The sequence below is a fragment of the Heptranchias perlo genome, chromosome 1 (assembly GCF_035084215.1).
Source record: "Heptranchias perlo isolate sHepPer1 chromosome 1, sHepPer1.hap1, whole genome shotgun sequence".
Taxonomy (NCBI): domain Eukaryota; kingdom Metazoa; phylum Chordata; class Chondrichthyes; order Hexanchiformes; family Hexanchidae; genus Heptranchias; species Heptranchias perlo.
In genome coordinates this window covers 89,939,046-90,083,224 of record NC_090325.1, presented here as the reverse complement: position 1 = coordinate 90,083,224, position 144,179 = coordinate 89,939,046, and the positions used below count along the sequence as shown (strand labels likewise).

The window sequence follows — 144,179 nt, the reverse complement described above, 5'->3', positions numbered from 1 at the left end:
CAGCCTGTCTATATCCCCCTGTAGGTTTTTTATGTCCTCCTCACTCTCCACTTTCCCTCCCATCTTTTTATCATCTGCAAACTTTGATATGTTACACTTGGTCCCCTCCTCCAAATCGTTAATATAGATTGTAAAGAGTTGGGGACCCAGCACCGACCCCTGCAGAACACCACTGGCTACTGGTTGCCAGTCCGAGAATGAACCATTTATCCCAACTCTCTGCTTCCTGTTAGATAACCAATCCTCCACCCATGCCAGAATATTACCCCCAATCCAGTGATTCTTTATCTTGAGCAATAATCTTTTATGTGGCACCTTGTCGAATGCCTTCTGGAAGTCTAAATACACTACGTCCACTGGTTCCCCTTTATCCACCCTGTACGTTATGTCCTCAAAGAACTCAAGCAAATTTGTCAGACATGACTTCCCCTTCGTAAAGCCATGCTGACTTTGTCCTATTAAATTATCTTTATCCAAATGTTCCGCTACTGTCTCCTTAATAATAGACTCCAAATTTTACCCACCACAGATGTTAGGCTAACTGGTCTATAATTTCCAGCCTTCTGCCTACTACCCTTTTTAAATAAGGGTGCTACATTAGCAGTTTTCCAATCTGCCGGGACCTTTGCCGAGTCCAGAGAATTTTGGAAAATTATTACCAAAGCATCCACAATCCCTACTGCCACTTCCCTCAAGACCCTCGGATGTAAGCCATCAGGTCCAGGAGATTTATCCACCTTGAGTCCCATTAATTTACTGAGAAATAGGCCACCCAACTTTCTTAGTGCATGGCCTAACTCCCTTTAATGAAATCAGTATTGTTTTTTTCATTGAGATTGATTATTTGCTATATTTGGGCCAGATCCATTCTTATCTTTGCCTTGTTCCAATCCAGCACCTTTATTTTTGACTCTTTATTATCTTTTTCCATTTTCACATTGAAGCTAACTATGTTGTGATCACTATTTCCCAATTGTTCTCCGACACTTAAATTAGTTATTTGTCCCATTTCATTTCCCAGAACTAAATCAAGCAATGCTTCTTTCTTTGTAGGACTAGAAACATTCTGATCTAGGTAGCAGTTCTGAATGCATTCTAAAAAGTGTTCCCCGCTTTGACCATGTGTATTACCTTTAGAATTATCATACAGCACAGAAGAGGGCCATTCAGCCCATCGTGCCTATGCCGGCTCTTTGAAAGAGCTATCCAATTAGTCCCACTCCCTTGGTCTTTCCCATAGCCCTGCAAATTTTTCATTTTCAAGTATATATCCAATTCCCTTTAGAAAGTTACTATTGGTTAAGAACATAAGAACATAAGAAATTGGAGCAGGAGTAGGCCAATCGGCCCCTCGAGCCTGCTCCGCCATTCAATAAGATCATGGCTGATCTGATCCCAACCACAAATCTAAAGAACACAAGAAGTCGGAGCAGGACCCGGCCACGTAGCCCCTGGGCCCTCTCCGCCACCCACAGGGCATTGACCGATCCGAACTCAGCTTCATGTCCAATTTCCTGCCCGCTCCCCATAACCCCTAATTCCCTTTACTTCTAGGAAACTGTCTATTTCTGTTTTAAATTTATCTAATGATGTAGCTTCCACAGCTTCCTGGGGCAGCAAATTCCACAGACCTACCACCCTCTGAGTGAAGAAATTTCTCCTCATCTCAGTTTTGAAAGAGCAGCCCCTTATTCTAAGATTATGCCCCCTAGTTCTAGTTTCACCCATCTTTGGGAACATCCTTACTGCATCCACCCGATCAAGACCCTTCACAATCTTATATGTTTCAATAAGATCGCCTCTCATTCTTCTGAACTCCAATGAGTAGAGTCCCAATCTACTCAACCTCTCCTCATATGTCCGCCCCCTCATCCCCGGGATTAACCTTTCTGGCAGTGAATTCTAGATGGTAACAACTTGCTGTGTAAAAAAAATTCTCCTCATCGCCCCACTAGTTCTTTTGCCAATTATCTTAAATCTGTCCTCTGGCCACCGCCCCTCCTACCAGTGGAAACAGTTTCTCCTTATTTACTCTATCAAAATCTTTCATAATTTTGAACACTTCTATTAAATCTCCCCTTAACATTATTTGCTCTAAGGAGAACAATCTCAGCTCCACATAGCTGAAATCCCTTTATTGCAGTCTATCTTGGGATAGTTAAAATCACCCAATATTACCCTCTCTCAACTATCTCATCTCCATTATTTGGTGTCCTGTAATACACACTGAGAATTGTACAGTTTCCCTTCCTATCCATATGGATTGTGTTTTAATGCCATTCCCTGGGATATTCTTTCATCTTAGATCCGTGATCGAATCCTTCACCAAGACTGCCACCCCACCTCACTTTGTGTTAGGCTTTGTGTAAAAAGTTGGTTTTACTTATGTTTATGTTCTGAAAAATAGGATGTTATTTGTGAGGAGAGGCTTAAAGTGGTGTTATATTGGTCTTTTACACATTTTTGTGATATTTACATTAACATGAGTGATGCCAGTGCTGAGGAATTCCACTTTTCTTACCCAGCGTGAAGCATTCTCTGCTCAGTTATAAGACTGCTCAAATGCAGAGCAAAGTTCTTTCTATTCTTTCCCAACAACCTGCCTTAATCCCAAATTTAGGAGCATGATCCTTACTGCACCAGTATGATAGTTCCAAATTTTCACACCAACCATCTTCATAGTCTCTAAAGTGATTGTGAACTTCGTGCTAGTTTGTGATGATTTATGGATAGTTATGTACTATTGACTTGTGGACAGAGGTGAGATTTCATTTAGAACCCTTACAGCTAGCAAACAGGGAGGAGATTTTTATTCTGGGCTGGATTTGAACCTAAATGACAGATGTGAAATGATAGTGTGTTAACCCATTATCCCATCCAGGTAACAACCCAGCAGAAGTGAATTCAAATCCCACCGATACAAGGTGTAAAATTGAATTAAATAAATCTGATAATTTGTGAACTGTTACCAGAAAAATTACAATGAAAGATGCTAACTGATCATAAATGCTGTGTATAGGAGGAGGAAAAAAAAGATGCTCATATAACACATAGACAAAAGTGCTGTATGAAATGTAACAGCAGGAATTGACAACATATACTTGAGTACAATTTCCTAGTTAGTCCATTTTAATCAAAATTGTAGCTATAGTCACTGCAAATAGTGACTCTGTTATTTTAATTATGTGTTTTTGAGAGAACAATAACCTCCAATATTCCCAAATTCTTTCAGTTTTTGCACTTAGTGTCAGCACCAAGCATTCTTTGGTATGGTAAAGCACGGGTTAAATGTATGATAAAGTCCCTTCTACTCTTTCCCAACAGTTTGTCTTAACTCCAATTTCAGAAGAGCACCGTGACAGCGTGGGGCATTTCAATTCCCCTCAGCAAGCATTCTTATGTCTTCTCTAAACGAGACTGCCAGCTGAGTGCCAAGTTATCAGTAGCTTTATGTTCTGGATTCTTGCCCATTAAGAAGTGGACAGAGAAGGTTCATGCTGGGCTTTGCCCATTAAAGAGAAAGACTTTCATCCAATCAATCAAGGATGGTATGGCAACCCACTGAATCACCTCATTCCTGGAGATTTTTGACACAGTGGCTCTGAATTCCTTCTGATTTTTAGCCGCTGCATTGCTGTAACTTCATCAGAAGTGTGATGGAAACCCCGGTTACAGTCTCTTGGTGAGCACTTACTTCTTGACTATTTAGCTCTCTACAGACAAAGGAATTCTATGTATGCGTGCTGTGTCAGTGTCTGTGAGTGTTCGGCTTGGGTGTGATGGTTTCCATGTTTGGAATAGCGTGGTGAAATTTAAAGCCTAGGCTTCCATGTAAAGAATGACGACTTAGATGAGGTAGAAGAGGGAAGCTAACACCTGTGGAACTGCGACCCAGCCCAAGCCCATGTCACTGCCTTGAGAAGAAGGGAGAAAATCGTAGGAGAAAGAAAAAAAAGGTGCCCATATAACACTGAGGGGAAAGAAATTGGATAAGGGTCCATTCTGGGCGATGGTAGCGCACCCCAACGGACCCTACGCAGGCAGCACGTGAACATCGTGCTGCCTGCTACTTATCCTGAAATCTCCGAGCAGCAAGCGCAGCCCTTGCTGCTGAGAGGCTGCACGGAGAATGAGGAAGTTGGAAATGGGGCGTGGACAGCGCACGTCATCAGCTGCCTGCACTACTTAAAGGTGTAGGCACATTTCCAATGGCAGATACACAGCCAAGGAGGAGAAGGGAGAATGGCATTACGAGTAGCTGCACCAGCAAGAGAGCAGGCACCAAGATTCTCCGACAATGCTCTGGTGGAAGATGTGGACCAGAGGAGGGCAACCATGTACCCGGAGGGTGGCTGGAGAGCATCTAGACTACAGCTGCATAGGCATTGGCAGGCTGTGGCACAGGAGGTGAATGCGAGGAGTATTGCACCACGCACGTGGGTGCAGTGCCGCAAGAAATTTAATTATTTGACACGAATGGTCAAAATCCTACCAACTGCACCAATACTCCATGCACGACACCTCCCATCACCCACCCACCCACCAACATTCACTACCATCCATACGCAATGCTGCATCTCACCCGCACATAATACCACACATGCAGGCCACACAATCACCACTCAAGTCACACAAACTGGCAGCTATTCGAGCATGACAGGCACATCACCCACACACCTTGCAGGACACCCACTGACACTCTGTCCTCTCTCTTGCAGGAGAAGTTGGCATATAACACCCGCCAGCAGGAGGGACCTGAGGCTGGACGGGCACGTTTACACGTCCTCACCCCCCCAAGAGGAGACGGTGCTGCGGATTATTGGGTGGGCCATCGCTGCAGCCGTTACAACGAGCCGCGCTGGAGGTCCCTGTCAAGGGGGTCTCTGCATATCTAATGATCCTTCTCCTTTTCCACATCTCCCTCCTCCCATAACCTTTTCTGACTCACGTGCTGCACATGCTGCCAGCACACACCTCTTACTTGCTCCTCTCCCCACTCCACAACTCAATCTGTTTCCCTTTGTCATTGCAGATACCCAAGAACATGTGGCAGCACCCGAGGAGGAGGAGGAAGAGGAGGAAGAGGACGAGGACACTGAAGCCACACCGTCACTCAATCTGACACTTGCTTCCACCAGCTCGGAGACTGACACTGCGCGTCCTTTAGAGGTTAGGTTAGAGGAGTGATCTGCATGTGGTGAAACACTGAGCACAAGTGCGCAGGAGCCGGGGCGGAGGGAATGGATAGCACAGGAGCCAACTCGCCGGACGGCGAGGTCGCTCAATAGTTCTGCTGTAGAGGAGTCAGATGAGGACTTTGATGGGCCAGGCTACAGAAGATGGCTGATGGGCGTACACCACCAAATGCTTGGGGCACTGGAAAACCTGCCAGAAAGCCTGCACATAATGAGAAGGGGCATGGAGGAGTCCAGCTCCAACTTGGCACAGGGCTTTGCGCAGAGCTTGGAGCCCATCCTTTCCAACATGGAATGGGTGGTCACCTCCATCAGCGCACCTGTGGAACCCACTATGATGCAATGTCTGATGACTGATGTCACAGCTTCCATTGCAGCACAAACATCTGCCATCCAAGGTCTGACTGCTGCATTTGTAGCTCAGACTGCTGCTATTGTGGCTCTGGGGACTACTGTGGAATGGGGCTTCCAGGGCATCATAGCACTCCAGCAATCCGTTCTCCAGCTGATCACCAGGAGTGATGAGGCGCCGCCTCGGGAGAGTGGCAGTGGTGCCATGGCAGTCGGACCTGCTGTCCTCTCTCAGGACAACAGTATTCCTGCTCCCACCCCTGCCACACCGCCAGTGCCCCTGTTGTTGCCCGTCGGCCAGCCAGGCCAGATTGCTGCAGCCCATGCTGAGATGGTGCAGTCTGAAGCTGGGCCCTCCAGGCCCAGAGCTGCTCGAGGTCGTCCTCCAAGGCCATCTGGACGTTCCTCCATTGAAAGCCAGCAGCCTTCCACCACCCATGCTCCAGCCACTGGGGAAGCACTCATAGGAGCACAAGGATAGGTAAAGGCACATGGACACCAGGCACTAAGGGAATGCACAAGGGTGAATAGCTCTGTCATGTTGGCATATTTTCATTTATTAATCAATAAATGAGAGTTTGATTTTGCATTTGGTGGTGATTTTTATTCATGCAATGAGCTGAGAGGGACACCAATGTGTAATCTGATGGAGGGCGATTTGATTGTCTTGTGGGAGGGGAAAGGTGGGGAATGTAGGACTGTTGGTGAGTTGGGGGATGTAGTTCCAATTATTAATAGCGGGCACGGATCAGGTGAGCACGCAGAGCCCTTGCAGACAAGGCGTGTGGTTCCTGCTGCAACCTCGCGTCTTCCTCCACTTCCTCTTCCGGCTCCACCCCCTCCTCCTGCTCCTCCGCCTCTTCCTCCTCAGCGTCCTCCTCCACCTCTGGCTCAGGATCTTCTGCAGTCATTGGTGGCAAAGGCTGGTCCCTCATGAAGGCGAGGTTGTGCAGCATGCAGCAGACCACCACGAATCTGCCCACCCGCTCAGAGGAGTACTGCAGGGCTCCTCCAGACCGGTCCAAGCAGCGGAAGCGTTGTTTGAGGAGGCCTATGGTGTGCTCCACAATGTTGCGTGTGGCAGCATGGCTCTCATTATAGGCCTGCTGAGCACATGTGCGTGGATTCCTGACCAGTGTCATGAGCCACAGCGTGAGGGAATAGCCCTTGTCGCCCAGTAGCCAGCCTTTGACTTGCCGAGTCGGGTGAAAGATAGCTGGCACGTTGGACTGCCGCATGACGAAGGCGTCGTGACTGCTCCCAGGGTAGTGGGCATCGACCTCCAAGATGTGATGCATGTGGTCGCACACCAGCTGCACATTGAGGGAGCGGAAGCTCTTTCGGTTGACGAAGACAGCCGAATTGATGTGCGGGGCATGCAGGGCAATATGTGTGCAGTCCATGTCACCCTGCACCATGGGGAAGCCAGCAATGTGGGCGAACCCTCGTGCTCGCTCGTTTTGATTGTCTCTGTCGAGAGGGAAGGTGATGAACCTGTTCCTCATGGTGCAGTGCATCTGTGACCTCCCTTATGCAACAGTGCACTGCATACTGCGCTGGTGGGGGGGTCCTTCAGGCACTGTAAAAACGTTCAGATGGTTGGGGATAAGACTGTGCGTTGAGTTGAGTGTTAAGGTACAAAATTGTGTGTATCACTTCAAATCAGCGTTGCACTGATTGCAGCCATTTTCTTCCTACTTTACATGCTTTCAGCATTCGGGATTAGCACATGCGCTAACTCCTATACCAAGATGGCATGTGGCGCACGTCACGCAGGAAACGTGCGTGCGCAGGCAAGACGCCATCTTGGATGTCGGAGGGGTCGTGTAGCACCGAAACAACAGGCGCTACACGGCCCAATTTAGCGCCCAGTAAGTCACATTAGTAAAGTTATACTTTCTTAACATTAACCTCAGTCTGTTTAATTCAAAGCTATAATTCAATGCATGGATCACCAAGCATTCAATTATACTGCAGTCCGTTCAGAATAATCCAGTCATTGGCCAGCCATGTTGCTGAACATTCGGTGGTGTCTAGGCTGCTCATGTTCTTGCACTCGGCTTCCCATGACTTAAGAGCATGAGTTCTTTTCAGTCGTGCCCAGCTAAATTAAAATTTTATAATAGATACTCCAAAGGGCATGTCACCATGATCAGGGGCACTTCCAATCATTTTGGCAGCCGGCTCTGTGCATATATTACTGTGTCTACATGAGGGATCCTCCATGGGTATTAGAAGAACAAAAGCTCACTGTTGTTTCACAGAATCGAATGCATGAAATGTACAACTCCTTTCGACACTGGGTACATTTCCAAGATATGGAAAAAGGATCAATGAACATGTTTGCAGTGGGGAATCAGCATAACCGGGAGAAGTAGGGCATATAAATCCCAAGTTACAGTTGCAGCAGAGGAATTTATAGATCAGCACGCATGTGTATTATGCAGAGAACATCTATCCAGGCTGACTATTGTTCTTTCTGTGATAAATTCAAGTAAAAAGTTAATCATATAAAAGCTGCTTCTCAGAAAAAAAGCTTTAGGAATTATTAAAATTTAGGATTTACAACTTATGAAAACTCCACAACAAATGAGTTTTCTTGTTAAAGGATAATAGAGTAAAAAATATATCAGCCTCTCACTGATAGTGAAGACTGTCTTTGGACGACCCCATTCAAACCTGATTTAAATAAAAATCTGCAGACTCCTGCCTGACACTTCGCCAGATTAACTGCCTGACCAGCGGATGGGAGTAGAAATTTAATGACAGGAGGCCACAGCCGGGGACCCGTGGGAATAATCCCCAACATCCAGTGAAAGGAGGGCTGTGCATGACATCAGGGTTCCAGCGAGATCAGGGTTGGGGGGCTGGGGGGCTGGGGTGGCCCAAGGACTCCTTGAGGGGCCTGGGGAAGCACTGCTGCCTCTCCTGGCTCACAAGGAGTTCTAAAAGGAGCAGATCTTTAATACTTACTCTGGCTAGTTGGCGCCTCCTGCCGATAGCACCAGACTCCCCCTAATTCTAGGTTGTAAAGCCAATGATGTCATCGGACTGCGACTTTTGAATGTTAACTAGGACCCCGCCTAGTCGATGGCGTGATTTCAGGCAGTAAAAATTTAAACAGCCGGGAAGTCGGCGGATTGGAGCCCGGAGGTAGAATTTTAAAATGTTAACCTCTCCCACACAGCATTCTCGTTGGGCAGGGGGGGAGGGTTAAAATTGGGGCCCAGCTTACTGGAAGAAATTATTGAAGAAAAACTAGAAGCAATACAACAAAGTCAGAGGACTGAATTATTCACAAATCTGAGTACAGAGAGGTCATTATAGCAAACAACAACATCCTCCAGTACAATGAACTCAAGCGCTAAGGCCCAAGTGGCCCAGCTCAGACATTTAGAATATTTCCTTTCAAGGCTTAAAAGCTCAGTTTCTCGAGGCTTTCATTTTTCCTCAGACCTCAGATACTAAAGATTAAAAATAATTAAATATATCTGTCAGAAAAACTTTTACTTAATATCATAGTTATAAAATTACCATATGGCAGTCTAGGGATCTTGTGACAAGGTTCGAAGAGAATAACTTGTCACAACATGGAAAATCTACCCAGTAGAATTAACACGAGAGTCATTTAGCTTCTTTTGCTTAAGGGAAAACTCAGTTCTTGAGCAAAAGTGGATATATTGTGATTCTGCTACCTCTGCCTAAGGGAAGAGTTTAAGGACGATATGTTCAGACAGTTGTGGTGTTAAAGATTAACAGAAGTGATGACAATAGGCAGAAATGATTCAGCAACTTAATCTGTCAGTGTTTCCACCTACATTGAAAATTTAGGTGGTAAAACTCTTGTTCATTTAAAAAAATCTGCATATAGTAATTGCGAGGGATAAAAATGCTCAGGATTATTAAATAATCGCATAGAAAAAGCCAAAGTCTGATTAAGAATTCCGCTATCAGTTAGAAAATGCAAATGCTTTAAATTACTTGTAATGTTTCGTATTTTTTGTAACTACATTAGTCTAGGCTGTTGCCCAAGAAACTATATTTTTATTGTACCACAGCTTTGTAGAGACATAAAGATTGGTGGCGTTGTAAGCAGTGAAGATGAAAACATAAAATTACAAAGCGATATTGATAGATTAGGTGAATGGGCAAAACTGTGGCAAATGGAATTCAATGTAGACAAATGTGAGGTCATCCACTTTGGATCAAAAAAGGATAGAACAGGGTACTTTCTAAATGGTAAAAAGTTAAAAACAGTGGATGCCCAAAGGGACTTAGGGGTTCAGGTACATAGATCATTGAAGTGTCATGAACAGTTGCAGAAAATAATCAAGAAGGCTAATGGAATGCTGGCCTTTATATCTAGAGGACTAGAGTACAAGGGGGCAGGAGTTATGCTGCAGCTATACAAAACCCTGGTTAGACCGCACCTGGAGTACTGTGAGCAGTTCTGGGCACCGCACCTTCGGAAGGACATATTGGCCTTGGAGGGAGTGCAGCGTAGGTTTACTAGAATGATACCCGGACTTCAAGGGTTAAGTTACGAGGAGAGATTACACAAATTGGTGTTGTATTCTCTAGAGTTTCGAAGGTTAAGGGGTGATCTGATCGAAGTTTATAAGATATTAAGGGGAACAGATAGGGTGGATAGAGAGAAACTATTTCTGCTGGTTGGGGATTTTAGGAGTAGGGGGCACAGTCTAAAAATTAGAGCCAGACCTTTCAGGAGCGAGATTAGAAAACATTTCTACACACAATGGGTGGTAGAAGTTTGGAACTCTCTTCCGCAAACGGCAATTGATACTAGCTCAATTGCTAAATGTAAATCTGAGATAGACAGCTTTTTGGCAACCAAGGGTATTAAGGGATATGGGCCAAAGGCAGGTATATGGAGTTAGATCACAGATCAGCCATGATCTTATCAAATGGCAGAGCAGGCACGAGGGGCTGAATGGCCTAATCCCTATGTGAAGATCAAGGTGAATTTGAATCAGGATGATCAGATTTCCCAGGATTTACCCTTTGGTTCATAAAATGGTAAATAATAATCCTCTACCTACTACACTGTTTAAACTGAACTCCATACGACTATCATAGCAAATGCTGCAATTATTGTTGTAAGGTTTAAACTACGAAGCTAATGGGCATTTATGTTGGCCACCTGTTTCCGGAAATTGCTCTGTTCATGCTCTGCTGATATTCAAAATGCTCCTTTGTATTGCAGGCAGTTGTTTGGATACCGAAAATAAAGTAATAATCGGAAAGCCGATACAGTTTCAACGGCAGCTGCATCGACCGTAAAACAATTGCCCTTGCGTAAGGATTTATTGCCAGTGTCCAATGATTACGGAAGGCTAGTGCCGCTCTGTAGCTGGATAATTGAAGTGCTCCTGTTCACCACTGCCTCTGCCACTTTTCATTGAAGGTGGAGGCAGTGTTGCTGTCTGAGATGCGGTTTAAACTCACTTACTCTGATAGAATGCACTGCATGAGTAGTAGGAGTTATATGTCACACTAAGGGTTTGTTGATGGTTGTGCTGTCAGTAATAAATTCCTAATATAAACCGGATGTAAAACATGTTTCTTAATTTCAAGCGCAAAATGTTAAGAGATCTGCCTGAGGCACAAATACTAAGCTGAGTCCCGAGGTGAGTCTCATGATTCTAAGCCCAGGTCATTTGTATGCCAACAAATCAGAGGAGATTTATTTCCAAGAAGCAATTGCAGTAAATAGCTCATTATGAAGGCGGGGGGGGGGCGGGTGGGGTGGGGGAGAAGGCTTACAGATCTCACACTGAAATAAAAGTTTGAACTATACTACATGTGGTAACTGATCACATAATGTGGTCTGTTGTCATTGGTGCTAATGTGTTCCTCGCGGTAATTACTGTTAATATTCAGTCATTAAACCCAGCCAGAATACAATACCTCATATTGCCTAAAATGTGCATTGAATATGAAGATGTAAATCTCATTAGAATAAATCAGAAACATTTTCTGTTTTTATTAAATAGGAGGGGTCAGACAGGGGGCAAATGCGAGGCAATCTAAAATAAGTTTAGAGTGAATGGGGGCTAAATTGGGTCATGTAGCGCCCGTTTTGTAGGCGTTACGTCGACTCCTAAGCACCGAAAATGGCATTCGAGATGCTCGCGCACACTTCCGGCGTGACGTGTGCAGGACGCCATATTGGTAAAGGCATTTGCGCACGCACAATTAACGAATGCTGGCAGTATGTAAAGTAGGGAGATTATGTGGTAGATCAGTGTGCAACACTGATTTAAAGGGACAGATGCGATTTTGGAACTCCACGCTCCAGCCAACGCACTGTCTTAACCTCACACAGCTGAACAGGTCTTAAACAGCATGGAGGACGCCCCGCCAGCGCTATTTAAAGGGATCATGCAGGAGTTACAGGTTAGTTGCTGCATTATTGCTTCTGGCTGCTGATGCATTTGTACCTGTTTTTGGAGGTCTCCTATACTTGAATACTAGGACTAGGGGACATAGTCTAAAAATTAGAGCCAGGACTTTCAGGAATGAAGTTAGGAAACACTTCTACTTGCAAAGCGTGATAGAAGTTTGGAACATAAGAACATAAGAAATAGGAGCAAGGGTAGCCCATATGGCACCTCGAACCTGATCCGCCATTCAATAACATCATGGTTGATCTTTGACCTCAGCTCCACTTTCCTGCCCTATCCCCATATCCTTGATTCCGTTAGAGTCCAAAAATTTATCGATCTCAGTCTTGAATATACTCAACAACTGAGCATCCACAGCCCTCTGGGGTAGAGAATTCCAAAGATTAACATCCCTCTGAGTGAAGAAATTTCTCCTCATCTCGGTCCTAAATAGTCAGCCCCTTATCCTGAGACTATGCCCCCTAGTTCTAGACTCTCCAGCCAGGGGAAAAAACCTCTCAGCATCTACCCTGTCAATGCCTCTCAGAATCTTATATGTTTCAATGAGATCACCTCTCATTCTTCTAAACTTCAGAGAGTACAGGCCCATTCTACTTAATCTCTCCTCATAGGACAACCCTCTCATCCCAAGAATCAATCTAATGAACCTTTGTTGCATCACCTCCAAGGCAAGTATATCCTTCCTTACGTAAGGAAATCAAAATTGTACACAGTACTCCGGGTGTGGTCTCACGATGACCCCCGATCCCAATCTATTTTTAAATTTCTTGCTAGCTTACTCTCATATTCTATTTTCTCCCTCTTTATCAATTTTTTTGTCATCTTTTGTTGGTTTCTAAAACTCTCCCAATCCTCTGGCTTACTACTTTTCATTGGCAACATTATAAGCCTCTTTTTTTAATCTAATACTATCCTTAAATTCTTTAGTTAGCCACGGATGGATCACTTTTCCCGTGGAATTTTTATTCCTCAATGGAATGTACATTCGTTGAGAATTATGGAATATTTCTTTAAATGTTTGCCATTGCTTATCTACTGCCATATCTTTTAATCTAATTTCCCAATTAACTGTAGCCAACTCGCCCCTCAATTGGCTTTGTTTAAGTTTAATACTCTAATTTTGGACTTAAGTACATCACTCTTGAACTTAATGTGAAATTCTATCATATTAAGATTACTCTTCCCCAGAGGATCCCTTACCATGAGATTACTTATGAACCCTGTCTCATTACACAAGACAAGATCTAAAATAGCCTGTACCCTGGTTGGTTCCACAAGGATTAGTTCTAGAAAACTGTCTCGAATGCATTCCATGAACTTGTCCTCCAAACTACTTTTGCCAATTTGGTTTGCCCAGTCTATATGAAAATTAAAGTCCCCCATGATTACTGCATTACCTTTGTTACAAGCTCCTCTTATTTCTTGATTAATACTCTGTCCAACAGTATAACTACTGTTAGGGGGCCTATAAACTACTCCCATCAGTGTTTTCTGCCCCTTGTTATTTCTTATCTCCACCCATTCTGATTCTATTTCCTGATCTTCTGAGCCAAGATCCTTTCTCATTACTGTCTTTATGTCATCCATTATTATCAAGGCTACCTCGCCTCCTTTTCCATTTTGTCTTTCTTTTCGAAAAGCCAAATACTCTGAAATATTTAGTCCTCAATCTTGGTCACCTCGCAACCACGTCTCAGTAATGGCTAATAATTTTAAATCTGAGATTGCTAAGATTTTTGCTAGCCAAGGGTATTAAGGGTTATGGAGCCAAGGCGGGTATATGGAGTTAGGTCACAGATCAGCCATAATCTGATTGAATGGCGAAACAGGCTCGAAGGGCTAAATGGCCTACTCCTGTAACTATCTTCCTATAATAAAGTTTCAATATTCTACAGGGAGTGGGCTGGCTAGTTGACAGGCAACAGCAAGGGGACTGGCGGAGTGGCAGGGATGGGACAGGAATGCTGTCATCCTGAGAGAGGACATCAGGTTCATGTTCCATGGAGGCACTGCCACTTGCTGCCTCCTGTTATGCGCCACCTTCTCCTGCAAGAATGCGGGACGTTTGTCAGTGAGTGTCCTGCAAGATGTTTGGGTGATATGGCTGTCAGGTTGAATAGCTGCTAGTGTGTGTGACTTGTGAGTTGTGGATGTGTAGTTTGCAACAGTGGTTATGTGTGAGGTTGACATGAAGCATCTGACTGGAAGAGTTGAGTACTGATTGGAAGAGTTTGTTGGTATGTGGGTGATGGGGGGTGTAGTGTGTGGAGCAGTGAATGTGGTTAGTGGTGCAGTTGGTAGGAGATGCCACTTGACAGTTGAACTCACTCACCTTGACCACTCGTGTCAAATCATTGCACTTCTTCCTGCACTGCATCCATGTTTGTGATGCTGTGTGCCTGGCATTGTGACTGCGTCCCTTACTGCCTCGGGAGCATATGTCTGGAGGGCCTCTTGCCCCCCTGCGGATATAGGACGCCCCTCCTGTCCACCTCTTGCAGCAAGGCCTCAAGTGCATCATCAGAGACCCTTGGTGCACGCTCTCTCGTAGGCCTGGCACAAACACAGATAGGCAGATTGGTGGGGTCTGGCGTGTAGATTGGAGCATGTGGATTGTAGTTGTGAGCAACCTTTATTCAATGTTTTGAAAGAACTCAACAGTTTGTAAATATAAGGATGGGATCTGCATTTGTGTTCTACATGTGCAATTTCTGATCTCTGTTCAGACACCGATCAGACCTGTAACTTATATTTTGAAAATATAAGAGTCGCGCGTACTTTGAGCGGCCATGTTGTTGCTCATTAAAAGTTCCAGAGTTCCCATCATCACCATGCTTCACTATATTGCAGCACAAATTCACTTCACCATTGACTTCCAACACTTCCTGCAGCCACAGTGCACCTCCCCTTTAAGAGGTGCAGGCTGCCTTTAAGTGCTGCTAGCCACTCACGATATCTGGGCCCCCTGCTGGTGAGCAGCTACTCAACGGTGCAGGTAGTGCTGGCTGCATGCAGCAATCATGTAAAACAGCAGACAGCACAAATGTTACGTGCTCCATACATCTCAATGACCGGGCACGGGTTAATCGCGCACTGTAATCCCAGTGCCCATTTTTGTGGGTTATCCAATTTAACCCCCCATGTGTGTAAATGCACGTAGCGTGGTAAATCAGATTGGTGAGCTTCCTCAGTAACCTAGGATACATCCCACCTCAATTAGGTCATTGAGATTTTTGCAACATTGATCTGCAGTCCTGGGGTGACTGATTCGCTGCTCAGTGACAGTGCCACCTCTCTCCAAATGGCACCTTTATGGCAAGTTTCCTGTCACAGATACCTAGCACTCTGTCTCTGCTTTATTTTATTTCATTTAGCAGGGTTTGCAGGTCAAACTCAGTGAAGTTGTGGCATCTTCTCTTCCAAGATGTCATGCCCTGCTGCCTTCTTTGCCTGCTTCTGCCAGTTTCTCTTGTGTTAGACATTATTGTAAGGTAACACAAAAACAATAATGAAACATCCAGTCAAGATAGTAACAGACAGTTCACTGAGCCAAGCACGGTTCCTTACAAAAGCTCATTGACCTGAAACGTTAACTCTATTTCTCTCTCCACTGATGCAGCCTGACATGCTGAGTTTTCCCAGCATTTTCTGTTTTTATTTCACTGCTCCTTACCTACCTGCTGCTCCACTAGCCTGTTGCTGGAATCTTCTGGCTTTTTAAAGGCTGCACTCTAATTTTCGAGTACCTCAGCAGATTAGTACCGTTTTACACAGGTTTTACACCAATCACTACTCTAATTGATATGCAATTGCGCTGATCCAGGACATACTTGTGTAAATACCTCTCCAGATCACCAGCTGAGGTAACTCATTTTCCATTGGTGTAAAAGTAGTACATCTTTTGTATAAGGGGTTGGCCATTTAGGACTAAGATGAGGAAAAATTTCTTCACTCAAAGGGTTGTGAATCTTTGGAATTCTCTACCCCAGGAGGGCTGTGGATGTTCAGTCATTGAGTATGTTCAAGGCTGAGATCGATAGATTTTTGGACTCTAATAGAATTAAGGGATATGGAATTGGCGGAAAAGTAGAGTTGAGGTCGAAGATCAGCCGTGATCTGATTGAATGACGGAGCAGGCTCGAGGGGCTCTATGGCCTACTCCTGCTCCTATTTCTTATGCTCTTATGTTCTTATGTTTAACTCACTGCATGGAATTTTGGGGCCATTGAAACTACTAATTAGAAGATGTTAGTCCACACGATACAGTGCAGGAGAAGGATTTGGGGGTTTGGTGGACAGATTGTTGAAACTGCACAGCGTTGGGCAATGATAAATAAGGCAAATAGGATTTTGGATTGTATCGTGCATGGTAGGCATCACAAATCATAGAATGTGACACTGAGCCTATTTCAAGTATGCAGTTCTGGTAATCATTTTACAGGACGGACATCACGGCACTGTTAAAAGTGCGGCAAAGGATTGCCTGACTGATACCTGACATCAGATACCTGAGCTATAAGTTATAACTGCTGAAGCTGAGTTTGTTTGTACAAGAGAAGAGACAATTGAGAGGGAATGTTATTGAGCTGTTCAAGGTCTTATAAGCATATCAACAAGTTGAACTTTGAGAAACTGCTACCATGGCCCCAAGAATGACAAGAGGGGCATGGCATAAAGCTCAGAAGGGGGAAGGTGAATTGATAGATCAGATATAACTATTTCACACAGAGTTTGGTGAAGAATGGGAATGGACTACCCACGGGGAGAATCAAGGGATAACATCAGTAATTTTAAGAGGGAACTGGACATGTATTTGGTGAGAAAGTCAACTGAGAATATAAGTAGTGAACTGTGTATTCTGTTTTTGAAATATGGGGCCAGCCAGATGGACTGAAATGGGTGGTCAATGCGCCACCACCAGTTTACAGCTCACACCACAAGTGGCCCCATATTTCTTAATGTAGCTGAAACTGAAACCATACATTTTAATGATAAGGAGCATTCTCAGACATCCTTAGGTGAGCTCTGGAACTTAACCAAATGGGTAATGGTGGGAGAAAAAACCCATGTCCTTTCACTCTGTATCAAAATGCAAGTTCTTTCTTTCTAGCACTAAAATTCTGTGGCATTAGGACCTTATGTTTGCTATTGTTTCTAAATAAATGTATCTGTTGTAAGGGGTTTCTTTTTTTTACTGTTTCTCGGGCTTATAATAGGTCAGCCAGTTATGTTTTCCTGAGCTGCCCTGCCCGCAGTGCGGTTGCGAATCGCTTACCCCTTCCTGATTCTGAGCTGAGGACTTATCGAGTGGTAACAAAGACAGACAAACAGACCAGTGGATTGGTACAAGGAAAACCAATGTTTATTAATAAGAAAACTAAAACTACAAGGTAAACAGTATAATACAGAAGATAAAGAAATCGCTATGGATGTAATACAGTCTTACACTTATCGGGTTGAAAGAAACGGACACATCGAGGGAAAATTCTAAAATCACAAGTTTAGCAATATCCCTTAACCCCCAACCTTACACTTATGCTAGGTTGTCTTGTGGCGGCCAGAAAATTAATGCTGACCGGTGAAAACAGATGAAAAGGCCTGGCCCCTGTGCCTGCTGCTGCCGTCGACATGTGGTTGCGAGGTTTACTGAATGGCCTTCCTTCTTAGGTGCTCGCAGACAGACAGGACAGGGCCAAGAGGCGAAGAGAGAAGAGCAAGAGAGAGAGATACTGGGCAGCCCCAGTTATACCCTCTTGGTAACAGGTTTTTTTCATACCTCATCAGCTTGCTTCATTGTTTGATTTAAGCACGAAACGTAAGACAAAGGACCCCATCTCTGGCCCATTTACATTAATGGCCATTTCTTGTATCGATCTGTTCGCTAACTGCTTTACCATTGTTCCGAATGTACCTTGATGGTTCACCTTTTGTCCTGCGATCACTTCCTGCTCGAATTTTGATGTGTTGGCCGGCCATGTTGATAGCTTGCCTCAGGGCTAGGATGCAACTGCATTGTTTAAAGAAACCTGTCTGAGACACGAAGCCTGCCAAGTTGTTGAGAATGCAATTTCAAATCTGCCGGTCCTCGGCCATGTGTCTGACTGCAGCCATTTTGAGAGACCTTGGATTTTTTAAAACAGTCACACCAGGGTTTCTTTAATAACTCCAATAAATCTTCGGGGTGGGGGGAACATGTGAAATTTTGCGAATCCCTTCACTGTTCAACAAGAAATTGTCCTTTATTCATATATACAGAGAAAAATATTTTTTATCAAAGAAAAAATATTAAGGCTTCAGAACGCAATATTAGGCAGTCTAAAAAATACAACATTTTTATCTTCTTGAACTATTGCATTTTTCACATGTGCACCTTGTGTTGAGTGCAAATATTTTCACATTTGTAGTTGGAACACGCTTTGAGAATGAGATGAAAAATGACCCACTGAAGGAAGGAGAGAGAGGAAAAAAAGGAACACAGCACGAGGCAACATTTGAAATAAACTCTGAAGTGAGGAGAATTGTACAGATTCCATTATTTTATTCAATTTTAGTCAAATAATATATCCGTTAATCACACATTATTCTGTGTATTGCAAAGTTTTTTTTATGAGGATATGAAATTATCAACAAAGGAAAATTACACTGAAAAAATCAAAGGTGAATATGGGACTAGAAATTGGATCAGGCCCACTACACGTGCCTAATGAGGCTGGGGCAGGACTGAGTAAATTGATCCCCTGGTCTCAACAATATATTACCAGCGAGCTGTGGGCACCAGACACGGCCCTAGAGGCAGCTCACTGTTTGCGGGAGGGTAGCAAGAATGGCCGGCTGGAATACTGACCGTGTGCCTAAGGTGAGTCCACGCGAGGTGTGAGGGGGAGGGAGGCAAGCAGAAGAGGGGCGAGTGGTGGTCAACAGCAGCCCGCAGTTTTACAGTGGAGCCGAGAGCAGCACGCCTGCTTTTCCTGGCTCGACATTAAGGTAAGTTTTATTTTACCTTAAAGGGTACCTTAAACCGCCTCCAGAGGTCCCCTTAAGGACCTTTAATGACCACTAGTTAGGCCACATGTAGACCAGGTAATCAGGCCCATCTGCTGCATTCAGGGGAAACCAATTTCCAGTTTGGGTCCTGAAAATGGGCGCAATGAGGTCCAATTTCACCCCATTGTGTCTTTTGATGGAGATACATACTTTGGGAAGAAAATCACATCGTGTTGCAAACATGACGCAATTGGATACCAAAACTGCAACTTGCCAGAGGATTTCTCCAGCTCCTCAGAGAGGATATTGCTGCCATTGAATCTCCTCTCCCTCTGAAGAAAAAAATGACCTTTTGTTTAAAGTTTGTGCAAAGTGAAACACAAAGAAACTACGCTGCTGCTTAAGGTTTTCCAGCCAATATTGATTTTGTCATTGCAACAATGCACGTGTTTGGCTACCTGTGGAATGAACACATTGCTGCTGAAAAGCTCTAGGAGGACCAGTAAAAACCATTTGATCTTCGGAACTGTATCAAACACAAATGGAATAATGAAAGGTAATTTGAGAGCCCATTTTAACACTGGGTGGGAATTGGGCGGGCGGGGTGGGTTGGTGGGGGGGAGGCGAGCAGGAAGCCCCCATGACATCGGCAGCCTGAGGCCCGGGGTATTTTAACTACCAGGCCTCATTTTAATATGATAGATGGACTGCCTGCCCAAACACCTCAGGAAATGAGCACTCCGCCCACTTTCCTGTTCAATTTCCCGAGGCCTATTTAAAGTGGGAATGCACCTCTTAAAGTGAGGTTGCGTTCCCTGCTTTCAGACACTGTGGACACAATTCTGGTTGGAAAAATAATTCAGATGGCTGCCCCATGTTTTCTGATGCCTACCTGGCGGTCCTCGTGGAGGAGGTCAGAGCAAGGAGAGAGCTTTTTTTTTATTCATTCATGGGATGTGGGTGTTGCTGGCAAGGCCTGTATTTATTACCCATCCCTAATTGCCCTTGAGAAGGTGGTGGTGAGCCGCCTTCTTGAACCGCTGCAGTCCGTGTGGCGAAGGTTCTCCCACAGTGCTGTTAGGAAGGGAGTTCCAGGATTTTGACCCAGCGATGATGGAGGAACGATGATGTATTTCCAAGTCAGGATGGTGTGTGACTTGGAGGGGAATGTGCAGGTGGTGTTGTTCCCATGTGCCTGCTGCGTTGTGCTTCTAGTTGCTAGAGAGCGCAGATTTGGGAGGTGTTGTTTTTTTTATTCGTTCATGGGATGTGGGCGTCGCTGGCGAGGCCAGCATTTATTGCCCATCCCTAATTACCCTTGAGAAGGTGGTGGTGAGCCGCCTTCTTGAACCGCTGCAGTCCGTGTGGTGACGGTTCTCCCACAGTGCTGTTAGGAAGGGAGTTCCAGGATTTTGACCCAGCGACAATGAAGGAACGGCGATATATTTCCAAGTCAGGATGGTGTGTGACTTTGAGGGAATGTGCAGGTGGTGTTGTTCCCATGTACCTGCTGCTCTTGTCCTTCTAGGTGGTAGAGGTCGTGGGTTTGGGAGGTGCTGTTGAAGAAGCCTTGGCGAGTTGCTGCATTGCATCCTGTGGATGATACACACTGCAGCCACAGTGCTCCGGTGGTGAAGGGAGTGACTGTTTAGGGTGGTGGATGGGGTGCCAATCAAGCGGGCTATGGCGAAAGAGCAGTGGAGTGGGATTAATTGGATAGCTCTTTCAAAGTTCCGGCACAGGCACGATGGGCCGAGTGGCCTCCTTCTGTGCTGTAACATACTATGAATACTACTATGATACTATGAACTAAATAATGTTTTGCTGACTGTATTTGGCTGTCATTGTTAAAGTTTGTGTTTGTTTTAAGACCCTCAAGAATAAATGAAATACCTTTTTAAAGGGAATTTCTTATTAAAATATCTTACCTAACTTTTTGTTACTCATTAATCAACTTTAAACTTCTCTTTAGAGTTGTGCTGCAGTGAAAAATCGAAAGGATTGAAACTATGGCACGACTTTTTTGAAAATAATTCCAAACAGGTTTTGATCAAGTGAATGAGCTGCCTTTTGCTATTTTTATTGTGTGTGCCTTCTTTTCTTAACCTGATAGCATCGCTAATGAGAGCACAAGGTTATTACTTGCAAAATTTCCACTTTGAGCATGGAGCAGAGAATCTTGTGAGGATGAAAAAGATTTGATTTTCTATTTAAAGCTTTGATAGAAATATTTTATACTCAGTCCCATGAAAAACCCCGATTTTAATTCTGGTTAGGTTGGTAGTGAGATTAGTAGGAAACTCATCCATTGCTCCAGCAATAAGGCTCGGGCTATTTTAACACCCAGATCACATTTAAATCCCACTGGCCAACTTCACACCTGTTCCAGGTGGGAGGTCTGTGGGAAACAAGGGAAAACCGTGCGACCATAGGCCAACACTGAGACAAGATAGGTGGCAGGATCGACTTCCGGGGCCATCTCATGGGATTCTTGCGTTTGGGAAGTCGGGGGGAGGGAGGGAAGAGTCTGGGCAGGGAAGGCCTAAACTTTCCTTGTAGGGCCGGGAGGAGCACTCCTGGACTTACAAAGGAAAGAAAAAAACGTACCTTTTTTGACCTTTCTTCTTCCCAGCAGGTCCTGACTGGCTTTCACCTGGCAGGAATGCTGAGGCTGCTTCCTTGCTCAGGCCTGAGTTAAAATTGCATTTGGGTCTTGATGACTTCATCCAAACCCGACATGAATATGTAAAGAAGGACCCCGTTGGCTTTGGACGGGTGTCCTGGATGCCTGCTCAATAGAGCAGGTTAAAATCCAGAATGGTGGGATTCTGGTGGCTTTCCAGTGGATAAGTAACCTGGTAATTTTAACTGTTCACCTGGATAGGTAAGGTTAAAATCACCCCCTGGGTCTTTGAATCTGCTAGGGTAACAGAGCTGGATTTAGCAACATGGATGCCAAAAGCATTGGCTCCTGGAATCTGAAATAAAAACACTGAAATGTAAAAGTAGGCTTTCATGTTGAGATGCTGACTAGTCTGCTGTGTGTGTCCAGCATTTTCTGTTTTTTAATTAAAATTTCCAGCAAGTGTAGTTTTCTTTTTACCGGTGACATCTTTGCAGCAGCTTTGAAACAGGATGGGCGATAATTGTAAAAGCTGGTCTGCTAACATCGTCAATTGGAATTCATAGCGAATTTCCTTGGTTGACTATGCTCCAAGCTGTAAAGCTGTCCATTGTTTCTGTAATATATTGCAGTATGTATGGCTAGTTATTTATTCATGTTATCTAAAAGGACTTTTTAGAATCTTAGAAAGGTTACAGCACGGAAGGAGGCCATTCGGTCCATCGAGTCTGCACCAGTTCTATGCAGGAGCAATCCAGCTAGTCCCACTCACCCGCCCTATCCCTGTAGCCCTGCAAATCTTTTACTTTAAGTACTTATCCAGATCCCCTTTGAAGGCCGTGATTGAATCTGCCTCCACCACCCCGCCCTGGCAGTGCATTCCAGATCCTAACCACTTGCTGTGTAAAAAAGTTTTTCCTCATGTCACCTTTGGTTCTTTTGCCAATCATCTTAAATCTATGTCCTCTGGTTCTTGACCCTTCCACCAATGGGAACAGTTTCTCTCTATCTACTCTGTCTAGACCCTTCATGATTTTGAATACCTCTATCAAATCTCCTCGCAACCTTCTCTGTTCCAAGGAGAATAACCCCAGCTTCTCCAGTCAACCCACATAACTAAAGTCCCTTTATGGTACTTTTATATTTTAGAGGCGAGCAGTCTTCAGCAAACACTCATTCTCTAGTTGCCAGCTGCACTTAGATCATAATCTAGGCTGATACTCCAGTGCAGTACTGATAGAGTGCTGCATTGTTGAAGGCATTTTCCTTCGGGTGGAATATCAAACCAAACTCCCATCTGTCAGTTTTGTGGTTCATGTGGACATTGATGATCTTACTAATTGAAATATAGCAGTGAGTCCTTCTACTATTAGAGTAGACAGGGCTGATGGCCGGCGCGGACACGATGGGCCGAAGGGCCTCTATCTGTGCTGTATAACTCTATGACTCTATGACTCTAGTTTCCTTGTCAACATCCCTCCCTTGATTAATATTTACCAAAAAACAGATGAACTTATCATTCATCTCATTGCTGATTGTGAAATGTTATTGGTGCTGAATAATGTGGCTATATAATAACAGTAACTACACTTCAAAGTAATTCTTGGTATGTAAGTCTTTGAGGTGTGTCAAGCTTTCTAAGTGGAATTTATTTATTAATATTAGAAAACTGATTTTTTTTGTTAGAGAATTGACCTCCAAACAGGATACATTTGCCCCAGTTTACATTTTCTACATTTATTCTACCATAAATCAAATCCACCTTAGATGCTAGATTCACATTGGACAAATGTCAGGATAATCTGGCAGCGGCTCCACACCATATTGCCGCCATTGGACCTGCTAATCCCATTGGTTTCACCAGCCATATCTCCTCTGTGCACTGCACGCTGAAACAGACCTGTTCCACCCACCACCAGGTGTTACGTATAAAAATAACTTGAAACAGCATAATGTATTTTTGCCTTTATTGATGACTGACACAAAAAGACTAAAACAAAAGAACATTTTAATATGAAGCATCCAGTATAGCTTGGCCAGCTTCACTACTCCTGCCTCACTAATTTGAGATTGGGTTAATCAGCACCAGGTTTCAACAGAGCTGTCAACATTGGACAAATCCTTCATGTAAGATTTTAAGTTACAAAACACTTAGCTGATGTACGACCTCAAGCCAAAAGCATAAATGTGGTTAATAGCAGCAAACTGCAACTGCAGGGGATGGTCAGGGAGCATTGTTATATTCTCTGTCTCTCATGTCTTTTTTACCATGCAGGGCATAAATTTTCGTCTTTCATGCGCTTGGCACACCGAGCTCTGTGTAGTGCTAATGATGAAGATTTACTCCTAGATTTCTTTTATTTTTCGATCTTTCGCTTTCTCTTCTATTTTCTGTACTTCTGTTTCTTTCTTCAAAGCTCGTTTGACTATAGGATTTACAAGTGCAGAGCAAGAGAACTCAATGAAGGTGTGGCAGTCTAAGCACTCATAGTGGCAGCAAAAATCCTCTATTAATAAGAGAAAGCAATAGAAATTATATGAATTACCAGGTCAGCCTCTGTAGGCATGAGATCATGATCGTGATGGAGAAGGATGAAAGACTTTGATTTCACATGTGAGATTTCCACTAAATAATTATAGCATGATTCATCTGCCCCATTTGGTTTCAGTTGTTTCTATGTTTTTGTTGTTGGCTGAAGTTCATGGGTTTACATATCAATTGGGGATGAATGGGATTGATCGGAAGAGGAAGTAGATACGACAGGTGGCCTGAGGGGAAGTGGCTGATGTGGATGTGCAGGCATGCCACCTATCCACATTTTACCCCGACAGGCATCATTTTAACCATGTGTCCCCTTGTCCACATATTACAACAAAAAAAAGTCAGCTCACCAAACACAATCTAAAAGGTAAAAATACAGAGACTGAAATGATCCAATGACCCACCAGATTGACTAGAGGGTTTGACTAGATGCTGTTAATTGGGTCTGGGCAAGCTCAGCCTCAGCCAATCACAAACTGCAAACAACATACTTCATCCAATATCAGCACAGCAAGCTTAGTGTCAGTGCCAATCAGCAATGGGCGAGCTCGTCACATCCATTTTATGTCTATATTCAAATTGACATTTTAATAATACAAAATACAAAAGCTGGTTTTATTAGGACATTATACCATGTATTTCATATTGTATCATATTGTTGCAATGAGACTATATATTGGCTGACCATTTCCTTTTAAAGCAACAAAATCTAATTGCTGCAAGTTGGTCAATCATGAGTTTAATTAGAGGCTAATTACTACTTGGTAGGTTCTGAGGTCATTTCAGGCTAACTGTTTCTCAATTGGCAGCTGCTTATAAATCATTAGTTCCTCCCTAAGGTCAAAGAAACTTTTTTTTTCCTTACATGCAGGGAAACATTTCAGAGGGCTTTTGGAAGTTATCAGTCTCCAATAAACCAATCAAGCCATTTTTTAATGTGATTTTTGAAAGTTAAGTGAACATAGGGTGGAATGTTAACCCCCACGATAGGTGGGTTAGTGGTGGGCGGAGGTAGGTTAAAATTTGACAAATCTAAAATCTGACGTCCGGTTTAACGGAGGTAGGTTTTGGAGCGGCCCAGTAACCTGCTCTGGAGAGGCGGGTCCCTCATAATATGCTAATCAGGGTCCTTTCATGAGATTTTGTAGCGATTTGCAATTAACGCCTCCAGCACGGGTTTCCCGAGAACTTGGCAGTAAAACGAAAGCGAGATTGAGCAGCACTTCATGGGGCTGGTTAAAGGCCAGGCGTCCTGATATGAATAAAGGCTCAGTGCTCACAGCTGCTTTCTCAGTTCCCTCTGGTAAACGGTTTGCTGAGAGTTCTTGTGTTGACAGACGTATTGTTAAAGATTGGAAGTGTTCGCACAGAGAACATCAGGATGGTGGCATCATGGCTGCTTTAGATTGGACTTCAGCTGAGGAAGACAATCACTATCCATGGCAGCAAGGTGATGCTGTGGTGGGAGCTGCAGTTGGACAACAGAGAGGAGAGCAATAGGGAGTTGAGCAGCAGAGAAGCCGAGTTTGGAGGAGGCACTCCCCACCTCACAGGATGTACAGACAGAGGCTCAGTTTCCTTGACCTCTCAGAAGATCAGAGCTTCTGGAGGCTCAGATTGTCACGTCAGGTGGTCTCAGACACCTGCAGCCTGCTAGAAGAAGACCTGCTCCCTGCTGGACCTGGTGGCCACGCATTGCCAGTGGCTGTAAAAGTTACCACTGCCCTCAATCTTTTTGCCTTTGGCACCTTCCATGGCCCCACCGTAGATACATCGAGGGTGTCCCAGTCATTGTACACAAATGGATAAGGCAGGTGATGAACGGGTTGTTTGCCAGGGCTGGGAGTTATGTCGATTTCCCCGTGATGACAATAGCCAGAATGAGATGGCACTCGGATTCGCGTCTCTGTCTGGCTCCCCACAGGTACGGGGTGCCAGACAGAGACGCGACACACGTGGCAATCCGAGCACCACCAGATCAACCAGGAGTATCCATCAACCCACAAGGGATTTCATTCCATCAGTTTTCAGCTGGTGTGCAACCACAAGAAAAGGTTCATGCAGGTCTGTACCAGATTCCCTGGTAGCTGCCACGATGCTTTCATACTGCGGCAGTCCAACATCCCCGACCTGTTCATACCTGGAAGCAGCCTTAAGGGTAGCTGTTAGGAGACAAAGGATACCCCCTTCAAACCTGGCTGATGACATCTCTGAGGAACCCCACCTATAACCCCATGAGCGCTACAACGAGAGCCGTATGACAATCAGATGTGTCATCAAGTAAGCCATCGGCATACTCAAGACGCGCTTTAGGCGCCCTTCAGTACTCACCAGCGAGGGTCTCTAGAATGATCGTTGTGTGCTGTGTTCTGTACAACACAGCGCAGCAGCGAGGATAAGAGGTGGAGGAGGAAAAAGGCGCTCATCGCTCATCAGCTAATGATGATTCTTCCAATGAGGAGGAGGAAGATGAAGATGGGGCACCCAACGCCAAACCAGCCGCTCACATTGCTGCTCGGGATGCCCTAATAGCTCGAAGGTTCAGTTAGGCACTCACTGGAGCAAAGTATCTATCATATCCCCTGGCCCCCCTTCCCACTACTACCCCCCCACAACACTCACACAAACAAGACCTCTAACCAACCATCCATCCATTGCACACCCCTCAATTTGTCCCGTCAATTCATGTCTTCACATTCATCACCAACCAACTGAAAAGGCGAGTTGCCACTCGGCACGCAATAATGGGCAACACGGGGAAGTGATGCAAATTAATACATTTTATGTGAGGACATTTAAAAAAAGGAAACTCAATAACAACATTTTCACAAACACCCTTGTGCATATTCTCGGTGAACAACAATGTTTTTCTCTTCCTTTCCCTACCGCTACAATGTGGTGCAACCCCTATGGCTTCAACAGAGGTAGAGGCAGGCTGCTCAGGTCCCTGTTCTGACTGCTCAAATGCTCTTGGCCAACGACCTCTGGATGTTGGAGCCCGTGAGGGCCCCGCCAAAGACTGCTCCACCTGCACCTGTGCAGGGGCAGACTCAGCCATAGGGAGAGGAGGTAGCATGTTAGGTACTGGCTGGGGGTGGGCAACGGGAGAGACGTGGGAGCGCTTTGAGTGGAGTTCCCACTTCCATGTCCCCTTTCACCATCATCCCCTTCACCATCATCCCCTTCACCATCATCCCTTTCCTGGGCCAGCAACACATCACTTCTTTCTCTGCTGGGGAGCAGCTTGGTGCAGATGTTGTAAGACCACGGATAAGGTATCTGTCATCCTGTTTGAGGCGGCAGACATGCTGGTGTCCAAAGTCTGCACAGCCGTGGTCATGGGCCTACATTGACTGGTTTGATTGCCGCAATTGAAGTTCCACAGAGGAGGCCACTCTCTCCATGGCAGACATTCTTGCAAAGGCCTGTGACATCAATCCAAAAATGTTTGAGCTGGACTCCTCCATCGTCTCTGCTATTGTGGACAGTGTGTGTACCTCGCAAATTTGCTGCCGTCCCTTATAATTCTCCTTTTCATCGATGGCCCACAGGTTCAGCATCTATGTCCAGCTGAGCAGAGCTTGGAGAGGAGTCTGCCCCCCGACATGGATTCTCCACAGCTGCTTCACCAGTGTCTGCTCATGCTCACTTGTGAACTGTGACTCACCAGGTGAAAACCCAACTAGCTGTCTAACTGGAACCACCGAAGTACGCGTATTTACGCTGGTGCCTGGTAGTAAGTCCTGTGACGGTGCACTCTCAGAAGGCATCGGCTCCTCTGAGGAATGGTTGTCAGGAAAGTCGACAGACTGCTGTTCTATGCATGAAGGCCCTGGAGGAGAGAGGAGACAGATATGAATTACAACTAGCAATGTAAAAAAGTTGCTACTCTGCATTACGCTTATCATATTTCACTCGTTGCTGAAATCAAGTCAACATGACTTAATCTTGCATGAGATGTGGATCAGAAATATTTAATTCTGTCACCAGGCAGCTGCGAAGTCCCAGTCTCTCCATCTCTGATGGTCAGGGACGCAGGGATGCCACTGATTTCCATGGCCTCTTCCTCTGCATCTGTGAGCTGCACTATCTGTGGTGGGCCACCTCCAGTTCCCCTCCCCCCACCCCCGGCCTGTGTTTTGTGCTCTCCTCCTGCAATGAGGGAACAGCAGACGTATGAGTGTCAGTAAGGCATGTGTTCACTCAATGGATCCAATGCATTCGGTGAGGGTGACTATCAGGCAGATGCGTCACATTGCATAAGCATTGGGGTGAGTGGCAGTGGTGGATGGATAAATGGGAAGGTGAGGACGTGCATAGAAAGTGAAGGATGGGTGTTCTTGCAACTTAAGTGGGTGTGAGGAGTGATGTGATGGAGTACGCTTGACAATACAGAGTCGGGGTAGGGGTGGGTGCAATACAGGATGTAGGTGAACCTGCAACTGTGCTCACCTTTCCACACCTGGTTAAGTCATTAAAGTATTTTCTGCACTGGATCCAGTACAATACTCCTGCTGCTGACCTTCTCAGCCATCCCTAACCACGCCTTCTTGGTGACAGCAGCAGGTTTCTTCTTCCAGTTGCTGGGGAGGATTATTTCCTTCCTGCTCCTTACTGCACCCAGCAGCACATCGTGTGATGTGTCGTTAAAGTGAGGCACTGCCTATGTGTTTCCTGAGTCCAACTTTGAAGTTTGCCGTCTCTTTACAGAACTTCCTAACTCCTCCAAATTCCATCTTTGAATTGACCCTTTAAATAGTTGAGTTGAGAGTGCGTCATGCGGTTCGCATCACGCCTGCTGTTGTGCATTGGAGACGCGAAACCCGGAAAAAAGTTGAAAAGGAGTCAGTAAAAGAGAACGGCACTAAATGATGTAGAATTGGAGAGAAAGCATGAAGGAAATAGGTAGAATTGTAGGAGTAGTTTTTAACTTTCACCACTGAGCAGTAAACTGGGCGTTGTGGATTAGCCACCTGTTATACACTCCACTTCAGTGGAAAGGAAAATCAGGCGGGTTGACCAGTCTGCTACCATCAGTTATCCACCCGGTGGTGAAAGTTAAAATCCATCTTAGACTTTTACAGCTTCCAAAGAGGCTATTTGGCTCATCACACCTGTGCTTGCCCTCTGAAAGAGCAATCCCATTAGCCCCATTTCCCTGTCCTTTCTTCATACCTGCTTAAATTTATTTTTTCAAATATTTATCCATTTCCTTTTAAAAAACTATTGTGGATTCTGCTTGCATCATTGTTTCTGGTAGGCCATTCTAAGTCCTAACAACCCTCAGCGTAAAAAGAATTCTTCTAACCTCTCCCTTAATTCTTTTAGTGATAACTTTAACCTACTCCTTCGAGTTACCAACTCACCATCTACTGGATATAAATTTTCCAGAATTACCTTCTCAAAACCCTTCATAATTTTGAACGCCTCTATCAGATCTCTTCTTAACCTTTGCTGTTCCATTAAAAAGGGCCACAGTTGCTTTAGACTCTCCACAAATATGCAGCCTCTCATCTTATTAAATCCCTTTTGCACCTTCTTTATTTCTCTGATGTTCTTCCTAAACTAAAGTACCCAAAACTGTACAAAGATTTTCAACTTGTTGCCAGGGCGTAAATCTGGCATTGATTTCAATGGAAATGAAAATCTGGTGGTTTCTATAATGGGTGGTCAAACTGCATCGCTAGTTTAATGCCTGAACGGCAAGTTGAAAATCTACACAAATAGATTCTAACTGTGGCCTAACCAGTGATTTATATAATTTTGGCATTACCTCTTTGCTTTCGTACTCAATGCCCCTATTTATAAATTTAGACCCTCATTTGCTTTTTTACAGCTTCATCAACCTGTCCTCCCACTTTTAAAGATTTGTGTATCTGAGCTCCTACATCTCCCTGCTCCTCTACTCCTTTTAAAGTTTTGCCAATTAGTGTATATTTCTTCTCATTATACTTCCTCCCAAAATAATCACCACAGATTTCTTTGAGTTAAATTTCATCTGACATCTATCTGCCTAGCTTACTCTTCTGTCTATGCCCTTTTGAAGTCACTTACAGTCTCGTCATAGTTTACTTTTCCCATTTTTTGCATTCTGCAAATCTTATTATTATGCCCCCTGTACTCAAGTCCAGATCAGTTATATATATTGAGGACAGCAATGTTCACAACAATGGCCCTGGGAGATACCACTGTTTACATCCTTCTAGTCCGAAAACATCCATTAACCACTATTAACATCCATTAACTGTGGCCCTTTTTAACGGAGGAAGCCTCTGAAAGCTTGTGATTTTCAAATAAAACTGTTGGACTATAACCTGGTGTTGTAAGATTCCTTATCTCTGACCTTTAATCAACTTCCTATTCCTGCTGCCATATTTCCTTTAATATCGGATGTGTTCATTTTATCGACTCCTATGCAGCACCTTATCAAATGTCTTTTGAAAATCTATATAAACAACATCCACTGTATTTCCTTTATCAAATCACTATGTTATTTCCTCAAGGAACTCTATTACATTTGTCAGCCATGACTTGCCTTTTACAAATCTGTGTTGGCCATCTTTGATTAATCCATGCCTTTTTAACCGAGTAGTACTTTTATCCAGTATTATGGCCTCTAGAAGCTTACCCATTACTGTTGTTACGCTGATTAGTATATAGTTATCTGGTTTGTACCATTCCCACTTTTTAAACAGAAGTGCCTCACTGGCAACCCTCCAGTTCTTTGGCACACCTTCCATATCCAAGGGCATTTGAAAGATTGTGGTCAGAGCCTGTGACTTCCTTCAGCTTTGTAGGATCCATGGCATCAGGGCCCAATGCCTTTTCCACTTTGAGTTCCACCAACTTTTTCAGTACTACTTCCTTATCAATAGTTATCTTATCTAAATGATCCATGTCATTTTGTATCCTTTCATTCCCACTACCACATTCTTCTGTGAGAACTGAGGCAAAGAACTCATTTAGTGCCTTCGCCATTCCTTCATTCTCTATAAAATTTCCTTTTTCATCTCTAAACATCCCTTTATATCATCTGCCACTCTTTCTTCAAACCCTCTCTAAGCCTTTCTAATACTTTTTTGCTTCCACTCTATATTTTTTATACTCCACTTGATTTTCTTTAGTGTTATTAGCCCTAGATTTGTCACATGCCTCTTTTCTCAAGTCTCATTTGAATTTGGATTTATCAACTCATCCAAAGAACTCTATCTTTTGCTGTGCCACCTTTACTTCTTCTGCAAATATGCTTAGTTTGCATCCTAAACATTTCCTCTTTGACTATTTCCCATTGTTTCAGCATCTCTAAGTCACCCTTTCACTTTCCAATTTATCTGAGCTAGTTCCCTTTTTGTCGTGCTGAAATTTCCTTTTTACAGTCAAATAACTTCATCTTTGACTATTTCTTCTCCTTTTCAATTTCTATATTGAACTTAGCTTTTTTAATCAGCTTTTTTGAAGCTGTTGGTTTGTTTTTGCTAGTTTTCTAGGTTGTGTGTAGGGGCATGGCTAGATACGGCAACATAGATAAGGATGGATGAGGTTACATTTGCAAGGAAGGAGTTAATCTGTGTGTTCAGACAACCATCTAGTCTCCTCAATCCCCACTTTCAGAGTGACTCACCATGTAAATTTTGCTCTCTTCAGTGGAATCATCTAGCTTGCATTTGCTGTCTCTCCCTAAAGGCATAGCTGAGATTGAGAATGTGCCATGTAGAGCACCAATAAACTGTACTGGCACATTGTCACATAAAGCCTTATTTGTGCATACAGCAGTGAGCTGATCTGACAGCACATTACTGAAAACTGTAATCTGTTACTTTCACAGTCTGTCAGTTTCATAAGATCTAATAATCTCTCTCAAAACAGTACCAATTATTATTTTTATAACCAAATAAGTCTTCCAGGGACCAAAAACATCAATCATTGATGCAGTCAGAAGCAGGCAAAACTTGTAAAAAGCAGTGTTGCAATCAAACATTCTTTCACACAGCTCAGTTTCAATTTCTTCAATGCAATGGCAGTACTAAGTAAGTTTCTAGAGGCCATAATATGGGATGAAATTAATAGTCACCTAGGACAATATGGATTTGTGAAAAGCAAATTGTGTCTGACAAATTTAAGAGGTCTTTGAGAAAATAAGAGTGTATTGGCAATGCAAACATAGTGGATGTTATATGTATGGTTTTTCAAAGACGTTTGTTCAGGTGCCTCATACAATAACAACAACTTGCATTTATATGGCACCCTTAATGTAGGAAAATGTCCCATAGAAGTGTAATCAAACAAAAATTAACACCAAGCCAAAGAAGGGCATATTAGGGGTGACTAAAAGCTCGATCAAAGAGGTAGGTTTTAAGGAGGTTTTAAAGGAGGAGAGAGAGTTGAGAGGATAAGGGAGGGAATTCCAGAACTTAAGGCTCAGATAGCTGAAGGCACTTCCGTGAAGCTTGTTGATAAAATTAAATCATTTGGTATTAAAAGGAATGTGGCAACATGGATAGGAAATTGATTAAAGGACAGAAAACAGAATAGTGGTTGATGAATGGTTTCTCAGACTGGAGGGATGTAAACAGTGATATCTGCCATTGGGCAGTTTTGGGATCATTGCTCTTCTCAGTTTATACAAATATCTGGACTTGGGTATGGGGGCACAAATTTACAGGTAATACAAAAATAGGAAGGATAACTAACTGTGAAGGAGCATATATATAGGTTGTTAGATTGGGCGATAGATGTCAGATAAAATTGATGTGGGGAAATGTGAGGTAAACATTTTGGGAGGAAGAATGAGAGGAAATATACACTAAATGGTAAAACATTAAAAGAAGAGGAGCAGAGACATTTAGGGGTTCAGGTACACAAATCTCTAAAAGTGGGAAACTTGATAAAACTGTCAAAAAGCATATAGGATCCAAAGTTTTATAAGTAGAGGCATCGAGTATAAAAGCAAAGAGGTAATGTTAAACTTAAACACATCATTGGTTAGGCTGTAGTTCGAATATTGTGGACAGTTTTGGGCGCTTTAGTTGAAGAAGATGTCAAGCCCGTGGAAAGGGTACAGAGGACATTCACAAAGATGATACCAGAGATGAGGGTTTAAAGGAGAACTGATAGAAGCATTCAAAATTATGAGGGGCTTTGATAAGGTAAATTGGGAAGAATGGTTCAATAATTGGAGGGCATAAATTTGAGATAATCATCAAAAGAACCAAAGGAGAGGTTAGGAGAAAAAATGTTATGCAGAGAGTTGTGAGGACATGAAAAGCCCTACCAGAAATAGTGGGAGAAGTCGAGGCAATAACATAGCTTTTAAAAGGTAAGTGGTCAAATATTTGAAAAGGAAAATATTTAAAAAGCGTGGGATCGAGTGGATAGCTCTTTCCGCTGTAAAATTTTTGATACTAGTCTTTAGGAAGCAGTTAAAATGTTGGGCTATAAATTGTGCCGTGTAGCGCCCATTTTGTAGGCATCATGCGGCCACCTAACAATCCAAAATGGCGTCCGGAATGCATGCATACGCTTCTAGCGTGATGTGCGCCGGACACCATCTTGGTAAAGGTGTTTGCGCACACACAGATACTGAACGCCGGCAGCATGTAAAGTGAGGAGACTATGCGTTAGATCAGTGGGCAACGCTGATTTAAAGGGACAGATACTATTTTGGAACACAACACTGCAGCCAACGCACTGCCTTAACCTCGCACAGCTGAACAGGTTGTACTCAGCATGGAGGACCCCCCCACCAGTGCTATTTAAAGGGACCATGCTGGAGTTACAGGTTAGTTGCTGGATTATTGCTCCGGCTGCTGATGCATTTGTACCTGTTTTTGGAGGTCTCCTATACTTGAATAATGGGACTAGGGGACATAGCCTAAAAATTAGAGCCAGGACTTGCAGGAGTGAAGTTAGAAAACGCTTCTACATGCAAAGAAGTTTGGAACTCTCTTCTGCAAATGGTAGTTGATGCTAGCTCAATTGTTAATTTTAAATCTGAGATTGATAGATTTTTGTTAACCAAAGGTGTTAAGGGATATGGGGCTAAGGCGGGTATATGGAGTTAGGTCACAGATCAGCCATGATCTCACTGAATGGCGGAACAGGCCCGAGGGGCTAAATGGAGTACTCCTGTTCCTAACTTCTTATGTTACTATAATAAAGTTTCAATATTTTACAGGGAGTGGGCTGGCTGACAGGCAACAGCAAGGGCACTGGCGGAGTGGCAGGGGTGGGACAGGAATGCTGTCATCCTGGGAGAGGACATCAGGTTCATGTTCCATGGAGCCACTGCCACTTGCTGCCTCCTGTTATGCGCAACTTTCTCCTGCAAGAAAAAAGGATGTGTGTCAGTGAGTGTCCTGCAAGATGTTTGGGTGATGTGCCTGTCATAGTTGAATTGCTGCCAGTGTGTGTGACCTGTGAGTTGTGGGTGTGCGGCTTGCAACAGTGGTAATGTGTGAGGGTGAGAGGAAGCATCTGATTGGACGAGTTGAGTACTGATGGAAAGAGTTTGTTGGTATGTGGGTGATGGGGGGTGTAGTGTGTGGAGCACTGGATGAGGTTAGTGGTGCAGTTGTTAGGAGATGCCACTTGACAGTTGACCTCATTCACCTTGACCACTCATGTCAAAGCATTGAACTTCTTCCTGGATTGCATCCATGTTCGTCCCCTACTGTCTCCCACTGCCTCTTGAGCATATGTCTAGAGGGCCTGTTGCCCCCCCGCGGATATAGGATGCCCCTCCTTCTGTCCACCTCTTGCACCATGGCCTCTAGTGCATCAGCAGAGAATCTTGGTGTATGCACTCTCGCAGGCCTGGAACAAATTCAAATTGTCGGATTGGTGAGGTCTGGCATGCAGATTGGAGGATGTGGGATTTAGTAGTGCGCAACCTTTATTCAATGTTTTAACATAACTCATTAGTTTGTAAACATAGGGACAGGACCTGCATTTGTATTCTACGTGTGCGATGTCCGATCTCCGTTCAGACTCCGTGCGGACCCGTATCTTATATTTTGCAAAGAAGAGGTGCAGGCTGCCTTTACGTGGTGCTAGCCACTCGCATGATATCAGGGCCCCCCTGCTAGTGAGCAGCCACTCAACAGCGCAGCTAGGCCTGGCTGCTCGCAGATATCAGGTGAATGACCAGGCAGCACGAATCTCATGCACCGCGACCCCTGCGCCTGGATTCAGGGCTTATTGAATTTAACCCACGTAGTTCTTAATGTCAGATTGGTAGCTACAGTATAAATTTGCAACTGGCAATACCTTGCTTATAGTTCCTGGCTGCAATTCAAACTTTCAGATCCAAGACAGAGTTCTGCACGTACACAGAGCCCCAGTCTTGGTCAGTAAATTAAAAATGTTTTGAGAATGCTGAGAGCAGCATCCATTCTGTCAACACATTTAAGTAAGCTCTGGGTAAGTTTATGAAGTCCTCAGGAGGTCCAAAGGACCTTTGTGAACCTGGTTTGAAGCTGTGCTTGACTTACACTTCATGCAGTGTCCAACTCAAGCAACAAGCATAGGACCCTTATTTAAATATTATAATAGACCTTTTATATGTTTCCTGCGTGCGCCCTGGATGCCCACGGAGGAACCTAATCCAATGTGTTGCACTTCCAGCATGGAATGGTCACGCGCATGCCATCCACCATACTCGACCCGTAGGTGCCTGTTTTATGTGATCAAATTTCAAGGCCTCAATTTTTTCCCCACCTCTCCTGGAGGTGCTGAGATGCACTAAATTGCTATTCTTCAATCGTGTCTGTTTGTTATTCTGCAAAGCACCCTGACACACCACTCTGTACATGAGGAGCATTGTAGAAATGTAAGTTGTTGTTGATCTTGAGTGAGCCTAGACAGTGAGGCTATTTATTTGTGGGGAGCATCACAGCTGAGCCCAACCCTGTCCTCAGTCAACGCCCACACATGCACACTTTTCCAGAAAAGGCCAACCTTGGCATCCTATTTAACCCTGAGCTGAGCTTCCGATCCCATATCCTCTCCATTACCAAGACCGCCTACTTCCTCCCCCGTAATATCGTCCATCTCTGCCCATGTCTCAGCCCATCTCTGCCCATGTCTCAGCCCATGTCTCAGCCCATCTCTGCCCATGTCTCAGCCCATCTCTGCCCATGTCTCAGCCCATCTCAGCCCATGTCTCAGCCCATCTCTGCCCATGTCTCAGCCCATCTCTGCCCATGTCTCAGCCCATCTCTGCCCATGCCTCAGCCCATCTTTGCCCATGTCTCAGCCCATCTCTGCCCATGTCTCAGCCCATCTCTGCCCATGTCTCAGCCTATCTCTGCCCATGTTTCAGCCCATCTCTGCCCATGTCTCAGCCCATCTCTGCCCATGTCTCAGCCCATCTCTGTTGCTAAAACTTTCATCCATGCTTTTGTCACTTCCAGACTTGACTATTCCAATGCTCTCCTGGCTAGCCTCCCATCTTTCACCCTTTGTAATCTTGAGCTTATCCAAAATTCTGATACCCATATCCTAACTCGCACCAAGTCCCGTTCACCCATCTTGCTTGCTGACCTACATTGGCTCCCAGTCCAGCTGCGTTTCGATTTTAAAATTCTCATCCTTATGTTCAAATCCCTGCATGGCATTGCCCCTCCCTATCTGTGTGACCTCCTCTAGCCCTGCAACTCTCTGAGATCTCTACGTTCCTCCAATTCTGGCCTCTTGTACATCCCCGATTTCTTTTGCCCCTCCATTGGCAGTCGTGCCTTCAGCTGCCTAGGCCCTAAGCTCTGAAATTTCCTCCCTAAACCTCTTTGCCTCTCCACCTCTCTCTCCTCCTTTAAGACACTCTTTAAAACCTACCTCTTTGACCAAGCTATTGGTCTCCTGCCCTAATATTGCCTTATATGGCTCAGTGTAAATTTTGTTTGATAACACTCCTGTGAAGCGCCTTGGCATGTTTTACTACATTTAAGGTGTTATATAAATGTTGAATAACCATTAGGAGCAGGATTCTGATTTTCTCTCCCCTAGCCCAGGAGCACTGAAGCCAATTATAGTGCCTTTACTGCTAGACTGGCTAAGATCAGCTAACTCAGTACAGTTGAGGGATTGTACATGGGACTTTCCTGATCTGTGTAGCTCACCATATCCAGCTGTTCCTTTTATCCACTGAGATACCGGGGATAGCTATATGTTACATTTTTACTCCCAGCGCTTGACGGGTCGGGGCTTTCAAGAATGGGCTACATTCTTAAAGCATTTGCTTTGTCGTCCCAAACTATTGCTGCCTTTTGTATTTCTGTAACTATTTGTATTTGCCACACTGATTTGCTACAGATTTATGGGCTTTGTAACAATGCAATTTTTTGCTGCAAAACTATATCCTGCTGGGTGGGATTGTGCAAATTGTACTGAGATTTGAGATTTTGTAACATTTCCGTACTTCAAAAAATGATTATCCTACTGTTACTTTATGCTGCATTATTTTTCTCATCCCCTGTGAGTTTGGAGATTCTTTGAGCGAGCAGTGGGTGATCGGCTTTTATTCATTGATTATTCCCCGATTCTGCTGCTCGTAAGTTGTGCCACTTTGTGTTAGACCACACTTCTTTTCAGTACGTGGTGTGGGTTCATTTCCATCTGTTTTCAAATTCACATATGGCAGAAAAAGTTCCAGTGCTCTGCAATAGATTTTTAATAACGTGATAGGAACACAAACACGTCATTCACGCCATTTACACAGAATTTAAATGTGTCAGTTTGCTAAATACTGGATTCTAAAGAGAGTACTGTAAACGTTACTGAGAATATTAGGAACATTTCTAATTGATACATCCAGAAAAAAAACTGTTAACTTTATATTTATTTATAGAAATTCTGATTCTGTTATATTTATGATTATGATTATGGTGAAAAAATAATACTAGAAGAGTTAAAGTAGAATCCTACCTTGTTACAATTACATTCCTATAATAAAATCCTCTACTAAACATTCTCAATGATGTGGAGAAAATGCAACTTGTAATTATGTTTTGTTTTCACTGGTAGGGGGAAGCCATTGCTTCTTTTTCATGAAATGGATTCTGGGAAAGAAGATATCATCAAAGCCAGTTTGTGCTCTGTAGCTGGTGTGTAAAAGTATTTGCCTTGTTCAAAGTGGAAGACACTTGGTTCTTAGAAGAATTGTATTATAAATGAGGTGGAGCATGCTGTATGTGTATTCATGGATGTTGCAATGTTGCAGCAATCATGTTGTTCAAATGTATTCAGCTTTAAATTAATCTCAAGTGCTAGTGGAGTAAAGCATGAAATAAAGTAAACACACCTGCATTCTGGTTATTTTATAATTATACAACATATATAATAGATCTGACTTATTGGGCCCTAGAGCAGGAATAGCCAAACTATGGTTCTTGGGCCATCTGCAACCTATGAGCCCTGGTAATTTGACCCATGAAGCTCAGGCAGTTCTGTCCTATTTGAAGTAGACTTTGTTTTGGGATGCTCCGTGTGTGCAGTGTGGGTAGAGCCCACCGGAAATATGCACTGCCAGAAAGATGACCTTTTTGCCCTAATTTCCTGTTGAGGCTTATTAGTGAAATGGGGGCCTGCACTGGGTGAACATGGTGAACGATTGAGCCCACACCGAAAAGGCGGAAGAAATCCAGGCACCTCTGCGGCCTCAAAGACAATAGCTCAGTTAAAGGGGCAGGCACATTAGAAGCCCCATGAGAGAACTGGTTGCTGACATTGTGTGGAGACAATTTTCTTGGAATTTATTCGAAATTGGAATCAGATAGAATATTATTTCAGCCATGTCTGCATGTTTAAAATAGGTTTTAAGAAACACAGGCCTCATATTTGGAGTATTAGTAATTTTTGTCCAATTAAGGCTAAATGTAAAATAGCACTGCCAGCAGAGAGAAAGCATGCAGTGCGTCCACTACCACTACTTTGGATGTGGTTTCAACACTGTGATAATCAAATGCGTGTTAGAGAGTTTAAAACAATTATTAGGGGTGGTGAACCCATGAACTTTAGTCAGTCAGTTGTCTTCTGATATTTTATGAATGCATCACCATCACTATAAGTCAAATCTGAACCAAGTTTTATAACTCCCATTGGACCAATTGCAATGTTGTTAGCCACTCACAAAATGTCTGTCCCATTTATAGGACTGCTCCCTCTGAACGAAAACAGGAAGAATGAAAGCTGTGAACACAAAACAGGAGCAGATTAAGAAAACCATGTGCTTGTAAAATGCTGCACCGGTAAGGCTGAATTATTTGACTTTACCTGAGGGACAGTGTTTCAAGAGGTTTAGGCCAACTAGGGAAATGACAGAGATGTGTTGAGTGCGTCACTTACTCCAGCTGCTTTGCCTGTTGCTGTGAATGCAACAGGAGGAATTTTTTTTATTGTTGTTTCGATACTGGGACTTTACAAATACCAGCAGTGGATTACTGTGTTACTGGTTAAGGCACCATTTTTGCCTGCATTTCAGAGCTGACAGACACACCATTCCTGAAGACTGGAAGATTCATTCATTTCTCTAAAGTTACAGAAACAGTTGCCACACAGCCAAATGTTTTAGACTCTCCGAGATTGCTGGGTATGGATCGTGGATGACATTGATCAAGCCGATGGTGTAAATCTACTGCGACTGATTCAATTTTTCTCAACAGGTGACATGCAATACCTAGAAAATTATCCTCTAGTGACTGCAAAATAACCAGGGCAGCATTTGTAAAGTCCCAATATTAAAACAACAACAAAAAAATTCCTCCTGTTGCATTCCAGTAGCAGACTCTCCAGTTCCTACACATCATGTGTTGGGCCTCCTGCCAGCCAACTCAGTCCATTGAGTGCCAGGGTAATATTGATCAAACTCCGATTGGGTGAGCTGAAGTGGATAAAATGATTACCACATCTTAGAAAATGGGAAGAAAGAAGAAAAAGCTTGCACACTGTGACAGCATTTGTCTTTGGACACCGTCATTACCATTAACGACGGACATGACAATCAGCATTACACCCAGACTAAAGTGTTTCAATGTGTGGTTGACCTTTGTGGGTTGACTTGTCTCTCTCACTTCACTAAAGTATCTTTCATTAGTCTTAAAACAACGCATTCTTAAGTCCTCAGCATCAAAGCTGTACTAGAGGAAATGATCATTGACACTAAGATAAAATTAAAGTAAGTTAAATGGTAATGATGGTTATTGCTATGCTTATATTTGTAATATTGAATAGGTAACATAAATTCACAAGTAAAATTTAACTTTAATAAGGCATTGATAGTGGTAAGAAGGTGCACGAAGAAAATGGCCTAACTTGTGTCAAGGGTGTTTTTAAGAAAATTGAACAGAAAATAGTTATTGTTTACTGGAAAATATTATCAAAAGTCCACAAAAGTGTAATAGAAATTAATTTTTCTAAATGTATCATCTATCAGTTATTGTAAAACTGAAAGTAAGATACTATTTTCTTTGACTGTAAAATTTCCAAATGCATCATAATGAAATTAAAACAAGCCGATTCTTTTATCTCAACACACAGTTCAATTCATGTCCCTGCCACAGAAGTAAAAGGACAGCACGAGTGTGCTAACTCATGAGATCCTCTTCATTCTGATTCTGCAAGGCCTAAAACGGTATGCTGATACAAGAAAAAGGATCTTTCCAAGCTCATTAGAATCCTTTACAGTTTGAATGTTATGCACTATGCTCTTCCTTACCAAAACAGTAGCCCAATATCACTTTCTACTCCTTAGTACAGCCTGTTAATAGTATGATTGTAACAATTTAAAAATAGTTTCCTTCATTTAATAGAGAAACTTATATACCCCCATACATCAAAATAATATATCACAAACAATTGCAAGGTAGTAACTGAGCCAATAAGTACCAAGAAATTTTACTGGATTTGTATCCATACTGGTTTGCTTAATCAAATGGGCTTTTTCTTTCCCCTCTACTTTTGTATGATCAAATGTTCGTAGGTTTGTTTACTAAAACTGGCTTTTGTGGGAATATGTCAGATTTAAAACGGTCTTATGACAGTATTACACCAGATACCTGCAGGGTGTATACGACTGGCACACAATTGCTCTATCTGTGTTGCAGTTGATTTACGCTTTGGCTCTTTTTTCAGTAATTCAGGAGATCCCCAAGGATCTGTCCTTTTTCCCATTCTGTTCCTTCTTCATATCAGTGACCTCTTTCTCTCATTATCTACCCTAACCACTCTCTTGCTGATGATTCCAATCTGCATTTATCAACTTCCTTCAGGTTGCACACCTTCAATTCTCACTACCCCCTCTCCTTTTACAGTGCAGTAATTGAATCACTGTATCATGATCTCCTCCATCTCTTTTAATCGGGACATAGAAATCTTGGTTCTTTATCCAAAGATAAGGAATGAGAAGTTTTTACAGTACATTGCTCTTAACTTAAACTCATTTAATTCAAATTCTAATACTTTGAATTTTTTTAGCACCATGTTCCCACTTGTGTTATTTACATTGCTTAAGTTGAATTATGGATGATTCACTTTTTTAGCGCAGAATGGCTTAGAATTATCAGAAGTAGACGGTATTTATAAAACTGTGAGGAGGTACTAAAACCCCAATTTTACGAGAATGGCAAAAACAGTGTGGATTAAACTGAGACAGTGCTTGGGGAAGGAAATGGAATCTATGGTAAAGGTAAGGAGTTTGCGGTGGGGGCTGAGAACGATTGCTTCGGTCTTCCCATTGTTTAGCTGCAGAAATTGTGGCTGATCTAAAACTGGATGTTGGACAAGCAGTCTGACAACACAGAGACATTGGAGGTATTGAGAGAGGTGGTGGAGATGTAGAGCTGGGTGTCGTTAATGTACATATCGCTAAAGGACATCATATAGATGAGGAAGAGGAGGGCTCTTGGGGGAACTCTGGAGGTGACAGTGCAGAGGTGGGAAGAGAAGCCATTGCTGGAGAGGCTCTGGCTATGATTGGATAGATAAGAGTGGAACCAAGCAAGGGCAGTCCCATTAAGCTGGACAATGGAGGAGAGCATGTAGCAAAGGCAGTATGGTTTTAATGGGGGATTTTAACTTTCATATTAATTGGGACAAGCAGAAAGGTAACAAATTTCTTGAGTGCGTTCAGGACAATTTTCTGAAACAATGTGTCCTAGAACAAACAAGGGGGCAGGCTATATTAGATGTAATAATGAGTAATGAGCCAAATTGAGTTAACAGCCTAACGGTGCGTGAACATTTATCCAATAACGATCATAATATGATCAAGTTCAACGTTGTGTTTGAAAGGCAGAAACCCGTATCTGCTACTAAGATTTTAAGTTTAGGTAAGGCCGATTTCAATGGGATGAGACAGAGACTGTCCACAGTAAACTGGGCAAATCTGTTAATGGGTAAAATAACAGAAGATCATTGGGAGGTGTTCAAAAAAGAATTTAACGTGATACAGAAACAGTTTATACCCCTAAGTAGCATGAGCTCTACTTGCCAAAAAAAAAGCCATGGATGACAAAAGAGGTAAGGAACAACGTAAAACTAAAAGAAAAAGCATAAAATTGTGCAAAAAGTAGCACAGATCCTGATGACTGGGAGAGATACAAAGAACAGCAAAGGGTGACAAAACAGATAGTAAGAGCTACAAAAAGGGAATATGAAAAGAAACTTACAAGGGATATCAAAATCAACACAAACATTTTTTACAATTATATTAGGAAAAAGAGGATGGTCAAGAGCAATGTGAGCCCTTAAAAACTGAAAATGGTGATATTGTAAATGAAAATAAGGAAATGGCGGAAATGTTAAATAATTACTTTGCGTCAGTATTTACAGTAGACGAAGAGGATAGCATGCCGGACACCCCAAGGAAACTAATTTTGAATCAGGGACGGAGACTCACCATAATTAACATGAACAAATTAACGGTAATGAAGAGAATAATGGCACTAAAGAGTGACAAATCCCCAGGACCAGATGGTTTCCATCCAAGGATTTTAAAGGAAGTAAGTGAGAACATTGCAGATGTCCTAACTATAATCTTCCAAAGTTCTCTTGATTCAGGAAATGTTCCTTTAGAATGGAAAATTGCACATGTCACTCCACTATTTAAGAAAGGTGAGAGAGGGAAACCAGGGAATTATAGACCAGTTAGCCTAACATCTGTTGTTGGGAAATTACTAGAGTCTATGGGCATAATTTTAGCACCCGCTATCGGGTGCGTTCCTGGCGGGTGGGCTCCGAAAATCGGAGAATCCCGGAGTGGGTCGGGAGCCCGACTCCAACCCGCCCACTTCCGGGTTCCCCACCGACGCGCCGGCGTGCGCGCGCAGCCCCCGCTGGTGGGAATCCCGCAGGCAATTAAAGCCAGCGGGATTCCATTTGAGTGCATTTACTTAGCTATTTCAGGTCATTAACTGACCTGATTAAGGGATTATGTGAGGAGGGGTGGGATTTTATAGAAAACTGGGACTGTTTCCCATACTGGGGGAAACACTCCCAGTTCAAATGGACCTGTTGCAGCTGTCAGCCTGTGGCAGCTGCAAAGGTCCATTTGACAGGTGGTGGGGGGAGACCCTCACTCATTGCAGGAGGCCACTCTGTCACTTGGGACAAAGTTTGGCCTCCACCACCCTCCTCCTGACAATCAAAGTCACCAACTTGCACACTTACCCCGGGGTCCAGAGACATGTACCTACCTTGCGGACCCCCTCAGATGTACATCTTCCAGATGGGGGCCGCCATAGCTGCAGTCATGACCTCCTCGGTGGGCGAACAGCATCACCAGCCTCACCAGCCTCGCCATCCACGCCGTCCACCTCTGACACGTGGAGCTCCACAACAGAGTGCTGTGACACATCCACCTGTACAGCAGGAGGGAGGGCTACCGCAGAGAGATGCATCGAGAGGGCACTACCCTCGCCACAGGGTCCACAGATCGAGGCTCAGCTTCCTGGACCTCTCTGAGCAGCAGTGCACACGGAGGCTCAGAGTCACTCGACATGTAATCGTGGACATGTGCAGCCTCCTTCATGCCAAGCTGCTCCTGGCTGGCCCGAGCACCATCTTCTTACCTGTCGCTGTCAAAGTCACCACTGCCCTCAACAACTTCTCCTCCGCATCCTTCCAGGGTGCCACCGGGGACATCGCCGACGTCTCTCAGCCGTCTGCACAAAAGAGCCTTGCAAATACACCCACACCCACTCTGCAGTGACACAACGGGTGTCATCAGTTGTGGGTCTTCATAGTGATCCTCAGGAAAGGGCATTATTGCACAAACCAGACAGGATTCGCAAAGACATGGCAGTAGTGGGGACAATATAATATTTAATGTGAGTTGGTCAGAAATTAAATATAAGTAACAACCATGACAAACCCTCAAACACCCTTGTGCATCCCCTTCATGCTCACGACACGTTTGCCTTACGCTGCCTACTGCACATATGTGATGCATGCCCTGTGGCTGCAGCACAGGTAGTGGCAGGTTGAGTGAGGCTGACCGTGAAAGAGATGCATGAGAGGGTGAGTATGAGATAGAGCCATGAGATTGTATGAGGATTGGGTTGAGTGGTAGTGGCGGGATGAGTACTGGCGAGGTGAGTAGGTGCAGGTAAGATGAGGATGAGGTTTGAGTGGGTATGAGGGGTGATGTGACAGAGTAGTGTTGGCAGTGCAGAAGGAGATGTGGGGTGGGGGCGGTGATGTGGCAGATGGAGTGTAGGGGAAAGAGTAAGTGTACTCACTTTGGCTGACCTACTGAGGTCATTGGAGTGCCTCCTGCACTGTATGCAGGTGGGCGATATGTTGGTGGTGCAAGTGACCTCCTCTGCCACCTCGAGCCAGGCCTTCCTGGTGGCAGAGGCAGGCCGCTTCCTCCCACCCACCGGGGCGAAAATCTCTGTCCTCCCCCTCCTCCTCGCCCCATGTATTGATACCTGGAGTGAGGCATCATTAAACTGGGAGCAGCCTTCCCCCTGGGCTGCTCCATGCTGTAATTTTTTCTATTTGTTGCAGCATCTGTCAGTGGAGGACTGCCCCTTTAAATAGAGCTCCTCCAGCTGACAGATCTTACTGCGCATGCGCAGCCCGCCCGACGCGCAGATCAGCAGTGGGGAACCCGGGGGACCAGGTAAGTGGATCCAATTGGGCTACGATCGCGCGGGTGGCTGACTGATTTTGCCAGGCGCGTTACCCACGTGCCCGATAGCCCCCCCGCAGAGAACCCGCAGCCCTGGTAACATCGGCCCTTTAACTAAGGATAGAGTGACTGAACACCTTGAAAATATTTAGCTGATCAGAGGGATCCAGCATGGATTTGTAACAGGTAGATCATGCCTGACGAACCTGATTGAATTTTTTGAAGAGGTGACTAAAGTAGTGGACGGGAATGTCTATGGATGTTGTTTGTACGGACTTCCAGAAGGCATTCGATAAAGTCCCTCGTAAGAGACTGTTAGCTGAAGTTGAAGCTCATGGAATTGAGGGCAAATTATTGACCTGGTTAGGAAATTGGCTGAGTAGCAGGAAGCAGAAAGTAGGGATAATGGGCAGGTACTCAAATTGGCAGGATGTGACTAGTGGTGTCCCACAGGGATCTGTGTTGGGGCCTCAACTATTCACTGTATTTATTGATGACTTAGATCATGGGATAGAGAGCCACATGTCCAAGTTTGCCAATGACACAAAGATAGGCAGCATTGTAAGCAGTGTAGATGGAAGCATAAAATTAGAGAGAGATTAATAGATTAAGTGAATTGGCAAAATTGTGACAAATGGATTTCAATGTTCGCAAGTGTGAGGTCATTCACTTTGGACCTAAAAAGGATAGATCAGAGTACTTTCTAAATGGTGAAAAGCTCCAAACAGTGGAGGTCCAAAGAAACTGTGGGGTCCATCTACATCGATCATTAAAATATCATGGACAGGTACAGAAAATAATCAAAAAGGCTAATGGAATGCTGGCCTTTATATCCAGAGGACCAGAATGCAAGGGTGTTGAAGTTAAGCTACAGATATACAAAGCCCTGGTTAGACCACACCTCGAGTACTGTGTTCAGTTCTATGCACCACACCTTGGGAAGGATATATTGGCCTTGGAGAGAGTGCAGCATAGATTTACTAGAATGATACCTGGACTCCAAGGGTTAAATTATGAGGCGAGATTATACAAAGTAGGGTTGTATTCACTGGAATTTAGAAGATTAAGGGGTGATTTGGTCAAAATTTTCAAGATATTAAGGGAGACTGATAGGGTAGATGGAGAGAAACTATTTCCACTGGTTGGGAAGTCTAGGACTAGGGGACATAGCCTAAAAATTAGAGCCCGGACTTTCAGGAGTGAAGTTAGGAAACACTTCTACACTCAAAGGGTGGTAGACGTTTGGAACTCTCTTCCACAAACAGCAGTTGATGCTAGCTCAATTATTAATTTTAAATCTGAGATTGATAGATTTTTGTTAACCAAAGGTGTTAAGGGATATGAGACTAAGACGGGTATATGGAGTTCGGTCACAGATCAACCATGATCTCATTGAGTGGCGGAACAGGCTCGAGGGGCTAAATGGCCTACTCCTCCTGTTCCTATGTTTCTAATGGAGGAGAGGCATTGGAAGAGGAAGGCGTGGTGGACCGTTTCAAAGGCTGCAGGGAGTTTGAGGAGAATGAGGAGAAATAATGCACCACGGTCACAGCCGCAAAGAATGTCATTAAGGAAGGGACGTATGGCAAGGATATATTGCAGAGATAGGGTGGGATAAAGCCTTGGAGGAATTTCTAGATGAGGACAAGGATTTTAAGTTGTCATACATTGGGGACCGGGAGCCAATGTATGAAGACATGCCATGTATCATATGGTAAGGGTAAGAGAAGTGTATAAAAAGTGGCAATTTGTAAGAAACATAGAAACATAGAAAATAGGAGCAGGAGTAGATCATTCGGCCCTTCGAGCCTGCTCTGCCATTCAATATGATCATGGCTGATCCTCCATCTCAATACCATATTCCCGCTCTCTCCCCATGCCCCTTGATGCCTTTTGTGTCTAGAAATCCATCTAGCTCCTTCTTAAATATATTCAGTGACTTGGCCTCCATAGCCCTCTGTGGTAAAGAATTCCACAGGTTCACCACCCTCTGAGTGAAGAAATTTCTCCTCATCTCAGTCCTAAATGTCCTACCCCATAAACTGAGACTGTGGCCCCACTTTCTGGACCCCCCAGCCAGGGGAAACATCCTCCCTGCATCCAGTCTGTCTAGCCCTGTCAGAATTCTATACATTTTAATGAGATCCCCTCTCATTCTTCTAAACTCAAGTGAATGCAGACCGAGTCGACCCAATCTCTCCTCATACGACAGTCCTGCCATCCCAGGAATCAGTCTGGTGAACCTTCGCTGGACTCCCTCTAAGGCAAGTATATTCTTTCTTAGGTAAGGAGACGAAAACTGCACACAATACTCCAGGTGTGGTTTCACCAATGCCGTGTATAACTGCAGCAAGACATCCCTGCTCCTGCACTCAAATCCTCCTGCAATGTAGGAGGATTTGGATTGGCAGTGTTAGATTGACCTGAATACTGAGCTCAGAACTGTGATGCACTTGAGTCCCTAACCATCAGTGTGATTGTAAGTACTATATTTTTTTGAAAGGGAAGGGGATAAATATTTGAAACAGAGGAATATAAAAGGAACTGGGAGTTACAGGAGAGAGCGCCAGCATCGGGGGCTGAATGGCCTCTGCCTGTGTGGTAATTTCTCAGTTCCCTCTCTTCGCCAGCACCAGAGACTGAATGGCCTCCTCCTGTGTGGTAATTTCTCAGTTTCCCCTCTTCCCCTGCTCCCAATTCTTGGAACTGGTCGCACAACAGCTCCTGGTGCGAAACCATGAGCAAAAATACTCAACTACAGGGGATCGAACCATTATAAGGTGAATGCAATAACATTTGTAATAATCATGTAATCAGATGTCATGGTGATCAGGCATCGCACAGTCAGATGTTATGTGGTCAGAACATCACGTGATCAAACCTCCAGGAATGTCTCCACCAGAGTTGGCAACCCTACTGCCACCAGAAAGGTAAGTTTTTTTTTAAAACTTTGATGTGGAGCCAGGAGGAGGAGTGCTTCTCCCAGCTCCACTGCACCTCCGAGGTCCACTGCTCATCTGCAATCAGCACCGCCCCCTACCCCCCCGCCCTCCCATTCTCCTTGTCCTCCCCCGGACTTATCAGTGGGCCACTGCCGTTAGGCAATGAGCGAGTTTCCTCTGGAGGCAGCTTGTTCAAATTATTAAAATAAGGACCGAGGCCCAATTTCAGGCAAGCCTCTGGCCTCCAAGGTGGGCTGTTTATCGCCCATTTCATGCTGACGTCCAAGATGAATTTAATCCCTTTATCTTTTACTCAGCTTGTACTCTCACGTCGCATGTCCTGTTTCTAAAAAACTGTTTATATCCCCCTTACAGAACCTGATACATTTTTCTTCCATCATTAATAGCAATGGAAGGAACTTTTGGCAGGTCCTGTAAGGGCCGTGCAATCCGCCCCAGCAACTTTTCCCTTCTGCGCTCTGCTCAGGTGATGTTTAACACCCAGGGGTTAAAGACAAAAATCTATCCCAATGGCCATTGTATTTGAGATAAGAGAGGGGTTTGATATGAGTTGGTAGAGTATGTTCCATTGGAACTAAGGCCTCGATATTACCAGGGAGGCGGGCTGGCAGCGGGGGGGGCGACTGGGCACGTGGGTAACCCGCCCAGTCAAATCAGTGCGTTCCCCACCTGATCGCGGGTAAATTGAAGCCACTTACCTTGGATTCCGGGTCGTTGGAAACCAGCGCAGCGGGTGGATTGCGCACCCGCATCACAGGCTGTCAGCCGGAGGAGCCCTATTTAAAGGGGCAGGCCTCCAATGCTGCTTCTGCAGCAAACAGCCAAAATTACAGCATGGAGCAGCCCAGAGGAAAGACTGCTCCCAGGTTTAATGATGCCTCACTCCAGGTGTTACTGGATGGGGTGAGGAGGAGGGGAGAGATTTTCTACCTGGCGGACGGGAGGAAGTGACCTGCCCCTGCCACCAAGAAGGCCTGGCTCGAGGTGGCAGAACAGGTCAGCAGCACCAGTAACATATCCCGCACCTGGATCCAGTGCAGGAAACGCTTCAATGACCTAAGTAGGTCAGCCAAAGTGAGTACACTTACTCATTCTCCTACACTCCGTCTTCCACATCACCGCCCCCACCCCACAACTCCTTCTGCACTGCCAACACTACTCTATCACATCACTCCTCACACCCACTCAAAGCTCATCCTCATCTTACCTGCACTTACTCACCTAGCCAGTACTCATCCCACCACTACCACTCATCGTATCCTCATACAATTTCATGGCTCTGTCTCATACTCACCCTCTGATGCATCTCTTTCACGGTCACCCTCACCCAACCTGCCATTACCTCTGCTGCAACCATAGGGGATGCATCACGTATGAGTAGTAGGAAACGTAAGGCAAAGGTTTTGTGAGCACAAAGGGGATGCACAAGGGTGTCTGACAGTTTGTCATGTTTATTATTTATATTTGATTTTGGTTCAACTCACATTAACTATTATATTGTCACCACCTACTGCTACGTTTTGGTCATTCTTGACTGGCTTGTGCAATAAGTCCCTTTCATGAGGTTCTCCATGAACACCCATACTTGATGCCACCCATTGGGTCACCCAACAGTGGGTGTATGTGTAGTTGCACGACTATTTTGTGCAGGTGCCTGTGGCGCAGCACTGTGTTGTGGAGCTCCATGTGGTGGAGGTGGACGGTGTGCCTGGCGAGGCTGGTGATGTTGCTTGTCCTCGGATGAATTGATGAATGCAGCTATGGCGCCTCCCCCATCCTGACGGTGTGAGTTTGGGAGGGTCTGCAAAGTAGGTAAATGTGTTTGCACAGCAGAGTTTAGGGTATAAATTAAGAATTTTGAGTGGAAAGACAAAGGTGTTGCAGCCAAAACTTTGTCTGAAGTTACAGAGTGCCCTGCTGCAATAAATGAGGTATTCCCCCCAACTGTCAAAAACTCCTTTGTATCTCCCACTGGCTGCTGGCTGAAACACGTCTGCTCCAACAGGGAGTGTTTCCCACAGCACGGGAAACACGCTGAGGATCCATGAAAATTGCACCTCTGCCAAAATCTCCAGTCAATGAGGTCTGTCAAGTAACTCAACTAGGTAAGTAAGTATTTAAATTGTCATCCAGCCGGCTTTCATTGCCGGTGGGAGTCCCGCATGCGGGAGCTGCGCGCGCACCCGAACGCGTCATTGGGGAACCTGGAAGTGGGCAGGTTGGAGCCGGGCTCCGGACCCGCTCCGTGATTCCCCCATTTTAGGAGTCCCCGCCGCCTTGAACGCACCCGCTCGGTCATCCTAAAATCGGCCCCTAAATCTTTTTAGTACCTTCCTGCATTTGGATGTTACACAGAGAGCACACAGTGGCGATTTAAATATTTAATCATTTATATCATTTTACCCACTGCTGGTATAAAGGTGACCATGATGTAATCTTATGCATTATTGAGGTAAGGCGGTATGAGGATTCGTGCTGACTTTATTGTGCTTCACACTGTTACGTTGTTATGGCACAGCTATATATATGAAACATCTACCCACATCATAGGGGAGTCTATTTATACATTTTCAACTAGCTGCAAGAGGATTTTTGCTGAAAAGACAATGTGAAGTTTACTCTTCAATGGAAAAAGCTGGGCTCAACGGAATAATGAAGACAGAAGGAGAACGGCAGCAGAAAAAAGTCAGGTTTCGAATATCTTCTGCCAACAGTGGAAGAGTGCTGAAAGAAGTGTACACTGATGGAGACCTGGTGGATTCACAGGAGTTAGAGTGTGCCAGCAATTCCGAGACTGAGCAGTGTAGTGGTTACAGTGAAGTGAATGGCCATAATGAGCAGCATTTTGCTTTGGAAAATGACGGCAGTGAAAGTGAATGTGATGACATGTTACTGTTTGCGAGCGCCACAAAAGACAGAGGCATCTATAGAAAGAGAATTAATATCTTGAGTAAAAATGGTACAGTAAGAGGCGTCAAACACAAAGTCAGTGCTGGGCAAGCACTTTTCAGTAACTTGTCAAATGGTGCTGTTCAGGTACGTCGTTAAGAATATAAAGAATAAGCTTGCTATCTCCTGTAATGGTAATGAACACTACTGTTAGCTTCCGATTTTTCTTTAAATTTGCAGTATCAAAATATTCACTACCATACAATAATCTTAAAGACGTGTTTCAAGAATCAGAAAACCATCACAAAAGGTGAGGTGATAACAGCATTTCATACAGTCCACAAATTACATTGAAACAAAGTTTACTTTAATGGAAGTATAGTTATCCTTTGACACAGATGTTGTAAATAAGTCGATTGGCTTCTTGCTTGCAGTTTGCTTCTCCTCTCTACAGTGCTGGTAGTATCAGGAATCCAACTTTAACCACATCAGAGCAAAATAATAGATTACTGTCGCCACAGCTGGAATATTTTTGTATTTTCTGTTGCAGCAAACACATGATACAATGTCAAAAGTCATCTGCTACCAGAACAATTTAGATATTAAAGTAATTACTGTTGGCAATTGAAGCACTTATGGATTTCCAGTTAATAATTTATGGAAAGGTTGACATTTAGATCTCTTTCTTTGGAAGGAAAGTGTATGTTTTCAGTTTTAAAAGCTACTTTTAGTATAGTCTGAAAGGACTCATTATACTCAAATGGCAACTGTCTGGTTTTGTTTATGATTGTGGCTGATCACATTTGTAATATCTTATTGATGTGGATAAGCTTTTGTGAAGTGCTGGATTCATTTAAGTCAGGTCAGTTTAAAGTGAAATATATTCTCCAATGTTAAATTTAATTAATGGCTTCTGTCACGTAAAATCTTGTCCTCTGATTCCCCTATCCCGAATTTGCATGAATAGCTCTGTTAGCCCTTCTTACAAACATGGATCATGTCCCCCGTAATCATTTTCCAGTTTGTTTAGCTTCTTGACTCATTTGTCAAAATTCAATCATCTAAAACCTGGAGCTGTACCTGTTATTCTTTTTTGAATCCTTTCCATTATTTGGCATTTTAATAGAAGTTCTTTAGTTTAACTAGGTTAATGCTTTTGTTAAAAGAGCAGACCAGGGATATTAAAGCGTTAAGTGTTTGTAATGTTGCAAACAGTAATTTCTAGGCGTATAGCTCTTGTGCATGTTGTATGGAGGCACTTAGCCATTGTAGAATGTTACTGTCACTTTCTTGGACATAAATTCTATGGATCTTCTCAAACACAAACATTTTATTTGCCTTTGCAACTGTTGCCAATTCTTGCTCAAGAATTACACTCAGATCTTTTATCTTGTCTCCTCTTATTTAACATTTAGCCTTCATTTTGTAAAAATATTTGCTACTTTAGTACCGGTATGCATTATGTTACATTTCCCAGTGTTGAATTTAATTTGCAATACGTCTGCCCAGTTGCAAAGTCTCTACCAATGTCTTTGAATATTATCCTTTTTCTGTGAACATTCTGCTATCAGCTATAAAGTTATACATTCTGTTTTTAATACTCCCCATCAAGATTATTTGTAAATAATGTGATCAGTAGAGTCCCCGGTCTAATACTTGTCACATCTGTCCAATTGGAATACTACCATTAGTCACTATCTGTTGCTTTGTATTATCCAATTTAACTGCTTCCTCCTTTAACCCAAAAGATTTTGTGATACACCTTATGAATTACTTTATAAAGGTCAAGAGAAGAGCGGGAACTTTCTGAGTACCCTCTGGTGGTGAGGAGCCTTGCTCACACCAGCGGATAACAGAAAATCATGAGAGCACTACCTGCAGTTTTCCAATATTTACTGGTGCAGGGTGAGGTCCCCTACCACTGTCCAGAACTTGGAAAATTACCCCTTAACATTCATCAATTAACATTGTTCACTAGTTCAATTACATTATTAAATCAACATTTTATTAAATATCTAGTGTATGGCGCTCACTTCCTGTCTACAAATGTTACTTCCTGTAAAAAAAAATTAATGCCAACATTTAGAATGGAAATCACCAATGTAACTATTTGTAATGGGAAAACCCTATCTAAACTTGTCAATATTTATAATGGAAAATTATATCTAAACATGTTAACATTTTGTCATAGAAAATTGGTATGTAAACATTTCACCATCATGGTTTGTTTTTTGGAAAACATTTTCACAATTTTTTTTTGCAATAACTGAAATTTATAATGTCCAAAATATGGTTTTAAACAAAATATTTGATAAAAACATAATTAGATTTGCCCATTGAATTGTCTTTCATGTTTTTTTAATACTTTTGTTAAGGTTTTTACTTCAAGGTTTCACGTTCAAAAGCCTGAGCTTTGACTGAATATATTTATCTCACAGCACTAGGATAGAGCATTCAACCACATGTGTGCATTTTGAGTGTGTGCAGTTTGCAGAATTCCCCAACGTGCAATCTGTACATCACCAGGAGTTGAAAGGTAGAAGGATGTGATCCTTACAGGATTTGAAAGTTTTGTTGCTTTTTCCAAAAACAAAATGAATACTCAGCTTTATTTTAAGGAAGTCTGACACTAATTTATTAACAAATTATTGTTTTTATGTAATGACCTGCTCACAGACAGAAAACTCCCGTGTCTAGAACAGTTTTCTTTCTTGATGGTTAGAAAAGAAAACAAAAAGATTGTTTACTGAAAATGTAGGACCGACGTTCCTCTCCAGGTGCTGACCGGGAGCAATGTGGATTCAGTGTGCTTCCAATGACTTGCGCTCCGGGATATACTGCAGAGTCGAAGTTTCCTGCTACCCCATTTAAATGCAGAGGGCAAATGTTGGAGGTGCTTTATTAGGCGTAGGGTCAGGAAGGTAAGGGATAATTTTAGCCTTAAAGGGAGCAGCACCATTAAGGGGGCAGCTACAGTCAAAGCCACATGAGAAAGCCAGATCTTTGTTTTGTTTGCAGAAAATGGGCCAGGATTTTTAGCTGCATACATTCTGAATACTTGCGATAAGTTTTTAATTTAACTTATATGTGCCAGAAGCTGTGATTTGTATGTCAGTAGTCTTCACATTAATTTAAAGGTTCTATTCTCCCATGTATAAGTTCATGCTGCTCTCATGGCTGGGATGGCAGCAGCACCCCAAGCAACAGTGTGGGTACCCCTGCACTCTGCCTTGGAGGGAGCTGATAAGAGGTCAGCACCATTATGCCAAGCAGTAGGTGGAGAAGCAGGGGAAACAAGTGTGGGTATGAAGAATGATGGAACAAGAATAGCAGGAGGATGTTGGTTTAATTGTGAGACTTCCCTTTTTATTCCAGGTGACATGGAGCAGGTGCACGGTCAGGCAAAGGGGTTTCAGGCGCAGTTAGGTGCAGACATCAGTAAAGCCGCAGACTATGTTTGTGTACAGTACCATTCAGGAGAAGAATGGGGGTAAAAGATTAGCACTCATTTTGCTCTGGATTGCAACAATTTTCAGATGATATTTGGCAGCAGGGCAGTGGAAAATTGACCTTTCTATTTCATTTTCAGTCGCTCACCTCTATTTCTGTGAAAATTCAGTTAACAAACCTCTCTTCTGAAACATTTTTGAAGGAACTTTTTATATAAAAACTTATAAACTTAAGTTTATGAGGTAATTTTTCATTATGGAAAATTACTTTTGTTAAAGATAATATTTATGAGCAAACTTATCATTAGTGCACAGTCGGTGTAAATTTTCCTCTTTTGTACTTCTTGTGCGTGATGGGAGTGCACACTGGGAAAGCGTACACCTCAGCCATGATTTTCATCCACTCATATTAAGAAGGAGAACATTTATCCTTAAATGTATTAAGACATAAAAACAGGAATTAGCTGATAATGGGGAAAGTGATGAGAGTTGGTGGGTGGTACCTGAGGCGGGAGAAGTGCTAGTTGGAATGTGGTCTGGGTTCGACTTGATGATTCAAAAGAAGCCAAAGGTACTTTTGGTTGCATTTTCCTTGCCCATAAGGCTGTTAGACCTGGCTCTTCCACCTCCCCATACTGCCAGATATCAGGTAGTGGACCAGCAACCCAGGGATTGTGAGTTCAAATCCCACCATGGCAAGTTGTGAGACTGAATTCAGTAAATCTGGTAATTTGTGGGCAGAAAATTAACCATGAAAGCTTCTGGATTTTTGTAAAAACCCAATTGGTTCATTAATGTCCTTCAGGGAAGGGAACCTGCCACTGTTACCTGGTTTGGCCTATGTGTGACTCTAGTCCTACACTAAGTGGTTGACTGATAAAGCCCTCTGGAGTGGCCTAGCAAGCCACCCAGTTGTACACAATCACTACAAAGGTAAAGAAGAAGAAAAAAATCAGATGGGCCTATTGGCAATGACCCAGCCATCACATCAGGATAAAACTAAGGCAATCTCAGCCCAGTCAAATCTGCAAAGTTCTCCACATTGGTACCTAAGCTGGAACAGCTGTCCCACATACTAGTTAAACAACAGTCTTACATAGTACTCACAGAATCACATCTATCAGTCAGCATCCCAGACTCCACCATCACCATCCTTCAGTATGTCCTGTCCCACCGGCAGGACAGTCACATCAGAGGTGGGGGCACAGTGGTGTACAGTCGGGTGGGAGTGACCGTGGAAATTCAAAACATTGACTCCAGACCCCATGAAGTCTCATGGCTTCAGGTCAAACAAAGCCAAGGAAACCTCCTGCTGATCACCACCTGCTGTTCTACCTCAGCTGATGAATCAGTCCTCCTCCATGTTGAACATCACTTGGAGGAAGCACTGAGTGAAGCAAGGACACAGAATAATTTTTGGATAGGAGACTTAAGTGTCCATTAGCAACAGTGGCTCGGTAGTACCACCACTGACCAAGCTGCCTTAGTCCTGAAGGACACGGCTGCAACCCTGGTTCAATGCGGAATGTAGAAAGGCATGCCAGGAGCAGCACCAGACATACCTTCAAATGAGATATGATCCTAGTGAAGCTACAACACAGGACTACCTGCATGCTAAACACCAAATGCAGCAGGCAATAGACAGAGTTAAGTGGTCCCACAACCAAAGGATGAGAGCAAAGCCTTGATCCAGACATGGATGCAAGAGCTAAAAGCCAGAGGAGAGGTGAGAGCAGCTGCCCTTGACATCAGGGCAGCATTTGACCGAACCAGCCCAGAGGAAATCGGATTCGGCACGCCTGAGATATAAGCTTCCAACAGGCACAGTTGTGGGAACTGGTTAACTGAAAATCATGAACCGAGGCAACCCGAGCTGTGCAGCCGCAGACGGCAGCCCCTTTACTGGCATTTTAAATTGACCGACCTTGCTCGGTTTCAGGGGCCCTCATTCGTCTTCCCCTGCATCAAGAAGCCCTATCAAAACTGTGGTCAATAGGGGTCAAAGAGAAAACCCCAGTGTCATAGAGTCATAGAGACATAGAGTTATACAGCACGGATAGAGGCCCTTCGGCCCATCGTGTCCGCGCCGGCCATCAAGCCCTGTCTACTCTAATCCCATATTCCAGCATTTGGTCCGTAGCCTTGTATGCTATGGCATTTCAAGTGCTCATCCAAATGCTTCTTGAATGTTGTGAGGGTTCCTACCTCCACAACCCTTTCAGGCAGTGAGTTCCAGACTCCAACCACCCTCTGGGTGAAAAGTTCTTTCTCAAATCCCCTCTAAACCTCCCGCCTTTTACCTTGAATCTATGTCCCCTTGTTATAGAACCCCCAACGAAGGGAAAAAGCTCCTTAGTATCCATCCTATGTGTGCCCCTCATAATTTTGTACACCTCAATCATGTCCCCCCTCAGCCTCCTCTGCTCCAAGGAAAACAAACCCAATCTTCCCAGTCTCTCTTCATAGCTGAAGCGCTCCAGCCCTGGTAACATCCTGGTGAATCTCCTCTGCACCCTCTCCAAAGCGATCACATCCTTCCTGTAGTGTGGCGACCAGAACTGCACACAGTACTCCAGCTGTGGCCTAACCAGTGTTTTATACAGCTCCATCATAACCTCCTTGCTCTTATATTCTATGCCTCGGCTAATAAAGGCAAGTATCCCATATGCCTTCTTTACCACCTTATCTACCTGTTCCGCCGCCTTCAGGGATCTGTGAACTTGTACACCAAGATCCCTCTGACCCTCTGTCTTGCCTAGGGTCCTCCCATTCATTGTGTATTCCCTTGCCTTGTTAGTCCCTCCAAAGTGCATCACCTCGCACTTTTCCGGGTTAAATTCCATTTGCCACTGTTCTGCCCATCTGACCAACCCATCTATATCGTCCTGCAGACTGAGGCTATCCTCCTCGCTATTTACCACCCTACCAATTTTTGTATCATCAGTGAACTTACTGATCATACCTTTCACATTCATATCCAAGTCATTAATGTAGACCACAAACAGCAAGGGACCCAGCACCGATCCCTGTGGTACCCCACTGGCCACAGGCTTCCAGTCACAAAAACAACCTTCGACCATCACCCTCTGCCTTCTGCCACTAAGCCAGTTTTGTATCCAAAGTGCCAAGGCACCCTGGATTCCATGGGCTCGTACCTTCTTGACCAGTCTCCTGTGGGGGACTTTAGCGAAGGCCTTACTGAAATCCATGTATACCACATCCACTGCGTTACCCTCATCCACACGCCTAGTCACCCCCTCAAAAAATTCAATCAAATTAGTCAGACGTGATCTTCCCTTGACAAAGCCATGTTGACTATCCCTGATTAATCCTTGCTTCTCCAAGTGGAGACTAATTTTGTCCTTCAGAATTTTTTCCAATAATTTTCCTACCACTGATGTTAGGCTCACTGGCCTGTAGTTCCCTGGTTTTTCCCTACTCCCCTTCTTGAATAATGGTACTACATTAGCGGTTCTCCAGTCCTCTGGCACATCCCCTGTGGCCAGAGAGGCTGGACTCATACCTGACACAAATGAAGATGGTCTTGGTTATCAGAAACCAGTCATCACAGCGCCAGGACATCACTGCAGGAGTTTCTCAGGGAAGTGTCCTTGGCCCAACCATCTTCAGCTGTTTCATTAATGACCTTTCCTTCATCATAAGGTCAGAAGTGAGCTGTTTGCTGATGTTCCACGGTGTTCAGCTTTATTCACAACTTCTCTGACAATGAAGCACCCAATGCCAGCTTACAACAGGACCTGAATAATATCTAGACTTGGGCTGACAAGTGCCAGGTAACAATTGCCTCACATAATTGCCAAGTAATGATCATCTCGAAAAATAGAAAGCTCAGCCACCTCCCCGTGACCTTCAATGGTACCACCCACATGAAGTACCCTACCATTAACATCCATTGACCATAGGCTTAACTGTACCAGACAACTTAATGTTGCAGCTACATGAGCAGGACAAAGGCTCAGTACTTTGCAACGAATGGCTCAACGTCTGACTTCTCAAAGCATCTCCACTACCTACGAGGACAGAACAATTTGCTTGATTAGTGCTCCTGTCACTGAACTCATTAGCCACCCCCTCTACTCTCCATCAAGGTTACCTTGATAGCACCTTTGTCCCTTGTAACTTCTACCACTAAGAAAAAACATGAGCAGAAAAGTTTTGGGGACACCATCAACTCCAAGATCCCCCCTAGTCTCACACCATCCTGACTTGGACATATATCGCTGTTCGTTCATTGTTAAGGTCAGAATCCTGAAAATCCTTACCTAACATTATTGTGGGAGCACCTTACTACACGGATTGTAGTATTTCAAGGAGAATGCTCACCACCATCTTCTCAGGGCAACTAGAGGTTGGCAATAAATGTGGCTTTGCCTGTGTCACCCACATCCCAAAAACAAATTTTAAAAAACAATACTGCCAGGCTCTGACTCCTTTAAAGCCTCAAAACTCCCCCGGCAATCCTGTTCGACTCAAGGATCCCCTCCCCATTCCTGGATCCTAGGACTCTTTTGTAATGATCACAAACTCCTCGACCACATTCTGAGTGTTCTCTGATCTCAGAACCACCCCCCAATTTACTAGATTAAGTCAGTGACCCTGGAGTAACACAAGTGTTCTTATAAAATCTCTGATTCACCTTGAGCAATGTCATGGCTGATCCGCTAATAATTTCAACAATTTTTAAGGCGTGCTGTGCCTTAAACGCAAGTTGACTTGTAAGTTTTACTTCTATTCTTGTTAATTGCACTTCAATTGCTTCCTTTTTAAGGGTTCAATGTTTTTTCTGTTATTGACATCAGCCAACATCAACAGGCCAATAAGTCCCCGGCCTTAAAGCGTACACTGAAACATTAAGATTGAGGAAGTGGGAACTCCTAGCAAACAGAGTCTTCTCCCTCAGTTCCACCCCCCATATCAGTGGCTTTGTTTGGGATGGTTGGAGCTGCTGGCAGAGTTTCCGGTCTCTCTTCCAAAAGCTTCTTGGAGTTGCAACAGCAATCAGCCGAGTAAATTCAAAACCTATGTATATAAATGAAAATCATTAACCTAGCATTGCACATGAGCCTCACCAGAAATGGCATTGGGCCAACTTATCAAAAAAGGTTAAAAGTGAATTTTTATTTTTCATTTTATAGCTTTATATAAAAAAAACTCCTTTGATTAGTGCATTTCCCTATCTCATACCCCCTGAGCTTCACAGTATTTTGTGAGACCGTAATGAAAATGATACATTAACCAGTTAAATATGTATCAAGCATTCCTATACAGGGACAAGCACAAGTGATATTGGATGAACCACAACTCATTCATGTTATTTTTTTTCAGTCTGTACCATTGATGTTGGAAACTCACAGTTAAATAATTTTCTCAGCAGTTTCTCATTTGTATAGTTCATTACCTGGTGTTGAATATGATTAATTTCCTCATCCATTCAGTCTTCAAATTAGCCTTATGTCATGCTCTGAAAATAATATGTATTGTAATAATTTGCTGCAGCAGTAGCCTAAATTTCTATCTTCATGACTCATTGGCTCTGCAAAGTTAAAAAGATTTAAAAACAGTCAGACAGAAAAGAGCTGAAGCAGGGAGTGTGTTTCTCTTACAGGAAGGCCAGTTAATGGTAAGGCTAAGTGCCAGCAATATAATAATTTATATTCTTATACGTACTTAGACTGCTAAAACGTCTGGGAGCTATAAATATCTTCAAGCTCCATTTTAAGTTATTAAAACATCCGGTTATAAAACAATCTGGCCATTGAGCTACCCTTTCCCGAATTTCTAATTTAAATGCTCAGTAATGGGATTTTCAAGATGGTGAACGCACAACCTTGAGTGACTTGAAAGTCATTTCATATGAATCCGGGTAACATCCAGAAACTGCCCCCAGTAGCCTTCTTGTGAAGGGTAGCTGGCGGATCTGTTGCTTACAGGGCTGAGTGCAAATTCTCCTGCCCAGGTCGTGGCCTAGGTTCCAGCCCTTCTGGTGTGCACCTCTATTAACTTTGACAGGAGTCCCTCAGACAGGCCTGGATTTTCAAGGCCAGTAGGTATTCAAGTATTCCCCAAAATTAGATTAGCCAAGACTAAAATAAACTTGATCTAAAAAAAAGTAAATTGAATCTTCTTATGTTTTATTCATGCTACACTTGGGTATAAACAAAGTATATCTGAAGATCAGATGAAGAGAGTGAGCCTGTTTTATTTCATCCTTCCAGAATATTAACTCCACTGTCTTCCCATTAAAGTATGTATTTATTTCTTAAATAAGTCCAGTGTCCAGTGCCCTCGACCTCCCTTCCTTGCTGTCTGTGTCAGCTGCTGAGCATCCTCTGTGTAAAGAAATACATCCTATCACATGCCCTAAATTTGTGTCAGCCTTGGCTCAGTGGTAGCACTTTTGCCTCTGAGTCAGAGGTTATAGGTTCAAACCACATGGCAAGACTTGAGCACTTAATCTAAGCAGGCACTTCAGCGCTGTATCGTGGGAGTGCTGCATTATTGGAGGCGAAGTCTTTCCGATGAGATATTAAACTGAGGCCCTATCTGCCCTCCCTTGACACTATTTGAAGAAGGGCTGGGGAGTTCTGATGCTGTCCTGGCCAATCAGCCAACACCACTAAAACAGATTGAGCACTTATCTTACTGCTGTTTGTGGGACCTTGCCTTGTGCAAATTGACTGCCACGTTTCCTTACATTACAATACTTACTATACTTCAAAAAGTACGTTATTGGTTGTGAAGCGTTTAAGTGCTAAATAAATACAAGTGCTTTCTTTTAAATTTGTCCTTCGCAATCTTAAACCTGTGTCCTATTGTTCTACTGCCGTGTTGTAGCTGAGATTATTATTTTGGATTTGCTTTCACTGTTCTGTTAAGTATCTCTGAGACATCGCTTTATGAGATTAAAGAGCCCGAGCATGCCAAACCGTTCCTCATTGCTCATTCCTCTGACACCAAAGGCTCGATTTTCCTGGGAAATTGCGGGTGCATTGGATGCGGTGGGGGGGGGGACTCCGAAAATCAGGGAAATCCCATTCGAGTTCGGAGCCCGGCTCCAACCTGCAGCCTTCCGGGTGCCGCACTGATGCGTCTGGGTGTGCGCGCACCTCCCGAATGCGGAACTCCCACAAGCAATTAAAGCCGGCGGGATGATAATTTACACAGTTGTTGAGTTAGTTTAAGTAGTTGAACTACTTAATTTTCTCCACATTTTGGAACATGTGGGAAACGCTCCATGTTGCAAAAGATGTGTTTCAGCCAGCAGCCAGTGAGACATTCAAATGCTTATTTGACAGATGGGGAGAAAAGGTCACTTATTGCAGCAGGGCACTCTGTTCTTTCGGACAAAGCTTTGGCTGCAAGATCTTTGTGTTTTCACTGAAAATTCTTACTTTCCACTCAAATGTTCAAACATATTTAAATACTTTGCGGACCCCCTCAAACTCACACCGTCAGAATGGGGGGGGGGGCGCAATGGCTGCATTCACCATCACATCCGATGACGAGCAACATCAGGCACGGTGCCCACCTCCGCCACGTGGAGCTCCACAACACAGTGCTACGCCACAGGCACTTCACAAGAGCACAGAGGGCAACAACAGAGAGAGTGACGTTGCAGACCGAGGCTCAGCTTCCTGGACCTCTCTGAGGAGCAGTGTATATGGAGGCTCAGAGTCAGTCGCCAGGTAGTCGCAGACACCTGAAGCCTCCTTCATGCCGAGCTGCTCTTGGCTGGGCTGAGCAGCATCTCCTTACCAGTTGCTGTCAAAGTCACCACTGCTCTCAACTTCTTCGCCTCTGGATCATTCCAGAGTGCCACTGGGGACATCACCGAGGTCTCTCAGTTGTCTGCACACAAGTACATAAGGCAGTACACGACGGCTTGTTTCGCAGGGCCTCACAGTATGTCAACTTCCCCATGGACGACCTCAGCCAGACAGAGAGGGTAGTGGGATTCCACTCCATGGATGGTTTCCCACAGGTGCAGAGTGTAATTAATTGCACCCATATAGCACTACGAGCACCTCCACATGTGCCAGGACTGTTCATCAACATAAAGGGCTATCACTCCATCAACACTAAGCTCGTTTGTGACCACCGCAAAAGATTCCTTCACGTGTGCACCAGATTCCCTGGCAGCTGCCATGATTCCTTCATCCTCCAGGAATCCAACATCCCGCCCCTCTTCCGTGCACCGAACACCTTTAAGGGCTGGCTCCTCAGGGATAAGGGATATCCCCTGCACACGTGGCTCATGACACCTCTGAGGAACCCCATCACCGAGCAACAGCGTCGATATAACGACAGCCACATCGCCACCAGGTCTACAATTGAGCATGCTTTAGGGTGGCTCAAGATGCGATATTGGTGCCTTGATCGTTCTGGGGGAGCGCTTCAATATGCACCAGACAGAGTGGGACACATTATAGTAGTGTGCTGTGCTCTGCACAATATGGTACAACAGAGAGGGATGCCTCCTGAGGAGGCCCCATCCACATCTGCCACCTACATTGAGGAGGAGCAGTAGCAACCCATGGTTCAGAGCAGCGGCTCACCTGGCTGCTCGTGAGGCCAGGGAGTCACTGATATGTGAACGGTTCTCCTAACATCAGAAAGTGTGAAGAGTCCAGTCCTCACTACCTGGACAGAGCAGCAGCTACACCAGCCCCCTCTCTGCACAAAACAGTCCTACAACTACACATACATCCACTGTAAAGTGACCCAATGGATGGCATCAAGCGTCGCCATTCATGGTGAATCTCATGAAAGGGCCTTATTAGAAAAGCCAGTCAAGAATGGTCAAGATGTGACAGTAGTGATGACCATCATAATATTTAATGTGAGTTTAACAAAAAGTTAATATCAATAAAAAACATGATCAAACGTCAAACACCCTTGTGCATCCACTTCGTGCTTACAAAACCTTTGTTTTTCTCTTCCGACTACTTCTACGTGGTGCATCCCCTGTGGCTGCAGCAGAGGTAGTGGCAGGTTGCTCTTATTCATGCCCTGTCCACTTGGATGCTTTGGGCCTATGCCCTCTGGGTTTTGGTGCCCGTGAGGGCTCCTCTAAAGCCTGCTCCACCTGCACCTGTGAAGGGGCAGACTCGGCCACCTGGAGAGAAGGCAGCATTCTGGGTACTGGTTGAGAAGGGGGCAACGGGTGAGATGTGGGAGCGCTTTGAATGGCGCCCCCACTCCCATGTCCCCTTTTGCCATCACCCCTCCCCTGGTCCAGGCCCACATTACTCCTACCACTCTGCTGGGCAACAGTTTGGAGGACATTTCTGAAGCCTTGTAAGGCCAGTGCTAGTGTATCTGCCTGCCTGTTCACTGAGTCTGAACGGCCTTTGTCAGGGCCTGAATGGACTCATTTGTGAGCTGTGTTTGAAGCTCAATGGAGGCTAGCCTTCTCTCCATCGCAGAATTCCCGCACTTACCCGTGACAGTATCTCAGAGAGTTGCTCATGTCCCTGTGACACTATCTCAGAGATTCCCACATGTCCCTGTGACACTATCTTAGAGAGTTGCTCACGTCCCTGTGACACTATCTCAGAGATTCCCTCCCATACCTGATGCCACTCATGCAGGAGTTGGACCTGTTCCAGCACCTCGCAAATGTGCTGCTGTCCCTCGATTATTTTCCTTTTAAAGGATGGCCCCCAGGATTCAGCATCTGCGTCCAGTTGAGCAGAGCCTGGAGAGGAGTGCTCCCACCGACGTGGACTCTCCACAGCTGCCCCTGCCACCAGTGTCTGCTCGTGCTCAGATATGTGTGGTAACTCACCAGGTGCAAACCCAACTAACTGAGGACTAGGACCCATCGAGGTGTGAGTATCTGTACAGGTGGATGGCTCACTAAGATATACGGTACGCCCTCAGAGACTGGGAGCTCCTCTGAGGAATCACCCTCTTCCATCTCAGTGGTAGCTGAAGGCCCTGTAGGAGAACAGAAGGCAATATTAAGCATCATCACAGATGTGTCATGTTGCGATGAGCATACTGAGGTGTTGAAGGTGGCAAGGCATGTTAACTTTAACGTTTAGCACACACAATATGAATTGATGTTATGTCACCAGACGTTTGTCGGGTGCCAGTCTCGGCGTCCCCGATGGACAGGCACTCGAGGGTTTGGCTGAGCTCTAGCGCCTCCTGCTCCGCCTCAGTGAGGACGACAATTTCTTGCGGCACCCCTCTGGTCCTCGCCCTCTCCCGTGCATTCTGAGCTCTCTTCTCCTATAAGGGGAGAAAGTACAGATGCACGAGTGAGTGATGGTGACATGACCAACCGATGAATGCATTGGTTTGGGTGAGGCTGACCGTGAAGGAGTTGCATCAGAGGGTGAGTATGAGACAAAGCCATGACATTGTTTGAGGATTGGGTTGAGTGGTAGTGGTGGGGTGACTAATGGGGAGGTGAGGAAGTGGTGGGGAAGTGCAGCTAAGTTGAGGATGAGCCTTAAGTGGTTGTGAGGAGTGATGTGATAATGTGGTGTTGGCCGTGCAGAATGAGTGGGGGGCGGGGGCCGGTGATGTGGAAGATGGAATGTAGGAGAATCAATAAGTGTACTCACTTTGGCTGATCTAGTTAGTTCATTAAAGCACTTCTCCACTGGATCCATGCGCGCGAGATGTTGCTGCTGCTGGTGACCTCCTCTGCGACCTCGAGCCAGGCCTTCTTGATGGCAGAGGCAGGGCACTTCCTCCCGTCCACCGGGTAGAAAACATCCCTCCACCTCCTCACCCCATCCAGTAGCACCTGGAGTGAGGCATCACTAAATCTAGGAGCAGCCTTTCCCCTGTGCTGCTCCATTGTGGTGTGTGCGTGTTTGCTCCAGGAGCAGCCATTGGAGGACTGGCCCTTTAATTAGAGTTCCTCCAGCTGACAGCCTGTATGCAGGTGCGCAGTCCGCCCGCTGCGCAGCTTTCGGACGACAAACTCGAAAGCCACATTGAGTGCCTCCAATTGACTTGCAATCACGTGCGAAACGGACATTTTTTATTGGGCGGGTTACCCGCGTGCCCAATCACCACCCCCCAGCCCCCCCCCCGCTGCCATCCCGTCTCCCTGCTAATATCGGGATCCAAGGATCAGTCTTGTTCTCTTCTGGACTACCTCTTGGTGGCTCCTTATCTCAAGGGGATGAGAAATGTACTTGATACACTAGGTGTGGGCTGACTAGCGGACATCCTAGGTCCCCTACTGCAGCTTCAGTATGATCTCTGGGGCTTGAACTCAATTGATATGGCAATTTAACCCAGCATCCTATTTGCTTTGTTTATTGCCGCCTCACACTGTTCAGAGCTGATGAATGACAAGCCAAGTAACACCTCGGATCTCTTTCAACTTCTGTCTTGACCAGTTGGGTCCTACCCATAAAGTAAACATAGCTCCTATTTCACTTCTGATATAAAGTACCTTGCATATGTCCAAATTGTACCTCATTTGCCATTGATCCGCTCAGGTGCAAACCCTGTTAAGCTCTTATTGTAAGATCTTGGTTGTTTCTTTTGAGTTCCATGTTCATTCTATCTTGATGTCTCTGAATCAGGGTAATGACTATGATTCTAGGTCAGTTTTGTATACCTGACCCAGCATGGAGCCCTGGAGCACCCACTTGAAATCTCCCCCATTGAGAGGTAACACAATGATAACCCTTTGCATATAAAATTTATCAGTCGAGAGTAGACTCTAAATAATTCACTTCCACCTGTGGTCTTCCTGAATTATTACACCCATTCTTTATGGAATGAATTACTTACCAGGTGACATGCTATAAAATGACCTATTTATTTATTGATGTCAGCTAAAAATCTAAAGAACAGATGTAGGGTGCAATGTTCATTTTGCTTCCCCAGTGATGTCACCAGTTGACTGTATCACAAGATGTGAGTTGTTGGATTTATTTAATCACTGAACTGAACCATGTCTATACCTAAAGGCCCAAACCGGTGGAACGGCTGTGACATTTTCTGTCAATTCAATACTTATATTGGTTAATTAGCATACCTGCTTCATAAACCTGCCCACAAATCATGGTTGGTACAGAGTGAGAAATGGCCAGTTCCAGCAGTATTTAAAGGGTCACTCACTGGCTATAAATTAAATTGCTGTAAATGCATGGGAGATATTTGTACTTCTCAGTTGTTTTTGGGTGCAGAATCACTGTTTTTTTTTGTTTGTAATGCCTGGACAACCTTCAGAAAGCTTAAGGGGGTACTGAGAACACTCTTTTTCTGAAAATGGGAATCATTTTGGCTATTTAATTCTGGCTAGAAGAAGAGAAGCAGCAGCAACAGGTTGAAGGACCACAGTGAGCTGCAGCTACAGGGAGACCTCAAAGATGGAGGAGAGTGCTGAGACATCCTTACCTCCATATGGAAGTATCAGCCCAGAGTCACAAATCTGCTATCCCCAGAAGAACAGTTCATTAGGAGGTTGCGCTTCTCCAGCGAGACTGTCACAGTCCTGCATCGCCTCTTGCAGTGTGGCTGCACCTCCCAATGTTCTTCCAGACTCCCATCAGTTGTGTGCAAGCTTGTCCTGCAAGAAGAATGGGTTAGTGTGTGGCCTTTGAAGGGGTTGTAAAGATGTGTGAGGCAGTTTAGCATAGTGTGCATGTTGAGAAGAAGAAGAAACAGCAAATGTGTGCAAGGTGGAGGCATCGTTGGATGAAAGAACTTAACAGAATTGCACGAATTAATCCAAGTTGATACAAAATAAAAGCAGAATGTTGTTTGTGCAGGTTTTGTGGTCAGTAGCAGGTGTGTGAGTGTAAGCAGAAGGAGGTGCAGTGAAGTGTCCTATTATAATTGGAGGAATGGCTTGTGCAGTGGGGGAGGGAAGGATTGGTAGTGTTCTGGGAATTGTGGGGGTGTGCGGTGGAATGTGATGTTGTGGGACTGTATTCAGTATAAGGGAGATGTGAGGAGGAGTTTTAATTGACAGTCCTGGTAAGGTCATTAAACATTTTGTGGCGTTGGAGCCAGACCCTGAGAGTGATGCAGCTCAGCCATCTTCTCCATGCCTGCTGACCTATTTGTCATGGCACCCATCTGTTGTTTGAAGGAAACAGGACCTCCTTCCTGGCCCTGACATCTTCAATAAGCAGCTTCACTGAAGTATCAAAAAATCGGGGTACGCTAGCCCTCGACATCATGCTCCACTACAACTAGAATGCCTCTTTAAAAGGTGTAGGCTGGCTTTAAGAACCAGCAGCCCGCTAGATTTCTTGTCCTCCCAAACGTAAAGCTGCCTCTAAGCAGCGAGATTAGCGCTGAAAGTTCAGCACTCATATTTAAATAAAGCCCGATCACCAAAATCGATCTGGCCTCCCGCCGACGTCATTGGGCAGATAGAACGGATCACCTGCCCACCGCCCACCCAAAATGAAAATTGACTCCAAGTTTTTTTTCTTGTGATTGCAATCCAATGAACACTTGCCAGAATATGTGTATGTGGCTGGGTGTCAAGTGAGAATAGAATTTGGCTTGGATGCGATTCTCTCCACTGTTGAATATCCCGTTGACACTTAGTGTATAGGCTCACACCTTAGCCTCAGTTTTCACTGAAGAGGCTATCAAAGAGGAAATGACAACAGTAGTAGAAGTCAAGAGGGATATTAAAACAGTTAAGATAGATAGGACGAAATAAGATACTAGACAAACTAGTCAAACTTAAGGAGGATAAGACTCCAGGTCCAGATAGGGTGCAACTACAGATAGCAGGAGCACCAGTATCCATAAAAATGAATAGGGCCAGAGGACTGGCAATCAGCAAATATAATTTCTCTCTTCAAAAAAGGAGATCGAACTAACTCAGGGAAGTTCAGACTAGTTAGTTCAACATCAGTGATAGAAAAGATACTAAAATCTTTGCTAAAAGATCAGATAACAAAATATCTGGAGGCAGAGAATATAATAAAAAAGTCAGCATAGATTTCTAAAAGGAAGGTCATGTCTAACCAACCTTGGTGAATTTTTTGAAGACGTATCAGAAAGTAGACACGGTCAATGCAGTGGATGTGGTATACATGGACTTTCAGGAGGCCTTCGATAAGGTGCCACATAAGAGACTCACGGCAAAGGTCAGGGCGTGTGGAGTCAGGGGCCCGGTAGCAGAATGGATTGAAAGATGACTAAAAATCAGAAAACAGAGGTAAGAGTTAAGGGAAGTTTCTCGGATTGGCATAAAGTGGCAAGTGGTGTCATCCAGAGATCTGCGCTGGGACCACTGCTGTTCATCATAGCCAATAATGTGAAAAACTGCATCAAAATTCTGGAAGACATAAACAGGCTTGCAGAGTGGGCCAGTAAATGGTAAATTAAATTCAATATAGTGAAGTGTGAGGTGGTTCATTTTGGTAGGTGGAATAAGGAGGCCACTTATTCCTTCGAAGGTAAGAAACTAAATGGGTTAGAGAAGCGAAGAGATCTCGGAATACAGATACATAAATCTCTAAGAATAGCAACACAAGTTGATACAGCCATAAAGAGTGCAAACAAAGTACAGGGGTTCATTTCTAAAGGAACAGAATACAAAAGCAAGGACCTTGTTTACACCACACTTGGAGTACTGTGTACAGTTCTGTCTCCATACTACACAAAGGGTATTAAAGCACTGAAAAAAGTGCAGAAAAGATATAGAAGGATGTTGCCAGAATTGAGAGGATTCTATAGGAAAGATTGAGCAGGTCGTGGCTCTTTTCTTTGCAAAAGAGAAAACAAAGAAAAGATCTGATAGGGGTCTTTAAAATTATGAAGGGGTCGACAGGTTGGATGTGGAGAAACCGTTTGCACTTGTGGGCGAGTCCAGAACAGGGGAGCATAAATATAAAATGGTCACTAACAGACGAAATAAAGAATTTAGGAGGAATTTATTTTCACCGAGTGGTTGTTTTTTCCATATCTTCACACTCTTCCCTTAAAGAATAAAGAAATAGTGGAAGGATTTACAAGCTGATTAACAGGCTGACTATGATGTGATGTGAATGCTCCTTCCATGACAGTAACCATCTTTATACCGGCCAATAGGATGGTAAATCCAATATGGTGGGAGCGTTTTATGGGCTCCCACGACCCATACAATGAGGGGGTGGGAGGGGTTGGGCACCCACAACTATTGGACACGAATATCCTACTGGATGTCAACCCAGAATTGAAAGCCAGATCTTCGGTCTCCACTCACCAGGACTGTCTGAAGACGGGTTTGTCCCCTTAACCTTCTCACTCGGAGGTGCTGCTACTATTACAAACCAAAGGCTAACTCCACAGAGAATGGTGAGAATGTGCAACTCACTGCCACATGGAGTGGTTGAAGCATATATCATTGATGGAGGCTTGATGCATACATGAGGGTGAAGGGAATGGAGGGATATAAGGGCAGGGTGGGAGGAGGTAATTAGATTGGGAGGAGGCTTGTGTGGTGTATAAACACTGCCATTGACACGTTGGGCTGAATGGTCTGTTTCTGTGCTGCGGATTCTATGTGATGTATTTCTAAGTAATGAAGAATAGCCACTTTGGCAAAGTACTGGAGAGAAGTTAGTGTCTTTGGGATTAAAGCTGAACAAAAATCTGCGCTGTCAGGATAGAAGGGAAGAAAAATGAAGAAAAGTGGAATAAAAAGAATGAACCTCCTTGATTGTGAAAATAATACTAAAGAAGGGCATTTGTAATGGTTAATTTTATTTTCCAAACTGTGAAGAAAAACAAGAGAAACTTCAAGCATGTCATGCTGGTCATCAGCGCAGAAGTGGCTCTTAATTCCCAAGTGTGTAATTCATAGATTTCTTTATATTCAGCTCCGACGAATGTGATGAGGGTCTCCTGTCTCTCTTCCAGTTGTAAGGGCGACACGTGAAATTAAAATTAGCCAGAATTGTAATTTGGCTTAAATTGGTAACCTCATTCAGACTGTCCGTAAAGATAGTTAATGTGGGACATGGATAAATTCTGGCGAGGTAGAGGTGTTCTTCTGAACCTGGGGTTAAGGCACATGGGTAGAACAGTGTAGAGCTATAGGCCTAGAAATTCATTTAGACCCATATTGAGGCTGCCAGCACCTGCCATGCCTCCAGAGGCAGCTTGCCAGTGCACTGGCCTCCAATATATCCTGTGAGAGGTGGGGGGGGGGTGGAGGAGAACGGGTGGGGAGCTAGCGCGGGTCATCAGTGACCCACAGTCGTGCTGTGGAGCTGGGAGGAGCACTCCACATGAAGGTAAGTATAGAAACAAAATTGTACCTTTTTGATGGTGGTAGTGAAAAGAAGTATACATTAAATGTCAAGATTCTTAGCAGAGTGGAGGAAAGGAGAGATCTAGAGATGCAGATAGATAGATTTTAAAAGGTGGGAGTGCAGTTAGAAAGAACATAATAAAAGCAAATGGGATTTTGGGTTTCATATATAGGAGAATTGAAAATAGAGGCAAGGAGGTGATACTGAATTTGTACAAGATCTTAATTAGGCCATACAGTTCTGGGAAGAGTATTAGAGCCATGGGAAGGGTACAGTGAAAAATCACTAAAATGATACCAGAAATAGTTATGGCAAAAGGCTTGAAAACTTGGGTCATTTTTCATTGGAACCTAATATAGGTTTTCAGAATTGCAAAAGGTTTTGAGGAAGTGAATAGTGATTGTTTCTACCTGCTGTTAAATCAGTAACAAATAGACATAAATTCAGAATTATCACTAGAAAAAGGAAGGGGGAAGTTAGCAGAATTCTTTCACACAGAGGATTATGAGAATATGGGATGCTTTACCATAAGCAGCTATTGAAGTAGAAATGAAAATATAATGTAAAAGGGAAATGGATAAGTGTTTTGAAATGAAGCTTTAAAAAAAAAAGAGTACAGAGGAAGGCAGGGAAATAGGATTACAGTAAACAGCTTCAGTGGAGGAGCTAGCATTGGCACAGGCACAATGGACCAAATGGTCTCCTTCTGTGCTGTAATTTCTATGCTTCTGTAAGTGTTCACTATCAACATAACCCTCAGAACCTAATTCAAAATATCGTCGTAACCAACTTAACATGAATTCACTCAAAATGTTCTAATAGATTTAAAATGTATCCACTGTGAAGTAAAAAGTTATTCTAAAGTTAACCAGAATATACCACTTTTAATATAAAAGTATCAACAATTGCCTGAAGCATGCCAATGAATCACCCTAGAAATGTACATTGAAGTAGAAACGATAATATAATGTAAAAAGGAAATGGATAAGTATTTGAAAAGGAAGTTTTAAAAAAAGAATTCAGGGAAAGGGCAGGGAAATGGGATTACAGTAGACAGCTTCAGTGAAAGAACCAAGATTGGCACAGGCACAATGGACCACTCTCAGGAAGGGAGAGGGGCACCTTTTGGAATGAATGTATACAAATTTAAATTTGCTGCCTATGTGCCTTTAATTATCGCTTTCACTTTAATTCTAACTTAAGTGAAGGAGATAATTAAAGGCATATTCTTATTGATAGGCAACTAGGGATGTACTACTCTTCTGATGTATTGATCCACAGACCTTTAAATGTTGAGTAAAAGGTCACCTGATTCAAAAACAACAGAAATATCCCTAGGGCATATGCATGTGGCATATGGTGTGCAAAAAAATTCACAGTGATTGGAGATGATCACAACAGTAGCTCTGTTGTGGTGAGTCAGCTCATGGGTGTAAAACTTTCCATTTTCAAAGGTCAGTTAATTGGCCTCAATTTTTGTGCACTATTAACTCAGGTGAAAAGGCAGAGTAGTCATGGTTAGTTCTTTAGTTTATTGCAAAACCTTACTTAGCATCAACCCATTTTTATTTCAACATTGCCTCTACTAATTTTTCATTCATTTATTACACTTTACAAACTCTGGTTAGAAGAGCCAAATTAAAATAATTTAACCTTGACCAAGTTACTTGAAAATATCTATTAATTAGAGAGTTAACATAATAAGAAAAGGATAACGCTGTGTTTGAGACCTCTCTTTATTTGTTGCAGCCACCACTAACACTAGAATGTGGAAGAATAGTAATCTACACAACTAGCCTTCGTGTTGTGAGGACAACATTTGACCGCTGTGAGTTAGTGAGGAAAATTTTCCAAAATCACAGAGTAAAGTTGGAAGAGAAAAATATTGCTTTGAACAGTGATTATGGAAAGGAACTTGAAGAGCGTTGCAAGAGAGCTAATGAATCTCCTTCCTTACCTGTGGTGTTCATCGATGGCCATTATCTGGGGGTAAGTTGAGAAGTTCTGGCCAATTGCCAAGCTGTATTTGCCATTTTATTTAAGCTGTTTTATGGGGAAAACTACAAATAAAATAATATATTCTTCACCATTTTAATGGTGAATCCTATTTTTACCTTTGTTCCTTATATATTCATACAGCTACTTGAGTCACCAAGCTCAAGTAACACAATAAAACTTGAGTGAAGAGAGACTAGTGGAGTGTGAATGCTAGAAGATTGTGGAGTTTAGCTTTGGTGGGAATGATTGTGGCAAAATTTCTGGTTTTTAATTATTTTTCACTATATCTTGACTATAATTTAGTTTATTTCAGCTGCTCAATATTAGGAGTTATTTAGAAACCATTAAAACTTGTTTATTTGATGATTTACCTGTGGGCTGATTTGAGTTGGTGCCAATTAATTGGTTAAGTGGTGCAATGAGTTGTCCTTTGATTGGGTGGCTACTCCTGTGATAGTTGGGCTATTGATTCACAGAATTCGATCCTTTGATGCGTGCCCTTTTTGCCTTCTAGGAAGATATCTATTTTGTATTCGAACCATCTCATATTTGAAGATTCTCCACTACTGATCCAGAAGATTTACCCACAATAAACATGAAACTGTTGGCCAAGCCTGGGCCTTTTTCCGGTGGTTCCAATGATCTCCTGCTAGAGGACCTCCATGAAATTTCCAGATGGGCAAATTAGACCAATTAGTCTAACATCAGTGGTTGGCACACTCTTAGGGGAAGCTTTCATGGGGTGGCACTGCCCTAAAAACTGCTCTCAACTTGACTGACCTCATCCTCACCTACTGCTAGGTGGCCAGAGTACCTGCCTGTTCTAGGTGGTAGGCCCTTTTAATATGTAAATTGGGGTCCTATGATGTACATATTCCCAGTTTTACCTGGCAATACAGCCAAAGAAGACCAAAAGAGGAAGTGAAAATTTACTTTTGTAAGAGCCAAGAGGTGCAGGAATGCTCCTCTGACCTCCACAAGAATAACGTTGCCATGGGCTGCTCCCCTCAATCGCCCTCTGCGATTGTCCCTCCCCCCACATACCTTTCTGCCGGCCAAGTCGGCCTCCGGGCCACCCGAAATTGCATGGCCCAGAGCCGGTGAACTGCAGCGGGGAGCGGCCTTCTGGCGGCATGATAATGAGGACCGACTCTCAAAACGGAATGGGCCTCCCCGCCGGCACTATAGGGCAGCTGGTCAGCTACCTTATAGTTAAAATCTACCCCTTAGAATAGAAAATTCAATTCAATTCATGGGGGCCGCCGTAGCTGCAGTCATGACCTCCTCGGAGGGCGAACAGCATCACCAGCCTCACCAGCCTCGCCATCCACCTCTGACATGTGGAGCTCCACGACAGAGTGCTGTGACACATCCACCTGTACGGCAGGAGGGAGGGCTACCGCAGAGAGAGATGCGTCGCAGAGGGCACTACCCTCGCCACAGGGTCCACAGACCGAGGCTCAGCCTCCTGGACTTCTCTGAGCAGCAGTGCACATGGAGGCTCAGAGTCACTCGACATGTGGCTGTGGACATCTGCAGCCTCCTTCATGCCAAGCTGCTCCTGGCTGGCCCGAGCACCATCTTCTTACCTGTCGCTGTCAAAGTCACCACTGCACTCAACAACTTCTCCTCCGCATCCTTCCAGGGTGCAAGCGGGGTCATCGCCGACGTCTCTCAGCTGTCTGCACAAAACAGCCCTGCAAATACACCTACACCACTCTGCAGTGACACAATGGGTGGCATCAAGTGTGGGTCTTCATAGTGATCCTTAGGAAAGGGAATTATTGCACAAACCAGACAAGATTCGCAAAGACATGGCAGTAGTGGGGACAATATAATATTTAATGTGAGTTGGTCAGAAATTCAATATAAGTAACAACCATGACAAACCCTCAAACACCCTTGTGCATCCCCTTCATGCTCACGACACGTTTGCCTTACGCTGCCTAATGCACATATCTGATGCATGCCCTGTGGCTGCAGCACAGGTAGTGGCAGGTTGAGTGAGGCTGGCCGTGAATGAGATGCACGAGAGGGTGAGTATGAGATAGAGCCATGAGATTGTATGAGGATTGGGTTGAGTGGTAGTGGCGGGATGAGTACTGGCGAGGTGAGTAAGTGCAGGTAAGATGAGGATGAGGTTTGAGTGGGTATGATGGGTGATGTGACAGAGTAGTGTTGGCAGTGCAGAAGGAGGTGTGGGGTGGGGGCGGTGATGTGGCAGATGGAGTGTCGGGGAATGAGTAAGTGTACTCACTTTGGCTGACCTACTGAGGTCATTGGAGTGCCTCCTGCATTGTATGCAGGTGGGCGATATGTTGGTGTTGCAGGTGACCTCCTCTGCCACCTCGAGCCAGGCCTTCTTGGTGGCAGAGGCAGGCCACTTCCTCCTGCCCGCCGGGGGGAAGATCTCTGTCCTCCCCCTCCTCCTCACCCCATGTATTGATACCTGGAGTGAGGCATCATTAAACTGGGAGCAGCCTTCCCCCTGGACTGCTCCATGCTGTAATTTTTTCTATTTGTTGCAGCATCTGTCAGTGGAGGACTGCCCCTTTAAATAGAGCTCCCCCAGCTGACAGATCTTACTGCGCATGCCCAGCCCGCCCGACGTGCAGATCAACAGTGGGGAACCCGGAAGAACAGGTAAGTGGATCCAATTGGGCTGCGATCGCGCGGGTGGCTGACTCGTTTCCCCGGGCGTGTTACCCACGTGCCCGATAGCCCCCCTGCCGAGAACCCGCAGCCCTGGTAACATCGGGCCCAATACCTTAAGTTTATTTAAATTACAATGTTTAGGAGAAAGCAGGTTCAGACCAATAGCGAAAGTAACAGGGTCTGTGGAAAAGTCTGGACCTAGTTGAAGAAGAAAATATGGTGTGATGGAGCAGTGGGAAACACGAACACGAGGGGTCGAATGGCCTACTCCTGCTCTTAATTCGTATGTTTGTATTAAGGCTGAGTGAGATAGATTCCTGACTAACAAGGGAGTCGAAGGTTATAGTAGGTAGATGGAAAAGTAGGGTTGAGGTCACAATCAGATCAGCCATGATCTTATCAAATGGCAGAGCAGGCTCGAGGGGCCGAATGGCTTACTCCTGCTCTTAATTTGTATGTTTGTATGAAAGGGTGAAGATATGGGAGGGCATATAAAAAGTGAAACCAAATAACATTTTGCTAACAATGGAAGACTTTCTCTCGTGTAGCAAAATGAAAAATACTGTTAACTAGAATATATTTACAATTTTCCTACAAATAGCAGACAAAGGAAATCACCCCAATCTTCTAATTCTAATTATCCAGATTTTAGTGCATGGAAATTTACAACCATTCGGACCATCATGTCTGTGCTGGCTCTTAGCAAGATCAATCCAACACTAATCCCATTGCCCCGTTTTCCCCCCAGAGCCCTGCAGTGAACCTGTATCCCCTATGAACCAGAATTTGCCTTTAACTTCCAAATATCTAGGTAAATGGAGGAAGAGCTAGTGGTTAAACAGAGAATCCATGTCACTATACTTTACAGTACTGGAATATATCACATCCTAATGAGTGTGAGGAACTTAAAGTAATTAATATTAGTAAAGAAAAAGTACTGGAGAAATTAATGAGACTAAAAGCCAACAAATCTCCTGGACCTGATGGCCTGCATCCTAGGGTTCTAAAAGAGGTGGCTACAGAGATAGTGGATGCATTGGGTGTGATCTTCCAGAATTCCCTAGATTCTAGAACAGTCCCAGTGGATTGGAAGGTAGCAAATGTAACACCGCTATTCAAAAAAGGCGGGAGAGAGAAAACAGGGAATTACAGGCCAGTCAGCCTGACAGCAGTAGTCGGGAAAATGCTGGAATCCATTATTAAGGACATGGTTACGGGGCACTTAGAAAATCATAATATGATTAGGCAGAGTCAACATGGTTTTATGAAAGGGAAATCATATTTGACAAATCTATTCGAGTTTTTTGAGGATGTAACTAGCAGGCTAGATAAAGGGGAGCCAGTGGATGTAGTATATTTGGATTTTCAAAATGCATTTGATAAGGTGCCACACAAAAGGTTGTTACACAAGATAAGGGCTCATGGGATTGGGGATAATACATTAGCATGGATAGAGGATTGGATAACAGACAGAAAAGAGAGAGTAGGGATAAACGGGTCATTTTCAGGCCGGCAGGCTGTAACTAGTGGGGTGCCACAAGGCTCAGTGCTTGGGCCTCAGCTATTTACAATCTATATTAATGACTTAGATGAAGTCTGTTAACCAATCTTCTATCCATGCTAATATATTATCCCCAATCCCATGAGCCCTTATCTTGTGCAACAGCCTTTCGTGTGGCACCTCATCGAATGCATTTTGAAAATCCAAATATACTACATCCACTGGCTCCCCTTTATCTACCCTGCCAGTTACAGCCTCAAAAAACTCTAATAGATTTGTCAAATATGATTTCCCTTTCATAAAGGTTTGCTGATGATACAAAGCTAGGTGGGAAAGTAAGCTGTGAAGAGGACACAAAGAGTCTGCAAAGGGCTGTGGACAGGTTAAGTGAGTGGGAAAGAAGGTGGCAGATGGAGTATAATGTGGGGAAATGTGAGGTTATTCACTTTGGTAGGAAAAATAGAAAAACACAATATTTTTAAAATGGTGAGCAACTATTCAATGTTGCTGTTCAGAGGGATTTGGGTGTCCTTGTACACAAAACACAGAAAGTTAGCATGCAGGTACAGCAAGCAATTAGGAAGGCAAATAGCATGTTGGCCTTTATTGCAAGGGGGTTGGAGTACAAAAGTAAGGAAGTCTTGTTGCAATTATACAGGGCTTTGGTGAGACCTCACCTGGAGTACTGTGTACAGTTTTGGTCTCCTTACCTAAGGAAGGATATACTTGCCTTAGAGGTGGTGCAGCGAAGGTTCACTAGATTGATTCCTGGGATGAGAGGGTTGTCCTATGAGGAGAGGTTGAATAGAATGGGCCTATACTCTCTAGAGTTTAGAAGAATGAGAGGTGATCTCATTGAAACATATAAAATTCTGAGAGGGCTTTACAGGGTAGATGCTGAAAGGCTGTTTCCCCTGCCCGGAGAGCCTGGAACTAAGGTCATAGTCTCAAGATAGCCATTTAGGACTGAGATGAGGAGAAATTTCTTCACTCAGATGGTTGTGAATCTTTGGAATTCTCTACCCCAGAGGGCTGTGGATGCTCAGTCGTTGAGTATGTTCAATACTGAGATTGATAGATTTTTGGACTGTAAGGGAATCAAGGGATGTGTGGATCAGGCAGGAAAATGGAGTTGAGGTCAAAGATCAGCCATGACCTTATTGAATGGCGGAGCAGGCTGGAGGGGCCGTATGGCCTACTTCGACTCGTGTTTCTATTTCTTATGTTCTTATGTTACCATGTGATCTCTCTGTCTTCGTAAGCAGAAGAATTTACACTCTATCGGACTTTGGCTCAGGCTATAAACCACTAGAAATATATATTGATCATTAGATAGATAAACGAATAGACTCAGCACAAACAGTAGCAATTCCAAACTTTACTAATCTTCTCGGAATCAAAAATAACAAAGATGCTTCCCCTCCACTAAGGCTTGATATAAAACTGCTACTTGAAGCAGTTTCTTTAGTTATGTGGCTATACATTACCATGGAGTTTCTGACATGCCTGTATATCCATTGGCTTCAGGCTAAGTACAGTCTTTGTGCAACACTGCACAAGATATAGCTCCAAGCTCCTTTGAAGATATTCCTGAACAAAGGACATTGAAAACTGTATTTCTCACAGCCAAACACAGGATCCTTGTATTTGATCTAATAATCCGGAGTCATGAGTTCAAATCCCACCACGGCAGCTGGGGAATTTAAATTCAATTAATTAAATAAAATCTGTATTAAAATACTAGTATCAGTAATGGTGGCCATGAAACTACCGGATTGTCATAAAAACCCATCTGGTTCACTAATGTCCTTTAGGGAAGGAAACCTGCCGTCCTTACCCAGTCTGGCCAATATGTGACTCCAGACCCACAGCATTGTGGTTGATTCTTAATTGCCCTCTGAAATGGCCTAGCAAGCCACTCAGTTGCACAATCTTGCTTAACTAAAGTCACAATAAGAATAAAACCGGATGGACCACCCGACATCGGACCACGAGGCACCAAACACGACAAAGGCAAACCAAGCCCAGTCAACTCTGCAAAGTCCTCCTGACTAACATCTGGGGACTTGTGCCAAAATTGGGAGAGCTGTCCCACAGACTAGTCAAGCAACAGTCTGACATAGCCATACTCATAGAATCATATCTTTCAGCCAACGTCCCAGACTCTTCCATCACCATCCCTGGGTATGTCCTGTCCCACTGGCAGGACAGACCCACCAGAGGTGGCGGTACAGTGATATACAGTCAGGAGGGAGTGGCCCTGGGAGTCCTCAACATTGACTCCGGACCCCATGAAATCTCAAGGCATCAGGTCAAACATGGGCAAAGAAACCTCCTGCTGATTACCACCTACCATCCTCCCTCAGCTGACCACTTGGAGGAAGCACTGAGGGTAGCAAGGGCACAGAATGTACTCTGGGTGGGGGACTTCAATGTCCATCACCAAGAGTGGCTCGGTAGCACCACTACTGACTGAGCTTGCTGAGTCCTGAAGGACATAGCTGTCAGACTGGGCCTGCGGCAGGTGGTGAGCGAACCAACACGAGGGAAAAACCTACTTGACCTCGTCCTCACCAATCTACCTGTCGCAGATGCATCTGTCCATTACGGTATTGGTAGGAGTGACCACCGCACAGTCCTCATGGAGACGAAGTCCCGTCTTTGCAATGAGGACACCATCCAACATGTTGTGTGGCACAACCATCGTGCTAAATGGGATAGATTCAGAACAGATCTAGCAGCTCAAAACTGGACATCCATGAGGTGCTGTGGGCCATCAGCAGCAGCAGAATTGTATTCCAGCACAATCTGTAACCTCATGGCCCGGCATATTCCTCACTCTACCATTACCAACATGCCAGGGCATCAACCCTGGTTCATAAGAACATAAGAACAAAAGAAATAGGAGCAGGAGTAGGCCAATCAGCCCCTCGAGCCTGCTCCGCCATTCAATAAGATCATGGCTGATCTGATCCTAACCTCAAATCTAAATTCATGTCCAATTTCCTGCCCGCTCCCCGTAACCCCTAATTCCCTTTACTTCCAGGAAACTGTCGATTTCTGTTTTAAATTTATTTAATGCTGTCCTTCCACAGCTTCCTGGGGCAGCAAATTCCACAGACCTACTACCCTCTGAGTGAAGAAGTTTCTCCTCATCTCAGTTTTGAAAGAGCAGCCGCTTATTCTAAGATTATGTCCCCTCGTTCTCGTTTCACCCATCCTTGGGAACATCCTTACCGCATCCACCCGATCAAGCCCCTTCACAATCTTATATGTTTCAATAAGATCACCTCTCATTCTTCTGAACTCCAATGAGTAGAGTCCCAATCTACTCAACCTCTCCTCATATGTCCGCCCCCTCATCCCCGGGATTAACCGAGTGAACCTTCTTTGAGGAGTTCAATGAGGAGTGTAGAAGAGCATGCCAGGAACAGCACCAGGTGTACCTAAAAATTAGGTGCCAACCTGGTGAAGCTACAACACAGGACTATATGCATGCTAAACAGCAGAAGCAACATGCTATAGACAGAGCTAAGCGATTCCACAACCAACGGATCAGATCAAAGCTCTGCAGTACTGCCACATCCGTTCGTGAATGGTGGTGGACAATTAAACTAACGGGAGGAGGAGGCTCTGTAAACATCCCCATCCTCAATGATGGCGGAGTCCAGCACATGAGTGCAAAAAACAAGGCTGAAGCATTTGCAACCATCTTCAGCCAGAAGTGCCGAGTGGATGATCCATCTCGGCCTCCTCCTGATATCCTCACCATCACAGAAGCCAGTCATCAGCCAATTCGATTCACTCCACGTGTTATCAAGAAACGGCTGAGTGCACTGGATACAGCAAAGGCTATGGGCCCGACAACATCCCGGCTGTAGTGCTGAAGACTTGTGCTCCAGAACTAGCCGCGCCTCTAGCCAAACTGTTCCAGTACAGCAACAACACTGGCATCCGACAATGTGGAAAATTGCCCAGGTATGTCCTGTCCACAAAAAGCAGGACAATTCCAATCCGGCCAATTACCGCCCCATCAGTCTACTCTCAATCATCAGCAAAGTGATGGAAGGTGTTGTCGACAGTGTTATCAAACGGCACTTACTCATAATAACCTGCTCACCGATGCTCAGTTTGGGTTCCGCCAGGACCACTCGGCTCCAGACCTCATTACAGCCTTGGTCCAAACATGGATAAAAGAGCTGAATTCCAGAGGCGAGGTGAGAGTCACTGCCCTTGACATCAAGGCAGTATTTGACCGAGTGTGGCACCAAGGAGCCCTAGTAAAATTGAAGTCAATGGGAATCAGGGGGAAAACTCTCCAGTGGCTGGAGTCATACCTAGCACAAAGGAAGATGGTAGTGGTTGTTGGAGGCCAATCATCTCAGCCCCAGGACATTGCTGCAGGAGTTCCTCAGGGCAGTGTCCTAGGCCCAACCATCTTCAGCTGCTTCATCAATGACCTTCTCTCCATCATAAGGTCAGAAATGGGGATGTTCGCTGATGATTGCACAGTGTTCAGTTCCATTCGCAACCCCTCAAATAATGAAGCAGTCCATGCCCGCAAGCAGCAAGACCTGGACAACATCCAGGTTTGAGCTGATAAGTAGCAAGCAACATTCGCGCCAGACAAGTGCCAGGCAATGACCATCTCCAACAAGAGAGAGTCTAACCACCTCCCCTTGACATTCAACGGCATTACCATTGCCGAATCCCCCACCATCAACATCCTGGGGGTCACCATTGACCAGAAACTTAACTGGACCAGCCATATAAATAATGTGGCTACAAGAGCAGGTCAGAGGCTTGGTATTCTGCGGGCAGTTACTCACCTCCTGACTCCCCAAAGCCTTTCCACCATCTACAAGGCACAAGTCAGGAGTGTGATGGAATACTCTCCACTTGCCTGGATGAGTGCAGCTCCAACAACACTCAAGTAGCTCAACACCATCCAGGACAAAGCAGCTTGATTGGCACCCCATCCACCACCCTAAACATTCACTCCCTTCACCACCAGTGCACTGTGGCTGCAGTGTGTACCATCCACAGGATGCACTGCAGCAACTCGCCAAGGCTTCTTCGACAGCACCTCCCAAACCCGTGACCTCTACCACCTAGAAGGACAAGGGCAGCAGGCACATGGGAACAACACCACCTGCACGTTCCCCTCCAAGTCACACACCATCCCGACTTGGAAATATATCGCCGTTCCTTCATCGTCGCTGGGTCAAAATCCTGGAACTCCCTACCTAACAGCACTGTGGGAGAACCTTCACCACACGGACTGCAGCAGTTCAAGAAGGCAGCTCACCACCACCTTCTCAAGAGCAATTAGGGATGGGCAATAAATTCTGGCCTCGCCAGCATCCCATGAATGAATAATAAAAAAAAATGATTTTACTCTCTCCCAGGAAGCCCACTGATTTGTTCTAATTACTATGAATAGCCTGTGATTACTGGAATTAAATTTATTCAGAAGCTCTCAGGGCTGCTGGACAGAATAGTGCTAAGACTCTGCAGTCAGCATACATTAACATCTTAAAATACCTTTTGCCATACAGGAACATCCTACAGACAAATATTAATTCCCATAAAATGACCCATGGTCCATCAGGGTGGACTTGTATATTCTTTTCAGCCTGCAAGAACACCTTGTGGTACCTTATTTTAACTTTGTGGGGGGTAATTTTGACTTTGTGCAATAATGTAAAATGGGTGATAGCGAATCGGCAGCTCATTTCCATCTCTCCCAATTTTTATTTCCATTGAATGGAAATAGTAATTGGGAGGGATGTCTAACAGGCTGCTGATTCGCTATCACCTGTTTTACACTATCGCACAAAATCAAAATGACCCCCTCTGTGTGCTGTGACCACAGGAAAGAATCCAGTAAATAAACCAACACAGACAAAAATGCTTCATTTTGTCCCATTTTAAAATTGAAGCCTACTGTTTTGAGTTCTCCATTTTGTGTGTGCCTTGAATGCAGTTAGCACGATCTCCCATGGTGTTTTCCTCTTGTGCCTGTTGTATGAACGTGGAGTGGGACACCTAGCGCACTCCTGCTCGGTGAATCCCTAATGGCAGTAACTGGTGTGTGGTTGACTTCTTGATTTCACTGCAAGCCTGCTGGGATTGTGGTGGCATGAGATCCCATGTGCTGCAAACCCAAATGAACCTGTATATGGGTCAGCTTTGTCTGGTGCTGATCTAACTTCCTTGTTCCTCCATGCTATCTGGCACTTTCTGCCACTTGTACAGATGCGTTTGATGGGCCATTATAGTGTCATAATAAAAGCCAACACCTGATCCTTGACTACTACCTGTATGCTCTGGCTACATGATGCTCCTGAAAATAACCTGGATCAGTCTGAGTGTAAAACACCGAGTGTAGAGTTCTATAAATCCCTGGTTCATAATCATTCTCTCATCAAGTTGAATCCAGCAAAGAGAGCCTCCTAACATTAAAATTAATAGACAGAAAATCAAGTAGGGCATGCTGACATCCACCGCTGAATTCCCAATATGTATCCTTTTTGTGTGAAGTACTGTGCTGGGAGAACTACTTTGTAAGATTTTGCTTCGGTGAGGTCTGAATGCACAGGTACTGCAGCAAGTCCAGTAACTAGGCCTGATCTGTAGAATTATAGAAATTCCAGTAGAAAAGGAGACCATTCAGCTCATGACACCTGGAGCCCTTTCCTCATTTTTAAAATATCCTTCCTTTTCAAATAATTTTTGAAATTACTTTTTAATTATATATAGTCTGCTTGGAAAATTGCAAATGTCACTTGATTATTTAAGAAAGGAGGGAGGGAGAAATCAGGAATCTACAAACATGTTAGTTTAACATCGGTTGTGGGAAAGTTACTGCAATCTATCACCAATCACAGAGCGACTGAGCACTTGAATAAGTATGAGCTGATCAAAGAGAGTCAGAATGGATTTCTGAAGGGTAGGTCATGTCTGACTAATCTCGTTGAATTTTTTGAGGAGGTCACTCATATTGTGAACAGTTTATGGATGTTGTCATACGGAGTTCCAGAAGGCATTTGATAAGGTTCCGCACAAGAGATTATTAGCAAAAATGAGAGTGTACGGAATTGGAGATAACCTTGTGATATAGGTTGGTATTTGGTTGGGAAGTAGGAGACAGAGAATAGGGATAAAGGGTTCATGCTCTTATTAGCGGGATGTGACAAATGATGTTTCCCAGGGATCTGTACTGGGGCCTTAACTTTTCACCATATATATCCAATGCTTGTATGGAGGAATAGGGAGTTGTATATCCAATTTTGCATATGACACTAAGTTTTGTGATGGGAGCAGGAAATTTCAAAGGGACATAGGCAGATTAAGTGAATGGGCAAAACTGTGGCAGATGGAGTTCAATTCAGATGGAGGAAGTGTGAGGTCATCCACTTTGGATCCAAGAATGGCAATCAGAATATTTTCTTTATGGCGACAGACTAGGAGCTGTGGAGGAGCAAAAGGATTTAGGTGTCCTGGCACACAAATCACTAAAAGTTAGTGCACAGGTACAAAAAGTAATCAAAAAGGCTAGTGGAATGTTGGCCTTTCTCTCAAGGGGGTGGAATACAAAGGGGAGGAAGTGATGCTTCAGTTGTGCAGAGCATTCGTCAGAAGCCATTTGGAGTACTGTGTTCAGTTTTGGGCACCGCACCCCTGGAAGGATATATTGGCCTTAGAAGGGGTACAGCGCGGATTCACCAGAAAGATACCAAGTCTAAAAGGGTTAAATTTTGAGGATAGGCTGCATAAACGTGGTTTTTAGTCCTTTGAGTTTACAAGGTTGAGAGGTGATCTCCTTGGGGTGTTTAAAACGATAAAAGGATTCGATAGGGTAGATACAGAGAAACTATTTCCTCCGCTGGGGGAATCCAGAACAAAGGGCCACAATCTTAAAATCAGAACTAGGCCATTTAGGAGTGAAATCAGGAAGTACTTTTTCACATAAAAGATAGTGGAAATGTAGAAGTCTCTCTCCCAAAAGGCTGTGGAAGCTGGGCAATTGAAATTTTCAAGACTGAGATCGATAGATATTTGTTAGGTAAGGGTGTCAAAGGATATTGGGCAAAGGCAGGTAAATGGAGTTGAGGCACAGATCAACCATGATTTAATGGAATGATGGAACAGGCTTGTGAGTTATCTATTTTATGGGTTTAGTCTTTAATCAAAAAGGTTGCAAGGTATTTTGTTCCAAAGTATACTGGGGGTTAACCCCCGAAAACAGGCACGGGGATCGTGGTGCGCGATTAACCCGCGCCTGGTCATTGTGATGCGGGCAGCACTTAACATTCATGCTGCCTGATGATCTACGTGATTGCTGCGTGCAGCCAGCGCGGCCTGTGCTGGGAGTGGCTCCACGCACCAGCAGGGAGCCCCGATATTGGGAGTGGCTGGCACTACTTAAAGGCAGCCTGCACATCTTAAAGGTGCACTGTGGCTGCAGGAAATGGTGTAAGAAGTTATTCCTGGGCTGGAAGATATTGAAGAATTACTGCAACTGGGAGAGAGCGTGCACCAAGCTTCACGGACTGTGCACTGGAGGCCTTGGTGGAAGAGGGACAGATGGAGGGTCATCCTATATCCACAGGGGGGCAGGGGCCCTCCAGACATATGCTTAAGAGACAGTGGGAGATGCAATGCTGGAAGAAGTTCAATGATTTGACACAAGTGGTCATGGTGAGTGAGTTCAACTGTCACATGGCATATCCTAGCAACTGCACCACTAGCCTCATCCACTGCTCCACGCACTGCACCCCCCGTTAACCACCTACCAAAAAACTCTTTCAATCAGCACGCAAACCTGCCGCTGCATCTCACCCTCACACATTACCACTCTTGCCAGCCAGACACCCATATCTCACAGGTCACACACACTGGCAGCTATTCAACCATGACAGCGACTTCACCCAAACATCTTGCAGGACACTCACTGACACACTTCCCACTTTCTTGCAGGAGAAGGTGGCGCATAACTCTTGGCAGCAGGAAAGACCTGGGGGAGGACAGGCGTGCCTACCCATGGAGGACACCGTCCTGGCGATCATTGGGCGGTCCGTCGCTGCGGCCGTGACCATTTGCGGCGCTGGAGGTATCGATGATGAGGGTCTCTGCATACCTAATCCTTCCTCTCACTTCCCACTCCTCCCTCATCCCACAATTTTTTATGACTCAGGTGCTGTAGATGGTGTAAGCACGCACGTCTTACTTCCTCCCCTCCCCTCACCACAACTCAACCCGTGTCCCTTTATCATTTCAGATACCCAAGAACTGGAACCGTCACCGTCAGAGGCAGAGGAAGACGACAGTGATGATGAAGAGACACGGTCACTCGATCTTACACTCACAGCTACCAGCTCAGAGACTGACACTGCATGTACTTTAGAGGTTAGGATAGAGGAGGGATCTGCATGTGGTGAGACACCGAGAACAAGTGCGCAGGAGCCGGGGTGGGGGAACGGATACTGCAGGTGCCAGCTCGCCAGAGAGTCTCATGACTTTGAAGGGCCAGGCTACATAAGAAGGCTGATGGGCGTACACAACCAAATGCTTGGTGGATAGGAAAGCCTGCCAGAAAGCCTATGCACAATGTCAAGGGGCATGGAGGAGTCCAGCTCCAACTTGGCACAGGGCTTTGCGCACAGCTTGGAGCCCATCCTTTCCCATATGGAACGGGTGGTCACTTCTGTCAGCACACCTGTGGAATCCACCATGATGCAGTATCTGATGACTGATGTCACAGCTTCCATTGCAGCACAAACAGATGCTATCAAAGGTCTGCATGCTTCATTTGGAGCTCAGACTGCTGCTTTGGAAGCTCAGACTGTTGCGTTCCAGGCTCAGACTGCTGCTATCGTGGCTCTGGGTACCACTGTGGAACAGGGCTTCCAGGGTGTCACACCACTCCAGCAATCTGTTCTCCAGCAGATCACCGGGATTGCTGAGGCACCGCCCTGTGCGAGTGGCAGTGGCGCCATGGCAGTCGAGCCTGCTGTCCTCTCTCAGGATGACAGCATTCCTGCTCCCACCCCTGCCACTCTGCCAGTGCCCTTGCTGTTGCCTGTCAGCCAGCCAGGCCAGATTGCTGCAGCCCAGGCCGAGATGGTGCAGTTTTCAGTCGGGCCCTCCCGGCCCAGAGCCGCTCGAGGTCGTCCTCCAAGGCCATCTGTACGCTCCTCCACTGAAGGTCAGCAGCCTCCCACCACCCATATTCCAGCCTCTGGGGATGCACCTCATAGGAGCACTAGGAAAGGAAAAGACACATGAACAACAGGCACTAAAGGAATGCACATGGTTGAATAGTATCTGTTTGTTTGCTTTATTACATATGTTAATTGATAAATTTGGATTTGGATTTGCATTTGGTGTTGGTTTTCATTTCTGCGATAAGCTGAGGAAGGAACCAATGTGTAATCATAAAGAGGATGATTAGATGGTCATGTGGGAGAGGAAAGGTAAGGAGTGTGGGACTGTTGGTGAATGGGGAGGTGTCATTGAGGTTACTGGTATCGCTCATTAATAATTTGATCACGTAGTGCCTTGGTAGACAGGGCTTGTCTACCTTGTTGCCTCCCTGCCTCTTCCTCTACTTCCTGCTGTACTTCCTACTCCTCCTCCATTTCCTCCTCCGTCTCTTTCTCCGCCTCCGCCTCTTCCTCTGTCTCTGGCTCAGGTTCTCGCATGATAGGCGGTGGAAAAGGGCTGTTCCCCCATAATGGCGAGTTTTTGCGGGATGCAGCATGTGATGACAAAACTTGATACCCACTCAGCTGAGTACTGCAGGGCTCCTCCAGAGCGGTCCAGGCAGTGGAAGTGTTGCTTGAGAACACCTATGGTGTGCTTATGTTCCTGATCAGAGTCATGAGCCATTTCACGAGGGGATAACCCTTGTCTCCCAGTAGCCAGTTTTTGACTTGCCGTGCTGGATGAAATTTAGGTGGCACGTTGGACTGCCGCAGGATGAAGGAATCATGACTGCTGCCAGGATAGTGCGCATTCACCTGCACGATGCACACCAATTGCACATTGAGGGAGTGGAATCCCTTTCTGTTCATGAATGTGGCCGAGTTCTGATGTGGAGCAGTTCTGAGATGCGTGCAGTCAATGGCACCCTGCACGATGGGGAAGCCTTCAATGCGAGCAAACCATCGTGCTCGCTCCTGCTGCTTGTTTCTGTCCAAAGGGAACGTGATGAATCTGTTTCAGAGTGCGGACAGAGCCTCAGTGACCTCCCTTATACAGCAGTGCACTGCAAATTGCGAGATGTTTCTTATATCGCCAGCAGCAGCCTGAAAGGAGCCAGAGCCGTAAAAATGAAAGGCCATGGTTACCTCTGAGGCTGCAGCAGTTGATAAAACTCAGTCACGATCTCTTTCATGAACCGCAGCCGTCGGATGCACTGATCGTCGCTGAAGTTGAGGTAGCAGAAATTGTCCCTGAAGGCCGTCGTTGGATATGACCTCCTGCTGAGTGCCCTGCGCCGCCTCTTGCTCCTCCTCCTCCCTCTTCTCACAGCTTGTCCTGTTCTGCGTGGCCTCTCTGCATACTCCCAGTTATATTCAATTCCTAGAGGAAGCCCTAGCAAGCCACCCATGCCTGGAAGCAACATTGTTCATCACAATATCTTAAATGCCACTAACTGTACTGCAAGTTTTTTTTTATTTGTTCATGGGATGTGGGCGTCGCTAGCGAGGCCGGCATTTATTGCCCATCCCTAATTGCCCTTGAGAAGGTGGTGGTGAGCCGCCGCCTTGAACCGCTGCAGTCTGTGTGGTGAAGGTTCTCCCACAATGCTGTTAGGAAGGGAGTTCCAGGATTTTGACCCAGCGACGATGAAGGAACGGCGATATATTTCCAAGTCGGGATGGTGTGTGACTTGGAGGGGAACGTGCAGGTGGTGTTGTTCCCATGTGCCTGCTGCCCTTGTCCTTCCAGGTGGTAGAGGTCGTGGGTTTGGGAGGTGCTGTCGAAGAAGCCTTGGCGAGTTGCTGCAGAGCATCCTGTGGATGGTACACACTGCAGCCACAGTGCGCCAGTGGTGAAGGGAATGAATGTTTAGGGTTGTGTATGGGGTGCCAATCAAGCGGGCTGCTTTGTCCTGGATGGTGTTGAGCTTCTTGAGTGTTGTTGGAGCTGCATTCATCGAAGCAAGTGGAGAGTATTCCATCACACTCCTGACTTGTGCCTTGTAGATGGTAGAAAGGCTTTGGGGAGTCAGGAGGTGAGTCACTCGCCGCAGAATACCCAGCCTTTGACTTGCTCTTGTAGCCACAGTATTTGTGTGGCTGGTCCAGTTAAGTTTCTGGTCAATGGTGACCCCCAGGATGTTGATGGTGGGGGATTCGGCGATGGTAATCGTCCACCCAGACCACTCTCTATATAATATTGCAACTTTCTCCAAGTATAGGAAAGTTCCAAAAACACATACAATTGCACCAGCAGCCAGAATAACTAATCCAACAACTAACCATTAACTCCTGCATGCTCCCTTTAAATAGCGCTGGTGGGGGAGTCCTACATGCCCTTTCACTCCTGTTCAGCTGTGCGCAGTTAGGACAGTGTGTTGGCTGAAGTGGAGAGTTAAAAAATGCTGCCGGTTGCTTTAAATCAGCGGTGCACATTGATTTCCATCATAATCTGCCTACTCTACAAGCTTCCGGCCTTTGTTAGGTGTGTGCACCCACCTTTACCAAGATGGTGTCCTGCGCACGTCATGCTGGACGCAACGGAAGTGTGCGCGCGCATCTCGGATGCCATTTTTGGTGCTTAGGAGTCTGTGATGCGCCTACAGAACGGGCGCTTTGTGGCCCAATTTAGCCCCCATTTGCTCCATGTGGGTTGTGTGCAAACATCAATAGCTTTCTCTGTCTCCAATCTATGACTCTGTCTTTAAACATTTGTTATTCACATTTTTCGAACCCCCTCCTTATTGAAACTGCTCAGAGTCTGTGCGTACAAAGACTCTCCGGACATCTCAGATAACAGAATATCTGACATCATTAGCCTCCCTTATAAATAGTTGCCTCCAAGTTATCAAGAACTTTTATCTTTACCCAAACTTGAGGCAGCTCCCATTTCCCATCTTATGAACAGGCCCGCTCTTCACAAAGTAACCCAAAAGCTTGTTTTGGATAAACAGAAAGCCTTTGTTCACAGGGAAAGCTAACATAATGCTTTTCCCTTACAAGGTTAATAATATTATAGAAAGTTTGTATAATGCTTTTCTTACGTTCTCTTCTGAGTCTACAGGAATAACCCTTTAGGCTCACCTTCCCGTCCCATCCTTAGTTCACGGCTCAGTAGTGCAATACATCTATTTGCATACTCAGCTTTTATACATTGAAACACTACACAAAGATTAAAACCTGTGAGAGAATTCTAGCCCAAGGATGTTGTCCTACGTTATATACTGTTTCCCACCATGCATGATTCAAAAGAGTAGATGTCCCCTTTTCGATGTCAGCATTGCATTGTTTCATTCCATTCTTTCAATCTTAATCTCCAACAGCCCCTGATGGCCCCACATGGCTTTATCTAACATTCTCATCTTGTCAGCATCACATACCTATCTGAGCCATTTGCCCTTCTTGGTCTAATGGGCTGTGGACTTCCGACTGTCCCGAGAGCTCTAATGTTTGGGTGCAGAGTGCCCTATCTTTATACTGTTTTGGCTTTTGGGGCTGGACGTGTGCATCTCATAGAGTCATAGAGTCATAGAGTTATACAGCACGGATAGAGGCCCTTCGGCCCATCGTGTCCGCGCCGGCCATCAGCCCTGACTACTCTAATCCCATATTCCAGCATTTGGTCCGTAGCCTTGTATGCTATGGCATTTCAAGTGCTCATCCAAATGCTTCTTGAATGTTGTGAGGGTTCCTGCCTCCACAACCCTTTCAGACAGTGAGTTCCAGACTCCAACCACCCTCTGGGTGAAAAAGTTCTTTCTCAAATCCCCTCTAAACCTCCCGCCTTTTACCTTGAATCTATGTCCCCTTGTTATAGTACCCTCAACGAAGGGAAAAAGCTCCTTAGTATCCAACCTATCTGTGCCCCTCATAATTTTGTACACCTCAATCATGTCCCCCCTCAGCCTCCTCTGCTCCAAGGAAAACAAACCCAATCTTCCCAGTCTCTCTTCATAGCTGAAGCGCTCCAGCCCTGGTAACATCCTGGTGAATCTCCTCTGCACCCTCTCCAAAGCGATCACATCCTTCCTGTAGTGTGGCGACCAGAACTGCACACAGTACTCCAGCTGTGGCCTAACCAGTGTTTTATACAGCTCCATCATAACCTCCTTGCTCTTATATTCTATGCCTCGGCTAATAAAGGCAAGTATCCCATATGCCTTCTTTACCACCTTATCTACCTGTTCCGCCGCCTTCAGGGATCTGTGAACTTGCACACCAAGATCCCTCTGACCCTCTGTCTTGCCTAGGGTCCTCCCATTCATTGTGTATTCCCTTGCCTTGTTAGTCCCTCCAAAGTGCATCACCTCGCACTTTTCCGGGTTAAATTCCATTTGCCACTGTTCCGCCCATCTGACCAACCCATCTATATCGTCCTGCAGGCTGAGGCTATCCTCCTCGCTATTTACCACCCTACCAATCTTTGTATCATCAGCGAACTTACTGATCATACCTTTTACATTCATATCCAAGTCATTAATGTCGACCACAAACAGCAAGGGACCCAGCACCGATCCCTGTGGTACCCCACTGGCCACAGGCTTCCAGTCACAAAAACAACCTTCGACCATCACCCTCTGCCTTCTGCCACTAAGCCAGTTTTGTATCCAAAGTGCCAAGGCACCCTGGATTCCATGGGCTCGTACCTTCTTGACCAGTCTCCTGTGAGGAACTTTATCGAAGGCCTTACCGAAATCCATGTATACCACATCCACTGCGTTACCCTCATCCACACGCCTAGTCACCCCCTCAAAAAATTCAATCAAATTAGTCAGACATGATCTTCCCTTGACAAAGCCATGTTGACTATCCCTGATTAATCCTTGCTTCTCCAAGTGGAGACTAATTTTGTCCTTCAGAATTTTTTCCAATAATTTTCCTACCACTGATGTTAGGCTCACTGGCCTGTAGTTCCCCGGTTTTTCCCTACTCCCCTTCTTGAATAATGGTACTACATTAGCGGTTCTCCAGTCCTCTGGCACATCCCCTGTGGCCAGAGAGGTTCTGAATATATGTGTCAGAGCCCCCGCAATCTCCTCCTTTGCCTCACACAGTAGCCTGGGATACATTTCGTCCGGGCCTGGGGATTTATCCATTTTTATGCCTGCTAAAACCGCCAATACCTCCTCCCGCTCGATGTTAATATGTTCGAGTATATCACAGTCCCCCTGCCGTATTTCTATGTCTACATCGTCCTTCTCCATAGTGAAAACAGATGCAAAAAATTCATTTAGAACCCCTCCTACATCTGCCGGCTCCACACACAGATTGCCATTTTTGTCCCTAATGGGCCCTATTTTTTCCCTAGTCATCCTCTTACCCTTAATATACTTATAAAACATCTTAGGATTTTCCTTTATTTTGCTCGCCAGTGTTATTTCATGGCCCCTCCTTGATCTCCTAATTTCTTTTTTAAGTATCCCCCTGCACTTTTTGTACTCCTCTAGGGCTTCCTCCGTCTTTAGCCTTTTGTATCTGCCAAAAGCCCTCCTTTTTTTCCTAATCCATTCTCGTATATCCCCTGACATCCAAGGTTCCCTGAAGTTCTTGGAACCACCCTTGACCTTTACGGGAACATGTTGCCATTGTATGGTCTCAATCTCCCTTCTGAAAGACTCCCATTGCTCCGATGCGGATTTTCCTACAAGCAGCTGATCCCAGTCCATTTTGGCCAGATCCTGCCTTATCCTATTAAAATCGGCCTTCCCCCAATTTATAACCTTTATTTCCGGCCCCTCCCTGTCCTTTTCCATGACAGAGGACAGGGAGGGGCCGGAAATAAATCAGAGAACAATACATGGTGATTACAGACTGCCTGTTGCCCGTTGCAGGGGCAGTCTGTAATCACCATGTATTGTTCTCTGATTTATAAATGCGTAGGCTTCGAGGAATTCCTGACATTTACCTGAGGAAGGAGGAAGCCTCCGAAAGCTTGTAGATTTCAAATAAAATCGTTGGACTATAACTTGGTGTTGTAAAATTGTTTACAATTGTCAACCCCAGTCCATCACCGGCATCTCCACATCATTACAAGACTTAAGCAGCTAAAAGGCGAACTCCTGTTCCTATGTACTGGAATACAGTGTTAAATCAATATCTTGCAGTATTTAGAAATCAAAGCTTGTAATGTGGCAGATACAAGCAAATTAAATCTCACACCCTTTAAATCTATATACAGTGTGTATGTTGAGTGAAAGATGTGAGGTGTGAGGAAGTGAGGGCTGTAATAATGGTGAGAGTAGGAGGTGCAGAGTGTGTGAGTAGGAGGAGAAGGAGGTGGAGTGAAGTGTGGTGTAATTGTAGGGGAGTGAAGGGAAGCAGGAGAGGGGGGTGTTGTGGGTAATGAGGCTGGAGGTGGTGGAGGTGTGAGGAGAGAGTAATTGAGATGAGAGGTAGGATTTTTACCTTAGCAACTCTGCTGAGGTCATTGAATGTTTTCCTACATTGCAGCTAAGCTCCTGGCATTAACCTGCTCTGCAGCCTCTTCGCACTGACAGTGGAGGTGTTGCCTGGAGGACTCACTGCCCCCGGGGGAGCAGGATCTCCCTCTACCCGTCGACAGCCAGGGCCTCCATCACTGCATCAGAGAACCTGGTTGTCCTCTCTCTATCTCTTCCAGCCATTGTTGATCTTTCACAGCGTTTCCCTGTTGTCTGCAGCCACAGTGCACCTCCTCTTTCTCAGTTCCTGGCTGCCTTTAAGTGGCATTAGTGAAGCTGGATTTCATGCCCCCCGGGCGTGCAGCCAATGAATAGCGTGTGTAGTGCTGGCTGCACACCTGTCTCATTATAACGAGCTGGCAGCACCAATTTCACATGGTCCTTGTGACCAAGTGAAGAGACACGTGCAGCGCTCACCCTGCCCCCTGCCTGTTTTTGGCTGCGATCAAATTTCTAGGCCAATATTTTGATTGTCAGAATATTGTATTTGAACTGCAAGGGATTTTTCATTGATATTCTTGATGTGCATATCGGGGTGAGGAATGTCTATGTTAGGGAACAGAATACCTTTCCACTTTGGGCACTCAGTTTCAACAGTAAGAATTCTGATATCAGATACTGTACAGTGTGGCCAAATGCAGAATAGGACTTCTTCTGCTTTACCCAAGTGATGTGCTTTGACCCCAACCTTCAGAGGAATACCCCAACTATTGCATAAATTTGATCATTTCCACCTCTTTCACCTGCCATACTTAGGGGTTCCCTAAGTGAGATTGCCAATTTAGTTTCAACTTGTGCTGGCTTGTGGGCTCTTTTCATGCTGTTTTATACTCTCTTACTAGAAGGTGCCTGAAATAATGTCACATAGATGCTTCCCCTCAATAGACAGAGGATTCTTTCACCCCAACAGTCAGCACTGTGTTCAAATTCAAGTCCCAGAAGTGAAAAGGGTGTATGCTTACACACTCAACAAGTCAGTTCCCTAAAGTGCAGAGGAGACAATGTACGTCGTTAGTGAAAGCTGTGTTTGTCATGCAAACTTCTGAAAAAAGAATAGTCAACTAATTACAGAATTTACATCATCACTTATAGTCAGCCTTATTGGAGAAAGCCACTCAAACTTTCATAAATAGTATCAACACAATGCTGCGGAATAACTGTCCCCTTATTTTAAAGCAATTAAATACACATGGAAGTGAAATATTATCAGAAAGGTTGAAGACTCTTTTTCATGGCTCGCATGAGATTTCTAGCTTCCTGTGTGGAAATGTGCCCTATTTATTTTTATATTGAAAAAGGATATATATATTATTTAAACAGATACCTCCAGCTGCTTCATGTATTCAATATTGACAGAGAAATCTCTAAAGGATCTAAAACATTTTACAAAGAAATGCCATTGGCCAGACTCCTGCTGTTCTGGTCTGTCTTGAACTTCAACCCATGGTATAGACTGAACTTGGTTAAGTACAGCAAAATTTGAAGATTTGACACAGAGACCCCATTCTTGTTTAAGTATTTGCTCAATTAAAAAAAAGCTAAAGTAAGATTTATTTATTTAACTTATTTCCAGTTTTACTTGTGGTTCTTTCAGAATTAAAGGATGAGTTTCACCATAAATTCCATCTAAAAATTAAATATTTAATGTTGTTTGATGTGTTTTCTGTTTCTGATGATTTTTCAATTGTGACATAACTCAGGCGACCAACTGCACAAAGTTACTGTGCACCTTGTATGTGGAGAATTGAATTAATCTCCCCAGTTGAAATGGTAGAATTATTAAAGTACCGCACGTTAGTTACTGTATCTTGGATGATATTGATATCACCCTCAGCACACACACAGACTTCTGCCAAATTCAAAGGCTTTACCCAAGAGAAAAGACTGAAGCTCCTCAGCTTGACTATTCAAATTGCACACTTCTAATCTCCCTCTATACTGCAAAAATTTGAACAACTTAAGATCAAACCACTTTCCAGCAAACAGTCCCTTTAGCTCCTGCCTTTATGTAACTAAAATTTAAGCACATGTCAAGCAATGCAGCTTTCAAACTTTTGGATGTAAATATTTCGTCCACCGTCAGGGCAGTAACCTAACAGAGGACATCTACTGCCCATTGTAGAACCCACCTGATTTTAATTCCATTACAATCATTGAAAATTGAAAATTGGGCTGGTTTTGCAACAGGCGCTTGATCTGCTCTGTCAGATTAGATCAGCCCAGAAGTGAAGACAAAAATTTACCTCATAGGGTTAGAAGCCTACGAAGCATTGCTTTTAGCCCACTTTATAATGTGCTTGTGTGAAATTCCTATGTGCACTATTTTAACAAAGTCACTTACTTATTCATTTTAAATGGGTTAATAACTTTGTTAAAATAACATGCATAGGGATTTTACATGCCTATATTAACCAGTGTGCTAAAAATAAGAATTTCAATGCCATAGTTTGTCCATGGTTATATTCAGAGCGTTAGTGATGCTGCGTTGCAGTGCTTTCGAGCTTAAATGTGCTGTGCTATGGAGTGTAAAATGTGCACTGGCTCTCCTATAACTCCCCTCGCCCAGTTAGTTCCTAACCCACTTTGGGCTTTGTGAGGAGGCGCTAAGCAGAGACCAGACAATCTCCCAGTGGGAGGGAAATTCAGAGCAAAATATTACTGGGCCATTTGCACTTAATTTGCAAAAGCTGTTTACAGCGCAGTTAGCAGCCAGCTATAATGAAGCAAGACAGCAGGAAATAACAAACTAAAATACTGATCAAGTAGTTTCTGTGATGGGGAAAATAGGGGATGGGCTTGAAGTGTGTAAATGGCATAATTCTGTGCTTTCATTTGTTTTTAAAATGTCTTACCAAAATTGAATATAAAATAGTTGACCAAATTAAGATTAACAAGTAAAAATGGCCTTTTGCAGTAGTGATTACTATAGCTTGCATAGAGAAATAATGCTTAACTGTAAAATATAATTAGATGGTTCAGCACAGAAGAATTTGCATCCAGTAAGTCTGAAAGTGACTGTATGTCACCAGTTGTACTGATACTATACTTCATCTGAGGTATAACTACTTATCACACTTTAATTGAATGTGTCAAATGTGTACATCATGGGGGTGATTTTAAATCCCAAGAACAGGTGGGTTGGGGGCAGGTAGGAGTTGAAAATAGTTATTTTTTGGGTCGCGACAGCAACCCGGCTTTATTTCCGGGTTTAATGTCGGCGCGTAAAAGTACAGGCTTCCCACTAGGAATGCAAAGTCCGAAAATTTTGCGGTGGCGACCCAAAAAATTTTCAACTCCCACCCACCCCCAACCCACCCGTTCTTGGGGTTTAAAATCACCCCCTATGTCTAGAAGGGCAATGTAGCTGTCATCAATGTAAAAGAGGTACCTAACAAACTGAAGAAACTTCAAGAAGCTTGGGATGATCTCCAAATGGATACAATACAGAAATTCTGAGTTATATAATCTTCACCTTGATCCCTGGTCTGTGCAGTTAGTTGAGATCAGGGAGGGCAGCAGCTGGAATGTGACAACTGGCCTCAATATCCCAAAGTTAGAAAGGGAACAATAATGCAAGATGCATAATCCCATCACAATCCACTGACTGCTGCTAGAAACTGCCATGTGTGGATGCCAAGTGAAGACAGCATCAAGCTTGGCTTTGATACTCCCACAGTCAAACAATGTGTTGACATTCTCCGTTTAGGCTTGAAAAGTGTAGGCAAAATACCAGCAAAACAATATCTCAGCAAGAATCAGTGCCTTCATGATAGGGGGACAAGGGAAGAATATTGTGGAAAAATGTACACTAAGAATATTTTAATTGTCATGTCAATAATCTAAAACACTAATTTGCCATAATTATCAGTGACTTGATGTGTACTATGAAAAAAAGCTATATTAGTTTCATTTTAAAATAAATGTTCAATGCTCCTTAATTTTGGGGATTTGATGTGAAGCTTCTCTTAGTGCTATTGTGCATTTATTTGCTAACAGGGTGCAGAGAAAATATTGTCAATGAATGAATCAGGGGAGCTGCAAGATCTCTTAACAAAGATTGAGGTAAATATATCTTTAAAACAAAAGTAGCATGCTTTAGGTTTAGAAAAAGTTCAGACTTTTTAAAAATTAGTGTGTTTTCTACAGTAACAGGTCCAGTGAGTTGTTTGTTCTAAATAGTTTATTACTGATTTTCTGTAGATTGCTGTTCATTGAGTTTGAATGATCTTAAAGCTCACTCTAATGTCAGTTGACCTTTTTGTTTTTGATCATATTTATTGTACAGACATTATTATTTAACCCTTTCGGTACTGAATGCTCACTATCTTATTTTTTGTGGCTATAGGTTTCTTCAGCTTTACTTTCAGTGCTTCTAAACCAAATCACCACAAAATATCTGTTATTTATTTGTTTTTCCTTTAACCATTACATAATTTCAAACATGTTGCAAGCTATAAAAAAACAATATATAAAGGGTTAATTTATGTGTTGTTATAATCAGGTATAAATAGACATCAATTTGAGGAAATACAGAGTTTTACACATAGTTAAAGTATAACTTCTACTTAATGTTTTAATTGTTGCACAGCAAATCACATAATATGCCCTAGTCTCAAAACTATTTTGAAAAAAAATCATATTTTGTTTTACCAGTTTGAGGGGGTTAAGACTGAAGAGCAATGCATTATTTGCCAAACTAAAGGACTTATTAAGAACACACACCAGAGCTCAGAGAGACTGTGGTTTAGTGGTGACAATGCCTTCTAGATAATCCTGATACACATTTCCGAGAGAAGGGGTTTTGTTATGAACTTAATCCCATGCTATCAAAAGCACGTAACACGGTGGGTCTAGTGATACTCAAATTGGGGTATTAATGTACTCTCCCTCAGACTAACAGAATATGGGTCGATACTCATGATTCTAAATGTGACAGGTTTCCGATCTTGGCTGGGCCAGAACCAGGGAAAGCCCATGTGCTGTCACACAGGGAGGACAGAAAAAGGTGACAGGAAGTCATCTCTACCCACCATCTTGTTGTGAATGAATCACCTAGATTGGGAAAGTATTGTGGTTATTCTGTTGGCAAAAGCACTGTGTTGTATATAGGCTAGAAAGATGATAGGTTTAATCTCAGAACTGTGCTGAGTTGGCTGATCTCAGCTGGGGCAGTATTGAGGGCACTACAATTAGCCTCAGTGTCCCTAGCTTGGTGGAGAAGGGGGAATCAGTCTGGGTTCCTATCCTTGATCACTATCCAATAAATCCTGCTGGAAGATGTACATGTGTAGATCTTGGGCGATGACAGGATTAGGCTTAGCTATGATGACCCAGCAGTTGAATAGCCTGCTGATACTCAATGTTTAAGCTCGCACATGTAGACCAACTAGTTTGGAGGTGTACCTGGAAGACTGTTGGTGTCTTTAGAAGCATCTTTGGGAGAGAAGGTGAGAAAACTGAAAAGTTATTAAAGAATAAAATTAAGTGTTAACACACTGTCCAGGATTCTGTTGAACTTATAAACGACCCAAGCTTGGGTTCTGTGGATTATGAAATAATAACTGCAACACAGTCGACTCCTGTTAGTAATGGTGAGGTTCATCTGTGTAAATTAATGTTTTGACATCAAGGGACAGTAGAGTGTTTTGTTACACTCTATTATTAAACTGCTTCTATCATAATATGAAATTAAATATGAAAACTTTTAACTCCAAAGTAATGCGATGGGACATGCTTCATATCTTAGAATCTTAGACCCAAAGATACTGCATTTGACAGATGGTCAAGGCTGGTCAATATTTAATTAAGTGTATGGGATGTGTTACATGATGCAACTTGATTTTAGAAACCTGTAATCAACAGCTAGTCATATAGGCAGGTTCAGACAGAAGACACAAATCCTGAAATGAAATTAAGGTAGTGTGTTTACTGAACATAGCACAGCTATATTTAGATTTTGCTAAGAAGCAGAAGGCACATTCAACAGCTATATCAGAGTCAGGCAGTCTCACAAGCTTACAAGGGCTTACCATAATATTAATTTGGCAGGCAACCTGAGATTTCCAGTATAAAATGCTGGTGATCAAATATCAAACTGTCTCAAACAAAGCAAATGCAAGAGGTTCAAACTGTAAAAGCCTTTAAAATTCAGGAGGCATAATAGCGACGTCCTGCAAGGCCTTCTCTGGGCTGGGGTATGCTTCATTTGTTTTAACTGAATGTGTACAGAGAGAATGAGGGTGCCATTAACTGAGAATGTGAAAACACAATCTAACACATAGAGAACAGAGAAAGCTTCCAATCTGTCTGACTAAAGCAAATTGAGTAGTAGGTGGGATATCATTTGTGGAATGATATTGCTGTTCACAGCTAATTTGCCTCTTTGATTTCTTTTTACGTTATCTGGCAGCCCATGGTGTATCACCATGATTGGGTTCATATCTGTTATCCCCTGGATGGTGAGTCGTCAACTTAGCCCTTATGGTGCTGTAATTTTGGCACAATGAGCTTCGTGCCTGCCCTATGCCTGTGCGCTCAAACCCAGCCACTTTTCCAGGCTTAGGCTGATCCAAATATTTTCAATGGGCTCTCGGCCAGGTTCCCCACTCTGTCAGTGAGCCCGCCTTGCAGGGGAGGGGGAGGGAAGGAGATCGCTGTGACAGGCAACCTCTGGGGCATGCCAAGGAGAGAAGGGAGGATTTTTCTGAGAAATGTTTTAAACCACGGGGCTACTGAGTTGGACCGACCGCCCCTCTGCACCTTCCAGCAATCCTGGATGCCAGGAACACACTAGTGTTTCTAGCAGCCAGCACTGTTAGGATGCAAATGCTGGAAAAACCATCATTTGCTCTTCGATATAATACAAACCAGCCCATATTTGAGTGGACTGGCTCCCAGCACGATTTTCCTCCCTTACCAGCTGAAGTCACATCAAGGAGCTCCAGATGAAAATCAGTCCTCTTGTTTCGAAACTCAATCTCCTCTATTCCACCTGGGCAGGAATCAATTCGGTAACATTCAGTATTATTCAACAGACAATTGTAAGTTAGGCACTGCGCAATATTGTGCTTATAGGGACATTCAATAATTTATGAATATACCAGGTGCTCTTATTTAGCACCCTGGCCAGTGTGAGTGAGATGCATTGAAAGGAGTCACTTTATTAACACCAGCGGGGTTTATTTACTGCACACTAACATTCCCGAAGGCTTGGAGCAAAAGAAAAAAGAATGAACTTGCATTTATTTAATGCCTGTCATAAGCTCAGGATGTCCCTAAGCGAAAACACAGCCAGTGAAGTATTTTTTGAAGTGATGTCACAGTTATAAGTGGGAGCCACTGTGCATGTGAAGGCACATAAATGCTGCGTCCCGTGTAGCATACAAGCTTGTATATGTGGAGGAAGCAGGACAGCACATTATGTAAGGGCCTTGTAAACTCAGTTGGACAAATGCAGTATCCATCTATACTTGCCCAGGGGATTGGAGTAGGGCTGATTCAGAGTATTCGGTAGTTTCAGTGTACACATGATGTTGTGAAATCATGATTTACGCTGAATTCTGAAGCAGCTGGAGCTGACACAACCTAATTTACTGCTTGGGTGGATCTTAGCAGAAATGATATAAGTTGAAAATTATAGTACAATAAGGGTGTAACTTAATAAGGTGAATCCATGGACTCAATTTTGAAAATGGTGGGTTGAGAGCAGGGGGGCATTGAAAATTGTCACCATTTCAGACCCGCTCCCAACCCACCCATTTGCTGTTTGCACCGGAGCAGGAAGAGGGGCAGGCGACCAACCCGCTCCCAGGAGGCGGGTCGGGCTTTAAAACCTTTCAAGAAGGCTTCGGGCCTCCATTTTTCTGGACTTCCCGATTAGAACCCCGGGCAGGGAGTGGGGGGTGTGGGTGGTGCTGCTGGGATTCCCAGGCCTTCTGTTTTATGCCTCATGAAAGGAGGTGGGAAGGCCCGAGACTAACAGGTAAGTGACTAGAAAGGCACAGCTTGTGGGCCTGGAGGAGCAGGAGTGCTTCTCCCAGGCCCAACAAGCCTGCCTGCACCAACCCCAATAGATAGCTTTTTGGCAACCAAAGGTATTAAGGGATATGGGCCAAAGGCAGGTATATGGAGTTAGATCACAGATCAGCCATGATCTTATCAAATGGCGGAACAGGCACGAGGGACTGAATGGCCTACTCCTGTTCCTATATTCCTATGTTCCTAACCCCAACTATCGTGGACAGCCTACCCCCAATCGTGGACCCCCCCGATCGCGGATCCCCGATCCCTGACCCCAATCCTCCTCACGACCCCGATCCTCCCCCCACCGATCCTCCAACCCCCGACCCCGATCCTCCCACCACTGACTCTCGATCCTCCCCTTCAACGATTGCGGACCCCTGCGATCCCTCCCCCATGACTCACGGCCCCCGTGCCAACCTATGCCCACCCATGCCCCTGTGCTCACTCATGCCCCCTGTGCCCACCCATGCCACCCCCCCCCTCCATCCATACAAACAAAGACTTACCTGCAGACTTACCTGAACACGTCCTCTCTCTGACTGGTCTCCTGTCTGACTGAGACCATCCTGTCAATCAGCTGGTCAGTCGGACGGGGTAGGCTGTCCACGATAGTTGGGGTTAGGAACAAAGGAACATAGGAAGGTTAAGAGGAGATTTGATAGAGGTGTTCAAAATCATGAAGGGTTTTGATAGAGTAAATAAGGAGAAACTGTTTCCAGTGGCAGAAGAGTCCGTAACCAGAGGACACAGATTTAAGGTAATTGGCAAAAAAAAGAGGTGACATGAGGAAACATTTTTTTATGCAGCGAGTTGTTATGATCTGGAATGCACTCCTGAAAGGGTGGTGAAAACAGATTCAATAATAACTTTCAAAAAGGAATTGGATAAATACTTGAAGGGGAAAATTTACAGGGCTATGGGGAAACAGCAAGGGACTATTTGGACACCGCTATCAAATCTCCTCTAACCTTCTCTGCTCTAAGGAGAACAACCCCAGATTCTCTAGTCTCTCCACATTACTGAAGTCTTTCATTCCTGGTACCATTCTTGGAAATCTCCTCTGTACTCTCTCTAAGGCCTTGACATCCTTCCTAAAATGTGACGCCCAGAAATGGACACAATACTACAGTTGGGGCTTAACCAGTGTTTTATAGAGGTTTAGCATAACTTCCTTGCTTTTGTACTCTATGCCTCTATTTATAAAGCCAAAGATCCCGTATGACTTTTTAACAGCCTTCTCAACTTGTCCTATCAACTTCAAAGACTTGTGTACGTAAAACCCCAAGTCTTTCTGTTCCTGCATCCCCTTTAAAATTGTACAGTTTAGTTTATATTGAAGTTAAGAAACACTTCTACACTCAAAGGGTGGTAGGAGTTTGGGACTCTCTTCTGCAAACAGCAGTTGATGCGAGCTCAATTGTTAATTTTAAATCTGAGATTGATAGATTTTTGTTAACCAAAGGTATTAAGGGATATGGGACTAAGACGGGTATATGGAGTTAGGTCACAGGACAAACATGATCTCATTGAATGGCGGAACAGGCTTGAGGGGCTGATCCTGCTGATTACCACCCTCAGCTGATAAATCAGTCCTCCTCCATGTTGAACACCACTTGGAGGAAGCACTGAGGGTAGCAAGGGCACAGAATGTACTCTGGGTGGGGAACTTCAATATCCATCACTAAGAGTTGCTCGGTAGCACCACTACTGACAGAGCTGGCCGAGTCCTGAGGACATAGCTGCCAGACTGGACCTGCAGCAGGTGGTGAGCAAACCAACATGAGGGAAAAACTTACTTGACCTCGTCCTCACCAATCTACTTGTCACAAATGCATCTGTCCGTGACAGTATTGGTAGGAGTGACCACCGCACAGTCCTCGTGGAGACGAAGTTCCGTCTTCGCACTGAGGACACCATCCAATGTGTTGTGTGGCACTATCACCGTGCTAAATGGGATAGATTCAGATCAGATCTAGCAGCTCAAAACTGGGCAACCATGAGGCGCTGTGGGCCAACAGCAGCAGCAGAATTGTATTCCAGCACAATCTGTAACCTCATGGCCAGGCATTTTCCTCACTCTACCATTACCAACAAGCCAGGAGATCAACCCTGGTTCAATGAGGAGTGTAGAAGAGCATGCCAGGAGCAGCACCAGGCGTCCCAAAAAATGAGGTGTCAACCCGGTGAAGCTACAACTCAGGACTACATGCATGCTAAACAGCGGAAGCAACATGCTATAGACAGAGCTAAGCGATCCCACAACCAACGGATCAGATCAAAGCTCTGCAGTCCTGCCACATCCAGTCGTGAATGGTGGTGGACAATTAAACAACTAACGGGAGGAGGAGGCTCTGCAAACATCCCCATCCACAATGATGGCGGAGTCCAGCACGTGAGTGCAAAAGACAAGGCTGAAGCGTTTGCAACCATCTTCAGCCAGAAGTGCCGAGTGGATGATTCTTCTCAGCCTCCTCCCGATATCCCCACCATTACAGAAGCCAGTCTTCAGCCAATTCAATTCACTCCACGTGATATCAAGAAACGTCTGAGTGCACTGGATACAGCAAAGGCTATGGGCCCCGACAACATCCCAGCTGTAGTGCTGAAGACTTGTGCTCCAGAAGTAGCTGCGCCTCTGGCCAAGCCGTTCCAGTACAGCTATAACACTGGCATCTACCCGACAATGTGGAAAATTGCCCAGGTATGTCCTGTCCACAAAAAGCAGGACAATTCCAATCCGGCCAATTACCGCCCCATCAGTCTACTCTCAATCATCAGCAAAGTGATGGAAGGTGTCGTTGACAGTGCTATCAAGCAGCATTTACTGACCAATAACCTGCTCACCGATGATCAGTTTGGGTTCCGCCAGGACCACTCGGCTCCAGACCTGATTACAGCCTTGGTCCAAACATGGACAAAAGAGCTGAATTCCAGAGGTGAGGTGAGAGTCACTGCCCTTGACATCAAGGCAGTATTTGACCGAGTGTGGCACCAAGGAGTCCTAGTAAAATTGAAGTCAATGGGAATCAGGGGGAAAACTCTCCAGTGGCTGGAGTCATACCTGGCACAAAGGAAGATGGTAGTGGTTGTTGGAGGCCAATCATCTCAGCCCCAGGACATTGCTGCAGGAGTTCCTCAGGGCAGTGTCCTCGGCCCAACCATCTTCAGCTGCTGCATCAATGATCTTCCCTCCATCATAAGGTCAGAAATGGGGATGTTCGCTGACGATTGCACAGTGTTCAGTTCCATTCGCAACCCCTCATGTAATGAAGCAGTCCGAGTCCGCATGCAGCAAGACCTGGACAACATCCAGGCCTGGGCTCATAAGTGGTGAGTAACATTCGCGCCAGACAAATGCCAGGCAATGACCATCTCCAACAAGAGAGAGTCTAACCACCTCCCCTTGACATTCAATGGCATTACCATCGCCGAATCCCCCATCATCAACATCCTGGCGGTCACCATTGACCAGAAACTTAACTGGACCAGCCATATAAATACTGTGGCTACAAGAGCAGGCCAGAGGCTGGATATTCTGTGGCGAGTGACTCACCTCCCGACTCCCCAAAGCCTTCCCACCATCTACAAGGCACAAGTCAGGAGTGTGTTGGAATACTCTCCACTTGCCTGGATGAGTGCAGCTCCAACAACACTGAAGAAACTCGACACTATCCAGGACAATGCAGCCCGCTTGATTGGCACCGCATCCACCACCCTAAACATTCACTCCCTTCACCACCGGCGCACTGTGGCTGCAGTGTGTACCATCCACAGGATGCACTGCAGCAACTCGCAAAGGCTTCTTCGACAGCACCTCCCAAACCCGCGACCTCTACACCTAGAAGGACAAGAGCAGCAGGTACATGGGAACAACACCACCCGCACGTTCCCCTCCAAGTCACACATCATCCCGACTTGGAAATATATCGCGGTTCCTTCATCGTCGCTGGGTCAAAATCCTGGAACTCCCTTCCCAACAGCACTGTGGGAGAACCTTCACCACACGGACTGCAGCGGTTCAAGCAGGCAACTCACCACCACCTTCTCAAGGGCAATTAGAGATGGGCAATAAATGCTGGCCTCGCCTGCGACGCCCACATCCCATGAACGAATGAAAAAAAATGGCTTAATCCTGTTCCTATTTCCTATCAAAATGAATCATTTTACACTTCTCTGTGTTAAAATTCATTTGCCATGTGTCTACCCATTTCACCAGTCTGTCTATATGCTCCTGAAGTCTGTTACTATCCTCCTCAATATTTACTACATTTCCAAGTTTTGTGTCATCTGCAAACTTCAAAATTATGCTCTGAATACCCAAGTCCAGGAGATTAATTTATATCAAAAACAACAGCAGTCCCAACACCGATCCCTGGGGAACAACACTGCACACTTCTCTCTTGTCTGAAAAACAATCCTTGACCACTACTCTCTGCTTTCTGTCCCTTGGCTAATTTTGTTTCCATGCAGCAACCATTCCTTTAATCCCATGGGCTTCAATTTTGCGAACAAATCTATTATGTGGTACTTTATCAAACGCCTTTTGAAAGTCCATATACAAAAAATTAACCACACTACCCCCATCAACCTTCTGCCTTACTTTATCAAAGAACTCAATCAAGTTAGTCAAACATGATTTGCCTTTAACAAATCCATGCTGCCTTTCATTTATTAACCCATATTTTTTCCAATTAATTTTGTCCCGGATTAATGCCTCTATAAGTTTCCCCATCACTGACGTTAGACTGACTGGCATGTAGTTGTCGGGTTTATCCCTCTACCCTTTTTTGAACCGGAGTGTAACATTTGCAATCCTCCATTCCTCATATCTAAGGAGGATTGGAAGATAGTGGCCAGAGCCTCCACAATTTCCACCCAATTGGCAGTCGCATGATACAATGATAATGGAGTTGTTGACTAATCATAGCAATCAATCTCTATCAATTAGTTTACAATAGACCCAGACATGATGTGGGGAAAACCACAGTGGTGGAGAACTTTGGGAACCATAGGTCCAAATTCATCTTTTTCCTCCCAAGCGTGCTACACTTACCACATGTCATGTCTCAAATTACTCATATATGAACATATGGGGCCGGATTTTACTGTATAAGTAATGGTGAAGCTAAGAGCACTCACAGTTATTTATGTGCAAATCAGAAAGCAACTTCCGACGACCGCACACGCACAGTTAAACGCGGAAGTCCGGAATTTGCTCTCCGAGATGCGATGATCCACTAAAAGCTGTGCGGAAACGTCATCTCGCTGTCTGGCCCCCTGTTCAAATGTATTGAATGGTGTGAAGTTCTTGTAGTGACTTCACAAATACAGACTAAACTCGGCAAACAAAAGTTGTCAAGTCATTTCAAGTCTAAGTACCCTTTTAATGGCATGATAAGTCTTAATTACTGCCAAACAACCTCTCTGGCACTGAAAATTTACTTTTACAAGTGTGGAGTCTCATTCCTTCAGATTTATTCCTTCAAATGGACATTTTTAAAAAACGTAAATAATTTTGGTTTTACTTTTTCTTTCTGTCTCTTTTATCTCTATCTCTTAATTCAATCATTCTTTTACTCTATTTCGCTTTCTGTACTGATTTGACATTGAATTCACCATTCTAACTTACACGTCCTGGTTCTGACTCTGCACTGTTATTAACAATTCTTCAATCTGATGCCTAAGGAGATACACAGCTCCTTGCCTCGTTCACTCAGGTCCCAGATGCCCTGTAGTGGGCGCTGTACTGAATGGCTGTCCTGTTGACGGTAACTTGCCGTGCAAAAGCTCGTAGAAAGTCTATGGGCAAGTGCAAATCTAACGAATGGCTAGTGCCATTTGTTTGCCGCTCACAGCAAAATCCGGTCCATGAAGTGTTTGTAGAGTAATATCATAAACAGTCGTTTCTAGACTTATATGATTGTAGATTCAAAACCCTCAGCCGCAATGAAATCAACAAATTATGCTGCCATGGCACACATTTGACGTGATACTGGATGATTTATTTCTAGCCGAGTATTAGTCTCGTGGTTGTTGCACATCTGTTTTTGTGTGTTGAAACAAAAATAGAGACTGTTGGAAACAGTCACCAGGTCATGCAGCATCTGTGGAGAGAACAGATAGGTTGATGTTTTGGGTTTGGACCTTGTCAAAACTGGAAGAAATTAACAATGGACGCTTGATCTCCAACAGTCTGCTTAACAGTCTGTCCTTGTGCACCAGTCACTGAAAGAAAACATTCAGGTGCAGCAAGCAGATCGGATGGCGAATGGTATGTTGTCCTTCATTGCAAGAGGATTTGAGTACAGGAGCAGGGATGTCTTACTGCAGTTATACAGGGCCTTGGTGAGACCACATCTGGAGTATTGTGTGCAGTTTTGATCTCCATACCTAAGAAAGGATATACTTGCCATAGAGGGAGAGCAGCGAAGGTTTACCAGACTGATTCCTGGGATGGCAGGACTGTCTTATGAGGAGAGATTGGGTCGACTCAGCCTGTATTCACTTGAGTTTAGAAGGATGAGAGGGGATCTCATTGAAACGTATAAAATTCTGACAGGGCTAGATAGACTGGATGCAGGGAGGATGTTTCCCCTGGCTGGGGTGTCCAGAACGAGGGGTCACAGTCTCAGTTTATGGGGTAGGACATTTAGGACTGACTTGAGGAGAAATTTCTTCACTCAGAGGGTGGGGAACCTGTGGAATTCTCTACCACAGAAGGCTGTGGAGGCCAAGTCACTGAATATATTTAAGAAGGAGCTAGATAGATTTCTAGACACAAAAGGCATCAAGAGGTATGGGGAAGAGAGTGGGAATATGGTATTGAGATAGAGGATCATCCATGATCATATTGAATGGCGGAGCAGGCTCGAAGGGCCGAATAGCCTAATCCTGCTCCTATTTTCTATGTTTAATATAAGAACGTAAGAAATAGGAGCAGGAGTAGGCCATATGGCCCCTCGAGCCTGCTCCACCACTTAATGAGATCATGGCTGATCTTCGACCTCAACTCCACTTTCCCGCCCGATCCCCATATCCCTTGATTCCCCTAGAGTCCAATAATCTAGCCATCTCAGCCTTGAATATATTCAATGACTCAGCATCCACAGCCTTCTAGGGTAGAGAATTCAAAAGATTCACAACCCTCTGCGTGAAGAACTTCCTCCTTATCTCAATCTTGAATGACCAACCCCTTATTCTGCGACTATGCCCCCTAGTTCTACACTCTCCAGCCAGGGGAAACAATCTGTCAGCACCTACCCAGTCAAGCCCCCTAATAATCTTATATGTTTCAATGAGATCACCTCTCATTCTCCTAAACTCCGGAGAGAATAGGCCCATTCTACTCAACCTCTCCTCATAGGACAACCCTCTCATCCCAGGAATTAATCTAGTGAACCTTTGTTGTACCGCTTCTAAGGCAAGTATATCCTTCCTTAGATAGGGAGACCAAAACTGTACAAAGTGAGGTCTCACTAAAGCCCTGTACAACTATAGTAAGACTTCCTTACTCTTGTATTCCAACCCTCTTGCAATAAAGGCCAACGTTCCATTTGCTTTCCTAATTGCTTGCTATACCTGCATGTTAACTTTTTGTGTTTCTTGTACGCGGATACCCAAATCCCTCTGAACACCAACATTTATTAGTTTCTCGCCATTTAAAAAATATTTGGTTATTCTATTCTTCCCACCAAAGTGAATAACCTCACATTTCCCCATATTGTACTCCATCTGCCACCTTCTTGCCCACTCACTTAATCTGTCAATATTTCTTTGACTCCCTTAATCTGTCTATATCCCCCTGCTTGATTGTTCTCATGGCTTTGAAGTGTTAGTGTACATACTTCTGCAGCTACATAGAGTTCAGACGGAGAGGGAGTGGGCGACCACCAGACAGACTAGGCAGGCAGTGCAGGAGTACCCTGGGGTGTGGCACTCACAAACCAATATTCAGTGTTGAATACCAGTGAGGGTGTTGACACCTCGGGGCAGTGCAGTTAGAAGCAAATCCACGGCACCGTGGGAGATGCGGCTGCACAGGGGGGAACAAGAAACAGGATTTATATCCTCTATAAATCCTGTTATAAAGGATTTGATAGTCAGGGAGACAGACAGGCGTTTCTGCAACTGCCGATGTGAGTCCCGCATGGTGTGTTGCCTCCCTGGTGCCAGGGTAAAGGACATTACTGAGAGGGTGCAGAGCATTTTGAGGGGGGAAGGGGAACAGCCAGTGGCATGGTTCATGTGGGAACTAATGACATAAAAAGGAAAAGGGTTGAGGTCCTGTAATCAGAGTTTCAGGAGCTGGGAAAGAACGTAAAAAGCAGGACTTCAAAGGTAGTAATCTCTGAATTAGTCCCAGTGCCACACACTATTGACCATAGGAATACTAGGATAAGACAGCTCAATGTGTGGCTAGAGGAATGGTGCAGGAGGGAGGGCTTCAGATTCCTGGGGCATTGGGACCAGTTCTGGGGCAGGAGGGACCTGTTCAAGATGGATGTGTTGCACATCAACAGAACTGGGACCAATGTACTCGTGGGGAGGTTAACTAGAGCTGTGGGAGAGGGTTGAAACTATTTTGGTGGGGGATGGGCACCAAGATTAAACATTAGAGAGGAGAAACAAGGTGCACAGAGGACTGCGAGGGGCAAATAGAACGAGAGTAAAGAATAGTTCAGCAATAGGAGGGATCAGACAGGGGGCAAATGCAATGCAGCATAAGATGAGTTTGGAGAGCATATGTGAAAATGCATGTAACGTGGTAAATAAGGCTGGTGAGCTACAGGCTCAAGTCGCCATATGGGACTATGATATCATGGCAATAACAGAGACCTGGCTCAAAGAAGTGGAGGATTGGGTACTTAATATTCCTGGCTACAAGGTATTCAGGAAAAATAGGGAAGGAAAGAAAGGATGGTGGTGGCAATATTGATCAAAGAAACTATTATAATACTGGAAAGGGATGATGTAGTTGAAGGGTCAAAGAGAGAATCTATTTGCTTAGAATTAAGGAACAATAGAGGAACTATTGCATTACTATAGGCCACCAAATAGTGGGAAGGAGATAGAGGAGCAAATTTGCAGGCAAATTACAGAAAGATGCAAGAACTATAGAGTAATGATAATGGGGGCCTTCAATTATTTCAATATAAAATTAATTGACACTTGGAAAAGTATGGGCTAATATATGAAAGTCAGCACGGATTTGTTAAAGGCAAACCATGTTTGACTAACTTGATTGGGTTCTTTGATGAAGTAATGGAAAGGGTTGATGGGGGTAATGTGGTTGATGTTGTGTATATGGACTTTCAAAAGGTGTTTGATAAAGTACCACATAATAGAGTGTTAGCAAAATTAAAGCCCATGGGATTAAATGGGTAGTATGGATACAAAATTGGTTAAGGGACAGAAAACAGAGAGTAGTGGTGAACGGTTGTTTTTCAGGCAGAAGGGAAGTATACAATGGTGTTCCCTAGGGGTCAGTATTAGGACCACTGCTCTTTTTGATATATATTAATGACCTGGGCTTGGGTATAGAGGGTATAATTTCAAAGTTTGCAGATGACACAAAACTCAGAAATGTAATAAACAATGTGAAGGATAGTAACAGACTTCAGGAGGACATAGACAGACTGGTGAAACAGGCAGACACATGGCAGATGAAATTTAACACAGAGAAGTGTGTTAAATTGCCTACACAATATCAATAGGTGTAGGCAATATCAACCAAATGGTACAATTTTAAAGGGAGTGCAGGAACAGAGACGTGGGTGTGTATGTACACAAATCTTTGAAGGTGGCAGGAGAGATGAGAAGGCTGTTAAAAAGGCATACGGGATACACAGTGAGTTGTTATGATCTGGAATGCACTGCCTGAAAGGGTGGTGGAAGCAGATTCAATAACAACTTTCAAAAGTCAATGGGAATCAGGTGGAAACCTCTCGAGTGGCTGGAGTCATACCTAGCACAAAGGAAGGTGGTAGTGGTTGTTGGTGGCCAATCATCTCAGCCCCAGGACATTGCTGCAGGAGTTCCTCAAGGCAGTGTCTTCGGCCCAACCATCTTCAGCTGCTTCATCAATGACCTCACCTCCATCAAAAGGTCAGAAATGGGGATGTTCGCTGATGATTGCACAGTGTTCAGTTCCATCCGCAACCCCTCAGATAATGAAGCAGTCCGAGCCCGCATGCAGCAAGACCTGGACAACATCCAGGCTTGGGCTCATAAGTGGCAAGTAACATTCACGCCAGACAAGTGCCAGGCAATGACCATCTCCAACAAGAGAGAGTCTAACCACCTCCCCTTGACATTCAATGGCATTACCATCGCCGAATGCCCCACCATCAACATCCTGGGGGTCACCATTGACCAGAAACTTAACTGGACCAGCCATATAAATACTGTGACTACAAGAGCAGGCCAGAGGCTGGGTATTCTGCGGCGAGTGACTCACCTCCTGACTCCCCAAAGCCTTTCCACTATCTACAAGGCACAAGTCAGGAGTGTGATGGAATACTCTCCACTTGCTTGGATGAGTGCAGCTCCAACAACACTCAAGAAGCTCGACACCATCCAGGACAAAGCAACCCGCTTGATTGGCACCCCATCCATCACCCTAAACATTCACTCCCTTCACCACCAGCGCACTGTGGCTGCAGTGTGTACCATCCACAGGATGCACTGCAGCAACTCGCCAAGGCTTCTTCGACAGCACCTCCCAAATCCACGACCTCTACCACCTAGAAGGACAAGGGCAGCAGGTACATGGGAATAACACCACCTGCACGTTCCCCTCCAAGTCACACACCATCCCGACTTGGAAATATATCGCCGTTCCTTCATCGTCGCTGGGTCAAAATCCTGGAACTCCCTACCTAACAGCACTGTGGGAGAACCTTCACCACACGGACTGCAGCGGTTCAAGAAGGCGGCTCACCACCACCACCTCAAGGGCAATTAGTGATGGGCAATAAATGCCGGCCTTGCCAGCGACGCCCACATCCCATGAACGAATAAAAAAAAACAACTTTCAAAAGAGAATTGGATAAATACTTGAAGGGAAAAAATTTACTGGGCTGTGGGGAAAGAGCAGGGGAATGGGACTAATTGGATAGCTGTGTTAAAGAGCCAGCACAGGCACGATGGGCCGAATGGCCGCCTCCTGTGCTGTACCTACTATGATACTACGATGCTATGAACTGAAAGTAAACTACTAAATATATCATAATAACCAATACTTGTAGGTTACTGTAGATGAGGTTAAGTGATTTATTTTTCTGTGAAGTGGCAGCAGCACTTTATTTATACCAAATGCCATTATAGTTCTCTACATTAAAATGTGTATAAAATATATGTTCAATTTTGAGATTAGATATTCAGCTATTTTGGGGGAAAAAATTGTAGCAGAATTGGGTTGGGATATTTCGTCAGTCCTGAAAATAGATAAAGCAATTTGCTTGACATTAGGCCTTTATTTATCTAGGCAACTGCTGAGAGATGGAATAAATGATATAGACCGATTCCCAGTATAAAAGGTGAGAGATAATGACTAAAAATGAGTGAAAAGAGATAGGATGGTAGGAAAGGACTGATACCATTCTGAGTGAAATAGAGTTAGAGAGAAGATACCAGCGGTGGATTGGGAATTAGTGATTGTTGACGAGTTTACTTAGAGTTAGTTCCAGACCTAGCAATTGTGTGTGTGTGAGAGAGAGAGGGATATTATTTTATTAAGATAGTTTTCCCTGTATGAATCTCACTGGTCCTTAGTAATTGTGTGGTTAAAATTGTGTTTCAGTAATATTCAGTTAAGTAGTGGAGGGCTCCCTCAAGGGCTGTCACATCGGTTTTTAAACTGGGGCTCCTGGAATTTGAGGGGCTTGCGAGGAGCTCCCAGAAGGTCCCAGTGGCCATCAGATTTCTATCTAGCATATTTCTGATTTTTACATTTTTTTGGTTTATTAGCATGTTATTGCTGTTACTGTATACTAATTAGAAACATTTTTTATAATAACATTATTTTCCTTTTGCAAGCTGATGCTGTCTTTTGGAAGCTAGGAAAGAAAATCCCCCAGATCCTGTTAATATTTGCAGGGGTCCTTGGGATTTGGTCACTATCTTCCAGGAATGTGTCAATGTTTGCAGTAATTCCACATTTAGAAAAAGTTTGACAACTAGTGCCTTAAATCAACATCAATCCAGGCTATATTTACTGCTCATTCATAGTCAATAATCTGAAAATCTAGCCCAGGATTTGATTGTGTATCACCTACAAATAATGTTATGACAATGCAAAAACACATTTCGTCCGAAAAAGTAGTCTGAACAATCATTTCTGTGGTTTCCTGTGAGACCAATACAATAAAAACATTAGAACATAAGAAATAGGAGCAGGAGTAGGCCATACGAACCTGTTCCGCCATTTAATAAGATCGTGGCTGATCTTCGACCTCAACTCCACTTTCCCGCCCAATCCCCATATCCCTTGATTCCCTTAGAATCCAAAAATCTATTGATCTCATTCTTGAATATACTCAACGACTGAGTATCCACAGCCCTCTGGGATAGCGAATTCCAAAGATTCACAACCTTCTGAGTGAAGAAATTTCTCCTCACCTCAGTCCTAAATGACTGACTTGTTATCCTGAGACTATGTCCCCTGGTTCTAGACTCTCCAGCCAGGGGAAACAGCCTCTCAGCATCTACCCTGTCAAGCTCTCTCAGAATCTTATATGTTTCAATGAGATCACCTCTCATTCTTCTAAACTCCAGAGAGTATAGGCCCATTCTTCTCAATCTCTCCTCATAGGACAACCCTCTCATCCCAGGAATCAATCTAGTGAACCTTCATTGCACCTGCCTCTAAAAGTATATCCTTCCTTAGGTAAGGAGACCAAACTACACATAGTACTCCAGCTGTGGTCTCACCAAAGCCCTGTACAATTGCAGCAAGATTTCCTTATTCTTGTACTCCAACCCCCTTACAATAAAGGCCAACATACCATCTGATTTCCTAATTGCTTGCTGTACCTGCATGTTAACTTTCTGTGTTTCATGTACCAGGACACCCAAATCCCTCTAAACACCAACATTAACTAGCTGCTCACCATTTAAAAATATTCTGTTTTTCTATTCTTCCTACCAAAGTGAATAACCTCACATTTCTCCACATTATACTCCATCTGCCACCTTCCTGCCTATTCACTTAACCTGTCTATATCCCTTTGCAGTCTCATTGTGACCTCCTCACAGCTTACTTTCCCACCTAACTTTGTATCGTCAGCAAACTGGGATACATTACACTCGGTCCCTTCATCTAAATTATTAATATAGATTGTAAATAGCTGAGGCTCCAACACCGATCTTTGCAGCACTGCACTAGTTACAGCCCTTCAACCTGAAAATGACCCGTTTATTCCTACTCTGTTTTCTGTCCATTAACAAATCCTCTATCCATGCTAATATATTACCCCCAACCCCATGAGCCCCAATCTGGTGTAACAACATTTTGTGTGGCACCTTATCGAATGCCTTTTGAAAATCCAAATATACTACATCCACTGGTTCCCGTTTATCTACCCTGCTAGTTACATTGCCAAAAAAACGTAATAGGTTTGTCATGTATGATTTCCCTTTCATAAAACCATGTTGACTCTGCTTAACCGTATTATGATTTTCTAAGTGCCCTGTCACCACGTCCTTAACAATGGATTCCAGGAATTTCCTGACGACTGATGTCAGACTAACTGGCCTGTAGTTCCCTGTTTTCTCTCTCCCTCCTTTCTTGAATAGCGGTGTTACGTTTGCTACCCTCCAATCCTCTGGGACAGTTCTAGAATCTAGGGAATTTTGGAAGATCAAAACCAATGCATCCACTATCTCTGACGCCACCTCTTTTAGAAACCTCGAATGTCGGCCATCAGGTCCAGGGGATTTGTCAGCTTTTAGTCCCATTAATTTCTCCAGTACTTTTCTTTACTAATATTAATTACTTTACGTTCCTCACTCTCCTTAGATCCTTGGTTCCCCACTATCTCTGGTATGTTTTTTGTGTCTTCTACTCTGGGTAAAATTTTGGAATCTATTATCAAGGAGACAGTAGCGGAACATTTGGACAAAGTCAGCATTGCTTTACGAAGGGGAAGTCATGTCTGACAAATTTGCTTGAGTTCTTTGAGGACATAACGTGCAGGGTGGATAAAGGGGAACCAGTGGACGTAGTGTATTTAGACTTCCAGAAGGCATTCGACAAGGTGCCACATAAAAGATTATTGCTCAAGATAAAGAATCACTGGATTGGGGGTAATAATCTGGCATGGGTGGAGGATTGGTTATCTAACAGGAAGCAGAGTGTTGGGATAAATGGTACATTCTCGGACTGGCAACCAGTAGCCAGTGGTGTTCCGCAGGGGTCGGTGCTGGGACCCCAACTCTTTACAATCTATATTAACGATTTGGAGGAGGGGACCAAGTGTAACATATCAAAGTTTGCAGATGATAAAAAGATGGGAGGGAAAGTGGAGAGTGAGGAGGACATAAAAAACCTACAGGGGGATATAGACAGGCTGGGTGAGTGGGCGGAGATTTGGCAGATGCAATACAATATTGGAAAATGTGAGGTTGTGCACTTTGGCAGGAAAAATCAGAGAGCAAGTTATTATCTTAAAGGCGAGAAACTGGAAAGTACTGCAATACAAAGGGATCTGGGGGTCCTAGTGCAAGAAGATCAAAATGTTAGTATGCAGGTGCAGCAGGTGATCAAGAAGGCCAACGAAATGTTGGCTTTTATTGCTCGGGGGATAAAATATAAAAGCAGGGAGGTATTGCTGCAGTTATATAAGGTATTGGTGAGACCGCACCCGGAATACTGCATACAGTTTTGGTCTCCATACTTAAGAAAAGACATACTTGCTCTCGAGGCAGTACAAAGAAGGTTCACTCGGTTAATCCCGGGGATGAGGGGGCGGACATATGAGGAGAGGTTGAGTCGATTGGGACTCTACTCATTGGAGTTCAGAAGAATGAGAGGCGATCTTATTGAAACATATAAGATTGTGAAGGGGCTTGATCGGGTGGATGCGGTAAGGATGTTCCCAAGGATGGGTGAAACTAGAACGAGGGGGCATAATCTTAGAATAAGGGGCTGCTCTTTCAAAACTGAGATGAGGAGAAACTTCTTCACTCAGAGGGTGGTAGGTCTGTGGAATTTGCTGCCCCAGGAAGCTGTGGAAGCTACATCATTAAATAAATTTAAAACGGAAATCGACAGTTTCCTGGAAGTAAAGGGAATTAGGGGTTACGGGGAGTGGGCAGGAAATTGGATATGAATTTAGATTTGAGGTTAGGATCAGATCAGCCATGATCTTATTGAATGGCGGAGCAGGCTCGAGGGGCCGATTGGCCTACTCCTGCTCCTATTTCTTATGTTCTTATGTTCTTAAAATATCTGTTCAACGTCTCTGCCATTTCCTTATTCCCCATTATAATCTGTTTTCATATTTCTTGCTAGTTTACTCTCATATTCTATTTTCTCCCTCTTCATCAATATTTTGGTCATCCTTTGCTGATTTCTAAAACTCTCCCAATCCTCAGGCTTACTACACTTCTTGGCAACGTTATAAGCCTCTTCTTTTAATCTAATACTATCTGTAACTCCTTTAGTTAGCCACAGATGGATCATTTTTCCCGTGAAGTTTTTATTTCTCCATGGAATGTATATTCGTTGAGAATTATGAAATATTTCTTTAAATGTTTGCCTTTGCTTATCTACTGTCATATCTTTTAATCTAATTTACCAATCAACCTTAGCCAACTTGCCCCTCATACCTATGTAATTCATAGAATCATAGATTGGTTACAGCACAGATGGAGGCCATTTGGCCCATCGAGCCTGCGCCGGTTGTCTGCAACAGTAATCCAGCTAGTCCCACTCCTCTGCCCTTTCCCCGTAGCCCAGCAAATTTTTCTCCTTCAGGTACCTATCTAATTCCTTTTTGAAGGCCACAGTTGACCCTGCTTCCACCACCCGTTCAGGCAGTCCATTCTAGATCCTAACCACTCACTGCGTAAAAAAGTTTTTCCTCATGTCGCCTTTGGTTCTTTTGCCAATCACCTTAAACCTGTGTCCTCTGGTTCTCGACCCTTCCGCCAATGGGAACAGTTTCTCTTTATTTACTTTGTCTAGACCCTTCATGATTTTGAACATCTCTATCAAATCTCCTCTCAATCTTTTCTGAACTAAGGAGAACAATCCCAGCTTTTCCAGTCTATCCACGTAACTGAAATCCCTCATTCCTGGAAACAGTCTAGTAAATCTTTTCTGCACCCTCTCTAAGGCCTTCACATCCTTCCTAAAATGCGGAGCCCAGAATTGGACACAATACTCCAATTGTGGCTGAACCAGTGTTTTATAAAGGTTCATCTTAACATCCTCGCTTTTGTACTCTATGCCCCTAATTATAAAGCCCAGGATTCCGTATGCTTTCTTAACTGCTTTCTCAACCTGCCCTACCACCTTCAACGACCTGTGTACATATACCCTAAAGTCTCTCTGTTCTTGCACCCCCTTTAGAGTTGTACCCTTTAGTTTAAACTGCCTCTCCTCATTCTTCCTACCAAAATGTATTACCTCACACTTCTCAGCATTAAATTTCACCTGCCACGTGTCTGCCCATTCCACTAGCCTGTCTATGTCCTCTTGAAGTCTATCACTATCCACCTCACTGTTTACTACACTTCCAAGTTTTGTGTCATCTGCAAATTTTGAAATTGTGCCCTATACACAACGCAATAATTGGCTTTGTTTAGGTTTAAGACTCTAGTTTTGGGCTTAAGTACATCATTCTCGAACTCAATATGAAATTCTATCATATTATGATAACTCTTCCCCAAAGTATTCCTTACTATGAGATTACTAATTTACCCTGTCTCAACTGTTAACGTTGTACTGTTGTTTAAAAAGGGAGAAAAGAATAGACTGAATAATTACAGGCCAGTCAGTCTAACCTCGGTGGTGGGCAAATTATTGGAAACAATTCTGAGGGGCAGTATTAATCGTCATTTAGAAAGACACAGATTAATCAAGGACAGTCAACATGGATTTGTTAAGGGAAGGTCATGCTTGACTAACTTAATTGAATTTTTTGAGGTGGTAACAAGGAGGGTCGATGAGGGTAACGCGTTTGATGTAGTCTACAAGGATTTTAGCAAGGCTTTTGTCAAGGTCCCATATAGCAGACTGGTCAGAAAAGTAAAAGCCCATGGGATCCAAGGGAAAGTGGTTAGCTGGATCCAAAATTGGCTCAGTGGCAGGAAGCAAAGTGTAATGGTCGATGGGTGTTTTCGTGACTGGAAGTCTGTTTCCAATGGGGTTCCACAGGGCTCAGTACTAGGTCCCTTGTTTGTTGTGGTCTATGTCAATGATTTAGACTTAAATATAGGGGGCATGATAAAGAAGTTTGCAGATGATACAAAAATTGTCTGTGTGGTGGTTAGTGAGGAAGAAAGCTGTAGACTGCATGAGGATATCAATGGACTGAGCTCAGGTGGGCAGAAAAGTGGCAAATGGAGTTCAATCCGGAGAAGTGTGATGTAATGCATTTGGGGAGGGCAAACAAGGCAAGGGAGTACACAATAAATGGTAAGATACTGAGAAGTGTAGAGGAAGAGAGGGACCTTGGAGTGCGTGTCCACAGATCCCTAAAGATAGCAGGACGGGTCGATAAGATGGTTAAGAAGGCACACAGGATACTTTCCTTTATTAGCCAAGGCATAGAATATAAGAGCAGGGAGGTTATGCTAGAACTGCATAAAACACAAGTTAGGCCACAGCTTGAGTATTGTGTACAGTTATGGTCTCCATGTTACAGGAAAGATGTGATTGCACTAGAGAGGGTACAGATGAGATTTACGAGGATGTTGCCAGGACTGGATAATTTTAGTTATGAGGGAAGATTGGATAGGCTGGGGTTGTTTTCTTTGAAACAGAGGAGGATGAGGGGTGATTTAATTGACGTGTATAAAATTATAACGGGACTAGATAGAGTGGACAGGAAGGACATATTTCCCTTAGCAGAGAGGTCAATAACCAGCGGGCATAGATTTAGTGATTGGTAGAAAGATTAGAGGGGAGTTGAGGAGAAAGTTTTTCACCCAGAGGGTGGTGGGGTCTGGAACCTACTGCCTGAAAGGGTGGTAGAGGCAGAAACCCTCATCACATTTAAAAAGTACTTGGATTTGCATTTCAAGTGCCTTAACCTACAGGGCTACGGACCAAGAGGTGGAAAGTGAGATTAGGCCGGATAGCTTTTTTTACAGCCGGCACAGACACGATGGGCCAAATGGCCTCCTTCTGTGCCATAAATTTCTATGATTCTCTGAGTCTATTATTACACAAGACAAGAACTAAAATAGCCTGTTCCCTGGTTAGTTCTATGACGTATTGTTCTAGGAAACTGTCTCGAATGCATTCCATGAACTTGTCCTCCAAACTATTTTTGCCAATTTGATTTGTCCAGTCTATATAAAGATTAAAGTCCCCCACGATTACTGCATTACCTTTGTTACAAGCTCCTCTTATTTCTTGATTAATACTCTGTCCAACAGTATAACTACTGTATAAACTACTCCCACCGGTGTCTTCTGCCCCTTGTTATTTCTTATCTCCACCCATACTGATTCTACTTCCTGAACTTCCGAGCTAAGATCCTTTCTCACTACTGTTTTTATCTCATCCTTTATTATCAGGGCTACCCCCCCCCCCCCCTTTTCCATTTTGTCTTTCTTTTGGAAAACTCTAGTACCCTGAAATATTTAGTTCCCAACCTTGGTCACCTTGCAACCATGTCTCAGTGATGGCTACTAGACCAAACCCATTTATCTCTATTTGTGCCATTAATTTGTTTATCTTATTACGAATGCTTCGTGCATTCAGATAAAGCACCTTTAATTTTAACTTTTTACTATTTTTCCCTGATTTGACCTTATTCACTGATGCACTATTACCATTAGACTCTCTGTCCTTTTCTGACACATTCTGCTTATCTTTACCCAAATCGCTACACTGCTCTATGGCCTTGACTTTTCTCTTTTGGTTTATAATTTTTCCCTTACCTGAACCCTCACCCCCCCCTCTTTTTAGTTTAAAGCCCTATCTACCGCCCCAGTTATTCGATTCGCCACCTCACTGGTCCTAACCCGGTTTAAGTGGAGCCTGTCCCAATGGAACAGCTTCCTCTTTTCCCAGTACTGGTGCCAGTGCTCCATGAATTGAAACCCCTGTCTCCCAAACCACTATTTCAGCCATACTTTTAAATACCTGATCTGTTTGTACCTATGCCAATTGCGTGTGGCTCAGGTAGTAATCCAGAGATTATTACCTTTGAGGTTCTGCTTAATAATTTGGACCCTAGCTCCTCAAATTCCCTCAGCAGAACCTCATTCCTAGTTCTACCTATGTTGTTGGTCCTATGTGGCCTGCGACAACTGGATCTTCCCCCTCTTGCTCCAAGTTCTTTTCTAGCCTTGAGGAGATATTCTTAACCCTGGCACCAGGCAGGTAACACAGCCTTCGGGACTCTCAGTCACGGCTGTAGAGAACAGTTTCTATCCCCCTGACTAAACTATCCCCTACCACATTCCTTTTAATTCCCCACACTTGAATAGCCTCCTGTATCACGGTGCCATGGTCAGTTTGCTCATCCTCCTTGCAGTCCTTGTTCTGATCCACACAAGTGGCAAGTACCTTGTACCTGTTGGACAAGGTCAAGGGCTGAGGCTCCTCCATCACTGCATCCTGGGTCCCCATACCTGCCAGTCTCGCAGTCACATCCTCCTGTCCCTGACCACTGACCAAATCTAAACCACTACCTAACCCAAGGGGTATGACTGCCTCTTGGATCAAAGTGTCCAGATAACTCTCCCCCTCCCTGATGCATCGCGATGTCTGCAGCTCGGACTCCAGCTCAACAACTCTAAACCGAATTTCCTTGAGCTGCAGACACTTATTGTAGATGTGATTGCTCGGGATCTCACTGGTCTCCACAAACTCCCACATGCTGCAGTTACAACACACCACCTGCACTGCCAACGCTCTCCAACCTTGTTTTATATATATAATTAGTTAAAGCTTTTAGTCACTCGTTATTTTTACTTTTATTAACTAATCAGTTTATCCTGTTAAGTTATTAATTTAATAAAGTAATAGTTATTTAGCTTTAGTTTAAACCACTGTCATACCTTAGAGAGCAAATAAAAAACGTTAATACTACCAACCAATCACCTACCTGCTGCCCTGTGATGTCACTCCTTGATTATTTTTTGCTCTCTCCTCCCCCCCCCCCCCGGGCTTTATACCCCCCCCGGGCTTTATACCCCCCCCCGGGCTTTATACCCCCCCCCCGGGCTTTATACCCCCCCCCCGGGCTTTATACCCCCCCCCCCCCGGGCTTTATACCCCCCCCCCCGGGCTTTATACCTCCCCGCGCTTTATACCCCCCCCCGGGCTTTATACCTCCCCCCCCCCGGGCTTTATACCTCCCCCCCCGGGCTTTATACCTCCCCCCCCCAGGCTTTATACCTCCCCACCCCCGGGCTTTATACCCCCCCGCGCTTTATACCCCCCCCCGGGCTTTATACCTCCCCACCCCCGGGCTTTATACCCCCCCCGCGCTTTATACCCCCCACGCTTTATACCCCCTGCTTTATACCCCCCCATGCTTTATACCCCCCGCACGCTTTATACCCCCTGCACGCTTTATACCCCCCGCACGCTTTATACCCCCCGCGCTTTATACCCCCCGCGTTTTATACTCGCGACCCACTTTATAACCCCCACGCTTTATAGCCAAGCGTGCTTTATATCTCCGCACACTTTATGTCCCCCCACCCCCCCCCCCCGCGCGCTTTGTACCCCCGGCATGCTTTACACCCCTCTGCGCTTTATACCCCCCCCCCCCCCCCGCTTTATACCACCCCTGTGCTTTATACCCCCACGCCTGCTTTATACCCTCTCGCTGTAAATACTGAAGTAACCATGTTAAGTGAAACAGGCAATGAATTATGGTTGGATTTCTTCATCCATTATATCATCAGGCACAATGTCATAATGAAATAGGCTAAGAAATTCTACACAAAATATCTGTTGCCAGGCAACTTCTAACCAACAGTTCCAAAACATAAAACATAAAACTTATCATCTGCTATGGGCTGAGAGACCTCCAGATGTGTACAAATATCTGCCTTTATTATATTTAGGAGTAGCAGGCAATTCAGTAGAATGTACTTTCCTTTACAGGCTAAGGAATGGGATAATATAGATTTTTTTCGGTGACAATTTTCTACCTTTAATTTTAATAAGCAGAAATTTGTGGGAGCACACCCCCAAATTCCTGACACCGCTGCCGGTCTGCGCTGGGGGTATAAATGTTTCAAATACCCTTACCATGTCGAACATCATGATTTCAGTGCTACTGGAAGAATGGAAATTATGCACATGGAATAAAATTAGGATTGAATAGTATAAATAGAAATGTGAGACTGATATGTTGACGATATTGTTCTGGTCCGAGAAGGATGAAGGGAGATTTCACAATTTTATCTTTGATTTTGTACCAATGATTTATCATCTCCTCAGGAGAATTGATAAATTAGATGGTGATTGCCTTGCCCCTCCCTATCTCTGTAATGTTCTACAGCCCTACACCCTTCCGAGAACTCTGCGTTCGTCGAATTCTGGCCTCTTGTACATGCTCCACTTCCTTCGCTCCTCCATTGGTGGCCGTGCCATCAGCAGTCTAGGCCCTTAGCTCTGGAATTCCCTCCCTGAACCTCTCCGCCTCTCCTGTTCTCTTTCCTCCTTTAAGATCTTCCTTAAAACCTACCTCTTTGATCAAACTTTTGGTCATCTATCCTAATGTCTCCTTCTTTGGTGTGGTGTCAATATTTTTGTCTGATTACACTCCTGTAAAGTACCTTGGGATGCTTTACTACATTAAAGGCGCGATAGAATGCCAGTAGTAGTAGTAGTAGTAGTAGTAGTTGTTGTTGTTGTTGTTGTTGAGTTGCTAATAGTGAAAATTGAACACCATCTGCTGGATAAATGGGATTGATGGGCAAGTGGCCTTTTCCTTCTATACTAAAGGAAGTGGCCCTGGAAATAGTGGATGCATTGGTGATCATCTTCCAAAATTCTATTGATTCTGGAACCGTTCCTACAGATTGGAGGGTGGCAAATGTAACCCCACTATTTAAAAAAGGAGGGAGAGAAAAAACAGGGAATTACAGACCAGTTAGCCTAACATCAGTAGTGGGGAAAATGCTAGAGTCTATTATAAAAGATGTGATAACAGAACACTTGGAGGGCATTAACAGGATTGGACAAAGTCAGTATGGATTTATGAAAGGGAAATCACACTTAACAAATCTACTGGAGTTTTTTGAGGATGTAACTAGTAGAATAGATAGGAGAGAACCAGTGGATGTGGTGTACTTGGATTTTCAGAAGGCTTTTGATAAGGTCCCACACCAGAGGTTAGTGTGCAAAATTAAAGCACATGGGACTGGGGGGAATATACCGGCATGGATTGAGAATTGGTTGACAGACAGGAAACAGAGAGTAGGAATAAACGGGCAGTGACTAGTGGGTACCGCAGGGATCAGTGCTTGGGCCCCAGCTATTCACAATATATATCAATGATTTGGATGATGGAACTAAATGTAACATTTCCAAGTTTGCAGACGACACAAAGCTGGGGTGGAATGTGAGCTGTGAGGAGGATGCAAAGAGGCTCCAATGTGATTTAGACAAGTTGGGTGAGTGGGCAAGACCATGACAGATGCAGTATAACGTGGATAAATGTGAGGTTATCCACTTTGTTTGTAAAAACAGACAGGCAGATTATTATATGAATGGTGATAGATTGGGAAAAGGGGAGGTGCAACGAGACCTGGGTGTCTTTGTACACCAATCGCATTCAGGTGCAGCAAGCAGTTAGGAAGGTGAATGGTATGTTACATAAGAACATAAGAAATAGGAGCAGGAGTAGGCCAATCGGCCCCTCGAGCTTGCTCTGCCATTCAATAAGATCATGGCTGATCTGATCCCAACCACAAATCTAAAGAACACAAGAAGTAGGAGCAGGACCCGGCCACTCAGCCCCTGGGCCCGCTCCACCACCCACAGGGCATTGACCGATCCGAACTCAGCTTCATGTCCAATTTCCTGCCCGCTCCCCATAACCTCTAATTCCCTTTACTTCTAGAAAACTGTCTATTTCTGTTTTAAATTTATCTAATGATGTAGCTTCCACAGCTTCCTGGGGCAGCAAATTCCACAGACCTACCACCCTCTGAGTGAAGAAGTTTCTCCTCATCTCAGTTTTGAAAGAGCAGCCCCTTATTCTAAGATTATGCCCCCTAGTTCTAGTTTCACCCATCTTTGGGAACACCCTTACTGCATCCACCCGATCAAGCCCCTTCACAATCTTATATGTTTCAATAAGATCGCCTCTCATTCTTCTGAACTCCAATGAGTAGATTCCCAATCTACTCATTGGAGTGACCTTCATTGCAATACGATTTGAGTACAGGAGCAGGGATGTCTTACTGCAGTTATTCAGGGCCTTGGTGAGACCACATCAGGAGTATTGTGTGCAGTTTTGGTCTCCTTATCTGAGGAAGGATGTCCTTGCCATGGAGTGAGTGCAACAAAGGTTTACCAGACTGATTCCTGGGATAGGAGAGATTGGGTCGACTAGGCCTATATTCACTAGAGTTTAGAAGAATGAGAAGTGATCTCATCGAAACATATAAATTCTAACAGAACTAGACAGACTAGATGCAGGGAGGATGTTCCCGATGGCTGGGGTGTCCAGAACCAAGGGTCACGGTCTCAGTATACAGGGTATGCCATATAGAACCGAGATGAGGAGAAATTTCTTTACTCAGAGGGTGGTGAACCTGTGGAATTCTCTACCACAGAAGCCAGTGGAGGCCAAGTCATTAGATGTATTCAAGAAGGAGATAGATATATTTCTTAATGCTAAAGGGATCAAGGGATATGGGGAAAAAGCGGGAACAGGGTACTGAGTTAGACGATCAGCCATGATCATTTTGAATGGCGGAGCAGGCCCGAAGGGCCGAATGGCCTACTGCTCCTATTTTCTATGTTTTCCATGTTTTCTTACATTGTTATGTAAATTTTCTTTAGTTGCAACCAGCTGGACACTTGGACTTGATTGATCAATCTACAGGGCCAACACACTATCACAGAATGATATATAAAATTTCAGAGAAACTAGTGTAAGGCTGCAATATGAACCTTTAGCCTTTGTTCAGCATATCTCCATGCTGTGAATGCATTTCCTAAATAACACACACTGAGCCAAAACACACCATCTTCCTGTGTATTCCTATTACATGAGCCACTGTATACCCAAATAATGACCAAATTTACATACCATGTAACTTGAAACACTTCTTTCAAATAACTTTGAATAATTTTCTTCGAATTATGCACAGTTGAATATGTACACTGACAATGATTTAGTTTGTATCTTCTCTGTGTGAAGTTAACATCTTTATATTGTATTATTTAGTACTGTTCAAAAGGAAAAAGAAATACTGAATACCGTATTTTTCTTTTTTCCTTTTAGAAAGTCCAGCACCCACACGAGTGTTCAGCATGTGGCGGATTTGCATTTCTTCCGTGCTCAGTGTGCCATGGGAGCAAGATGTCAGTGTTTCGAAACTGCTTCACCGATTCCTTTAAATCCCTCAAATGTACTTCTTGCAATGAAAATGGATTACAGCACTGCAGACTCTGTGCAAAGTGAACCCCGTATCGTCATTGAAAATAACATTGTACTGACATTTGTCGTAGCTTAACAACAAATGTATTTATAAGAAGTTTGTTTTCTGATCTTAATTCTAGTACACTAACTGAATATATTGGGAATTAAAGGCCCAATTTCCACACTGCTCTAGTTGGAAGGGCAAAATGAATAAAAGTCAATAGGAACTGATCTGAAGAGTTGCCTGTTCCAGAAATTAATTTTAGTCTGATTCTTGGGTGAATGGAGCCAAACTGCAGCTCCACCTGTCTCATCCTCATGCCAAAAAAACATTCAAATGTTAGGAGCTACAGTTGCTGTTTATAGGTTCCATTGAGTGATATCAGCAGGACATTGGTGATTTACACACAGTTAATAAGTATGTGTAGAAACTATAAATGACAAGCGATATATTACATCATTTAGAAATGTTAAAAATATTAAAAGAGGAATGAAATAAAGTTGGATTAACCAAAAATATGCTGCTTGCATCAGACAAGTCACTACTCCTCCCAGTTAACTTGTAATTTTTTTTAATTTGGGGAAAAAAACAACCTCTCTCCATCTGTCAGGAACTGGTTGGTTTCTCACAACTTATTATTAATATTTTCATAATAACTACACCTAGCCATGTACTGATATGCACATGTCCCCTTATTTTGGCAGGGATACTAACTCCAATAAACTCTGGCACAAATCTCTCACCTAGTGATTAAAAAAAAACAATAGATATTTCCAGTGCATAAAGGACAACTTGGTCAAAAAAACTATTTATATTAGAAAAAAGAACTCAAGCCTTGAAATTACACTGCGTTTATTAGAGTGCAAACACTAAATGGCTCTGTATGAAATTCCTCTCTCCACTATTTTTATGGAGGTGTCTTTTAAATGGATTAACACCTCTGTTAGAATGTCATATGGTCGTGTTAACCATTCGTACACCAACTTTACACAAAGTAAATTCAAGGTCTCCATTTTTTAGATAAAATTGTGAATTGTGCGCATAATTCTCAGGAGGCTGTTTTCTCCACAGTCAGACTTTAGAAGGAATGTTGTTTTTTTTCTAGCTCTGTACTTGCTTAGAAACTGTTAAATCTTTACTTCTTCCAGTTCTGACGAAAGGTCATCGCCCTGAAACATTAATTCTGTTTCTCTCTCCGCAGATGCTGCCTGACCTGCTGAGTATTTCCAGCATTTTTTGTTTTATTTCATTCTATTGACTTCTGCTTTAAGCCCTTTGATTAGAAAAGCACAATGATTAATTATTTAATGCAAGTCACTTTCAGTATTAAGAAGAAACTTAATGTAGCTCAGTCAGCAGCTGGAGGCTTGGCTGAACAGGAAGCACAGTATCCCCAAAGGACTCAAGGGCTTTTTACAACTTGACATGATTTTGCTATAATTTTAAAGTACTTGATTCAAATTTGGAAAAGTAAATAAAACAATTTAAAGTAAAACTTAATGGGCCGGATTTTGCTCCTGCTGCTCGTTAGACTTGGACTTACCCAGAGACTTTTCATGGACTTTTGCACTGCAAGTTCCTTTTATCAGGTGCTCAATCCAATGCAGCGTCCTTTCCAGGGCGTCTGGAACCTGTGTGAACAAGGCAAGTTACCGTGTATCTCCTTAACGAATTAGACTGAAGCATCATTAATAACCGCGTGGTCAGAACCAGGAAGTGTAAGTTAGAATAGTGAATGCAATGTCAAATCAGTTACAGAAAGCGAAATAAAGAGAGGGTAAGAAATATTGAATTAAAAGACAAAGATAAAAGAGACAGAAAGAAAAAGAAAAAATTAAAAATTAACTTTTTTTAAATGTCCAAGAACAATTAAAATGTGAAGGAATGAGGCTCCACACTTGTAAAAGTAAATTTTCAGTGCTAGAGAGGTTGTTTGGCCATCATTAAGACTTACCACGCCGTTAAAAGTTTGCTTAGACTTAAAAAACTTGACGTACCTTTTTCTGGCAAAATTACTTTGTTTCCATCAGGGCAGTAGAGGAACTTCGCATTGTTGCAATCATTTCAATGGTGAGTCAGCCGGGTGAGATCTCCTTCCCGCAATTCTGGAGAAGCAGGGCATCTCAGACAGCAACTTACAGATTTCCACGTTTCACTGCGCATGTGCGGTCGCCAAAAGTTGCTCTACCATTTGCACTGAAATAACGGTGAGCGTTGTTAGGCCTGCCGTTATTTTTAGAGCAAAATCCGGCCCAATATTTTATTGGTCAAATATGGCTTGTTAGAAAAAAATCATTAATTAACACAGCCTTTACATTGCCAGAATATATTACTTCTGTTGAATAAAATGTGATAGATTTGACTAAAGTCCTGAGTGATAACAATGTGGTAGATTTTCATTCTTTGCTACCTGGATGTTAAGCATTGCCTGGGAAATTCTGACAGGAAGGATCACCTACCCCTTACAGAACCCGCCCGATTTTCCTTCTATTCATTTCAATTGTGCGATCTCCCTGCCAGATTTTCCATTTTGCGCTCCACCCAGGCAATGCTTTACCAAAATATGTTATAATCTCTATTTTGGCACTGTACAATTTTGTGAAGTAAATAGTGCACTAAGCAGCTCAGAAAACATATCTTGTAGAGTATTCATTCAATCATCACTCTCTGGATTAACCTTATAACCCTGGAAAATTCGTGTCTGTTGCTATAAAGCTCGTGTTTTCTAAAAGTTAATACTCTATCTCCTTCTAATTTAAGGAAGCAAAAGAGAGTACAGTTTGCTGTTCAATTTACTGTGCGGGACCACAACAAAATTACCACATTGCCATCATGTGATGCCAAAGCTATTTCCAATCAATTACTGTAATTGTACATTAGTAAATCTAATTTTGTTAACTTCTTGGAGAACACAGCTTATTATGTGACCACCAAAGTGCTCAGCAAGAAAAAGGCCATGTGTTTCTCATCCCTAAATAATTTAACCAACTTAAGTATTTAGACAGCTCAGCTTGCTTTTAATTATTTAGACCTCCTGCTCAAGATTAGTCAGACCTGGCATATTACTGGCACCCAGGAATGCCCATCGAAATGCAACAAATATCGTAAAGAAATAATAACATTTAAAGAGCTTTCTTTTTGCAATTTGGGTTTACTTTTTCCCCTATTGTTCTGGTTATTCAACTCAATATTTTCCTTAAAATACAACTTAACATTAATTGCAACTCTGACTAAGTGCCAGTTTGCATGACTTGCTTCATGTACTTAATAGAGATTTAACTTGCCAATCAAAACGAAGGGTTATAAGGTTAAGATACAGAGAGTGATCATCAAACACTGGTATTTAGTGAGCTGCAGCAACCAAAGAAGTGTCATACCGTTGAAGGCCACTGGTCAAGGATGAATAATACAGGGTGTAAGGTTAGATAGATAGTCTGAAATTTCACTCAATTTACCTTTGGAAGAGACAGGGAGAAATTTTGTGAAACTTTTCTTCAAGAAATTAAATGGAGGCGGAGTCCTTGAGAAAATTGTACACGGACTGTGAAGGGATGGATTTGATGGGCAAATAGCCATTTCTGGTTCAATGCTTTCTTATATTGTTAACTGTGAGAGTGTTGTTGATGAAGTAACTTGTTTCAGGAGCATATGTTCTGCTGGGCTGTGATGAGATACTTTTTATTGAGGGCTTGGAGTGTCTAACATTACTCTTAAAACAAAAATTAGTTTGATCCAGCTGCTTCAGTGACATGACCAGGTCATACTTTAATATCTTGGGATTAACTTTGGAGTTGGCTTTCAGCCAATCAGGGACCATATTTCAAAGATCTGGGTTGAAATTCAGTAATGCACTCAGGTCTATAGAGTAACAGGAGAAAAAATAACATTAAAGTAAAATATGTAAAAAATATAGAAATGTAAAACCGCCCCCAATGTTCTCCAATCCTCTCCTTAAGCTACTGACTCAGGCGAGGAATTGTACCATGGAAGTTGACAGCCCACCAACATAAAATCACAGCGGCCATTCTTCATGAGAGAGCCTTGACAGTGAGTGTTGGCAGGTGAATCAATTGTGTGTGTGTGTATAGGGTGCTGGTAATGGTTCTGCTGTTGCCCTTTACAGCTCCTCTAGACCCATCTTTTGTTTCTTTATTTGTTCCATTACCACCCTCCTTGGATTGCACCATCATCCCTTTTGTCATTTAATTGCTCTTGCCCTCCACCCTATCACAGACCTTCCCTTTTGTTCTTTCCTTCCCTCCCCTCCCCTCCACCTCTCCCCAGCTCTGTACTTGCTTAAAAACTGTTAACTCATTAACATCTTCCAGTTCTGATGAAAGGTCTTCGACCTGAAATGTTAACTCTGTTTCTTTCTCCACAGATGCTGCCTGACTTGCTGAGCTTCTCCAGCATTTTCTGTTTTTATTATTCGTTCATGGGATGTGGGCGTGGCTGGCAAGGCCCTTGAGAAGATGGTGGTGAGCCGCCTTCTTGAACCGCTGCAGTCCGTGTGGTGAAGTCTCTCCCACAGTGCTGTTAGAAAGGGAGTTCCAGGATTTTGACCCAGCGACGATGAAGGAACGGCGATATATTTCCAAGTTGGGATGGTGTGTGACTTGGAGGGGAATGTGCAGGTGGTGTTGTTCCCATGTGCCTGCTGCCCTTGTCCTTCCAGGTGGTAGAGGTCGCGGGTTTGTGAGGTGCTGTGGAAGAAGCCTTGGCGAGTTACTGCAGTGCATCCTGTGGATGGTACACACTGCAGCCACAGTGCGCCGGTGGTGAAGGGAGTGAATGTTTAGGGTGGTGGATGGAGTGCCAATCAAGCGGGCTGCTTTGTCCTGGATGGTGTCGAGCTTCTTGAGTGTTGTTGGAGCTGCACTCATCCAGGCAAGTGGAGAGTATTCCATCACACTCCTGACTTGTGCCTTGTAGATGGTCGAAAGGCTTTGGGGAGTCAGGAGGTGAGTCACTCGCCACAGAATACCCAGCCTCTGACTTGCTCTTATAGCCACAGTATTTATATGGCTGGTCCAGTTAAGTTTCTGGTCAATGGTGACCCCCAGGATGTTGATGGTGGGGGATTCGGTGATGGTAATGCCGTTGAATGTCAAGGGGAGGTGGATAGATTCTCTCTTGTTGGAGATGGTCATTGCCTGGCACTTGTCTGGTGCGAATGTTACTTGTCACTTATGAGCCCAAGCCTGCATGTTGTCCAGGTCTTGCTGCATGCAGGCACGGACTGCTTCATTATCTGAGGGGTTGTGAATGGAACTGAACACTGTGCAATCATCAGCGAACATCCCCATTTCTGACCTTATGATGGAGGGAAGGTCATTGATGAAGCAGCTGAAGATGGTTGGGCCTAGGACACTGCCCTGAGGAACTCCTGCAGCAATGTCCTGGGGCTGAGATGATTGGCCTCCAACAACCACTACCATCTTCCTTTGTGCTAGGTACGACTCCAGCCACTGGAGAGTTTTCCCCGATTCCCACTGACTTCAATTTTACGAGGGCTCCTTGGTGCCACACTCGGTCAAATGCTGCCTTGATGTCAAGGGCAGTTACTCTCACCTCACCTCTGGAATTCAGCTCTTTTGTCCATGTTTGGACCAAGGCTGTAATGAGGTCTGGAGCCGAGTGGTCCTGGCGGAACCCAAACTGAGCATCGGTGAGCAGGTTATTGGTGAGTAAGTGCCGCTTGATAGCACCGTCGACGACACCTTCCATCACTTTGCTGATGATTGAGAGTAGACTGATGGGGCGGTAATTGGCCGGATTGGATTTGTCCTGCTTTTTGTGGACAGGACATACCTGGGCAATTTTCCACATTGTCGGGTAGATGCCAGTGTTGTAGCTGTACTGGAACAGCTTGGCTAGAGGCGCGGCTAGTTCTGGAGCACAAGTCTTCAGCACTGCAGCTGGGATGTTGTCGGGGCCCATAGCCTTTGTTATATCCAGTGCACTGAGCCGTTTCTTGATATCACGTGGAGTGAATCGAATTGGCTGGAGACTGACTTCTGCGATGTGGGGATATAGGAAGCAGGCCGAGATATTTCAGATTTCCAGCATCCGCAGTATTTTGCTTTTGATTATATATATAAAAATATGTGTGTGTGCACACGCATGTATGTGTGTTGGGGAGTATCATAGTTGAGTCTAATTCTGTCCTCAACTTCTATCCATATACATACACCTTCCAGCTGGGATTCAGCGGTTGGAGATCAGGAGTAAAAGAAAGATTTGTATTGATATAATGCCTTTCATGACCTCAGGATGTCCCAAGGCGCTTTACAGCCAATGAAGTACTTTTTGAAGTGCAGTCACTGTTGTAATGTAGGAAACGCAGCGGCCAATTTGCGCACAGCAAGGTCCCACAAACAGCAGTGTGATAATGACCAGTTAATATGTTTTTTGTAGTGGTGTTGGCTGAGGGATAAATGTTGGCCAGTACACAAGGGAAACCCCCTCCTGCTCTTCTTTGAAATAGTGCCATGGGATCTTTTACCTGAGAACACCCAAGAGGGGCCTTGGTTTAACGTCTCATCTGAAAGATGGCACCTCCGACAGTGCAGCACTCCCTCAGTACTGCACTGGAGTGTTAGGCTTGATTTTGTGCTCAAGTCTCTGGAATTCTCCACGGCTGACAGTAGGAAGTGTTATGGTTTAGGCTATTTTCCAATACCTTTTTCTCATGCAAATGGATGACAATAGTTATGACCAGCAAAATTCACTCCTCATAAAGCAAAACTGTCGTCTTTTAGTCTCTGCTGCACTAAGTTAGTATAGTTTGGGTTTAACGAAAAAGCCTGTTCGTGGTAAAATGCTTACTGGACAACATGTAGGATGGCTGCTGTGTGTCCTGTTAATCCAAATTTGAATTTACCACAACGCTGGATCAATTTATACAGGATAAAAGTATAAATCCGATTTTATTTACAATTTGATGATTCACAGAAGCAAAAACATAGGCAAAATATTATAAATAGTAATTCTTTCAAAGAATACATTTTGCTCCCAGCCGCTCCAGGCAAACTACTGAAATGACACAATCTCTTGCTGTAATACATAAGCACTCTGTTTATGGAGTTTGTTACATCCGACAAATTATCTGCGATGTGACTGAACTGCTGAACATAGAAAGATTCTTGGAGGTGACTTTCCAAGACGATACTCTCGCTTGTTCACCATTACTTCAGCAAAAGAGACGCGGAGAGCCCAGAAAAATGGGGAAAATGCCCACGGAAATTCACTCCCTGTGTTTTAAGAATTCTTTTGCTTTAGAGGCTAAAAGACATTTTGGAAGATTGGCAAGCAATCATTATAGAATAGTTACAACACAGAAGGAGGCCATTCGGCCCATGGAGCCCATGCCAGCTCTTTGAAAGAGCAATCCTGTTAGTCCCATTCCCCCACTCTTTCCCCATAGCCCTGCAAATTTCTTCCCTTCAAGTATTTATCAAATTCCTTTTTGAAAGCCATGATTGAATCTGCTTCCATCCCCCGTTCAGGCAGCGCATTCCAGATCATAACTACCCGGTGCAGAAAAAGTTTTTCCTCATGTCGCCTTTGGTTCTTTTGCCAATTAACTTAAATCTGTGTCCTCTGGTGCTTGACACTTCCGCCAATGGGAACAGATTCTCTTTATTTACTTTATCTAAACCCTTCATGATTTTGAACACTTTTATCAAATCTCATCTTAACATTCTCTGCTGTGAGGAGAACAACCCCAGCTTCTCCAGTCTATCCACGTAACTGAAGTCCCTCATCCCTGGAACCATTCTAGTAAATCTTTTCTTCACCCTCTCTATTGCCTTCACATCCTTCCTAAAGTGTGGTGCCCAGAACTGGACACAATACTCCACTTGTGGCTAAATCAGTGTTTTATAAAGGGTCAACATAACTTCCATAAATTTGTACTCTATGCCTCTATTTATAAAGCCCAGGATCCCGTATGCTTTTTTAACTGCTTTCTCAACCTGTCCTGTCACCTTCAAAGATTTGTGCACAAATACCCCCCAGGCCGCTCTGTTCCTGCACCCCCTTTAGAATTGTTCCCTTTAGTTTATATTGCCTCTCCTCGTTCTTCCTACCAAAATGTGTCATTTCACATTTCTCGGCAACAATTATACATTCCTTTCTGGTGCAAAAACACAAAAGGAAGAGGGGCCCAACCATGGTTAACAAAAGAAATTAAGGATAGTATTAGATCCAAAGAGGATTCATATAAAGTTGCCAGAAAAAGTAGCAAGCCTGAGGATTGGGAGCAGTTTAGAATTCAGTAAAAAAGGACCAAGAGATTGATTATGAGGGGAAAAATAGAGTATGAGAGTAAACTTGCAAGGAACATAAAAGTGGACTGTAAAAACTTCTACAAGTATGTAAAAAGAAAAAGATTAGTGAAGACAAATGTAGGTCCCTTACAGTCAGAAATGGGATAATTTAGAATGGGAAACAAAGAAATGGCAGAGCAATTAAACAAATACTTTGGTTCTGTCTTCAGGGAAGAGGACACAAATAACTTCCCAGAAATGTTAGGGAACCAAGTGTCTAGTGAGAAGGAGGAATTAAAGGAAATTAGTATTAGTAAAAAAAATGCTGGAGAAATTAATGGATCTGAAACCCGTAAGTCCCCAGGGCCTGATAATCTGCATCCCAGAGTACTAGAAGAGGTAGCCATGGAAATAGTGGATGCATTAGTTGTCATCTTCCAAAATTCTATAGATTATGGAACAGTTCCTGCAGACTGGAGGGTGGCAAATGTAACCCCACTATTTAAAAAAGGAGGGAGAGAGAAAACAGGGAACGACAGACCGGTTAACCCAACATCAGTAGTAGGGAAAATGCTAGAGTCTATTATAAAGGATGTGATAACAGGACACTTAGAAAATATCAACAGGATTAGACAAAGTCAACATGGATTTATGAAAGGGAAATCATGTTTGACAAACCTACCGGAGTTTTTTGAGGATGTAACTGGTAGAATAGATAAGGGAGAACCAGTGGATGTGGTTTATTTGGATTTTCAGAAGGCCTTTGATAAAGTCCCATATAAGAGGTTAGTGTGCAAAATTAAAGCACATGGGATTGGGGGTAATATACTGGCATGGGTTGAAAATTGGTTAACAGACAGGAAACAGAGAGTAGGAATAAATGGGTCTTTTTCGGGGTGGCAGGCAGTGACTAGTGGGGTACCGCAGGGATCAGTGCTTGGGCCCCAGCTATTCACAATATATATCAATGATTTGGATGAGGGAACTAAATGTAATATTTCCAAGTTTGCTGATGACACAAAACTAGGTGGGATTGTGAGTTGTGAGGAGGATGCAAAGAGGCTTCAAGGCGATTTAGACAAGTTAAGTGAGTGGGCAAATACATGGCAGATGCAGTATAATGTGGATAAATGTGAAGTTATCCACTTCGGAAGGAAAAACAGAAAGGCAGAGTATTATTTAAATGGTGATAGATTGGGAAATGTTGATGTACAAAGGGACCTGGTTGTCCTTGTACACCACCAGTCACTGAAAGCAAACATGCAGGTGCAGCAAGCAGTTAGGAAGGCAAATGGTATGTTGGCCTTCATTGCAAGAGGATTTGAGTACAGGAGCAAAGATGTCTTACTGCAGTTATACAGGGCCTTGGTGAGACCACACCTGGAGCATTATGTGCAGTTTTGGTCTCCTTACCTAAGAAAGGATATACTTGCCATAGAGGGAGTGCAGCGAAGGTTCACCAGACTGATTCCTGGGATGGCAGGACTGTCGTATGAGGAGAGATTGGGTCGACTCGGCCTGTATTCACTCGAGTTTAAAAGAATGAGAGGGGATCTCGTTCAAACATATAAAATTCTGACAGGGCTCGACAGACTGGATGCGGTGAGGATGTTTCCTCTGGCTGGGGAGTCCATAACGAGGGGTCACAGTCTCGGGATATGGGGTAGGACATTTAGGACTGAGATGAGGAGAAATTTCTTCACTCAGAGGGTTGTGAACCTGTGGAATTCTCTACCACAGAAGGCTGTGGATGCCAAGTCACTGAATATATTTAAGAAGCAGCTCAATATTTTTCCAGATACAAATGCATCAAGGGGTATGGGGAGAGAGCAGGAATATGGTATTGAGATAGAAGATCAGCCATGATCATATTGAATGGCGGAGCAGGCTTGAAGGGCCGAATGGCCTACTGCTCCTATTTTCTATGTTTCTATCTATGTTAAGTGCAAGAACAATAGGGCAGTAATAGTAGGGGATTTCAACTACCCTATTAACTGAGATAGAATCAGTGTGGAAGGTATAGAGGGTGCAGAATTCTTAAATTACATACAGGAGAACTTTTTTAGCCAGTACGTACCAAGCCCAACAAGAGGCCAATTTTATTAAGCTGAGAAGCAATTTAGCAAAAGTGGACTGGAAACAGCTACTTGAAGGTAAATCAGTGTCAGAGCAGTGGGAGGCATTCAAGGCGGAGATTCAAGGGGTTTGGAGTAAATATGTTCCCACAAAGAAAAAGGGTGGGACTGCCAAATCTCAATCCCCCTGGACGTCAAGGAGCATACAGGGTAAGATAAGGCAAAAAAGGGAACCTTATGTCAGACACCGAGAGTTCAATACTCCGGAAAGACTAAAGGAGGATAGAAAGTGCAGGGGTGAAATTAAAAAGGAAATTAGGAAAGCAAAGAGAGGGCATGAAAAAATACTGGCAAGTAAAATCAACAAAACCTAAAAATATTTTATAAATATATAAACAGCAAGAGGATAACAAAGGAAAGAATAGGGCCTATTAGAGACCAAAAAGGTAACCTATGTGTGGAGGTGGAGGATGTTGGTATGGTTTTTAATGAATACTTTGCGTCTGTCTTCACAAAAGAGGGGGACGATGCAGATATTGTAGTTAAGGAGGAGTGTGAAATATTGGATGGGTTAAACATAGTGAGAGAGGAAGTATTAAAGGTTTTAACATCTTTGAAAGTAAATAAATCACCAGGCCCGGATGAAATGTATCCCAGGCTGTTAAAAGAAGCAAGGGAGGAAATAGTGGCGACTTTGACCATCATTTTCCAATCCTCCCTGGCTATAGGCGTGGTGCTGGAGGATTGGAGGACTGCTAATGTTGTACCGTTGCTTAAAAAGGGAGAAAAGGATAGACCGAGTAATTACAGGCCAGTCAGCCTAACCTCGGTGGTGGGCAAATTATTGGAATCAATTCTGAGGGACAGTATAAATTGTCATTTAGAAAGGCACTGACTAATCAAGGACAGTCAACATGGATTTGTTAAGGGAAGGTCGTATCTGACTAACTTAATTGAATTTTTTGAGGAAGTAACAAGGAGGGTCGATGAGGGTAGTGCGTTTGATGTAGTCGACATGGATTTTAGCAAGGTTTTTGACAAGGTCCCACATGGCAGACTGGTCAAAAACGTAAAAGGTATGGGATGCAAGGGAAAGTGGCAAGTTGGATCCAAAATTGGCTCAGTGGCGGAAGCAAAGGGTAATGGTCGACGGGTGTTTTTGTGACTGGAAGGCTGTTTCCTGTGGGGTTCTGCAGGGCTCAGTACTAAGTCCCTTGCTTTTTGTGGTATATATTAATGATTTAGACTTAAATGCAGGGGGCATGATTAAGAAGTTTGCAGATGATACAAAAATTGGCTGTGTGGTTGATAGTGAGGAGGAAAGCTGTAGACTGCAGGAAGGTATCAATGGATTTGTCAGGTGGGCAGAAAAGTGGCAAATGGAATTCAAACCGGAGAAGTGTAAGGTAATGCAATTGGGGAGGTCAAACAAGGCAAGGGAGTACACAATAAATGGGAGGATACTGAAAGGTGTAGAGGAAGTGAGGGACCTTGGAGTGCATGTCCACAGATCCATGAAGGTAGCAGGACAGTTAGATAAGATGGTTAAGAAGGCATATGGGATACTTTCTTTTATAACGTACAGGGTGGATAAAGGGGAACCAGTGGATGTAGTGTATTTAGACTTCCAGAAGGCATTCGACAAGGTGCCACATAAAAGATTATTGCTCAAGATAAAGAATCACTGGATTGGGGGTAATATTCTGGCTTGGGTGGAGGATTGGTTATCTAACAGGAAGCAGAGAGTTGGGATAAATGGTTCATTCTCGGACTGGCAACCAGTAACCAGTGGTGTTCCGCAGGGGTCGGTGCTGGGTCCCCAACTCTTTACAATCTATATTAACGATTTGGAGGAGGGGACCGAGTGTAACATATCAAAGTTTGCAGATGATACAAAGATGGGAGGGAAAGTGGAGAGTGAGGAGGACATAAAAAACCTACAGGGGGATATAGACAGGCTGGGTGAGTGGGCGGAGATTTGGCAGATGCAATACAATATTGGAAAATGTGAGGTTATGCACTTTGGCAGGAAAAATCAGAGAGCAAGTTAATATCTTAATGGCGAGAAACTGGAAAGTACTGCAGTACAAAGGGATCTGGGGGTCCGAGTGCAAAAAAATTAAAAAGTTAGTATGCAGGTGCAGCAGGTGATCAAGAAGGCCAACGGAATGTTGGCTTTTATTGCTAGGGGGATGGAATATAAAAACAGGGAGGTATTGCTGCAGTTATATCAGGTATTGGTGAGACCGCACCTGGAATACTGCATACAGTTTTGGTCTCCATACTTAAGAAAAGACATACTTGCTCTCGAGGCAGTACAAAGAAGGTTCACTCGGTTAATCCCGGGGATGAGGGGGCGGACATATGAGGAGAGGTTGAGTAGATTGGGACTCTACTCATTGGAGTTCAGAAGAATGAGAGGCGATCTTATTGAAACATATAAGATTGTGAAGGGGCTTGATCGGGTGGATGCGGTAAGGATGTTCCCAAGGATGGGTGAAACTAGAACTAGGGGGCATAATCTTAGAATAAGGGGCTGCTCTTTCAAAACTGAGATGAGGAGAAACTTCTTCACTCAGAGGGTAGTAGGTCTGTGGAATTTGCTGCCCCAGGATGCTGTGGAAGCTACATCATTAAATAAATTTAAAACAGAAATAGACAGTTTCCAGAAGTAAAGGGAATTAGGGGATACGGGGAGCGGGCAGGAAATTGGACATGAATTTAGATTTGAGGTTAGGATCAGGTCAGGCTCGAGGGGCCGATTGGCCTACTCCTGCTCCTATTTCTTATGTTCTTATGTTCTTATTAGCTGAGGCATAGAATATAAAAGCAGGGAGGTTATGCTAGAACTATATAAAGCACTAGTTCGGCCACAGCTTGAGTACTGTGTATAGTTCTGATCCCCACATTACCTGAAAGATATGATTGCACTGGAGAGGGTACAGAGGAGATTTACGAGGATGTTGTCAGGACTGGAGAGTTTTAGCAATGAGGAAAGATTGGATAGGCTGGGGTTGTTTTCTTTGGAACAGAGGAGGCTAAGGGTTGATTTAATTGAGGTGTATAAAATTATGAGGGGCCTAGATAGAGTGGATAGGGAGGACCTATTTCCCTTAGCAGAGAGGTCAATAACCAAGGGGCATAGATTTAGAGTGATTGGTAGAAGGATTAGAGGGGAGATAAGGAGAATTTTTTTCACCCAGAGGGCGGTGGGGGTCTGGAACTCACTACCTGAAAGGCTGGTAGAGACAGAAACCCTCATCGCATTTAAAAGGTACTTGGATATGCACTTGGAGTGCAGTAACCTACAAGGCTACGGACCAAATGCTGGAAAGTAGGACTATGCTGGGTAGCTCTATTTCGGCCGGCACAGACACGATGGGCCAAACGACCTCCTTCTGTGCCGTAAATATTCTATGTTTCTATGTTCTACCCCTATATCTAAGGAGGATTGGAAGCACCTCTGTAATTTCCACCTTTACTTCCCTCAGCAACCTAGGATGCATCCCATCCGGACCGGCTGACTCATCTACTTTTAAGTACAGCCGGCCTTTCTAGTACTTTCACTTTATCAATTTTAGCCCATCCAATACCTCAACTACTTCCTCTTTTAGTGAGACTCTGGCAGCATCTTCTTCCTTGGTAAAGACAGATGCAAAGTACTCTTTTAAATGCGATGAGGGTTTCTGTCTCTACCAGCCTTTCAGGTAGTGAGTTCCAGACCCCCATCGCCCTCTGGATGAAAAAATTTCTCCTCAGCTCCCCTCTAAAGTACTCATTTAGTACCTCAGCCAAGCTCTCTGTCTTCATGCTTAGATCTCCTTTTTGGTTCCTAATTGGCCCAGCCCTCCTCTTACTGCCTGTTTACTATTTATATGCCTATAGAAGACTTTTGGATTCCCTTTTATATTAGCTGCCAGTCTATCCTCATACCCTCTCTTTGCCCCTCCTATTTTCTTTTTCACTTCTCCTTTGAACTTTCTGTATTCAGCCTGGATCTCACTTGTTTTGTCAACCTGACATCAGTCATATGCCAACTTTTTCTGCTTCATCTTACTCTCTATCTCTCTTGTCATCCAGGGAGCTCTGGCTTTGGCTGCCCTTCCTTTCCCCCTCATGGGAATGTATCGAGGCTGTGCCTGAACTATCTCTTCTTTAAAGGCCGCCCATTGATTCCACCCTGGCCAGATCTGTTCTCAACCCATTGAAATTGGCCCTCTTCCGATTAAGTATTTTTACTCTAGAGTGGTCCTTGTCCTTTTCCATAGCTAATCTAAACCTTGTGATACTACGATCACTGTTCCCTAAATGTTCTCCCACTGACACTTGCTCCACTTGACTCACCTCATTTCCCCAGAACCAGATCCAGCAATGCCTCCTTCCTCATTGGGCTGGAAACATACTGATCAAGAATTATACTGATCAACATTACATGGAATTATATAGAATTTACAAAACAGAAACAGGCCATTCGGCCCAACAAGTCCATGCCAATATTTATGCTCCACACGAGCCTCCTCCCACCCCACTTCATCTAACCCTATCAGCATAAGCTTCTATTCCCCTTAAAGGGATCTATGCTATTTTCCTCAGCTATTCCATGTGGTAGCAAATTCCAACATTCTAACCACTCTCTGGGAAAAGAAGTTTCTCCTGAATTCCATATTGGATTTATCAGTGACTATCTTATATTTATCACCCCTAGTTTTGGACTCCCCCACAAGTGGAAACGTCTTCCCTACATCTACCGTATCAAACCCCTTCATAATTTTAAAGACCTGTATTCGGTCACCACTCAGCCTTCTCTTTTCTAGAGAAACGCGCCTCAGCCTGAACAGTCTTTCCTGATAGTTATAAACATATTGGGCCAGAAATTACTCACGTCAGGATGCCGTTCCATAATGGCGTCCTCTCTCTCCCCCGGCGAATCGATGGAGTAAGTTCACGAATGCGCAGATGCGCAGTAAAACCCGGAAATCGTAAACTTGCTCCCATTGGTTTGCTGGCGGTTTCACGGCTGCAAATTAAAGGGCATGCTATGCTACAATCACTCAAATCAATGAACATTCATGAAATTACCCATCTGTCCAGCTAGAACGAAAATACTTACACCACCAAAAGGTACGCTGAAAAATACCAGCCCTACACTACTTTTTAAAAGTGCGATGATTCCTAATGACTGCAAAAAAACTATAAATTTAAAAATTGTGGAATATCATATTACTCTTATTTTAATATTTTTGATCATTAAAAAACATTTAAAACATTTTTTTTTACTTTTAACTTCTGACAGTTTCATTAAATTAAATCATTTGCTTGGCTTTTTGTAAGAAGATGTTAAATTTTTTATTTACACTGACATACAGAAGTTTACTTTAAATGAATGATTTCTACTTGCCTGCTTGTGGGCGTGACTTCTCTTCCGGATAGATTCTGTGGACGTGGCTTCCATTCCCACAGTCTGTCCGATGCGAATGAGAACCTACGCTGATTTCAGAGCGCATAAGTTGAAAAGAGTTCAAAATGGAGCAAGTGGATGTCGCGGGCCACAAAGTAAGTATTTTCGTACTTTTTATCCGCAGGATGTGCGGAGAGCCTTACCACGCTGGTCGGCGCATGTTCTGGCCCATTGGGTTATAATATTTTTAGGGGGGAAAGGATAGGTAAGATAAGAGGAGTGGCAATATTGACAAAGGAGGGAATACATTCTGTTGAGAGGACGATAGTCAGACAGAGTCAATATTGTGAGAGATTAAAGGTTAAAAAGGGATTGTTACATTATTGTGGTTCCACTGCAGACCCCCTAATTATGGGAGGGAATTAGAAGAGAAAATCTGTAGACAGATCAGGGAGACAAGTAGGAATGACAAAATTATTGTTCCAGGAAATTTTAATTATCTACACGTTGCCTGGGGATTAGGAGAGATTAGACAGAGAACGAAGAATGGAATTCCTAAAATTTGTGCAAGAATCCTTCCTCAAGCAGTATATTCGTACTCCCACAGGGGAGAGACGTTGCTAGATCTAATTATGAGTAACAAAATAGATCAGATAAATGAGTTAGATGTGGGTGGGCTCCTTGGGAGTGGTAACCATATGATAAGGTTTAAGGTTCAAATAGAAAGGGTAAAAGTTAGTCCAAAAACATGGGCATCTAAGTAATCTACAAATATATCAGTAAAAAGAGAATTGTTAAATTTGAGGTGGGACCCCTGGGTGGAGAGGACAGTGTTAGGTGGGGGAGGGGTGGGTGGGTGGGGATACTTAACAAATACTTGGCTTCATTGTTTACAAAAGAGAAAGATATTGGGGAGGTGGTAAATACTGAATTGGTTGAAAGTGAGACGAGAGATAATAAACAAAAGGAAAGTATCAGAAAAGTTAGTTATGCTAAGGAGGACAAACTGCAAGGGAATTATAGGATCCTGAGGGAAATGTTAAACCAAAGTGATGGTGTCGGACAATATATTTAAAGTGATGCTGCCTCCATAAATTCTGTTGTTAAGGCACAGGACCGAGGTGTTATTTTTATCATAATGATGTAATGTGTACGTGATGTAATGAAGTACTTCATTGCAATTGGCATAATTTTGTCATCGGTAAACAAATAATAAAAGTTTGTTAAATGTTTCTTTTAATGAAGACAGTATCCCTTTGGTGTAGGTTTTTGAAAACAGAGTGGCAAGAAAATTCCCCAATTTTGCATAGGACATAGCTTGTCCTCACTGTATGACCTGGCCAAGAAGTGTCAAAATTCTCGATATGAGGCAGGTGGGTTAAACTTCTAGTCAGAATTCAAAGGTTGCCATTACAGGTGGGAGATGTGTTTTACTGATCACCATGATGCATCTGTCTTATTGAAAAAGTTCTGTCAGATGCAGAGAAAAAAAATCAAAATTCTGCAGACCTATAAACTTGGCGAGTACACATTTTCAGTTAAGCAACTTCATTTCTATTTTAGTACAGTTTGTACAAAAGAATATGTACCTAATACATAGCAGCTGCGTAATAGGAAACAGTGGGATATAGATTATTATAACTCTAACTGCTTGGTGGGTTGCTGCAATGTGCGCGTCATCTGATTGCAGCACAAAGGTTGCCAAGTTCTATAAATGAATCATACACACCATATGAATTGTAAACAGAATAATGGCTCTTTTCTACCAAGCAATCTCATCAGTCTATCTCTTGTTGTCTGCCAGGGACACACTAAAATGATTCTGTTTCACATTTATATATAGATCATTACAGCATCCTGTTAAATCTGCAGTACTTTCAGCCAGTGAGACGATGTAGGCTTCAAACCACAGTGACCTGTGTTAAAAGCACACTGTCAGAAAATATATATGTTAGCCCCAATCCATTGCCCTCAGTGTAAGGTATGAATGGGCTGAGTAAAAATCTAATTATATTT

The 144,179-nt window shown here is 44.0% G+C and overlaps 1 protein-coding gene across 1 annotated transcript; it reads left to right on the top strand.

Annotated features, from left to right (window-relative positions):
- Positions 1 to 50,859: 50,859 nt before the first annotated feature.
- Positions 50,860 to 126,597, top strand: grxcr1a (glutaredoxin and cysteine rich domain containing 1 a). The gene is made up of 4 exons (XM_067998720.1): positions 50,860 to 51,243; positions 72,554 to 72,793; positions 97,603 to 97,668; positions 126,282 to 126,597. The coding sequence occupies exons 1-4, from the start codon at positions 50,860 to 50,862 to the stop codon at positions 126,459 to 126,461; spliced, it is 870 nt and encodes a 289-aa protein (XP_067854821.1). The 3' UTR covers positions 126,462 to 126,597.
- The last annotated feature ends 17,582 nt before the right edge of the window (positions 126,598 to 144,179 follow it).

Bases quoted from the DNA above. Each gene is read 5' to 3' on its own strand.
- grxcr1a (XM_067998720.1), top strand. From the start codon at position 50,860: ATGAAGACAGAAGGAGAACGGCAGCAGAAAAAAGTCAGGTTTCGAATA. The intron at 51,244-72,553 runs GTACGTCGTTAA...TATTTGTTGCAG, and splicing joins TGTCAAATGGTGCTGTTCAG to CCACCACTAACACTAGAATG. The intron at 72,794-97,602 runs GTAAGTTGAGAA...ATTTGCTAACAG, and splicing joins TCGATGGCCATTATCTGGGG to GGTGCAGAGAAAATATTGTC.